The following is a 144,179-nucleotide window of genomic DNA, read 5'->3' as shown; positions in this document are numbered from 1 at the left end:
CCCCCTCTCTCTCTTCATTTTTCACATTTTTCATCTTGATGCAGTTGAAACTATTCAAGAGCCATTGTCACACGACGCCATTGCATTATGTATAGATTGGTTACCTTGAAAAATGCTGCAGAGTCACAAGGCCATCTTTGAATCCACTTGGTTGATGTATTTCTATTAATAGCCCAAAGTGCAAGGGAAACGGTAAAGGGATGATGGGGGACAGAGTTAGGGCTGATCAGTGTGGAGTAAATACACAGACTAGCAGACGATCTTGCCCATAGCAGTCTCCAATTCCTATACCTATACGTCACGGAGCGTCGTCGCGTTGCGCGGATGTATTAAAAAAATGAATGCCGGCGCGCTACCGACCCTCATAAGCCTTGCCTATCAGTGCCAGCTTTACTTGGCAGACGGCCAAATCCGCGGCAATCTTTGCATCTGCTTAAATGAAATGCGAGGCTCTTTAGCGAAAGGCTCGATTTTAGTGGCGGATACGAGGAGTCTCCTTAAGGGGAAGTTTATACCAAAATATGATGTGGAGTGAGTAAACGCAGCAATATCACTCGAATCAAGTGAAGGAGGTATAGAGCTCGCCTATAGTACCTTCCTTGGTCGAATAATACAACAGGGTGAGTATAACAAGAATCGGACAATCCAATCAAAACATATACATTGATTTTAAAGTTTCGGTGCCGCCATCGCTAGGTGAGAACAGTAAAACACTTCGTGATGTCACTGCAGAGCAAGGATATACAGAAAATATATATGAGAATTCCACAAAAATGTCATATTTCAATGAAAAGTAGGCAAACTGTCGCCTTGTTATTGACACATGATTATGTTAAGAGTAATATCAAGCACTCAGCTTTCTGAGGGAGGTAAGTCCAGTGATAGAAAAAGCACAAAATATGTCGAATTCTCTTCATAGTTTCTTTAAATTGTTGTTTTCTCATCAAGCGATGGCGGCACTGAAACTTAACTGAAGCAACTCCTGACTTTTTGCACTGATTGTCCAATTTTCATCGAACTTAACTTATGTGTTCTACAAATGTTCCTGCAGTAATGGCGGATGATTTTGGCATTTTGAGTAATTTTCTGATGTGCACGTGCGAAAGTACGTTGGTATGATATTACATCTTGTATATTTTCTCTTCTACCCAGTTGAGTCAAACCTGAACGAAAGTATGAAGTAAACGCAAGTATTATTTCAGTAAGCCCGCTCCTCGAACCCTGTAACTTTCGGTTGACGATTCGTGGATATAGGCCTACAATGTAGCTATTTATACGTATGCACTTTGAACATTGAAATTTTCCAAGAAGACTTATGATTTGCGGGGAAAATTTACTCATAACAAACAAATGAGCATAACAGGGGAAGATAGAGAGGGATAGAGGGGAGATACTAATGTGAGAGATGGAAGAGAGAGAGAGAGAGAGAGAGAGAGAGAGGAAGGAGAGAATAGAAAAAGGAGGTATACTTAAGTATGTTTTGCTTTCGCATGTGCTCAGGATTTGGAAGACTTCCAAGAGAAAACCCTTCAAAGAAGCAGCGTGAGAGAAATGTACTCAGATATCAGGAATAGTTTTCTTGTTTTCTATATACCACTGTCTACAAAAGTAACCTATACCTACGTGACCTAATGTACTATCTATATCTGGCTGGAAAAATAAATCACAATGCTCGGGACGTACTATATCATACAGCTTTCAGATCTAGGCTTTATTGTTTATTGATGAGTTTCTCTGTGTTTTGTTTCCTCTAAATTGTTGGGAAAATTCAATCAGCTTGTAATTTCAGTTCTGTCCTAGCGGCAGCCTGCCAAACTGTAGGTGCTATTTATATGCATATAACCATCAGCCAGACAATAGACAAACGAATAACCAAACATGTCAATACTACTACTACTACTACTACTACTACTACTACTAATAATAATAATAATAATAATAATAATAATAATAATAATAATAATAATGATAATGATAATAATAATAAGAGTAATAATAATCGTCATCATCATAATCATAACAGAAATTGCTTAATTTCATCTGGTTTGGTTTACAGGAAAACATACTACAAAAACTGTTAAAGGGCTGGTATAGTTTTGGCTGGGTTGGGGCTTTTTTAAAAACATAATGAGAAACCTTTTATGAAATATGAAAGAGCATGTAATTCGACCACTTTGTTTTACTTTGGTTTTTGGATATCTCAGGCATTTCGAAACTGATTTTCATCAAATAAACTTTGTATACTTCCTAGAATTATATGCTCTGTATAATAAGGGGGTTATGTCACAAGTTGTTTCTTATTATCTCGCAAAAAGTTAGCAGCTCAATCCTAATCTCAACCAACACTCTACCACCCTGAGTAAAACGTATCTACTGTATAATTGCCCACCGTGTCCTGAAAAGCTACTCTTTCTTTTTTCTTTGAGTGGTCACAATAGACAGGTTTGACTTTATGCGTTACACTATTTTACATGTAATTATATAATCGTATTTTGGTGTGTGATAGTGTGTAGATGCAGTCCCCACGCACGTACACTGTAAAAACATGGGTGTTAGATTTAACACCGCGGGTGTTAAATCTAACACCGATCAAACTTCAATAAAGGACCACACCCACAGGTGTTAAAAATGCACTGTGATGGTGTTGAAAAGTGTTCACCTGACACTTCGTGGTGTTAATTTGACACTGTACCTGGTGTTATTTTGACACTGTACTGGTGTTAATTAAAAAATGACACCACATGGTGTTGATTTGATACTTGTTGGTGTTAATATCAATGGTTTAACACCCGTCCAGCTTCAATAAGGGACCACACCAGCTGGTGTTACTTTGGTGTAAAATTATTTTCACATTTTTTCAAAAATCTAGTATTTTAATGTAAAATTCTTGATCGTCTTGTTTAAATTAAAAATCAACAAGAAGTGCAGTTACTAAGAAACTCTTCAAAAAACAGTTTAAAATTTGGAAATGACACCCGGGGGTGTTAATTTAACACCATAAATGAGCACCGAAAATTTAACACCAGCTCGGTGTTCACTATTTAACACCGGACTTTTTGCAGTGTACAATGGGCATATTCAAAGACCTAATACTTTAAAGGTCCTGTTTACTCTTGGAAGCAGTGATTTAAAAATGTTCAAGATATGATGCATTGTAGGTTTGTTGTATCACAAAACATCCTATCATATAATTTAATAAAGCCTAAAATATAAAGAGATATCAGTATTTTTCTCATTAAACCGTAACTGTAGACGGTTTAGTCTGGAAACATTTTTATTTTAACTATTGTTCACATTTTTAATTGTGTATTTGATGATACTTAACATCGATAATACGAATTCAGATTTTTTCATTCTCACATCTTAGAACTATTTTAAAGCCTTAATGCTGGGGTTTTCTTTCTTCTGCAAGTGGTAAATTATGCCTTTAGTGTGCAAAGTACCTTCATTGTCATTCGGTCATTGCACACGAATGATGATGCATCTTGGGTGTTAATTTATGAATGATGATCAAAGATATGCCCCGTGAAGTGGATTTCATAGCTCATCAAAATCAACTTTGATAATGATTATGATTCAAGTCAAGAACAAAGTATGTTTAAATATATATATATATATATGTATATATATATATATATATATATATATATAATTCAAAAATACTTTGTACTTGATTTGAATCATTATTTCATTATTATTAGTAGTAGTAGTAGTAGTAGTAGTGGTAGTAGTATCACTATTATCATCATTATCATTATCATTAATCCGACGCCGTAGCTGGCCAAAAATAATAATAATAATAATAATAATAATGTCAACAAACTGCAGCATGGTTTCCCGTGGAATGGTACATACAGTGGTACCAGTTACTTATAAAACAACCTGAACAATATTGACTTCAACCTCGAACTTATACTAGGTGGCTTGTATGTTTGGTTTGTTTGTTTGTTTGTTTTTCGCAAAGAGTGTTTGGAATATGTCAATGTAACTTCCACCCTATGCTACAGGCAAACCTGCGGCCACTCGCTTTAACCCACGCAATGCCTGCATGACGCCGCCATATAGGAACGCGCGCAATGCGAGTTCGCTGTCGATCATAGCAGCATGCCTGCGTGCGGGTTCAGACGATGTGTGTGATTTGATTATACGTAGTTTACAGCCTTGCGAATGACGCGGTAATTGAATGGGTGTACGCACTGCACGCAAGGGTGTTGGTATGTGTACCTCCAAGGGTTGATTAGATTTTCCATCTCTCCCTCCCCCTCCCTCCATCTCTCCCTCTCTCTCTTTATATCATTACGCTGATATACCAAGGTATGTTGGTATGTATACTTCCCATCAATGAATGCAATGAGTAGTGGAAAACCAAGCCGTAGAAATGTAGTGCGCGTTTGTTCGGCTTTTCATGTGTGCCTAAGCTAGAATAGCGTCCTTCAGTTCCTAGTTGCTAAAATGCAGTTTATGTTTGATAGAGTGCATGTTCAAACCAGACCAGGGGCCTGTCTTATAAAGACTTGTGATAGAAATCAATCACAAGTTTCTTGTGAGCTGCAATGCAAGTTGCGTTTAGATTTGGGGACTTGTGATTGATTTGAAGGCTTTGTAAGACGGGGCCCTGCAGTCCCCTACTCTTATTCATTAATGGTTGTTGTTGTTGTTCAAATATCCTTACTAACAAACAAAAAGTAGCTTATTATGATTATACTGATGATATATACATCATAATCTATTGTGAGTTTATTCACAAATCTGGTAATATAATTTAATAAGTGATAGCATTTGTCTTGAACCATTTGCCGGCCTCTGTGACTAATATTATTGGACTTTATTTGAAATTAGCAAACAGATAGAACAAAACAAAAGAGATGATCAGGAAGAAGTACAAGACAACAGCATAATGATCCTTTTATAAGGCCCCCTTTTTTTCTCTTTTTACCTATTTATCACGATAGGATAAGTTTATTCGGCTCACTCGGTCGACTCTCCTGACTATGGAGAAAAAAAGAACAAGTTAGACACTGGACCTGCCAGAATTGACAAGCCAAAAAACAAACAAACAAACAAACATGCAAAGGGAAAATAACGCCCAAAATAAATGCGTCAATAGCACTGACAATCGGCCGGAAACATGACAGCGTTGGTCGCACCTGTCTGTCTAACTGAGTCCAAAGACGTCATTGCTATGTTCCTTCAGCGTCCGGACGTACACCAGCGCTATGGAGGAAGTAACATTTGACTCTTGTGATGCGAGGTTGCCATGGCAACTGGCATACCATCACGGACGAGGGATTTGGACATTCCGCCGCTCTTCGACATGTTCGAGTCCAGCCATCAGGGCCCCAATGCATGACAAATTATGTCTAAATTTGAACGTAACTTGGCTGTTCGATTGCTGAAAATCCAGCGCTTGAGGGTTTCCGTTTGATCCTATATCTACCTCCCCCCACTTGCTTCCAAATGACTTTATGGGGGGGGGGGGGTGGTATGCAACAGAGCCCAGGGGAATGGGGGAAGAGTGTATAATGCCCACGCAGAGAAGTAAGTGTGAACAATAATACATGACCTGTAATTCAAATATGAGCAACAGCGACATGCACCCTTACATCAAGCAATGGCATACGACAAATGCCTAGAAAGGATAATATAGACAGTATAAACATGCCAGCTGTGATGGAAATTTTCCTTTTACTTTAGGCATCTTCAGTTACTAGTTGTCAATACGATTCAACATCAAAGTAATCAGAAAGGTGAGAATTTCTTTACCATACCATCCACATCATTTTGAAGACAAGCTCACTTTGAGGAATTTTTTTTTTTTGGTTACTATGTTTTTCTTCTTGAAAATCAAGTCTATAGAGTGCTCAATTGATGTAATTGATTATGTTATCATAACATCAGCCAGTACATGCATTAATCCTTCTCTCTAATTTCTTTAGATTGGAAATCAATCTTTGACATGTTTGAGAATGTGGTTAGAGACAAATCCAAAATTAGACAATTTTCAAATCTAATTTTGGATTTGTCCCTCATCTTAATCTAAGGGAATCTCGAGAGTTATTGTTATTTCTGAAATTAGTTTGTCGCTTTCCAAGCAGCAGTTTTCACTTATTAAAAGATCTATAATTATAGTATACTCGTAATGACACAAGATACTTTTGATATTTGATATTTATTTACATTTTATCGTGGTTGACAAAATAAGGAAAATAGTTAGTATAATGGCACTGAAATGGCGAGGCATTGCAGAGAGTTTTGCCCACTTCAATCGTTGCTTCATTATCTACTTGGAGCGTGCTCGGCAAGAAGGCAAGGAGAGAGAAAAAAGTTTCATATCTAATGAAGATCACTTCGCATGGCAGCTCCGGCACATGTTTGGGCACGCTTCGGGGGTATAGGGTAACGCCCGCAGAGGAACCACACGCATCGAACGTAAATCAAAAAGAAAGCAAAGACGTTGGTTATTAATCCTCTTATGGAAGCTGGAAGCGAGGGTGCCAGACTACCCGAGGTTTCAGTTACACTGCAGAGCCTTCTGTCTAGACGAGAGATGGCGAAAAATATTTACCCCTTTTTATCATTCAGGAGCACTCTTTACTTCAGAGCTTCGCCAGGGTCCTTTGTACCTCTGAGGGAGACTTCAGTGCTATTTTAGGTGAATCGAAACGTGTTATGCATGCATTCCATTTATTTGTATTTGCCCTTTATACTTATGTGCGACGATGTTTGTGCTACGATCCTGACAATCAAATCATAAGCACTTGATTTTTAGAAGGACTTTTCTTTCGTTGTATTTATCTAGAGGCTGCTTCTGAAATAGAAAGGATGACGAAAAGATAACAAAAAGTGATTATGGTGAGATAGTTATAGCACTCATAATGGCTATGAAAATGAAAATGATATGTCATGCTGAGAATGACCATATTTCTTACAATCTTGTTAATAAGTAATATATCTTGAATGGAACTCTTTCGGGGACCAGACGTCTTGGGCTATATGACTGCCCTATGTAGTTTCAAATAAACTAAGAAAGAAAGAAAGAATAGATGAAAATGATAACATGAACCTAATGGTCTTGCACTCCCAGACTAGCTTTTGCTGCGTTTTATACTGGTCTTCCAGATGACACTAATAGCCTTAATTCGTTATCCTTCCGTCCGTATTGCCGGGTATCCCTTTATACACCTACGTCAAATAGAACTACGTAGGCAAAGGGTGGACGCATATGCTACATATCGAATTCAGGACCTTCTTCTTTCGACATCCATAGCCTTATCTACTACACCACGATGCCTCCACACACGTAGACATAAATAATAATAAACAAGTTTGAGCAGGGCCACCTCCCTGGTTGGAGGACGATGCTCTATTAACGATGATAGTCCACACAGACGCACACACACTTGTCTTTATTGCCTTCCCTATAGTCAAGGACGATATCGTAACAGATATATACCACTGATATACCCCTACCTGCCTACAATGATTAGTATATACATATACATGCATGCACAAAACACACACACACACACACACACACACACACTCACACACACAAATTATAATACTGATAATGATAAGATACTTCCATACAATCAGAGTTATACAGACGACAGACGCGCTGTTGTCGCCTTGGTCGTGTAATTATTGACCAACGTATGGCTGGATCTCATAATGTGGTAACTTGCGGTTAGTAGCTAGCATATTGCCTGTTAAAACACAAGTCCCACGTTTGCTGCCGTGTGACCGACTCCTAAGAAGCTTTACCAACCAACTCACTTTTCTTGTCTTGCGTTTGCTTTGTTTCATAACATACAATGACGTAATGGAAGAAAGAATGCTGGCTATGCTGTGTATTTAACTCTCAAAGCATAATTTCGCGCAATTGGTGGCAATGAAGTCGAAAAAACTTCTGACTTGGATATCAAGGAGAATGAACTAAGAAGCAAAAATAGTGCTCAATAAACAGAAACCTAGAAAAAAAAAGTTATTATCCTTGTTGTGATTTTTGTAAGAACTGTCAGATATTAAAACAAATTTGAATTCTCCACATCAGTCATTGCACCTATTTGTTTGTGAGCCTTAAAGGGACACTCATTCTACCGGCTTGGTAGCGGGCGCTATATTAGTCATCAAACTTGGCAATACAACTAAACTTTCAGAAGTTTCAGAAGGTGCAATAAAAGTAACGTACATGTACATCGGAAATCTCAAATACCATCAGCACAATTAGGAAAAAATAATGATTGAAATCTGTTATCATTAAAATTACTTATCTATATACACAAAAACAGATACGCATATGCTAATGTATGTATACGTAAAGCACAGTAATAATAATAATAATTAGTATTTTACCGCGCTTAATACATGGTTTCTTAGCGCCTTACACGTATCATAATCATATCAAATCATAATCTTACATATCATTCAACATAACTGCAAACTCTACAATAATTTACATTATTTAATATACTCTGGCAATAATCAAATACTGAAATTAGCATACTTAATACACACAAAAAATAGAAAAAAAGGGGGTAACATACAGAAACATGAGATCATTGGAAATTCAAGTTATATTGACTTCATTAAATGTGTCTTCAGGAGGGTCTTAAACGTATCTAGCGAGGGTGAGGATCTGATGTGCAGGGGGAGCTTGTTCCATAGTTGGGGCGCAGCGACGGCGAAAGCACGACTTCCATAGCGGGTACGTGGTATGGGTCCAGGGCTAAGTTGGAGATGGATTGAGCGGGAGGATCGCAGGACACGGGATGAATTCTTGGGGAGTAGATTTTAAATCTGAATAATTTTTTTTTTTTACATCATACTATTGATATCATCATTTGATTGTAATGTAATTATGTGTTTCTATAAATGTATATATATATTTATACATTATACTGTATACATATATACATGAATCAGTCTGTACGATTTCTTACCACATTATATAGCTGGCATTGCACCCTCAGTACCCTGATACTCGGTGCGCAAAGGGTTAGCTTCTTCTTCTTGCCCGGCAACGAAGACTTGCAGAGACAATGTTTTATCATCTTATTTCTCATCCTAGAATCAAATCTAGGTCATTTTCTTTCACTAACTCAAACACTTTGTCGGTATGTGCCTCAGCAATGTTTCATGGATCTCGAAGATAATGTTTCGGCAAATCTAGATCATGGCTTGCTTACGTCACTGCGGGCGTTGCCAATTCGTAGATGGTAATCCGATCATACAAAGTAAAAAAAAAAAAAATCTTTGCATAAGATAGTGGCAGACATGCTATCAGTTCAAACATTTCACATGACGCATTTCATCCGGCCTAATTACAGGCCAGGGAGAGAGTCTGATTGTTTTAGATAGGTACACTTTAATAGAGTCTATGATGCAAGCTCCTTAGAGTCAGCGACGTTATCAGTTTCAAGCTCTTTTATTTGAATAGTTCGATTGTAAAACGTGTTAAACGCCATTTCTATAAAAAGAAAAAAAATTAAAGTGAGTCCACTATCAGATAGAGCAAAATGAAAAACATAAGGTGACATCGCACGTTTTACGTAGCAAGAAATATTCTTGAAGTTTTGATTAAAAATACCCATATTTTCTTTTTTTTTTCCTGGAGCGACTTTAATCACAAATATCTCATATTATAAAGAGTGGAGTTAAGTCGTATAGCTACCAAACTCTTCATTATTTTGTTACCGTTGTGTTTTGTTTTGTTTTATGACAGTGAACGGTTACCAAAGAACAACAAAGATTGCATTTTGATGAACCCCTTTCATTGCTGCAGTGATCAGTAATGTTACATTTTGGTTTTGTATTGCCTGCGTCATTGATAGTTTATATGGTCCTGCATAATCCTTCCCCCCCCCCCCCCAAAAAAAAAAAAAAAAAAAATCGAGCTCGGTTCAGCCTCGCTCTTCCGGAGCGATGCTGTGGCATCGTTTCCATTCCACCAGGGGTAAATATTTGTACACCTTTTTTGTACACCTGGATCGAGAGGAACATCAAGGGTTTAAGAATCTGGTCAAAAATATCGCCAGGATTCGGGGAGAGATACTGCTCCTAAGAGTCTACTAGTGCCTCGTTTGCAAGACCAAAGTGCGACCATGAGTATATTCTTTCAAAGATATCATTTGTTGTCGATTTATATCTTTACAATCGATATTCAAAAGAATAGCATACTAAATTTGATTTTCTAATCGAACAGTTTGACATTTCACATTTTATCACCCAGCAAATATGAATAAAACGATCGCTACGTAACATAATCCAATGAAGTAAAACATGTAGGTGTATTCGTGATGATGTGATCTGATCATGATTCGCTTTTAAGTTCTATTCCCATAACTATGTAACATTTAGGGTGCTTTAGTTTACGCCATGAATCTGTTCAGACATCACGAGGCGATGCACACGTCAGTATCGGACTTAAATGAGAGTAATAAACTCAGCAAGTGTCAATTTTATCCTTTAATGACACGTATGCTATTTAGAGCGCCCCTATACCCTGAGTTAACGACAAAACTGATAGCCCACGTTCGGACTTTTCTGGACCTATAACGGAAACCTATTTTGGGGGCACAGTTGATTCGCAGTCCCTCATGACACTCACCTTTCGTGACGTAAATGGTGTTGCTTTCGCAATTCCCGGGGTTCCGCGTCCACACACACACACACACACACACACACCCAAACAACACGCATTTTAATTTCTCTTTCTCTCTTTCGTACGCACACTCACATATCTTTCTGTCTCTCCATCTCACTCGTTTGTTTTTTTCTAATACAGATATGCACACACACGCACACAACACAACACAACACAGCACAGCACAGCACAGCACAGCACAGCACAGCACAGCACAGCACAGCACAACACAACACAACACAACACAACACAACACAACACAACACAACACAACACAACGCAACACAACACAACACAACACACACGACATTGAAGAGCACAATCTACACGTTCTCCCAGTGTTTGACAAAAGAGATTGCATGTACAGTATATCAGCCATGTTTTGGTAGATTTCACCTACGTCATGCAGTATAATCAAATAAAGACAGGGGGAAGAATGCGGGCCATAAGAAATAGATCGATATTATTAAAGCACATTAATGTATTTTCCTATTCAATTACATTTGTAACACTAAGAGAAATGTAATGAGAAATTCTACCCGACGAAAACAGTACAGGGCTTAGGCTTCAAATAGAAAGGTGCAATGCATTTACTGCACACAGGAATTTAATAGATACAGACTTTGGTACCGCTTTGAGTAAGACGTGTATACCAAACGATCCCTGGACGAAAAGGAAGAAAACTTAAAACGTGACTCTCTTCTGTGGAAGTACTGTTGAAATAAATGATATTCATCTCCTTTGAGGCACACAAATTTCCATGATCAAAATATTTATATTCCGATCGGGTTTTGACGTAACTTGTACAAATATCATTGCAACCAGGCATGGTATTACATCGTTTATTATCATTACGCCATCACACTTAAAGTAATGACAAACAGCTGTCATTTTAATACCAACTGTTGAGTGAAGCGTCTCGTCACCTACTCGAGAAAGTGTGAACGTACGTAATTTAACGAGAAATTAAAAAAAAATAGGAGATTGCGACTCTACATTTTTTTTTTTTTTGGGTTAGATTGGATAACTGTCTGGAATAGGGATCCTTTTTATACACGGCAAAGGCTAAGAAACAAAGTACCAAAAAGTCATGTGATAGTTTACCATGACGTCATTGTAGTGCGTACGTCTGACATTTCCCACTACGATTGTTTGCAATTTGTGCGGCAAGTTGTGTCGAATTGAAATGCAGAAGAAAAAAGCGAACATTTTGTTCACATGTGAGAATTTAAATTTGAACGTGGAAATGCCCCGATTTACAAGCGAGGGGTCCGAAAATAACATTATTTATTCCATAAATATGTATTAGAATTTGGAGTAGGGTTTCAAAGAATTTCGCTTTATAATCGATTGCTTTTGCGCAAACAAGCTGTAAACACACAGTTGATATCAGTTCCAATCCGTCTGGAAATCTCAACAACATAATGTTCCAAATAGATCAAAAGCATATTCTTCTGTTAATGTAAGCCTATATCTTCCAGGAGATTCGAATATTTTGAAGCCCCCCCCCCCCATCTCTCTCTCTCTCTCACTCTCTCTCTCTCTCTCTCTCTCTCTCGTGTTTTCTTTCTTTCTTTCTCTGTCTCAACGTCTTTGAAAGATTAAAAGGTGAAAAAGATTTTTAAAAATGTTGGTCGAAAAGTTTTACCGTCAATATTGTTTACCAAAGTGTCTGCAAAACAGTCAGGCAATTACTAATAATTCAAGATCCATGAAATAATAATTCAGTTTTCTCATCGCCGCTCGTCAATTAAGTTTGCTCTTCTGGCGAAAACTAACTCTATTATATCAATTATAATAAGAAAAAGCATTATGATGTTTGGGTGTGGCTGTCATATTCGATTTGTAACTTGGATACAGAAACGTTGTCTTTTCAGTTTCAATAAAATACGATTTATTATCTGTAATTGTGAATGCCTTAAACCTCGTCACCAATTCGATTGCTGTGGAAAAAAAGATATATACATACCGGGAAACATAAAAAGGGAGAGATGAGCGAGAGAATTCCGGGATGCGAGCGATAATAGGGTTTCAGGCCGAAAACATTGCCTATCATTTCTGTTTTTTGGTTGTTTTTTTTTTTTTTTTGGGGGGGGGGAGGGGGGTTGTTGTTGTTTCTGTTGTTGTTGTTGTTGTTGTTGTTGTTGTTGTTGTTTATTGTTGTTCAACAAATTATTTACCTATGCAATATCAAACTATTGAGCGGGCTGTTATAGTTAACTGTTAATACACCATTTTCTTCTATTTAACCTGATTTTCATGATACCAAAAATGAAAGAGCAGGAAACACTTTAATGCTTGATTCTGCCGTAATTTCTCATCGAATTGATCCATTCTCTCGGTGTTTGAATCTAGAAGGAGAAGGGTAACAAAATAAAGTAAAATTTCCGTCATTGCCATTAGTATGCTCCCTTGGCAGGACCTACATTTATTCAAGAAGAGGATAAATGGTGAAACTCACAGAATGTATTTTGTATCACGTTTTGTTTCATGTTGTCTTGTCTTGTCCGATTCGGTTTTTATGTGCTCTAATGAACAATAGAGGCATCTTCGGAAATTGAATAGAACGTGCTAATGTAACAAAGATCAAAGCAGACGGCAAAAAGCACCAGGGGAAAAAAAAGATGATTATACCAGAGGGAAGTAGGGCTGATAGGCCCTACGGGGTGTAGATTCGAAGAATGGTGTTACGTCCGAGTTGTCTTAACCGATATCATGTGAAACGTCTGGACGGCAAGTCTATTCCCGTCCCTGCCCTCCCTGCTTTACTATTGACGTACTCAATCACTCCCCGAATCCATGTGTTTGCTATGTCAGCTGCATTGATTTGGGAGGAAGTAAGATGCATTCCAATGCATTCTGAAGAAGTTTCAGCAGCTTTTGTTGTTGTTGTCGACGTTTCCTCTCTTGTTAGTCTCATCTGCAGACCTCTTTATTTGAAATTTGCCCATTATACAGTGTACACCTGCACAGATGTACTCATGCATGCATATCGCACATTATGATCGCTTCACTCATTTGTGTCTTTATTTTTTTTAAGAGAAACGTTATTACCCACACCACACTTATCATTAGAACGACTCCACTTCCACAACCTGTTCATGTCGAATTTGATAAACAAATATTATAATCAAGTACAAAAATAGATGAAAGATCGGTACAGAATGCATAAAAATACGACCTGAAAACAAGTTTGGTATTATTTCTGCATTTAATTCTTTCTCCAAATACAATAACAAATGAAATCAAAGTGATACAGACTATGCAAAAAAAAGAGAAGAGTATAACATACAAATCAATAAAAGAATTGTGATTTTCATGACAACAACAGAGAAATGGCACTGAATGTTAATATAAAAACATGATAATAAATCGTCTTTGTCTTCGCAGAATGAGTAGTTGAATTCCTCTCTCGCGTCTGTGTACATTACAACGTATGGGCATGTATGTACATAATGAATAAATTATTATGATCAATTTATTGTGTATGTGTAATTCTCATACTTCAGTAAGATGCGGAAAACTGAACTTTATGAAATTATCTGCATTTGATGACACGTTACACTTTTATTTTTATCTTCCTCAATTAAAAATCCTCAAAGAGAAATTACGTTACGTGTACTATCCAATTATCTTCATAGGTTTTATTTTTCCACTCACATATTCGCCCATAAATAAACGTCATATCTTCATTTCGTCGTATGTAATTAACGGCAATGGCCTTTGATTGCCTTTATTGACCCGTCCATACAATGATTTCATTACTTCATTTGGTAAAATGAAACCCAAAGAACAAAACAGCAACGATTTTCCCTTAGTGGGGTCTGAATCGTAAGAATACACAAGGAACAACTGATCTCGTGGAGGACATGTTGTGGCGAGGTGCGCCGCAGACAATCAGTTATTCCTTCATCTTATGACGTCAATGGGACTACGTCGCTGTTTCTGGATTTCGCGAGTTTGCGATCTACCGTAGATGGTCGCCCTGTTGTTTGTTCATGGCGGGGGTGCATCTAGGGGAAAGCGGCAATAAACCTCAATCACGCGCGCGCACGTTCACATTACATGTACTATCGTGCCGATAGCTGTCAAGAGTTCTCTGTATATCTCTGTACGGCCGCGATTACAGCTCGCCTTAATTTTTGGCACCGTGTCAACAAGCCGTGAGAATGACGACGCACAAATAGATTTCTAACAGAGGGCGAGTTTGTAAACACTCTCCTGTACGCTGACTGGTCGTTCTTCCGTTACAAAACAATAATCAGTGATCTTTCATCCACTGCAATCAGATACTATTTACATTCGACGCCGGTGAACGAGTGCCCTGGTCATTCTCAACGTCAATGCGTCACGCACTAATTAGCAATTAGAGCAATTTTAAAGCCTCTATACTGTATTTGGCGAGTAAATATTTGACTCTCACAATTTTGGTTTTCATTTCACACGCTGTCTACAATATTGGGTGAACTATAATTTCAGCAAATAGGGTACTTATTGATGACGTTGGTATATAAAGTATACTATAGGTACCCTGTTTGACGCAAATATTTCTCGTTCAGTATCATTGTCAGATTTCAGAGAATATCTTTTTTGTGTGTTCTGCATACATGCACTTACGATTGAATACAACTTGAGAAGAAACATGAAAACAAAGGCGGAAATTGAAAGTGCGATTTCGAGGAAGTGGATATGGATATCTTTGACGTCTCTTTCTGTTTACAGAGAACTTTAGAAGTGGATGAACTGTATAAATGTACGCCAATGCGTTTATATAAATGAAGAGCTTGCTTCCAGAAGGGGGTAAATCCATCGACTTTCAATGGATTTAGCGCCTTTTGGAAGCAAGCTGTTTTATATATATATATATATATATATATATATATATATATATATATAATTGATATATTATATATATATATATATATATATATATATATATAATTGATATATATATAATACAAAATGGTAAGTAAAATAATGTAAAATATATTACTTTTCTAAGCATAATTTCTTTGTGTGGAATTTCCATGAGAATAGTTATAATACATGCAAGTGAACATGTAAAAAAAATAGTTTAGTCATTCATAGATGTATACCACATTAACAAGTAGAGTGATTGTGAATTTATAGCGTGTAAGTATTTTCGTATTATATTTCAATTATTATGCATATGTGCATGATGTAGTGTTTAAGAGGATGTATTATGTAATTTTGAAAGAGAAATAAGAAAAATTGCGTCCCATTTGTATGAATATATATATATATATATATATATATATATATATATATACATATGTGTGTGTGTGTGTGTGTGTGGGCATGTCGATATGGTGATAGATGTAACAACGCACTCCCCAAGTTTTATCTTTGTTATGAGAAAGGACAATGAATAATGTGATTTGATTTTCGTGTCGAATTTCAAGCGCAGTTTCTCTAATGGTAGTCTTCTCTCCTGTTGCTTGCTCTTTTTTTTTCAACGTGTCTGTTTTATATTGTTTATTTGCTTTACTGGGTCATTTTCTTCACCTCCATTGTGTCCCTCCCCTTCTCTCCCTCTCCTATCCCCCCCCCTCTCTCTCTCTCTCTCTCTTTCTCTCTCCCTCTACCTCATTATATTGTTTCCTGCTTCCCCGTAATTTGCCGGAATTATCTGACTCGTGTAGAGGTATAGGTTATAGCCCCACTCATTTCTGGTTTTGTTTATCAACCAGTTTTATTTCCCCGCTCAGGATGAATAATTTACTGTTAGTAGAAACAGACTGAACAGTCTGCCATAATTTACTGTCAGTGGAGACACAAGCTATGTGTAAAGCAGGATTTGGAGAATTTTAAATCCTTGTTGTTTCTAGGAACAAATACTGTTCTTGACGGTTTTCATGCTGTGAGGTGTTTCATTAATCTCCAAATTAATGGCAAAAAACAAGTGACATTGGGTTATTCCTAATGAATAGATAATAGGTTATGAATTTCATCATGTATTTTCACCTGGTTAGGGGGTCACACACAGGCCTGTTTCCATTTGAAGATCAAAAGAAAATAAAATCGACCTTACAGCAGTCGATCTGATTTTTTTTTTCAGAAAAGGATGACTCAAATAAAAATCAAATGCAAATCAACGCAACGTAGAGCCGTCACTACCATATCACGTAATACACGTAATGTGGTTATATCAAAATGATTTACGGTGTGGTGGTAAAGTATGGGGATATTTATTAAACATTTATTATTGAGGTAAAATTGAAGTTATAATAGTCATCTTTGGTCACTATTGGGGTGGGGCTACCCAATAATAGTACATGGAAATGTCTTGATGACCTCGCAAAATGGTGCTTTTACCCCGGACAGTGTCGGATAGACGACTGATACTGATGACAAGCATACAGTATTTACATATAGCTGGGATAGGCCTATATTCTTAGAATCATTATATTGATTTGTTTGATTTTCTTGTATAATTTATAATTCATTGAACTGTAGATGTATGTTACATAAGTAATTGTTTGTAAACTTCATAAATGAAATGAAACGAAATACACGTATAATATAATGTAATGTAATGTGATGAAATGAAGTGAAATCAAATCAAATCAATTTTTATTTAATTTAATCAAATAAAATAAAATGAAATGAAATGGAATAATCATAAAAAATGACCGGTCATTTATATGCCTCCTTTGGTCACAGATACATAAATGAGTTGCATTAGACCTAAGTGTCACATACACGCGGTGACTATGCGTATTATAAAACAGTCCACCTCAGGTTATTGCTTGGAAACGTTGATAGTTGTGTTTGTTCAGAACTGTTGTTTTGTTTTGTTCTGTTTTTTTTTTTTGTGGTGAAGCATAATCATAGGTGTGGTAGCATGTTTCGAAGAACATAAGTTTAAAACACAAGGCTACCCGCTTTCTATCGATCTAGATCATGTCGCCCAACCCAAGCGGGAAGGGATTTAAGTTGGGATGTGTAATCAAGTTCAAGGTTGAATCATCGCTGGACTCTTCACTCAATCCTAATTCATCCCCCCCCCCCCCCTTTACGTTCCCCTCTCTCCCTCTCACCCCCTCACTCCCCCTCTCATTTTTCTTATTTTCCTTGTCAATCTCATTTTCTTGGTGTGACTGCAGCGAACAGGCCGTGAACAATTTTGTGACTCACTTTAAGGTTTTACTTATACTATGAACACTCACATCATAAAGGAGGGACCGATGCGGTTTTGATTTTTGATTTCTCTGAGATTTTGGTGTGGGTGTTTTTCTTCTTTTTTGGCACACTGTGTTATCAATGCAGAGATGACTAAGTCAAACAACATTACGCGACACTACAAGAATATGTTCTTTCTGATTTACAACTGTCCATGGTTATCTATAGTTATTGTCCATGGTTATCTATCTAAGCATTGACATCATCATCAACAACAACAACAACAACAACAACAACAACAGCAACAACCATAACAACAGTCATGGTCTGCCAAGCGTCATCAAACACTGTTAAAGGAGAATTCCGGGTGATTTTCAGACTTTCGGGCAACTATAAATTGGTTTTACTGGGTACAGAGTTTCAGAGTTTATAGGATTGGGATGAGGAATAAGAATGTTTTCAAAATTTGATAACAAATCACAACGAACAGGGATGATGACATGGAAGCCAAACCAAAGAAGAAAGAATGCATAGATTCTACACAGGTGAACCTGTTAAGCAAGAGGTATTAAAAGTGATGGAATTAACATTGCTATAGACTTTCTGAAATGTGGCTCCTCTTTGTTATCATCCTCGTTCAGTGTAATATGTTTTTGGTTTTTCAGAATGTTGGATTCTCTACTCAAGGACCACAATAAATTCCACAGATCTATACAATATTGCCATGTGGGGCTGTCGATTTATGTATGTTACTACATGATGTGATATTATGAAAATTGTTTGGACTTTTCCTTTAAAGTCTTGATACGTGATTTAGCTGTGTCACTATAAGCCAAGTTTGTCATTGGTTGAAACAGTAAGTTTCGGCCTGTCCATTGTTAGCACTGCTCCATAGAGGGGCCTGTGTGCCTTACGGTAGCCCCCGCACTGCCACGTATACACTGATTCACATCGGGTCCAAGGGACATCGTGTGAAAAAAAAAAAATAGTACCCGGCATCATGATTGTCATCTCTTACACACAAAGGGCGGGAATCGAGTTCAGAAGATTTTCAAGTCAATTTTCGTAATCCGCCATATCGCAGTTATCCCACTGAGAGAAAATAAAGAGATTACTGTTGAACCACTTAATCTTCCTTTGGAAAACAAGTATATTAAGATTTGTCCCGCCCGTTTGTGTAATGGTTTGAAAAACAACTTATCCCTATCCCTCCAGTTGACCTCACACACGCGATGCCAGCATTAAGAAAAAAAAAAGTTTCTCGGCCCGAACCAAATCTGTTTTGATCAAAACGCTCATCAAAAACTACAAAATTCTGATATCGCAGGAGATTATCCGCAGACGTCTGAAATTGTGTATTGTTTTTGCTGCATAAGACATGAGAAGTATCATAATATACACGTCATTTGTCATTATCTATGGAGTTTTAAGTCGGAGGATAATGGTGTGACATGCTTGAACTGTAATTGCCATGTGTAGAAATGGTGATTTCCTAAAATTCTGCACTTATATTGTTTAATACTAAATGCATCTTTCAGTAGCAGTAGCATTAGCATTAATACTTTAAAGGGATAGTATAGTTTTGTTTGAGACCTAATTTCAGGTTCCTAACATTTTTTCTTTTTGGTGAGATAATTAGAAACCTCTTATGAAATACGAAAGAGCGTGTAATTCCATGAGGAATTCAACGTCTATTTGATGAAAATTGGTTTTGAAATGACTGAGATATCCAAAACAGAACGATTCTAATAAGTGTGGGACCCACACTTCATTACGATCGCTTTGTTTTACTTTGTTTTTGAATGTTTCAGTCATTCCAAACCCAATTTTGATCAAATAAACTTTGAATTCCTCTTAAAATGGTATGCTCTGTACTATTTCATAAGTGTTTTCTTGGTATCTCGCAAAAAGATAAAAGCCCAATTCTCATCTCCACCGATACTGTACCATCCCTTTAACTTATACACCAGGTAATTTTCAATGAATTGAGCATTTCGGGCTCGTGTATCTGAAGCTGACACATAGTAATCCTCTGTTCCAGCAAGTTCATGCTATCACTTAAATTAGACATGACTGAGTTGGATTGATGCATTCATTTCTCCTCTTGTATCTAGCTGTCTCTCTTTGAGTGCTTTGTTGGTCAGTGATAACATTACACTCATCACAATAACGAAAACGTTCTGTCGCCCCTGACTTATCATTTGTGTATATAGGTTATATTCTAAATAACAGATAAGGAATAGAGAGGGAGAGATAGAGAGAGATGGCTATAAAATGATTATAAATAGGCCTATATACGTCACGGTGTAAGAATAGGAGGAGAAATAAAAAATAATGACAACGAGGGAAGAGACAGTCATGACCTGGTTTGGAATGGTCCGTATTAACAAAGTTCAAAGTTCAAATTCATTTTCACTTCCATCAAATAAACAGAGAACCCATTGGGACAATATCCAAACTAATCTAACCTTGATCTCACAGAATAATGGCAAACACGTATAGAAAAAAAAAACACAAAGCGAAATATAAGAATGCAAATATTAGATCTGAGCGCATCCGTAATAAGACAAAGAGGAGAAGGTTTGGTCAACGTACGCAATCATGCCTAACTGACCTTGCCTTGCTCTGCATATTGAATACTTTGAATATTCGCTGCGGTAAGAATTCCGTGGCCCCTTAAGCCGTTAACCCGTTGAGGACGAGTCCCAAGTATATATTCGGGCAGGTGTCTATGGAAAATGCGTGTTGTAGCAAAATCAGTCCGTCCTCAACCGATTAAGTAAGTTATAAAGCTTCAGGTATGAAAAGATTGACAGACTGGTCACGATGCATCGCCGTGACAGATGGAAGACAACCAATCGGAGGGAGAGATGTTGTGCCCCCCCCCCCCCCCCCCGTGGTCCACTTTATTTTGACACAGAGCTTAACACCTCTTCCATTTCCTTAGCTAAGCTGACAGCTGAGAGAATGACTCGACGGTTTTGTCCATTACACTCTCTGCTAGTAAGCCGTGTTTTGCCACCACTCTGCTCGGAATAACATTACGTTATCCACAGCCCGTCGAAATAGAACAAATTTATACATTCGTGGCTATTATATGAATAGTGTATTTCACTTGACAGTTAAATCTGCTCAAGATATATCCCTGCCGTATGACCCACTGTGTGCGACTTCGGGACTCACTGATATTCATTTTTTCTCTTACGTTACTTTCTAATAGCAATTTCAAATTACTTTGATTATTTGCATTTTTAATGAATTTATTTCATCTTTCTTCAGGATTATCACTGATCTTTAAGAGACAAATATTCGTTGCTTGACGATATCATGGATATTTTTTTTTTTAAATACACAATTCTCAAAGTGTGAGAACATCTTTACGTACGCTTACGTTCATTGATTATACTTCTTGATACACACGGGTTTTTAGTGCTAGGCAAATAAAGATGTTCTTTTGACTGGGCTCGTAAAGAAAGAGCTACTAACGTCACTAAGGGGGCTTTTCAATTTGATCAGTCAGTTAGGCTTGAAGCGGAACCAGATCACGAGATCAGTTCCATGGCGGTCAACTTTTCATGGAGCATAACGTTTGTTTCAGACGTTCACATATCTCATTCACAAAGCCACGCAAGACAATGACGATCTGTCACCTAGCAGAATGACAAGGAGCGAGAAAAACAAACAACAGTATTAAGTAAAAAGCAGCGATAAAACTGTCAAAAATTCTATTCATCCACACGTCATGTCTTATTCGATCAATGCGCAAACATCATATTCAAACCTTAATCATATCTTTATAACAAAGACTTTGACATTCCTGACAGCTAGTTAGCTCGGCCAAGGCTTGCATGAGTCTTGCCCGACATAGCAACAATTAATAAAATGCATTCCAAGTATTTACATCCATTGAGTTTATGTACAGGTGGCTGGAATGAATACACTGCAAAAAACCCGGTGTTAAATATGAAACACCGAGCTGGTGTAATTTCCGGTGCTCATTCATGGTGTTAGATTAACACCTCCGGGTGTCATTTCAAAATTTACAATTGTTTTTTTGAATAGTTTCTTAGTTACTGCACTTCTTGTTAATTTTGAACTTCAACAAGACGATAAAGAATTTTCCGATAAAGTACTTGATTTTTGAAAAAATCTGTAAATACATTTACACCACAGTAACACCAGTTGGTGTGGTCCCCTATTGAAGCTGGACGGGTGTTATACCATTGAAATTGACACCACCATTATCAAATCAACACCATGCGGTGTCATTATTGAATTAACTCTAGCACAGTGTCAAAAATATCACCAGCCACAGTGTCAAATTAACACCACGAAGTGCCAGGCGAACACTTTTTAACACCGTCACAATACATTTTCTACACCTGTGGGTGTGGTCCTCTATTGAAGTTTGATCGGTGTTAGATTTAACACCCATGGTGTTAAATCTAACACCGATGTTTTTACAGTGTAGTTATGAGATTCTGAATAACATCAGAGTTTGTATATTCCTACAGTGAATCCAACTTTGGCAGCCCTCCGGCTCAATGCGTGTTTGACGAGGAAACGAATCACAGAAGTTGCTAAAACTTGCCACGAAGAAAGTCCGAGTCTAGAAGCATCTTGGATGAAGAATGGCTGTTCTTCGCAACTTAACACTTGAGACCTTCTTCCTGGTCTCGCATTATTTGCACAGGATCAGAATCGTTCAGGGTCTGGATTCATATCATTCATCTCAAAAAGATGTGATAGACTTTCATTTTTGTCTACCTAAATAATGAATTGAATAGAAAAGACTTTGAATTTAATATTCTACACTGGTTGGAATCGGTTAATGACAGTCACGGACATTGACTGTCGGGTGTTTAACGGCTGTACATCTGGGTACATCAACGGTCTGTGACCGTCCCTAACTACAATCTGTAACGGTTTGGATCCGTCGTTACCACGGTATATGACCGTCTGTGACGGTGTGTGGCGGTCTGAAACGCGGTTTCTTATAACTGAGCGTTTTCTGTGTGCCGATCGCTTCAAATTCGCAACGAGATCCGAACAGAACGACGCGCACGCCGTCCGTGACTACGGTGACGATCGGGCTTCAATCGTGCTGTGGTCTGCAACGGTCTAGAAGACTAGTTCGACGGTTCACTACGGCCCAAAACGGTTGATAGACTACCACGTGATCAACCGCATGTGTGCTGTAGTTGGTCTGCTACAGCTTGGCTTCGAAATTAAAGCGCTAGGTAACACCAAGTTCTACACAACACTGAAAATGACAAGTGATCAACAGGGGCGGCTCCAGTAATTCCGTAAAGGAGGGGGCGCAAACAACACTTCTGGTGCTACTTCCGGGTTTCATCTCATTTTTTCCCCCTATTTATTTCTTTTGTTTTTACAACAAATGAAGAGGGGGTGCCCGCCCGGTGCGCCCCCACTGGATCCGCCACTGATCAGGAAGGTATAGCTAACTCCAAAGTCATGAAAGTAGGAAGAGATATCCCTACGACCCAATACCGTCTTTCATAGCGTACATCGAGAGAAGTAGGTTTGATCGGTTACAGCTCGTTATTCCGAAGGTTCGTTATTCCGAATTTCATTTTCGGATTAATGAATCTCCGGAATAATGAACCTTCGGAATAACGCCACAAAATAATCGTTCGGATTAACGAACCCTTTTCCATTTTCGGATAAACGAACCTCTAGGTATAGGGACTTTGTGTGTTTCGGATTAACGAACCTTCGGAATAACGAACAGCACCCGTTTTGATCAATCACATCACGTTTTTAGCGAGGTACGTAGTGCATAGGTTGTGTCATGTTCACGTGGAGGGATCGACATACTGTGTTCACTTTTTGTCTATAATCAAATATCAAATGTCATTCTTAAGTAGATAGAGCAAATAAATTGTGGGAAAAGAGCCGGGAGATGTGGACAATCTGTTTTAAAGATTTGGAAAAGAACATAATTTATCATACGTGGACAATTCTAGCGGGTTCAAGTTGATTCTTGATTATGATGCGGAATGGATATGCGTTGCTTAGACACACAATGAGGGAGTCTTAAAGGTATTGTTTACCTTCGGGAGCAGTGATTCAAAAAATGTTCGAGATATCGCATGCCATGCATATCATAAAGTCAGTTGTATCACAAAACATCCTACCATATAAAAAGTATATACCATACAAAAAGTTTACAATAAAGCCTAATACAATCGTATAAAAGAAGATATCACTATTTTTCTCAATAAACCATAACTGTAGACGGAAACTTTTTTTTGGGGCATACTTACTGTTCACATTTTATACATTTAATGATGCTTAACATTGATTATACTGATTCAAATTTTTACATTGGTTGTTTCTATCCCTAACTCACATTTTAAAAGTATTTTGAAGCACTAATACTGGGTTTTTGTTTCATCTTCAAATGGTATAAATAATGCCTTTAAAGGTCAACAAAAGACCGACCGCGTGTTCACATTCTGTTGGCGTCAGATTAAATAATGAAGAACAAAATCGAACCGTGAAGGACAATACACGTGCGTCAAAGGTAGCGTATATTCCACCACATCCCTACCGGATTGTTTTCACGTTTCAAAGGCTCCTGCGTATTTCACCAATTTGATTTCATTCAATCGTTTGCCACAGGTTGATGATCATGCATGTCGACTATCAAAGGAAGGGAAAGAGACGTCGAAAATCTGTATACCAAATGCTTGGCATAATTTTTCAAAGAACAACCCAATTGAATTACAAGGTTTTTGTAGATAATTTGCTTTGCTGTGATAATTTCAAATATTGGTTCCACAGTTTGGTTCTACTATAATCCAAACTAATCTTTTATACAATATTGCAAATTTCTACTGTAGTTGTTGCTATCATCATAAGTCATGCCTGGGCCCTGTTTTATGAAGAGTTGTAATTGATTATATAGTTGATTTCTATCATGAGTTTATGGCAGCCTATGTGTTTAAAGGAAATTTATAATCGCTTATATCTTTTGATAAAACGGGGCCCAGTGTTTGGTGTTTTACTGATGATATCGAGGTAGCACAATGGTCAAGACCTGAGAGAGATGGTGTTATCATTTTAGTTTTTGCAATAAGGAAAAAACACATATTATTGAGTTATCTTACAACAAAAAAAAAGTCAGCCTGTTGATAGATAGCAAGATGACAGACACAAGAACGGTCACCATGGCAACTGCAGAAAGGAGAGAGGGGAATAAAAGGGAGGAGGATATGAGCACGAACATATGTCATTTCGTTAGACAGTAAAACGAAAGGAGACATCATCCTTCGCTGTAAGAATTATTGAGAAACAGCGACAGAGATTCCGGTTGCAAAAGACTTAAAAGGATAGTACAGTATTGGTGGAGATGAGAATTGGGCTTTTAACTTTTTGTGAGATACCAAGAAAACACTTACGATATTGTACAGAGCATACCATTTCAAGAGGAATTCGAAGTTTATTTGATGAAAATCGAGTTCGGAATCACTGTAACATCCGAAAACAAAGTAAAACAAAGCGATCGTAATAAAGTGTGGGTCCCACACTTTATTAGAATCGCTCTTTTTTGGATATCTCAGCCATTTCAAAACCAATTTTCATCAAAGAAACGTTGAATTCCTCATAGAATTACATGCTCTTTCATATTTCATAAGAGGTTTCTCATTATCTCATCAAAAAATGTTAGAAACCTGATATTAGGTCTCAACCAAAACTATACGATCCCTTTAAACATCAAAGATCACTTCTGCCACTCTGTGCACATCTGAAGTGATCGATTTGAAGAAAAAAAAAATGCTTCATTAACCATCAAGAGGGAGAAATTCTTTCGCACTCCATGATAATGACGATAAGCGCATAACTGAAAATGACTTTTTGCATATAGCGGATGTTGCGATTGAAATGTCAGAGTGCTCTCGGCAATCTCTAGAAATAGGAAGAATAGAAAGACGTATGGAAGGAAAATAAGAAAGAATGCATGCAGATGCCAAGAAGGTATCAAACGAGATGATTTCATATCTGTTGTATGAGCATCACTGTCTCTGGCGCTCTCTGTCATTGCATTCTTTCATTATGTAAGAGCCGTTAAGTGAGATATTCAAGCTCCATTAATAGAAGTGTTAACTAGGAGGCTACAATATAGGACTCTCAATTTCAGTTTCAATTTCAGATGTCTTATCAATGTTCGGAACTAAAAGATCCCTTAACAGCCGGATGGAAAACAAAAACAAAAATCATCACTGAAGAATACTTAAACGTCGAAAGGGAATTTCAAATATAATTCTTCTGTGTTATTGGACGATAGGTAGTTTCAGTTCAGTCTGATTTCATTGGTGACGAAGGGAAAGTTTTTGACGAAGGGACTGAGTATCCAGCCTGAAGTATGACGACATTAGATGTCTGACCTTGGTTTATGAAATTCAAACGAAAAATGCGTCATTATCTGCCAAATAATGTTTCGCGTTAGTTTCTTCTTGTCCTTCTTGTTCTATTTCTTAGCAATGTATACCGAATCACTGTGGGATTTTGCATCAGAACTCATACTCTGCGTCAAATTTTACTTTCTCTTCGAAATAAGTGGAATGATAAGCTTATTGTACGATTTGACCAGCTAATCAGATGTTTATATACAGTTTGTCTGCTATTGTGCCTGGGTAGTTGCCATTAAGTGATTGGTCTGAAATTCTTCTACCTACTTATCTTTATCTTCTTCATCATTTTCCTTCTCTTTCCTTTCTTCTTCTTTTCTTCTCCTTCTGCTCCTTCATCTCCTGAGAAAGACTAACTTGATAGAACCTCTTCATGGTCTGTCGAAAAAAGACTTATGTGAGGGGAACAAAACGAAGCAACGAAATTTGTTTATTCATACAGATGTAGGAGACAAATTGCTGATATAGTTGACCTTGCAAAACCTGTTTTGGTTTGACTATCTAAAAATAGGTTGCATCCCTTAAACGAAATACAAAACACAAGTAAGGATGAGTTGTTGTCCCGTGGTTGTTGATTTTTTTTTTTTTTTTTTTTTTTTTTAGATTGGAGGTCTACCCGCACCGCATGGTAGCTGTAGAATATACTTATATAAAAAAAAAAAAAAAAGGCTGAGTGATGTAGCGAAAGAGGCCCGTATGTAGTAAAAGCCAATAACATGACAAGATATAGGATGCTCCGAAGTGGACGTCAAATACTGCATTCTAAAGAGCTATGTATTTTCTCTGGTTGACCGTTCTGTAAGTATGCGGAAAATAGCTTCTCAAGTGGAAGACTCGAGCGTTTTTTTTTTTTTAAGTAGGATGCTCAAATTTTCATCGACTGACAAAAAACACGAATCAAATGTAAATGCATAACATGTACTTCAAAAGTTAACCTGGGAGGCAGTCTCCTTTAAGATTTCCCCATGGAATTAACAGCCACGAGGAGCCGGAAGAACATCATCATACATGAGGAGAAGAATCAGGATGTGATCAAAAACATAAGAAGAATCAAGATGTGATCAAAAACATAATGATGTGGTCTTCTTTATCCAGGGTAGTCTCTTCAGATTTGCCACCGCTGTACCAGAGGACCCTGCCATTGTCATTACCCTTGGGTTGCCAGCTATAGTACTGATTTGTACTCCTGGGACATGGTGGGTATATAAAAACCATCTTGTCCAAGGACGAAGACACTTGACGGGTTTCGAACTCGGAACCTCCTATTGAAAGTCAGGAGTCTTATCTGTGTTCTATAACGTCCGTTAACAACTCTCGTTCCTGTCTGTCTGTCTGTCTGTCTCTCCGTGTTCATATCGACATTATTTTCATATCGATATTATTTTAAACCAGGTATTAGCTTTTTTTATACGTTCCTCTTAAAGGATAGCATATTATCGGTTGAGATGAAAATTCCGCTTTTTTGTGAGATACTTAGAATCCACTTTATGAAATGTTAAAGAGCATATACAATTCTAAGAGGAATTTAAAGTTCATTTGTTGAAAATTTTGAAATTTTCAAAGTTTGAAATGGTTGAGATATCCCCAAACAAAGTGCGACCAACGCGATCCTAATAAACAGCCTGATAAAAGATGGGTCTCACCTTTTATTCGGATCGCTTTGTTATGGATATCTCAGCTACATCAAAACCAGTTTTCCTCTTAGAACTATATGCTATTTCATAGTCCATAAGATGTTTCTGCCTATCTCACCGCAAAGAATTTGGAAACATGAAGCCCCATCTCATCCAAAACTATACCATCCCTTTAATTGCATAAACACGTTATATTTTCTCTCTCGATCCCTTTTCATGTGTCGTATCGAACATCATATACCTTAAGATCATATTATTAGGTTTGTACGTAGTTTTACTTACGTTAAAACTGATATTTCTTCATGCAAACTGTTCTTTCTTGTAAGCAATTGATTATAGTACTGTCAATGTTATTCATTAGCAACCTGTTCAATTTTGTGCCATCAGATTCTACGTGAAAAGTGGAAAATCAACATGGATTGAATAAAACTAAATTGAGGAATAATGGGAATTATTCTATTTTTATCAATCGTGATGAAAATTAAGGCAATATTTCTATAACATCAATGATTCAATAAATTGATTAAAAAAAACAACAACAATAATCAACCATAAAGCAAAATATACTAGTGGCACGATGGGCCTCCTGATAATTAGCACACAGTATGAAAGTTTGGCTCGAGATGTGACAGCCTCAATATTTTGATTAAGGGGCGCCAATACCTACGCGGCATTATACCGAGAAAAACATGTCATATTTATTCCATGCAGCCGTCCAAACGACCAACATGACCCGTAGTCGTATCCACGGCAACGGGTGAGTTGAGGGAAATTGAGCCAAACTTACTCCTCGGACTAAAAATAAACTGCACATCATGAATAACAATGCCTATATAGGAGTGAATTCAATCAATAAGAAACAAAATCAACAGTACATCAATCAGAACCGTCAGGCACGACAATGGTCTAATAAAAGCAACAACAATTTTGATGCTGTTTAAGACCCAGAAAAACACACAATATCGACTTCGAGAAAGAGAGCAAACATACTGTATTTACGTCAACAGGAAGTTAGCATAAAATAACAAGGCCAACAGCGTGATGCTCTTGCCCATGTGGATGTAGGGGGGAAAACACCCCTCACAAACATTAGTAGCAGAAGCAAGAAACAACATGCATCAACAACGTATAACAGAAAATAAACGGCAGATGTTATGTCCGTCACACCAACAGTAACAGAAAATGTAATAGGATATATTAGCCGCATCCTCGATTTGCTGTTGGAGCGAGGAGCTAAGATATGTAGTATAATGTACCCGCTTCATCATGGTTGGTGCTAGTAGCAGTCTTACATCTCTACTGAAAATTACCATGTGATCGATATTGTGCGTTCCAAAACACGCCCCCTTCGTGTCCCCCTCCTTCCGGCTGTGACTGATTAGTGGGAGGCGATCCACGACGATTGATAACATAACATACATTATGTACCATACACACATTACACATACACACACACACACACACACACACACACACACACACACACACACACACACACACACACACACACACACACGCACACACACACACACACACACACACACACACACACACACACACACTCATGCTTTCTTTCCCAGTCTACACCCCCTTCTCTATCCCTCTCTGTATGTACTCAGTGTGTGTGTATGTGTGTATGTATGTAGGCCCTATATGTGAGGGTGTATGCAGGTATGTATGTACATTATGATATACAAACACACACGTAAAACTATACATGTTTATAATCTGATAATATGTACATAAACACGTCATAATAAACTTAGGCCTACATAGATATTTTATGTGTATACAATATAATATTTCCACAACATATTAAATTGCTACTAGTATTCACACATTCAGTGTGTGATTAAATCTTCTCACTTCTATCGGTAAGTCCCCATAAATACTTAAGTTGTGAATAAAGCAATCAGGTTCCAAACAAGATTTGATGTCAAACGTGGAAAAGTGTTACCCAAGGTTAACCGATGTTATGGCACATCAATTAATTCCCAATAATGAGAAGAACAGATGTCTGTAGGTATAGGGGGAGGGGTATCAATGAAAAAATAATGCGCAGGTACCATTTACAACTACAACGATCTTGCATATGAATATCTACCACAATAAACGTTACTTCCAAGGTTAACAATGCATACATTTTTTTTTTTTTTTAATTTTGTATTGAGTTTGTAAGTCATGTGTGGTGTACTTTTTTATTTTTGGATTTACTGTATTACTGTATTGAACATTGTATGTATTGTATTTTTGTATTGTTTTAATGCAGGGCCCCTTTGTAAATCAGTTTTTTAACTGAAAGGGCTACCCTGTGAAAATAAAACGGAATAAATAAATGAATAATAAATAAATAATTTCTTTAATTGTCACGTTTCTGTGCTTCTTTAAGACTAATTCTCTGAAACAATAATATCTAAACTTTGGAAAGCACTGCCTCTTTTTCACCCCACCCTTAACCTTTTCAAGCAGGCATAAATATCAGGCATCTCTGTTTTACATCCTATTATATTGTGATTATATCATGTTTCATTTTATTTTCAACAAAAATATAATCAGGCCCTGCAGTATAACATTTACACATACATATTTACACAAATCAATGCAACTAATAATTTCTTACAATAAGGGAAAATATTGTGCTAAGAAATACAACCATTTACTGTGACTTTACTGTAGCAAAGAAAAGTCGCTGGAAATGGAGGGGACTACACCGGGAAATGTTCCGAAATATTAAAATATATACATGTATAAACGTATATATATATATATATATATATATATATATATATATATATATATATATAAATACTTTTATTTATATTATGTTGTTTTCTTACTAGCAAGATTTGTTTTGTACACTAACATCTCTAGTTGAAGATGAAAACAATAAAATGCTATAAAAATGAAATGAAATGAAATAAAAAGAAAAGAATTGAACCCTCCTCCCTGACAATGAACATCACTCAACACTGAACGTCATCTGGCATTAGTAATGTCGTAACATTAACATTCTCTCGTCTTATCGCAGCGATCGTTGGCTCAGGGAGGTATAGGAAATTCCCACTCCCCGGGGAATTCGACCTCATAACACCGCCAATTCTGTTCATCCTTTATTATCTGAAGACGGGCGTGTCCTGCTATTGGCGCACATTGCTTTGAAGATGACATTGTCGGAGATGTGCCACGATTCTGCCGATGGAAAAAAAATGAAAACGATATAATAACTAATGACTAGGGCAAGATGAGAAGCTGTAGTATCCATCTTATTAAACAAAAATGAAGAATTAAAGCGTACATAGACTAGTATCAGATCATTTGCACTTATGAATTTTGTCATAAGCAACCTACTCCAGTATACAATTAAGTATGCATGTATCAAAATGATTTGTAACGAAATATAAGCCATGTGCATTTTCAGAGGCCGTCATCAAAATCAAGCTTCAGCTTAAGATGACGGTCTCCTGCATTTTGTGTGTTATAATTCGATTAAACAATCAATTACATATTATATATATATATATATATATATATATATATATATATATATATATAAAACGAAGAATCAAGAAATAAACTAGTAATGCATTATTTCGCCAATAAGAATGAGTTTATCGAACAACTGAAATTTTCGATGGCCTCCACCTTCTTCAGGAGTATATGTATATATTTGTGTTGCATATAGTATGATTAGTAATGGAAAATTGTTTGTTACGTTGTATATATTTTGTGCAAAATGCAGAAATAAGATCAAATCAAATCTTGCTGAAATTCGTTTCTGTTTTCAGCAGTTAAAGTGGAGTTCAGTCAGGAGTAAGTGGACTTGAAGTCAAATGCCTCTTCAGTTTTTTTTTTTCACCGTTTCAGCTGTATATATACGGCTAGGGGTAGACATTTAAGACGCGAGCTTTATGGAGCCAGTGCGCTATTTAGTGCTTCTTACCTACATATGAAATACACCTGTCAACCGAAGACGAGTCAATTTAAAGTAGTACGTTGTATAAGCCGGTAAGTCACATTATATGAAGAAGACGAAGTGATGACGTCGTACGTTGTTTCACAAGTCTGCAACACACAAAATATCAAATTCATATCTTTTAGTTTCGTGGAAAAGTGGAGAAGGACATTCATCCTTCATGACAAGTCCTTCTAGAGTTGCAACGCTTGAGTAAAGATGACTTGTAAAGCGATTGGATTATGCTGGTCTTACTATTGGGCAAAAGATCGATGTTTTGTTAATGACCGTTTATATCCTTGATATGATTAAACTCATCGTGGTGTTTACAGTAAATAAAACAGTTTCATGGAGAAGAAAGAGGAGGAAGAGCAGAGGACAAGAGGAATATGAACCTCGCAATCGTACGCAAACAAAATGCGGGGCCTCCTTGCTTGAAAGATAGACGTTTACAGTCAGTTGGCTGGCATACGTTGGCACACCCTCTCCCCCACACCTCCATCTGTCACAGCCGTCACAACATTACCTTCGTCACTGTCCTGTCACCGTTGTATCACAGGTCAATGCAAAGAGGCTGGAAGAAAGCCAAGGCAGGTGACGAAACATTTTGTCACAGTTTCGTTTCTCCTCATCCTCCGCCCTTTTTCCTGAAAATGCTTTGATCGTAGAAGAGTCGTCTCCTTTTACTCGTTCTGTTTGTTTGTTTGTTTGTTTGTTTGTTTGTTTGTTTGTTTTGAGGGTTTTTTTTCTCAAAGGGTTCGAAGGCGATGTTCGTGGAAATGACACTGAGAGCAGATGTAGAATGTCAACAGCAGAAAAACCGGGAAGTAGAGATAATAAAGATGGTGACGACGATGATGTTGATGCTGATGATGCTGATGCTGATGATGATGATGACGACGGCGATGATGATGCTGCTGCTGCTGCTGCTGATAATGATGATGATGTTGATGATGATGATGATGATGACAAAATAGAAAAGAAGAAGGAGGAGGAAGAAGAAGAAGAAGAAGAGAATATAAGTAGTAGTAAAAGGTAATGTATTAGGAAGGGAAAGAAAACTAAAGAACATCTTCTAACAATCCAAAGTTAAACCTCATTCTTCGTCGTTCTCCCCGTCATTCAAGGGGTTTCCAATTACGGGCACATCCGATTGGATGTTTCTCTTAATCCAGGCTTGAGACCCGTCATTCCTAGTCACCACCTTTTAATAGACCGCGTCGCCTGTCCGAGATCGCAAAAGAGACAAGTAAAGAGAGCTGTGAAAAGTTTGCCCCCGCTTTGGGATCCTCTGTCTAACCTTGGGTTAATCACTGCAAAGCACGAAAGCGGTGAGACTGTTGTCCACGTCCTTTAACCTCAATGTGGGCTGACGCAGTCACGTCCAGTCAACGTCCATAGATTCCTTAACTATTCCAGGTACACGAGCTAGGATATCACTAGCCCATTGACGGAGAAATATAAGATCCATATACAGGGCCTACAATATGTCTCGGTCATTGTGCTATATGTTTCATTTAATGTATATCTATCTATCTATTTATCTATCTATCTATCTATCTATCTATCTATCTATCTATCTATCTATCTATCCATTTATCTATCTATCTATCTATCTATCTATCTATCTATCTATCTATCTATCTATCAATCCATCTATCTATCTATCTATCCATCTCTCTATCTATCTATCTATCTATCTATCAATCCATCTTTCTCTCTATCTTTCTATCTATCTATCTACATGTACATAATGACCTGACTAGCATTCACACAGGAGGATGACACGATAGTCATCAGTGCTGATTGGGCCAAAAAGAGTTGTTTATTACTGAATACTGAAATAGGGGAGCAACTGCAAAAAAAAAGAGTGAGCTCTATCAAAATGCAATGAAATTCTGTGAAAGCGTGACGCTTTTCGGTCACGGTCAGGCATGATGTCATTTGTTATTTCTCTCTTCATTCAGAAGTTGCTTAAAATGTCCCCTTCAACCTCGGCCCCTATCAAACTTAAGTGACCGTGCACCTTGCAAAGGCTTCAGTCGCTTCCGTCCGGCTAACCCACCGAGCAAAACTTAATCCTGCAGAAAAAGTTTGGTGGTATCAACTCTTTCAACTACTGTCTTCAACTTCCCGCCATGGAAGTATAATCATAAAAGTCACTGTGTAGATTGGCGGTGATTTTTGTCAATTCAATTTCAGGTCGTTTATCTTAAACAAAAGAATGAAATGAGGCAAATGAAAAGAGTCAAGGTAGTGACGGATTTGCGTTTCTTGATATGGGGCCTTGATAGTTATTTGAGTTAATTGATGGAATGTTTTTAACTTTTGAGCAAAATTATCTTAGTCCTCGTCTCGCCAAATGAAGTAACATTTGAAAACAAAACAAAACAAACCCCCAAAGTTCCTCTCTTTGACTACGGACACTTGAAACTTGCATAGTTTTCATAGGTTTTCAAATTCTGAGTTTCTAACTTGAAAAAAAAATCAAATATGTAGGCCCTATACGCAAAGTTTCTTCTTGCTTTTAAGGACACCAATGATTTAGATAGTTAAAATCATATCATTCCACTTTGGTATGATAGTTGGTCCAAAGGGAGTGCAAATCAGCGTTGATATCTTAGTGTCATGAAGGAGGCTAAAACTAGAGACTCTTCATGATAAAGTTGAGACCAAGGGTAGCGAGAACATAAGCCAAGCATTTTCATATGACAGATGATAATATTCATAAACCATTGTTTTTCTGATATCAGAAAAGCAACGAAACCCCTCATGATTGATGGATGTTATTAATTAAATGCTCAAACATTATTTTAGACCTGCTGTCTGCAAACATTTTCACCCTCTTCTGTAGCTACTCTTATACACTCAGTGATACATTTTAATCCAGATCAAGTCACATACCCTTCCCCATACGTGTTTTGTTTGTTTGAGCATGTGTATGTATAATGTGTAGCAATTTGTACAAGCAACTGGTACAAGGCATTCAATGTGTGTTTTTGTGTGTTTATAGTGCCAAATGCATGAGGGACTCTGGTTCTTTAAATGTTTTTAACGAGATCCCCTCACAAAGAATCTAAAGCAGTACCTTACTGAGTGTAACTGTGTGATTGAAGTGGCAAAATGCTTGAACGACAAGTTTCTTATAAATTATTCAACAAGGTTACCCCCCCCCCCAAAAAAAAAAAAAATGGTGTGAAAACAGTAGAATACTTGTTATCTGTGCATGTGCGTGCGTGTGTGTTGCAGTGAGGAAATTCATGATGTTCTTCTGTCCGAATTCTGTCCCATATCAGACTAAGTTTGAAGTGGATGACAAATTAAAATGATCTTAGCACCGGGGAAAGATGGAAACAGAGCGATGTAGGAGCCATACTGACGTCTTGAAGGGCCTTGTCAAAGCCGTGAAAAGTTATCTCAGAGTCGTAAAGGACCGTTTCAAAGACCTCAGCGGTCGTGTATGAGCCCCAGATACTATTATCAAGATTGATGTGTTAGCTACCTTCATGTAATGACAGATAAAGAAAAGTAGGTAAAGAGTTCTCTAAACACATCCAAAGTTGTATTTACCTGCAAGTGACAGTTTCGACGACGGGCTGTCATCTTTCTCAAACGATGGCTAATTGGCAGCTGATGATTTGGCGCCAATCAGCTATCACCCAGGTGTGACATCCGAGTGATAGCGCGATCGTAAATGTCAGACAGTTGGTATGCACCCCCATCCCGGTTCATTGTGGGTTCTTTTAATCCAATTTCCAATCCAATGAACCGGGATGGGGGTGCATACCAACTGTCTGACATTCACTCGGATGTCACACCTGGGTGATTGCTGATTTGCGTCAAATCATCACCTGCCAATTAGCCATCGTTTGAGAAAGATGACAGCCCGTCGTCGAAACTGTCACAGGTAAATACAACTTTTGGATGTCTTTAGATAACCTACTCTTTACCTATACTTATCAACTATCCTTATGAACTTATTTCGCAAGATAAAGAAAAACATCTTCCACTTGTTCTGTGAATCTATGTCTAAGAACGTTATGTTTCTCAAAATGTATAAGAAAGCGTTCTTGGACTTTTGATGGATTATTTTTTTTTTTTCAAACCAGCTCAATCAGCATTATAACGTACATGTATACTGGTTCTGATCAGTCTACCATTATATCATTTTCGAGTCTATTCCTTCGACATTTTATTACCTATTACTTCCTTCCGCCTCTGGCGGGAAGTAATCCTGTCATGTTTAATACGCACTGATATCACGCGACAACATAGATGCAATTCTTTTTATACCCTTCGTTCGTTTATTTCACGAAGCAAAAACAACAACAACAACAACAACAACAACAACAGCAACAACAACAACAACAACAACAACAGAAAGCAAAATAGATATACACCCCTGCATAAAACAATGACATGCACCGGAAATATCAAATGGGGCCAACCATCGTGTCGTCTGCTATAAGGACTATTTTTCGTTACACCTGCCGAGCAGGACCTCAGCAAGTCATCGTGACGTTCACACAAAATAATGTAATTTGAAGCTTTAAACGACCTGACGATGTCGGTGTGAAACAATCATTCATGAAAATGTTAAAGGATATTGAATGGATATCTAAGATTGCAGACCTGAAGTCACATTGACTTCAAGTAAGTTGAATTTTACTTTTCGATGAAAATGGTCATTTCAAAAGAGACCAACTAAAAGAAATGAGGACAGACCACCGATATCATCTTACATGCCATCCAAAGAAGATTGTCTCGTGTTGGCGCCACGTCGCTGTCTTAATACCAACGGTGTCTAAAAAGATGATCTTACACCAAGTCAATAACTAGGAACTGCGATGAACACTGTTTACAAACCACAAAATAGATTTAGAACTATGTTAGATGTCCATTCCGATCAAGACTATTACTTTGTATAATAGAACTAAACGTGATGAAATATTAAGCTTCTGCTAACCCGCAGCCGCTGCGAGACACCACTGCCAGTGACTGCTCGAAACGGGAGAAAGCATTCTCCGAATCAGAACCCTGGAGGGAGTCTATGGGGTCTCTGTGTAGCCCCATTGAAGAGCAAGTGTTTGACATTTTTTATTTACTTTTAAAACAGATTGTTGGTAGTATAATGACACCTTTAGTATATATTTGTAACTTGTCACTCTCAACTGGTATATTTCCGAACGCATGTAAAATTGCAAAAGTTATTCCAATATACAATGATGATACAGAAACCAATAAATCAAATCAAATCAAATATTTATATAATGTACCACTTTAAGACTTAAAAAATGAGGAAATCCCTGGAAAAGCTTTCGAATGAATGTACTGCGGTTTTCAAGCAATGCCAGTCAGGAATACAATAAGAGGGGAAAAAACAACAACAAAGGAACAAAACTTGAGCCAAGGTGAGCATTGAGCTTGTCTCTTGCTGCTACAGCAAGCTGTTTAAAGGGATCATCAAGTTTTGGTTGAGACCTAATTTCAGGTTTCTAACCTTTTTGGGTGAGACAATGAGAAACTTCTCATGAAATATGAAAGAACATGTAATTCTATGAGGAATTCAACATTTATTTGATGAAACTTGGTTTTGAAATGGCTGAGATATCCAAAAAAGAGCGATTTTAATAAAGTGTGGAACCCACACACTACGATTGCTTTGTTTTACTCTGTTTTTGGATGTTTCAGTCATTCCAAACCCGATTTTCATCAAATAAATATTGAATTCCACTTAAACTGGTATGCTCTGTACTACATCATAAGTGTTTTCTTGGTATCTCGCAAAAAGTTAAAAGCCCAATTCTCATCTCCACTAATACTGTACCATCCCTTTAATGGCGTGGAGTCGTGTTGTAGGTCTATTTTCAGTGGTGCAAGCATTATTTTTTGTATGGGACGCGGAACCGAAGGAGGTCGTGGAAGGCTGGGGCTGCAGCTTCCTTTTTTTATTTTTAATCAAATGGTGGGGAAAGTTCGACATAAAAAGCAAGAATGGATATCGAGGAATCGAAAGCATATTAGATCATTATGAGCCTTTACTTAGGTAGGCAAAGGTCAGGCGAGGCAAATATCAGTTGTGATACTTATACATGTATGATATGAGGAACACAGTACATGTATATTTGAATCGAATTGCGGTGGCCACATCTTTTTTTATCATATTGTCGATATCACAGCATTGGTCATTTTGTAGCGGCGATCATTATTACCAATGGCAGCGACAATAAGACGAAATTCTTAAGAATCGTCCTCATAATTGCAACAGAGATGAACAGCCAAAACAAACACACAAAATGGTAGTCCTTATATATCGCCCCATCCGTGCCTTGGCTGCCGCGATTCTACCGATGTCTAGCTCCTTGTATTGAATGGGATTACTCACAACGTCTAGGGTGACGCATCATAACACACATTCAGTGTCCACATTGTTTCGTCGTGCCGGTTAATGGCACCTATAGTCGTAAAAGTTCGCCGTATGTGTTTGCACATTCATTCTCACCATGTGCTGCACCTGGTATTTTTGCTAAGGATATCACGTCTTGATTAGTTAGGATGACTTGTGTTGAATGTGGTTGATAACAAAAATCAAACTTATCAAAATGATTGAAAGTATAAGATGACGATGCCATAGCCATATCCATATCTTTCTTTCTTCAAGTCCCATTGAAGTAAAACCTCTATCATTCTGCCTGTTTGACTTTTTAATCACTTTCATTTTTTAATCATTTTTAAGCTAACTCATACTTTGACTCATGGAAGTCATTCAATCAAGCGGACGTGCAAATTGATAATTCCGGCACAACTGCCGCATAACAAACGGTTCAGCCAAACACTAAATGTGCATCTCGACAACTCTGGGGAAAAGTGAGAAAAAACACCGAAAATATAATTTGGAGTTCATCACAGTGGTCGAGGTCGACTGTTGGTGTTACGTCATTTCCGAGTTATCAGACCCCTCCCCACTTTTCCTTGTAACAATAATTTCTGGGGTCAAGGTTCATAGGAAATACGTATCGTCAGTCTTCGAGGAATAAACTGCAATATATTGCCTTTACTAAGCATTGGCGCTGCACTATGTTTAGAGGTTTGCATTAGTCCTCGTCACCACCTTGTTTAGCCGGCGTCATATCAGTGACAAGTTGTCTACAATGCCGCCATAGATGGGGCATACCCCCAATACCATTCACCGCAACAGGAAGTGCACGTTAGTGACGTCACGATTTATGTCTCTTCGGACGATCCAAGCGACGCCGTCTTGATTCCCCTTCCCTTTGATACTGATGCGAGTCGGAGATCTGAACGTGTCCAGGCGTTATGCAACAATCAGGCACAGAGCCAGACAACAGTCGCTTAATCAGTAATGTTGTGATCTCGAGGTCACAGCTTCCTCTCTCTCTCTCTCTCTCCCTTCTGTCTCTCTTACACACACACACACGCACACGCGCGCGCACACAAACACGCACATACAAAAAGCAAAAAACAAACAAACAAACACACTCCTTCTTCATCATCTTCTTCTTCTTTATCTTCTACTCCAATGTCTTTTTCTTCTTCTTTTCCCTCGTCTCCTTCTCATTCTCCTCTTCCCCCTCTTCTTCTTCTTCTTCTTAACCTTGTATTTCCTTTTTTCTTCCCAAAGCCCTTTCATTAATTCTCATGTTGGGCCTACCGCAATTTTTGCTTTGCTTTTGAAATTGGCAAACACAATGAACTAGAGGTACCTACTTCCCGATTTGACGATGAATAGGTTTTGAAGTTACTCAGATTCTTCTGTTTGTTTTCCAAATAATATCCCAGTGCTTTCTAAAGGTAATTCCTGGAAGAGCTTTACAATAAAAGAACAGACCGTGAATTAATTGAACCACAAATGATGATTGCCAAATTCAACATTCACTCGCTTGGAATTGGAATTACTAAATGCAACATTCACCTGTTTGGAATCGGAATGACCAAATTCAACATTCATCCGCTTGCTATTGGAATTACCAAATTCAACATTCACCTGTTTGGAATCGGAATGACCAAATTCAACATTCATCTGCTTGCTATTGGAATTATCAAATTCAACATTCACCTATTTGGAATCGGAATGACCAAATTCAACATTCATCTTCTTGCTATTGGAATTACCAAATTCAACATTCACCTGTTTAGAATTATTGGAATTACCAAACTTAACAGTCATCCGCTCGGAGTTGGAATGACCAAATTCAACATTCACCAGCATGAAAATTACCAAAATTCAATATCAATCCGCCGAGAATTTGAATTACGAAATTCAACATATCAAGCACTCTCTTCCAGGGACGGGTATTCCCCCTTGATATCCGGGATTCTGTGAATGTATACATCAAACTTAAGACTGTAGTAATTGACAACCGTGACAAATTAGAAATATTCAACCACGATAATGTATATATGTAGTTCCTCTTTTAACCATAACATGGCAAATACTATTTTCCAAGGGACGGGGTATTTCCCTGTAGGATTCTGAAACTACATTAAACTCAAGCTGCAGGTGTAGAGTGTTTAGAGGAATTCCTTTCGAAAAATACAATTCTTTGCTCCAACGTATTTGGTTCTCATTATTATTTGTAAACACAATATGAAGTGCCGTTCTGCGCAATAGGAGCACTGTACAAATAAGAAAGGGTTCTGCACACATTTGACAACTCGATTCTTCACTTCGATGTATCTTGTGGTAAGGAGGTACTAAGAGACCTACAGTAATGTCTTGCTTGTACTGAGTTCGCCCTTCTGCAAGATGTGCTCTCCTACGTCGTCCTTCTCCTGATTCATGTGCGAAAAAAGAAAAGAAATGATGATAATAAATACATACAAACTGAAACAAAAAAAAAAAGATTTGCACTGATATGAGAACAAAAGAGCCCGCGAAATTAATATCGTTATAAGAAGAGGTTAGCCTGGATAAAAAGAAACGAATTATTCTCACAAAATAATCACTAGATGTGATGGTGGGATATCTTTCTTTGTTAGTTGACTATCGTTTATTTGCCGTACTTTGTAATGTATATGCTTATGATAGAATTCTTGATTTACTTTGTGTTATGTCTCGTTGGAAGAAAAATGAAAATGAATATAAAAAATAAAATGAATTGAAATGAACTAGATTGTCATTATCACAAGCAGAATAGGAAAGACAGCGTTTGTTCGCTGCATTTGGGCAACGGGTTGCTACCGCATCGGGCAAATGCTACTCATTTCGTCACATTCTGTCAAAAGTTCAAAATTACTGCTTTAATGTGCGATGGAAGCAAGCATTCATTGTCTTGCTCAAGTTCAGATTGAGGTCAGCGCCAACGCTTCTTCGCAATGCATGGCTTGGCATGGGCCAAATAAGTAAGTTGAATTAAAGAGGAGTCACAATGATTGAAACTGTTCATGCAGAACCGTCTCGAGTTAAAGGACAAGTTCACCTTCATTAACATAAGGATTGAGAGAATGTAGCAATATTAGTAGAACACATCATTGAAAGTTTGAGGAAAATCGGACAATCGATGCAAAAGTTATGATTTTTTGAAGTTTTTGTGCAGTAACCGCTGGATGAGAAGACTACTGCAGTGTATGATGTCACATGCGTACAACAATACAAGGAAAATATAAAAAGAATTTCACAAAACTTCATCTTTTGAAAAAAGTACACATTCCCTTGACTCGTTACTGACATATGTTATGGATAATATTATTCCCATTGCCTTTAGAAAGAGACAAGTCAAGTGCTCTTTTATTATGCGAAAAAAGTGAAAATATGTTGAATTTTCTTTACATTTTCTTTATACTGTTGTACTCATATGACATCACGAGCCTTAGTAGTCTCCTCATCCAGCGGTTCCAACACAAACATTTTAAAAATTCATAACTTTTGCATCGATTGTCCAATTTTCCTCAAACTTTCACTGATGTGTTCTACTAATATTGCTGCATACTCTCAATCCTTATGTTAAAGGGAAGGTAAACCCAAAGAGCAATGTGGATTGAGTGAAAGCAGCAACATTAGTAGAACACATCAGTGAAAGTTTGGGAAAGATTGGACAATCGATGCAAAAGTTATGAATTTTTAAAGTTTTGGTGTTGGAACCGCTGGATGAGGAGACTACTAGAGGATATGACGTATGAGTGGACAACAATACAAAGAAAATATAAAGGATATTCAACAAAAATTCACTTTTCTAGAATTATGAAAGAGCAGTGGACCAACCGCTTTCAGAAAGCAGGGGGAATAATTGCTACCCTTAACATATGTCAATATCAAGTTGATGGATTTTGTAATTTTCATGAAAAATGGATTTTTGTAGTATTTTCTTTATATTTTCTTGATATTGTAGTCCACTCATACGTCATAACCTCTAGTAGTCTCCTCATCCAGCGGTTCCAACACCAAAAATTTAAAAATTCATAACTTTTGCATCGATTGTCCGATTTTCTTCAAACTTTCACTGATGTGTTCTACTAATGTTGCTGCTTTCACTCAATCCACATTGTTCTCGGGGTTTATCTTCCCTTTAATGAAGGTGAACTTGTCCTTTAAAGATATTTCTAGATTTCGAAAGGAAAGAAGTCAAAGGAGTGATTTTGTTCTCAAAAAGAAGGCAAATTGCTATAACAATACTGATAGTAATAACATTAACGACAATGACAGTGATAATGATAATAATGATGATGATGAATCATCATCATCATCACCATCATCATCACCATCATCATCACCATCATCATCACCATCATCATCACCATCATCATCACCATCATCACCATCATCATCACCATCATCACCATCACCATCATCATCATCATCACCATCACCATCACCATCACCATCACCACCATCATCACCACCATCATCATCACCATCATCATCACCATCACCACCATCACCATCACCATCACCATCACCATCACAATCACCACCATCACCACCATCAGTGATTTTGACAGTGATAATGATATTAATGATGATGATGAATCATCATCATCATCACCATCATCATCACCATCATCATCACCATCATCATCATCACCATCATCACCATCATCATCACCATCATCATCATCACCATCACCATCACCATCACCATCACCATCACCACCATCATCACCACCATCATCATCACCATCATCATCCCCATCACCATCACCATCACCATCACCACCATCATCATCACCATCATCATCACCATCACCATCACCATCACCATCACCATTACCACCACCATCATCACCATCATCATCACCATCATCATCCCCATCACCATCACCATCACCATCACCATCACCATCACCATCACCACCATCATCACCACCATCATCATCACCATCACCATCACCATCACCATCACCATCACCACCACCATCACCACCACCATCACCACCACCATCACCATCATCATCATCACCATCACCATCATCACCATCACCATCATCACCATCATCACCACCATCATCACCATCATCATCACCATCATCATCACCATCATCATCACCACCATCATCACCACCATCATCACCACCATCATCACCACCATCATCACCATCACCATCACCATCATCATCATCACCATCACCATCACCATCATCATCATCACCATCATCATCACCATCACCATCACCATTACCACCACCATCATCACCATCATCATCACCATCATCATCCCCATCACCATCACCATCACCATCACCATCACCATCACCATCACCACCATCATCACCACCATCATCATCACCATCACCATCACCATCACCATCACCATCACCACCACCATCACCACCACCATCACCACCACCATCACCATCATCATCATCACCATCACCATCATCACCATCACCATCATCACCATCATCACCACCACCATCACCACCACCATCACCATCATCATCATCACCATCATCATCATCATTTGTCTCCTAGTCGAGGTTTTTGCAAAGACGATTTGAAAGTTGACTCTTGACTCAGATGAGGATATAATCGATGTGTAATGTTCGGGATTATTAAAAATTGCTATAATAAAGCGTTTATATTTCCAGGTTCAGGTCTACATTCTGGACTGTTTTGATATTTTTTCTCTGTAGAAATAGCGTGTTGTATACCGCAACATACCTCAAGCGGTGTGTGATGACAAGATTCCACCAAGGAGGTATGGTATTAAAAAAAAAAAAAAAAAAAAAAAAAAAGCGAACCGAGGGGCATGCACATTCAGAGAGGGGTGTGTGATATCTCCTTGATTCCATAAATCTATGGGAGATTATGGGTGCGACACTACAATTAGTCAATTGGATTTTTTTTTCATACCAACACTAGATGTACAATGAAAACATGTTATCTTTGTCATTAATTACTGAAATCACTATCATTACAACTACTGCTATGACAACTAGGCCTATTATTGGCATTTTCTTTATAACTGAACTCGGATTCAATTTAGATTAACTGATTTTTTTCTTCAATAGTTCACGTACATTTGATAACAGTGAACATTTCACACAAACTGAACTGGTGTCAGTGTCTGTTGTTGTTTTCATTGATTAAGGTGAAAGCTGTTTACTGCATAGGGAGTGGTGTTTAGGTTGTGCATGCTTCCTTCACAATCTCCCCCCTCCCTCCCCTCCTCCCCACCTTCCCGGCCCCGCCTTCAAGCTTGCCCCTGTCGATCAAGAAGTGGTCATGGAGACTAGAGGAATCCTGTGGTTATGTGCTGTAACGCTGATGGTACATCATAATACAATGTATTTTGTACGCCTGACTTCGTATATTGTTTTGTTTCTATGCGTCACTTTGTTACTTGTCCATAACTTAACCCCATTAACAGTACGCTGCATACATGTACGTCACGCATCCATACGAAGGTATATTTAAAGTTAATTCCTGCATTTCCTGCCGTGGCAATGTGCCAAACGAATTCATGCTTAAAATTAGTCAAGTTCTGTCCTCTTTCATTCTTATATTTCCACATTAATTTTTATTCCTTTTTGTTTAATCTACAGACCGGGAAAATGAACTGGTGTTTGAACCCGTGATTGTAAAAGCATCGTTAATCACCTGACCGCTCATGGAGAAAAGAAAAGTCGTATCTTATTTTACTTTCAAGTCACATTTTCTCCTTTTGATTTCTATACAGTAAATTGACATATTGTATGTGATCGTGAGCAGTGGTCATAGTTACGGTGTATGCGGGAGTTTCCCGCGTACCAATATCGAATCAGTTCACTGCCGCTCAAAAGAAACAAGAAAAACAAGCGTATATGACAATTGGTGACTGTATGAGTTCCCATCCTTGCCCATAGGCAAATCTCGAGAGAATGTCTCTAGGCCCTACCGTATGAGCGTGCGAGTTTATGTGTGTGCGTGTGCGTGTGCGTGTATGTGTGTGTGTGAGTCGTTCGCTATATGTACATAAATTATCATCATATGATGATATTCATGTATATAAGGATTATTATGAAAGACGATGGGGGCATGTCACAAGACACGCCAATAACATGCCCTTGCCAAGAAAATCGACATGATTGACTAACGCGGAAGATTATACATTGTCCATCGCGGATATACGCGTGTCTGTATCAAAACAAACAACGGCGATCTTTTTCATAAACCTTTCAAATTCATCGAATGACCAAGAACCATTAAGAAATTCAGTTTCATATAAAGCCATCGGGAATGACGGGACTGGGATTGGTTTTTCTTTTCTCCGTTCTACTTGTTCATCAAATATTGTAAACAACTATAAATAATATACAGAAGCTTAACGCCCGCCACGAACATGCAGACAATCAAAAAAATTAAAGTAAACAAACTGTAGCACTTCAATACGAGTAGAGCCAGCTCATCTTTTGGCTGTATATATCCAAGGTTAACTTAAAGGACAAGTCCACCTTCACAATACATGTGGATTGAGTGAATGCAGCAATATTAGTAGAACACATCAGAGGAAGTTTGGGGAAATTCGGACAATCGTTTCAAAAGTTATGAATCCTTTTAAAGTATCTGCGCAGTCCCTGCTGGATGAGAATACTACTATACAGTGTATAATGTCACACTCGTAGAACGGTATTAAGGAAATTATAAAAGAGAATTAAAAATATATATATTTACATATTTCTTGAAAGACGTGCACTTTTCCTCGACTTGTCACTGACGTATGTTAAGGGTAATATCATTCCCCTTGCCTTCTTAAAGAGGCAGGTTATGTGTTCTGTTCTTGTGCCAAAAAAGTGAAAATTATATGTTGATTTTCTTTATATTTTATTTATGTCGTTCTACACATCACATCACAAGCTGTAGTGGTCTTCTCATCCAGCAGGGACTGAGCAGAAACTTCAAAAATTCATAACTTTTGAACGGATTATCCGATTTTCATCAAACTTTCACTGATGTGTTCTACTAATAATTTATTGCTGCATTCACTCCTCCCACGTGTCTATAAAGGTGACCTTGTCCTTTAAAGCGAGGAGGGAGTTTGATATATCATCCGTCCAGTGAAAAACAGCAATGTACATCTCAGTTTCGTCTGTTTTGTTTGTCGATCTCTCATGAAGGAAATGACTTGTGTGCATGCGACATCAAAATATAACAGCCTTTCGAGTATAGAAATAATTGCAGCAGTAGCAGTGTTTATAGCAGAAATCGCTTTATTACGCTAATGTCCATGTCGTTCCAGGGGGAGGGAGAATCAAAAGATTGACTTTGATGATTGACCCTGTAAATCATGAGCTATTTAGTTGTACTGTCGTGATATCACGAATACCATGATCATGTTTATGATTACCATCATGTTTCAGTAGTCACGAATTTGTAGTAAGCTTCAGTAGACAGTAGATGAGGACCTAACAGGTGTGTTTACATTGGTATCCTTTGGAAAAATGACATTCAGTGGGGAATAACATTATTACTGGCAACTGATAAGAACTGATTCTTGTGAGGAATCGCCATGGTTATGTAGGGCGTAAGTATTGAGCTTTCAATCATACAAGTTATAGAAAAAAAACAACAACATTAGATTATACTTTTTGAGAATTACTGTTTATTTCATTGTATCGGGGGCTTTTGTTTTGAAAGTGATAAAAAAGAAAGAGAAACATTAACTTGTATTTAAAAGGTCATACACGGTCAAACCTGCCGATAGCGGCTACCCAAGGGATACGAAAAGAGTGATTGTTTACAGACTTACAATATAGACAAGTTCTTAGTTAGTTCGTATGTATCACAGACATATATACCACAAGATTGGAAGCTGAAACCCGTACATGTTTTGAAAGAGATTCCGCTATAACATCCCTGCTGTATCCAAGACCAAGGAGTTATTAAAATGGAGCTCTGATCAGCTTCGGTATGTTTCTGGCTGCAATGTGTGTGACGTGTATGGTGTGTGTTGTATATATTGATGTATGTGTTTGAGAGCTGGAAAAAAAAAAGTTTGTAACTGTGTGTGTATGCAGGTATGCGTGTGTATTTGCAAGTGTGCATGTGGGGTGTGTGTATGTGTTTGTGTGTGTTTGTGTGCATATCTCTACAAACACTTTCGTCAGGTCCTTGTGAGATCAGGAAAAGGTGTGAGAGAGAAAAAAATCTTGACAAAAGAAAGTTTCAGATGGTTTGAATTTCCTCATTATCAATCGAAACTTCTTCGTAAGAATGCGGTTGTTTTCACTGAGGGGTTTTACCTCTTTCACTTTATAGCCCACAGAAAAAAAAAAAATGATACTGCAAATTGCTTCCCGCTTCGCGATACTAAGACATATCCTGGGGGTTCTTCTTGCGTTGGCATCTTGCCTTCCAGAAGAAGGGAAAGTCCCTGCCACCGCCACGCCGTAGGAGGTTGTTTTCATTCTCCGGTGTCGGTGTTCCGTATTCCTATATAGAAAGGAGGAAGCGCCATTGTACGTAGCAATCAAGTACACATGTGTAGTTTTGAAAATGTCATCAATAGCCGAATGAGGTAGTTGACCTTGTTCGTAGCACCAGATGAGCTTTCTTGATTAGGTACAAAATAAGTTACTTCATGTGGTAACAGGGAAGGCAAGATAACCCAGGGGCTATAAAATTGGTCTGTCATACTTGTACATTTTGACAACACAAAATTGATTAGACTGTGCACTGGCCTTAGTGTATATCAACGTTCCCTGGATCGGCTAATGAAATTTTTATCAGTAGCCTTGCTAGCTGTTCATGTTAAGTTTTCAGCATTTTTTGTTGTTGTTGTATCTACCGTTCTTTCAAAGCTTACCGTCTTCGTTCATGTAATAGAAGCACAATATTCCACAGTCAGTCATGACAACGCCAATAATGGGTACCTTACCAGATCTTATATGAACACGGGGAAAAGTCATAGAAAATATACGAGACGTTTGGGAGGAAGACCACCGAGGAGCCTAAAAATTTGATTTTCATCCTATACGAGGGACCAGCTGTTCGATTCGGGAAAGAAATCATTCCCGTTTCCCAATCTTACACAACGAATAAGAGGAGAACAACACCCTCATCCATAACTATTCTAACTTGTGGTCACATGTATAAAGTCTTATTGGTCCAAGATTAGCAGCAATGCATGACGTCACACAACATATTGATTATGCTCTAGTGAGATATTAATAATAATGCTTAGAATTATTAGGTCTGATTTAATCTAGGTCCTTATGTCTTGTGTGAGAGGAAGAAAGTCAAACGACCACTTTGTTTTGAGGGAGAACAGCGCATCAGAGAATGTTCACGTATATGTCATGATTCAAATCAACTTTATTCAATTCCTGTTTGCCGTTTATGCACTATTCTGTTCCGCATTAGAATGTAACACGATGATATGATATTCATATCATAAACACCAGCATAATTATAATAGTGCGCACAACAGAATAACAAAAAAAAAGTAAACATGTACGCCTTTTTGCATGCTTAATTTATCAGTGATACTGTTGGTATATTCACGCGACAACAGCACGAAGAGACAATGAAACGGAAAGTGGAACAACAAGTTAAGGCTTTCAAATTCATGAAATTCTTCCGTCGAGATGTTTTCATTGCAACTGATTGACAAATTGCCCCACATCGACGTAAATAAGCACTGAATTGATCAGTGTTTTAGTAGTAGCCATGATAAAAAAATCATGGGCGTACATACTCGAGCAGGATTCGAACCTACGACCTCCTGATCACCGGACAGGCGTCATCTCCACTAGACCACCGAGCTTTCGCCCGACAGCAAGTGTTGGTTCTAATCCTTATAGCATGCAGCGGGTACTGCTTTGTTATTCAAATTCATGAAATTCTTCCGTCGAGATGTTTTCATTGCAACTGATTGACAAATTGCCCCACATCGACGTAAATAAGCACTGAATTGATCAGTGTTTTAGTAGTAGCCATGATAAAAAAATCATGGGCGTACATACTCGAGCAGGATTCGAACCTACGACCTCCTGATCACCGGACAGGCGTCATCTCCACTAGACCACCGAGCTTTCGCCCGACAGCAAGTGTTGGTTCTAATCCTTATAGCATGCAGCGGGTACTGCTTTGTTATTCAAATTCATGAAATTCTTCCGTCGAGATGTTTTCATTGCAACTGATTGACAAATTGCCCCACATCGACGTAAATAAGCACTGAATTGATCAGTGTTTTAGTAGTAGCCATGATAAAAAAATCATGGGCGTACATACTCGAGCAGGATTCGAACCTACGACCTCCTGATCACCGGACAGGCGTCATCTCCACTAGACCACCGAGCTTTCGCCCGACAGCAAGTGTTGGTTCTAATCCTTATAGCATGCAGCGGGTACTGCTTTGTTATTCAAATTCATAAAATTCTTCCGTCGAGATGTTTTCATGCAACTGATTGACAAATTGCCCCACATCGACGTAAATAAGCACTGAATTGATCAGTGTTTTAGTAGTAGCCATGATAAAAAAATCATGGGCGTACATACTCGAGCAGGATTCGAACCTACGACCTCCTGATCACCGGACAGGCGTCATCTCCACTAGACCACCGAGCTTTCGCCCGACAGCAAGTGTTGGTTCTAATCCTTATAGCATGCAGCGGGTACTGCTTTGTTATTCAAATTCATGAAATTCTTCCGTCGAGATGTTTTCATTGCAACTGATTGACAAATTGCCCCACATCGACGTAAATAAGCACTGAATTGATCAGTGTTTTAGTAGTAGCCATGATAAAAAAATCATGGGCGTACATACTCGAGCAGGATTCGAACCTACGACCTCCTGATCACCGGACAGGCGTCATCTCCACTAGACCACCGAGCTTTCGCCCGACAGCAAGTGTTGGTTCTAATCCTTATAGCATGCAGCGGGTACTGCTTTGTTATTCAAATTCATGAAATTCTTCCGTCGAGATGTTTTCATTGCAACTGATTGACAAATTGCCCCACATCGACGTAAATAAGCACTGAATTGATCAGTGTTTTAGTAGTAGCCATGATAAAAAAATCATGGGCGTACATACTCGAGCAGGATTCGAACCTACGACCTCCTGATCACCGGACAGGCGTCATCTCCACTAGACCACCGAGCTTTCGCCCGACAGCAAGTGTTGGTTCTAATCCTTATAGCATGCAGCTGGTACTGCTTTGTTATTCAAATTCATGAAATTCTTCCGTCGAGATGTTTTCATTGCAACTGATTGACAAATTGCCCCACATCGACGTAAATAAGCACTGAATTGATCAGTGTTTTAGTAGTAGCCATGATAAAAAAATCATGGGCGTACATACTCGAGCAGGATTCGAACCTACGACCTCCTGATCACCGGACAGGCGTCATCTCCACTAGACCACCGAGCTTTCGCCCGACAGCAAGTGTTGGTTCTAATCCTTATAGCATGCAGCGGGTACTGCTTTGTTATTCAAATTCATGAAATTCTTCCGTCGAGATGTTTTCATGAAAACATCTCGATGAAAACATCTCGACGGAAGAATTTCATGAATTTGAATAACAAAGCAGCACCCGCTGCATGCTATAAGGATTAGAACCAACACTTGCTGTCGGGCGAAAGCTCGGTGGTCTAGTGGAGATGACGCCTGTCCGGTGATCAGGAGGTCGTAGGTTCGAATCCTGCTCGAGTATGTACGCCCAAGATTTTTTTATCATGGCTACTACTAAAACACTGATCAATTCAGTGCTTATTTACGTCGATGTGGGGCAATTTGTCAATCAGTTGCAATGAAAACATCTCGACGGAAGAATTTCATGAATTTGAATAACAAAGCAGTACCCGCTGCATGCTATAAGGATTAGAACCAACACTTGCTGTCGGGCGAAAGCTCGGTGGTCTAGTGGAGATGACGCCTGTCCGGTGATCAGGAGGTCGTAGGTTCGAATCCTGCTCGAGTATGTACGCCCATGATTTTTTTATCATGGCTACTACTAAAACACTGATCAATTCAGTGCTTATTTACGTCGATGTGGGGCAATTTGTCAATCAGTTGCAATGAAAACATCTCGACGGAAGAATTTCATGAATTTGAATAACAAAGCAGTACCCGCTGCATGCTATAAGGATTAGAACCAACACTTGCTGTCGGGCGAAAGCTCGGTGGTCTAGTGGAGATGACGCCTGTCCGGTGATCAGGAGGTCGTAGGTTCGAATCCTGCTCGAGTATGTACGCCCATGATTTTTTTTATCATGGCTACTACTAAAACACTGATCAATTCAGTGCTTATTTACGTCGATGTGGGGCAATTTGTCAATCAGTTGCAATGAAAGTTAAGGCTTTGATTGCAAAAAGACTTAACTCCATCCGTGTTAATTGAAGCATTTATGGAAAAAACTGCTGAAAAAACAACAAAATAAGAAAATATGGAGTATTTTTAATCGTATACTTCAAGAATTCCTTGTTATGTAACAATGGGTATCACTGGAAATTGTATTTTGCTCCGGTCTGCTGGTGATAGATTGTTTCAAAATGTTCAAAATGGCGCTTAACCCATTGTGCAAATGCGTTGGGAAGTGCCGGGGGGGGGGGGGGCTGGATTGCAAGCATATATATTTTGCATTGCAGTTTCTGAAAAAGAGAAAAAACCAACACAGAAAGCATATGCTCTTCAGTATTATTTACATAATCACAAAAATTATTAAACTTGTGTCTTACCTACTAATAGATATGCCTCCATTGGTCTATCAGGAAAGGGGTTCTGTATATATACAATACGGACAGTTCAACCAGTGATGATTCAAAACATTGCAACAAGAAAATCAATATACCCCATTGTCAATTACAAGTTCGCACAATCTCGTCCTTAAAAGTTGAATTGCATCATGTCTTTCTATAGACTTTGTGGTTATGCTTTCCACGTATGTAATATAGAACAGGGAAAAAGACAGAATAACAATACAATCCAAAGTGGGATTGACAATAGCTATGCTTCCTTTAAATTGGTAATGCGGACCTTGATGATAAATAAATAATCATTCCAGGAAAAACGGTTTCTGTTGAATATCACACACACACACACATACACACACATGCACATTGTTTTGCCTCGTAAGGTATTCAGTCTTTGAGCTGAACAACAGCAACAACAATAGATGGAAACAAGCACATAAATATCGTCCTCTGTATAACCCTCTGCATGATACAATGTATATATATGATCTCCAAAACAACCATCAAAATACTTGGAAAGAAACCTTAGAATAATAAGAGAGGGGGAGGACAAAAATTATCTTCTATGATACAAAGACCAAAAAAATAAAGCATTTCCGAGAACTTGCATCAAGACAAAACGAGGAGAATCAAGTTCATGCATGGCCACCGACTGTATCCCCCGCTACTTCGAGGGTGCAGTCATGGCAGTAATTCACCCGAGAATGATTCATATGAGACGAACATCTGTCATGACTATCGGCTTTAATACCGAGAAAAGGGGGTCAATATTTCATGTATCTACGACGTCGAGTGATACGATGTTACGACCTCCGCAAGGCGGGTGTGATATGACCGACGGTCGGGGTCGGGTTACTCGGCGGGAGTTCGTCTCCTCAGCTCTCCTCCACTTGACTTTTGTACAAGGTTCTCAAGGTGTTGAAGCTCTATGGTCGGAGCATCGACCTCGGGGCGCACGAAGGGACTTGTACCTATACTCGGAATGAGGAAACAGCGGGCGTGATCCCAGAATCTTCAACTCTGCTCGAGGCAATTTGACGTTATTTGGGCAATCTTACAGGTTCACTCCGTTAGCTGTAATACGGTGATTAGAGGGAATTCAGACGATCAGAATGGTGAAAATCGGATGAGGTAAAATAATTTCCGAATTGAAAACTGTCTCGTGTTCACACAGAAAAGTAATATGTTGGGTCCACACCACATGCACAAAATCTAAGCTAATAGTAAATGACGTCACAATGTTTATTTCGCATTGGTTTGTTTGAAAATACCGATAAAATCATGGAGTTACAAACAAACAAAATCACGCTGTCGATAATAAGCAACCACTACCCTCCCCCTCAAATCATTATTACTGAGGTATTTCATCACAGGCACACACACACACACACACACACACACACACACACACACACACACACACACACACACAGAATAATTTGAAGGATTTGTTTCTTTTTACTTCAAGCAGAAAAGTATGGTAAAAAAAAATGTGCTCAGACGATTTGGGAGTTCATACAGTCATTGTGTAAGCATACTGGAATCTTAATGCACCATTATACTATTTATAATCCCCATTTACTCCTATAAAATTTGCCATATGGCATCTAAACGGTCGATTTGCTGTGAAATAAGCCCACGTGACGTATACAAGTACTACCCACGTGTTCGCATAGCTAGTCAGCGCAGAATGTAAATGACTGCATTGTGAATCGTTCACAATGACGTCTTTATAGTGTGATATGAGCCTTGTTAACTTTATAGGGTTATGACTTCATATAGGTTGTAATGTCTCGGATGTAGGGTGTGGAGGGAGACCAAAGAATAATTGAAGAGTATAACTGCAAAGACAGAATGAGACATCCATTTTCATCAATTTTGATACCTCAGATTAAAAGCTGGTGGAAAATTAATAAAGGAAATATGTGAAGTATTGGTTATTTGTTGTTGTTGTTGTTGTTATGATTATTAATATTGTTGTTGTTGATGTTATGATTATTAATATTGTTGTTTTTGTTGTTGTTGTTGTTGTTGACATCCTTCGAGGTGAATCTTTGTTACAGCTTCCTTACGTCGGTACCTCCATCGAAGACTGTTGACGAGATGCTTTGTGATGAAAACTATCCTACAATACACTGACTCGAATAAAGCCGCTATTGACCACGGAGACAAACATTTCGTTTCCATGTAAAAGGGTCATGGGCTAATCATATCACTTGTCGTAAGAATGTCGTCCATACCACAAGGCCAATTATCTCTTTATGTTTGTTTTGGGCTCCCCCACCCCCCCCCCCCCCAAGTCCTAAACATGAGCAAGGTTCAGTGCTTGCATTTCTGGGAATAGCAACGCCTTTAACAGGGAGAGGTCAGCAAACGCCAGCCGTCTAAAAGCCCTCGCTCATTCCAGAAGGGTACTCGACTCGCCTAGTACCTCCTTGTATTGGTCATTCCATTTACTTACGTGGCAAACAAAGGTCACTGCGGCGTTTTGTCCGGCGGTCGAATGCCTTTTTTTTTTGCACGGCGCGCAACAAAGTAACCACAGCCGTTATCATCGGAAGTTGATGCAATTACGTCATTAAGAAATGAAATAAAAACAAAACATCTGAAAAAAAAAAATCCGACAACGAATATACTTATCTCGCTCCTGACAAACATTTGCCACAAAATGATGAGATAAAGAATACATATCGCTTTGTAGCACACACTCGACTTTGATCCCTGGGCAAATATCGATGTGAAAGATACATTCTGGGGAGACATATGTGCCTGGGAAAGCGTGATGGCGAGATACGTTATGATTACAATCTGATAGCGCAGATCTATAGGTCTCGGCACACCAAGCACGGTAACTGCAACAGTCCGGTTTTTTTTTTTTTTTTTTTTTTTTTTTTTGGGGGGGGGGGGGGTTGCTGTGGTGCGCCAAAAGGAACCATGTCTGGTTCTGTTAAAAAAAAAAAAAAGAAGTCAATAAGACGGCACAAAGTCACCCAAACTCTTATTTATATGTCAAAATCACCAGTTGAAGATTTATTTTGTAACAAAATTATTAGCGGGGGAAGTGATATTGAAACAGAATCAGACATGGTCCTCTTTGCATCGGCGGCGACTATCACTGCGTTTATCGTTCTGCAGACTGCAGATAATGTACTGCTGACAGTGGCTGATCAATACCACAAGCCCACAATGACTGCCACTAATGTGGTGCGTGTTCACAGAACTCTTAAGAGTTCTGTGTGCGTGTTCAACTCACGGTATTCGTTTGCTGATGACCTTGTCTTTCCCAGGGAGAGATAAAGTGGTTCTGCATCATGTCATCACTTCATAAACTATTTATTAAAGATACCAATGTGATACTGTATAGATTTATAAATTAGTGAAATCATGCAGCAGGCGATGCAAACAGAAACAAAAAAGTTAAATATATACTAGTTGTCGTTTCAGTTGTATCAATAGTACTGTACCAGTAGAAGCAGCAGTGGTGGTGGTGATGGTAGTAGTGGTAGTGTGTTATTAGTAGTAAGTACATAGTAGTAGCAGCAGCAGCAGTAACATTCTTGGGAGAAGTAGATGGTCATGGTAATAGGCAAAAAAAAAACAATTTACTATTAATCTTTTAAAGGGATAGTTACAACGAGGAGGTGCCCTGGTTACACAACCTCTATTATCAACGTGAACGATAGCTCTGAAGGAGACAGACGAAACATCAAACAATCCGAACAAAGCGTTTGGGCGCGCTGTTTCACATCTTGATTAGGCCACGGTATAATGGGTATTGTTAGTATGTTAAAATCATCTTCGTCTCACATTGTGCTGATAAGAGTGCCCCGTTTTCATAAGAGTATCGCGTAAACAAAAGGCAAAACAGTAAATAAAAACTAATGGTGGCTGGTGACTTACAACGACCACATAATAGTAAACAACCCCCCCCCCCCTCTCTCTCTCTCTCTCTTTCGCTATCTATCTATCTATCTATCTATCTATCTATCTATCTATCTATCTATCTATCTATCTATCTATCTATCTATCTCTTAGGCCTCACGTGTCAAACCACTGAGTAATGAGAAGATTATATTTCTTATAAGGAGAAATAACTCGCGTTTTGTGAGTGATGCAACTTCTATTACGTAGCATTTTTAGGTCTTGTGACTTGTTATCTTGTGTTAGGCTTGGTAATGATATGTATAGTTTCTCAAGCTCTTTTGCATCGTTAAATTTACGACCCTTTGTGACAAACGTTTGGCACAAAGCTGTTGATTTGGAAAAGACAGTTCATCGAACTAGACCGATTATGTTTACTTATGATTACACTTACTTTGAATGCCATGTCATTGTCACAAAACCTCTCGTGAATCAGAATATATAGAAGGTTAGAAACATTATAAGTACATTTTTTGTGTAGTGGGTTGATACAAGAGTATCCCGAATTAGATGTGAATCGCCATCCATAAACAAGAGGACATTAAACTTGATGATTGAAATGAGGATAAGCTGGCTTTTCTGATTATCGCTGCAAGCTCACGATTAATCTCAATGTAAAGCCCATACTAAAACATTGTTCCCTATAGGACAATGAGATTCTGATGAGTGTAACACAAGGAAAATAGTTCAATTAGATCAAGGAAGAACAGGCGAGGCGACCCGTGTATCCTTGGTTAGATCTAACAAGGATGTTTGACTCTTGTTTGTGTTTTTCGTCTTCTTATCTATCGGGCTATCTTCTTTTCTTTATTATTATTATTATTATTATTATTAGTAGTAGTAGTAGTAGTAGTAGTAGTATTACTATTATTATTATTGTTATGATTATTATTATTACTACTACTATCATTATTATCATTATCATTATGGCAACCAGCAGTATGTATACAGAATCACCACAATCTTTACATCATGTAATATAATTTTCTGTTTGTGTTATGTTGAATTTCCAAACTAATAAACAAACGAATAAATAAATAAATAATAATAATAATAATAATAATAATAATAATAATAACTGATATTATTATTATTATTATTATTATTATTATTATTATTATTATTATTATTATTATTATCATCATTATTATTATTATTACTATTATTATTATTATTCTCCTCTGTTCTTTTTCTTCTTCTTCTTCTTCTTCTTCTTCTTCTTCTGCCAAGATTACTCCATGACTCGGCACATTGCCCGATATTCCAGCCAAGGCTTCTGTTTGTCCACATGACATTTCATCATTGTATTGCAATCACTGCCAGTAAAAGCACAAAGTGACGTCACACGTTGAGCTGAGAGTATTAAATTCGTCGCGCTTCCATTTGCGCCGGAAGATTCCAGTTAATCGTCCCCCTGTACCTTGTTCCGTTGACAAATCACAACAAGAGGGCACACTGTGACGTCACCGCTACTTGCAGATATCTCTCTCGTTTGTGATTGCGATGCCCCGTAACACGGTCTGTTACTGGCCTAAGACATACTCACAAATGGAATTATTCCGGCTGAGAATTCTGTATTTAGATTACAGTTATGGTATAATCTGTAAGCAATGATTGTTTTGATATGTATCATATAAAGGATTTAAAAAAATATGCCATAGAACATCATCGTTAATTCCTGTATGTGATGGTAAATTTTACGCACCTTACGTGCTTGACGGCCAAATTTGAATATTGGGGTCTGAATTCGTAAACTAAACATATCAAGTTTGTCAAGTACACAGCTTGCGAGCCAGACCACTGATAAACTGTAACCCGACTCCTCGCCATTTATACCCCATAGGAACAGAAATGATCTGTGACGTACAATTCCTGCGTATGGATTGCATGGTCAATATTTTGCAAGTGGGAGCAAGTAGTACGCACAGCACTACCATAATAATACAGGTCTGAAGAGGCGAGCATGTGACGACGAATAGGATGATGCAAGTGAGCCGAAACCCAGCCACCCCAACACCCACCCCACCCTATCCATCACGGGAGGGGTGGGGTGGGAGAAACTTCAGGAAATCACGTGGTTAGAGGAAATACGTTATGTGTACTATAGTTTGGCTGTCAAGTGTCGTTTGCAAGAATAATGACGGGGTATCTACACTATCAATTCAAGAATTTTGATTCAAATAGATTAAACAAAAAAGGAAACCTAAATGAGTGACAAAATTTCACCTGCTTTGAGTACCGGTTACATAAAGGCAAACCTTATCATAAAAGAAGATTTTCTGTATTTCAATAAATTATATTTACCTAAAACAATCTTAAGCACCTCTCGATAAGATAAAATTTAATAGAGAACAATATTCTCTTCTTGTGTATCTGGTTATTATTTTTATATCATACAATTTCTTGGATAAATCATGACTTTCATCAATAAGACAAGACTATTTTCAAAGGCAAATATATTATTCTATTTAATCATGCTTTCTTAACGGGCGGGTTTGAATTTACATGTAACAGGATCAATTCAGATATCAGTTAGGCGGGAGAAATAGATATATAGGTCTACTTCAACGCCATGTTGCCCGCACTTTTTTTTTTTTTTTTTTTGGTCCCGTGACTGTTGCGATAAGCGGGTACTGCCGTCATTATAGTCGTCGAGAACCTGATAATGACGATGATATCAAAAGATTGAAATTCACTTATCAACGTAACATCCAAGTTAATTTTCCTATCGTATAGATCATGAATGATTGTAAAGTTTGGTATCATAGCAATTGCAAGAAAATTATATAGACTCGCAATATCGTTTAGAATTCTCTTTACTGGTTCCTGAGAATAATTTGATGATTTGCCTTGATTATTCATACCTGGAATATATTTCATCATGAAAATATGAATCAAGATGAAAATAACCATGTGATTGCAGAGAATATTTTTAGACCCTTAATAATTGTGATATAAACCCATGTTTATCCACATTCATCTATCTAAGTAAAAATATAGAATATAGAAATATAATGTAGGCCTACATAGCGCATACACATTACACTTTCTTCCTCTTTACAAGATGCTGTTTCAACAATTTCATTTCATTTCATTTCATTTCATTTCATTTCATTTCTTTATTGTCCAAATTATGTATAAAAACGTGGCATGGAAATTTGATTTTGTCACACATTCATAAACACATACTGACAACAGATAAATAACAAATTACATTAAATATGAAACATCAAATGAATACTCAAAAAATACAGGGAACTAAACATACATCACAACACAGACTAGTATCAGGGAGGTGGGAAAACCCCACCTCCCTGCTAGTATCATGTGTTGGACGTGCAAAGAGGGGAAAATGAATATATTTGTGTACATACATAGAAAACAAATTGCTGCAAAGAGTATACAATAGCCACAAATTCTGAAACACCTTACTTTATACAGACAACCCCAACATCATAATCCATAAATTATAACACATATTGCACATATTCCTTACACCCCCCCCCCCCATACACACGGCTAAAATCTGCTTCCTTTCACTGATGCCCTAACACGCCTGATGTGCACAATCAAACAACTATTGCACATTAACAAAAAAAAAAAAAAAAATCCATACATACATTTACGTCATTATGAATCAATTAAAGGTGTCTTTTTCCAATATACTGTGAGGGATCCAATTTTTACAGTTCGAAAAAAAAAAATTACCTGAGAGGTCCTGCAGTACTGAACGAATCTCCCCCCCCCCCCTCATGCGCAACTATAATTATATGGATGCTTGTATATATAGGATTGCAAATACGCCTTTAATGCTTTAGAAAAAGTCAGTGAGTTAATGCATTTATCTAACCCAGTATTACCAACAGACAGCAGTATTGCCCTAGATAACTCTGTGAAATAATTATCAGTATAGCGAGTTTAAGCGATAATCGTTCACAAATCTCTTGCTGTTCAGAGCAAGGCTCTCAAAGGGTTAGTATGCATGGAGTGTAAGGCCTACTTTTTCAAGCATTAAACATCACCATCCACCGCTCAGACAGCAGAGTTTATGAAATCATGGACCCTACAGGGTCCATGATGAAATTGAGCCTCACAAGGAATTTCCTTAAGACTGTGTAACACTCTTACCGATAAATGCAGTGTTTATTTTGCAATAGTTTTTTTTTTTGTTTTTTTTGTTTTTTTTTTGTTTTGTTTTGATCAGGGAAGCCAAAGCAGTCCATTCCCGTTGCTGTCCGACATCAATCAACTAGCGATTACGGGCCACTGAGATGACGTCACAATATCTTGAGCTCGTTGAGGGGTACCGGTAACAGGCTCGGGTTCCATCGTTAATTAGACCGGTGATTTTCCAAACACGATCACCTCCCCACTCTCTTTCCCTCTTTCTCTTAAGAAAAAACAAAAACAAAAACAAACGCCAACTGAAAAATCGATGAGCCCTCACGTGAGCTGACGTCATACCCCTTCGCGAACTTACGACCCATATATTATAGTCCTTGCGCGTAGGAACGTTAGATCCTGCAATTTAAATGGAGGTAACAACTTATGACATCCTAACGCCCTGTGTATATGATTGTCTGTGTGTGTGTGTATGTGTATGTGTGTGTGTGTGTGTGTGTGTGTGTGTGTGTGTGTGTGTGTGTGTGTGTGTGTGTATGTGTGTGTCTTGCTAAGGAAAGAAAGGTTTTTGTTGATTGTGTCCAAATGATCATGTTGTTACAGAAATACCAGCCGATATATAGATTGCCGTTCTGATACTGTACGAATGGAAATGTATAAATACCACTGAAATAATAGCTTGTGTGCGTGTGTGTGCGTGTGTGTTGCGTGTGTGTTCAGGAAGGACATAATTTTGTTAATTATGTCCAAATGATGCGATTATGTTGTTATATTATACAGAAATACAAGTTTATATAGATTACCTCCTGATGCTATTTGAATGGAAATGTAAAAATACCACCAAAAGATAGTTTGTTTGTTTGTTTGTTTGTTTTTGTGAGTGTGCGTGTGTATTTTTAAAGTAAAATTATACATCCTAGGACCCGTTTGTATTCTATTTCTTTCTCCCGCTCGATGCTTTGCTTTCCTATGTCTTGAATTGTGTTGCTCCGTTTGTAAGCCTAATAGTGAATTTGATTACGATTATTTTCTGGCGTAATCCTTCTTTTATAGATTATTTCTTTATACTGCCTTTGGTCTTAATTCAATAGAAGTATTTCATCAGTCAAAGATACACAATTCTTGGCCACATGCATCATATTTTTTTCTTATAACCTTTGCGGAATAGACTTTTGTCGGAATCGCACTATGCTCCATCATCAATAATTCAACTCTTTAGCACAAACTCATGGTTGTGGTCTATACATATTTTATGGTAGCTTTTTTAAAAGACGTTTTTGATGGTTTATGATACATGATTTAGCTTTGGTTTGATGGTGTAACGTAGTTCGTGTAAACAATTAATATACGGCCACTTTGGACAATATTTTGTCACTCTTTTCTCCGTAAATCAGAATGCATCAATTCAATCCAGGGCCCAGGTCCATGGCACAAGTATTCCTGGAACTACTTTTGTTTTTATTGTTTCATGAAATTAGATAAAAACAAACTAATACAGTACAGAAAAAAAGCACATGTTCCATGAATAAGCAGGGAGGCACTCCCTGGAATAAGGAAGCGTATACTGTCCGTCTATATACGGCAATATCTCGGGTAGTAACTGGAAATCAATTTCCGTTTGAAATGATAATTGGACTGAGGACGGAGTTTGCAGACTTCAAAGCGTCACCACTCGACTAAGAAGCAGCAGCAACAACAACAACAACAACAGACGTGAGAGAAGATTAGAGCAACCTCGAGGGGTGATGGGATACATCAGCTATACTTCCTCATTCCAATGAACATCCGTGTCTTGTTGGCTTGTCCCACTGGAGCTTGTACACGTGTAGTATGTACACGTGAATAATGTGAGTGTGCGCGCGCGCGCGCGTGCGTGTGTGTGTGTGTGTGTGTGTGTGTTGAAGTGTATAGGTATGTCTCTGTGTGTGAATGTGTGTAGTTGTTTGTTTGTAGAGATGTGCTGGTTTCCTGCTCGATGAACGGCTAAATGGCACGGTAAATTTCCACTAGGTCACATTCACCTTTAATAATCTCTTCACTCTGAAACGAACATTATCTTTGCCAATTAGTTCCTGGAATGAGAGCGACTTGGCAGGAAAACCTTCACAAAAACCATGTCACAAGATTTTTTTTTTTTTCGTGGCGTTAGGACATTGTCGAGCAAGACCTAGAAAAACGAGGATGTATCTTGTAATTTCTTATGGGGGTACTGTCTATCAATTTCCCATTTCATTCATCCATTTGTTCATTTGCTTATTTGCCAAAACAAAAGCCAGAATTTCTCAGACGCCGTATACAACTTACAAGATTTTGATTTTTTTACCCTTTGAAAAAATACAAAATTTCAATATAAAAAATCAAAAACAGATATTCTCAACTGGTACACACAGGTTTTCGTAACAATTCTTTTGTATGAAAATGTCTACCCCTACCAGTATTTTTAAGCATCATTACGATCTCTTTTGAATTGATATACTATATTACTTTGATTTTATTTGGTTAATTAGTGTAAGATCGGTGTTGTTGTTTTTTTCAAATTGTGTTTTCTCGTTCTTTTTCCCTATGCAGTATCTTTATTTTGTGTGTGTGTGTGTGTATAAGTTCGCTGCTACTTCAACATGAATTGACCTTAAAGATGGCTTTAATGCGTTTGATTTGATTTATTGCACTCACTTCCAGATTTGCATTAATAATACACAATTAACTAAGTAAATTAATTGTATGTTTTAAATATTATGTATCAGAACATTGCACTTTGAAAATCAGGACTTGCCGAAAAGGTTTCCGACGTACAAATGGAAATTCATATGTTCTATCAATATTTGTTTTGATATATAGGCCTATATATGAAGAGTTTGTTTGCAAAAACCGATAAGTCCATATTTGTCAAATGGAGATATTTGCGATTAAAGGTCAAGAAAAATGAAGAGAATAATAAGAAATTTTTTGCTTCTTTTGACCATAACTTCAAAAATATACCTTTATATGTAGTGACCAATATATCATTTAAAAGGTATCATTTTGTACTTTATGACAGAGACCGTACTTCAAAATCTTCAAAAATGGACTTATCGGTTTTTGCAAACAAACTCTTCATATATATATATATATATATATATGTATATATATATATATATATATAATTACATTATTTGTGACTTATCATTGTTCCTTTCATTTTGATTATTTCTATCAATATCATATCTAGCATTTACAGGGATACTATCTCTAATACTCTTTTTTTTTATTTATTCCGTTTTATTTTCACAGGGTAGCCCTTCCAGTTAAAAAACTGATTTACAAAGAGGCCCTGCATAAAAACAATACAAAATACAGTACATACAAAGTTGAATACAAAATACTCATGTTCTCATTGATGTTACTATTTCTACGATTGATGTTTGTATATATCCTATAACTACCCGAAGGACACAACATTTATATTAGAAAAACAAGGGTTGAGCTGAGGTGATTTTCTTGACTCTATCGACCCATATCAGGGCTATGAGAGTACCGATAAAATTTCATTGAAATCATATCAAGCATTACGTCATAACACACTTTGATATAATCAGTACAAAACATAAAATAAAAAAAAATAAACAATGCTAACAAAACATAATTATAATGAAATAACTTTTCTACCTTTTTTATATTTTCTCTTCCGCCCTTCTCAGACTTACCTTGCTATATCCTTTACCATCAAAATGTGGCATTCAAAATATATTAGTCTAGACGGTCAGTCCTTTGAGGAAGTATGATGTATAATTTCTATGAAAAAAAAAAACCAAAATAAACAAACAGTGCAGCCCATCTTGACGGCGTGAGTGTGAGAAAAATCGGCACTGACTTCACGCGCTTGAATTTCACTCACGTTACTTATAGCATACCTTCATAATTATGGGTCATACATGACTGTTGTGTCCCCTCCTTATATGATAATAATGGGGTCTACTAGAGGATTCATATCAGTTTATATTAATAAACTCTGACGTATTCGCTGACCGCTGGCTAATTCTGCACCGTGTATGTGAACCATTAAGTTAGATAAGTACTAAGCAAGAGTTGTGCAAGCGCCCTATGCACGAATCAACATTGCTGGCATATACCGAATGCCATTATTATGCCGTGCGTGTTATGCGTGTTTAATAAATTATGCAGTGTTGCTATCGCGGCCAGTCGTCTCCGTTGACCAGTACGCTATGACGAATAAGAGTTACTTCACAGATCTGCCCATTGGTTATTTGTTGACCATCATATTTACAAGGCATTTAACGGATGTGTTAATCTGCTATACAGCTATCACAAGTTTCTCCTATGGTAATATTCTATAGCATCTTAACCTTTAATTTGAAAATATTGTGTAACTCAAAACATTATAATCATAGACGTCCAATAATAATTATGTTCTATTTGATGTTAGTTTGTAATTGAAATGTATGAAATGGAAATATACCTTTATGATATTTATATAATAATCACATGTACTTACAATGACACATACACACACACATACAAACACACACACATATATATATATATATATATATATATATATATACATATATATATATATATATATATATATATATATATATACATACATATATATATATATATATATATATGTATATATTTATATAATTTACGACTTTCTTAAGAAATGAAAATAAGTGAAACTAAATGTGTGGTTTTTTTCTCTCTCTCAATTAACTTCGTGAGAGGTATATACAATGTACACAGAGAAAATCATTACATTTTAATCGATGGCTCTGAATTTCCCTGAAGACTTGAAATGCCTCAAATAATTTACTGGTATTGAACTTAATTGTTCAGTTATACATTAAAAAAAAATCCCATTCAACTTGAGATCCTTGCAGTGTTGAGTGTACCATTTTTTTCAACACGATGATACAATCAGGTAGCGTAATTTACATTTTAAGTGTTCATGCCATTAGCCAGCTTCCAATGCAAATACAAAAAAAAAAGAGAATGATTATAGTGACAATCATATCAATCAACAGTTAGATTGACTGAATATTGATAAAACAAAAAGCTCCTTCTTGTAAGTGTTAATGGCGTTTACGGAGCTCCTCGATGTAGATTTTTGAACGAGAGTGTTTGTTTGAAAGCAAGGACATCGTCATTTTAATTTCGTTTCAGAGCGGTTTTCTTTTCTCTTTTATCCATTTGTATAATATACCTGTGAATCAATAACATTTATTTACTGATTACCTGTCCTTCTGTATTATGTCAATCTAATCGTTTATTTGATGTTGATATATCACACCAATCGATTCCAAAACAAAATAATCATTCGATTTTCACTTTGGCTGCACCCTTATACTCCATGCATGACGGGCAAACTCGACACTATAGAATAATGTCTATCTTCACCTTCGTTCTTATGTCCATTGATATTCCACAGGCGATGCAGGGAAATTCCCAGGGTCTCTGGTTCTACACACAGAAAAAGAAGCGAAAATCACCTGCTTTTCTTTTCCCCGTCATAGTATTCGAGCTTCTTGATTTTCGCGGGAAGCACAAGACTGGCGCGGGAACATGTTAAATGGGGGCGTGGCCATTGTAGGTTTGTCCCTCCTCCCCCTTCGCCCTTTCTTCTTCTTTTCTCATTGTTTGCCCAAGGGAATGACCAAGATCAAAGCGAGTTTTGTCTTGGACGGGTCGTTAATGGTCTGTCCTCAATAACCCCAAATTGAAAGCAAGGGACCTGCTCACGGACGGCTCTTCAAAAAGGGGTGAACATAATGGGGTATTACTTGCCCCCTCTTAGACTACAGAGGATCAATGAATAGACTTTTAACCTGTGAATTCTTTTATCTCTTAATTGATTGGCATGTAAGCCATTATGCGACTTCAAAAGATGAGATTCAACTTACGTGTCTTCAAAAGTATAGTAGCGGAAAGATGCGTCTCTGTGATCTGAATGAAACAAAACAATAATTATAACGCGTCGTAAAGGGTAGATTGGCGCAATTTGGCATTACCTTGTCATGACTTTACGGTCTACTGGACACGCGGTATGTCATATCCCTCTACATTATACATAACGTGTGTGGTCTCAAACAAGAGGCGACTTCAAATTTGCCCTACGGACTTTGAGTATACCTATACTCTAAATGATAATCTGCAGCAGGGAGTTAGAAGTTGAACAAACCTTATAAATTGCTTGACATTTTGGTGCAAGGGTCATACAAAGGTTATCATAATAATTACTGATGAAACAGTCCATGGCAGTAAAAATTCCTTGGTTATTATCATCATTATTATTGTTATTATTATTATTATTATTATTATTATTATTATTATTATTATTATTATCATCATCATCATCATCATCATCATTGTGGTTGTTTTCCTCCGTTGGTAAAGAACGAAAAATACCTAGCTGGTAGTTACTAGTAGCTAAAACCACATATTCTCACAAAAATGACTGGAACTACAAAATATAGGCCTACACCATAACCCATGCATGTTTCACAGCTCGACAGCAGACTGAATAATTTTCAGGAATGCAACTTCTTGTGCAAGCAAATTTTTGCATTCAGTACTCCGTTGAAACACAACATCTCATCTGAGGAGGGGAATAAAATTGTGAAGATCATTCAATCTATTTCTCAAACATTTTTTTTTTCCATAGGACAATTCGGAAATACCATAACGATGTAGCTTTTGTTGATCATCAGTCTCCACGCTATTGTTTGTAAAATGATCTTTTGTTTTCATCAAGCCTCTATTAGTCAAGTGAAGACATTCCCGCTGTGGCTGTATCATGTGACATCCGCTCCTCTTTGCCAAGTGCTCTAAGGAGCGCGTTTGATTTTACTCTTGTTTTTACTAAAGATTGTAGCCAGAGAAAGAAGGAAAGAAAGGAAGGGGTGTACATACCGCGGTTGACCACACGGCACAGCTTGCTTATGATGATGTACAGCCCGGTCTCGAATGCAAAACGCAAAACGCGGGACCAGTATACCATTTTCGGTTTCAATGTGATTGTTTAGGTGTAGTCTATACGATAGACAATCTTATACCTTGCTAGTCATTTGACATGTACCACAAGTATAACATTAGCACTAGGAATGCTGGCTTTTATGCTCAGAACAAAGTACTTAATCATCAAACCGCACGGAGCTAATAAGATTATGTTATAATATTGTTGTCTTTGTTCTATGCAAGGAAGCAAAATTAACACCAGTTTTAATCAATCATCAATGCGAACTCTTATACATTTTTGTGGTAATGATGGTCTGAGTCCATACATTGGGTCTGATTTTTAAAGACTAACGTGAATTTATCGATCTCTTGGAATTTCTGGTATGTAAACATTAAAGCGATCTTTTCTTTGAACAGCTTAGCTTGCGGTTGAATACTATCAAGGAAGTAATTGCTCGGTGAGAAATAGCAAGCATGTGTTGGGTATGGCTGAAGGGGGAATTTAAGGGGGACAAAACGCTTGACTTGTCTACCTGGAGAAATTACAGCTACATAGTATAATAATAACCATATTCAAAATGAACATCTCCGCTCCCCACAAAACCGAAACACGATTCATAATATTCCCTGGGCTGGAGTCATTCATTGGCTGTCTCTTTCCTTGTTGTCTTCCCCAAATGATCTATGAGCGACTAAAATAGTTGTGCTATAGCGTTTAGAAAGAGAAAGACACAAGTCTTGGGTTTTCATTTTGAAAAACAAAATGATTTGGCAACATCTCGGAATGACAACTAGGGTTTATGTAACTTCTAACGATTAACAAGTCGTCATCTTATTTCGGTAGTGTAAACATAACTGTAAAAAAAACACACACACAATACATGTATTTGTACCAAACGGAAGCAGCACTTGAAATCATGCAATCATTGAACATATCGTTTGAATAATGTACGAGTCTGTTTTCAAACTGTTATCAAATTGATATACCGTGCCTATTCTGAACAATGTTCAGTGTTATTGTACCGTTGAACCTAAGATGACTATTTCCTGAACACATAGAAATGCTGCTTTGCTGACAAAAAACAAAAATGAAACACACTGCAAAGAAATCAATATATTCCTCAAGTATTCACATATGGATGGATGTACACATTATTTTGTTCCTTATGAGAGTGGGATAAAAAAAACCCACACAAAACAAAAACCGGTAATATTGAGCTACCCATGTAAACTATAGAGTAGCGTCACAAAATTGGCGCGCTTCATCAACCGACATCAGGTGTTGCGATCGATATGCATATCGATCACAATACCAGATTCTCCGAGAAGGCATGTTGCGGCGTGGCTCCTTTGTTCACAGGGAACAGGTAAACGACTTTTACATTCAGCGGTATATTCATGTTGGATTTCAGCCAAGCTCATCCACACAGGATGTTTAAACTCATAACTGGTCTATGTACCTAACACGCGTTAATTTCGAGTGCTTTTGAGGACGCGGACTGCATGATGTTTTGCTACAGAAGTTTTGACCGTGAGCTAACAAGCCTTTCTTATGTTAGCAACCATTGGGTTGGGGTCAAATAAGTGAGGGATCCATTATAGACGTAATGATAATTTATAAACCAGTGTCGCTTCCTCCCGCGCCATAATCTTCTTGCGGTTCCAGTCACGAGAATTTGTGAATGAGTTACGTAAGACACCGACCGGCGCGTTCTTTTGTTAGTAAACAAACCGTAGCGTTATGGTCGCCCCCGCCCCTCCCCAAACACACACGGACACGTACACAATACGCCCATACAATACACACGAAGGTATTGTATATCGACCTCAACACATTCCCACCTCGTTTCAAAGCAATGGAGCTATTAATAACCATAGGATGTACACGGAGAAACGTTTCCAGACAAACCATGTGGATATTGCTTATAACTACAGTAGTCAAATTTAGTAATTATTATAGTAATTTCGATCTTGTAACTACTGTTTTAACATGGTAATATTCTTCATTTTTGTAAGTGAATAAAACTATGTGCTTCTATGCTTATAAGTATGCAAAACAACCCACTACACTGTATTAGTAAGTTTCATAGAAATGATTATTGTTTACAGACATGCTAGTGGCTATGCATCGCGTGTGTTCACCGTAAAGTTGTTACATACAGCAGGCCGTTACGCTAGCACTGGAGTAGGATCGTATGAAATTTATCTTTGTGTATCTTTTTATGACGGAAAATTAAAATACAATACAACTAGACATGAACAGTGGTATAATCAAACATTAAGTTTCTTACGTTTTCACGCAAGAATGAGGGTATAAACAACCACATTTACTTTTGTGTAGCTGAAGTTATCCTTTGACGACTTTATATAACGCACTGTTGGACAGAGATTTTCCTAATCAAAATTATTTTAGTCAACATTTAAGCAAACACATTCTTCGCCACATTATACTGTAATTGTGGCGTTGAAGATTTAGAATTTTGTGTGCAAGTTGATAGGATATTGAGCCTAGGTTTGATATGGCATGATCACTAACTAAGCTGCATAGATTGTCACTCTGTTTCATGAAATATTACACTTTATTCTATGACTCTTTTTTATGACTTTGATAAAAACAAATATTTCTCTCTACTAATCCGTTTTGATGAATAACATCTGAATCAACAACAATGTTGACTGACGTTTCACAGATGAGTGCGATCAAATTATTTAGCAAACATGCCACACCTCTATATATTATGTACTTTGATAAATTCCATCGAGCGATGTCCTAGTTTTGCACGATTTTATCTGTCACAATGGCTCGTCCTTGAAACTTATTTGTTATCAACTCTTTAAACACGTGGTGACCTATACTGTATAGAGGTACAAGTGAATAATCACACTCCATTATGCTAATGAGGAGACACACATAGTACAGGAAGCTGGTAAACCATCTGGAAAGTATATACATGTAATATAGAAGCTTCACATTCCGGTAAGGAACATGTTAAAAGGGTTAACACCTGAGGTGATGGTATGATATGAAGATCCACCGAGTGTCATATTAATATGATCATAACTATATCTTTCAAGTACCCGGATGTTGCACCCCCCCCCCCACACACACACACACACACACAGGGGGGGGGGGGGAGAAAAGTCATTGACATTTTGCTCTTGCATGTTCTTCCACAATGCTTTCACATGACATGACTTTAGAAAATTGTATGGATGAGGCAGATACGCCTCCCAAGAAATCAGACTATTAAAAAAAATAGATAAGAAGATGAGATTAAGAAAGCAAGACGAAGCCTTCAAAGTACACAGTTTAATCCAGCAGGCGTGGACGAGCAGGTCAAGCTTTTGTGGAATGTGGGCTATTTTTATTCTGAAAGAGATTAAAAGGGAGGAAGTTCTTCCGTCACACCTTTCTCGCAGTTAATCAGATTTGGCAAGTCTTTTTTTTTTTCAGAATTTCACGCACATCACTGCCAGCATTTTCCCGTTCTCAGGTATTTAGCCAGACGATAGTGCGGACAAGGGACGCGCTTTTCTTATAACAAAATCTAAACACAAAACGCGAAACCAAGGACAATGGTTCAGTTTTGTATTTTTTTTTTCCTCTTTACAGCGAGAAGGGAATTGTTGATTTCTATTTGAACTTTTTCCCCTCATAGACCTGGGGCCCGTTTCATAAAACTTGTCATCAGTGACAACTGCCACATTTCTATGACAAATTTGCTCTCAGCCAATCAGAGTATGTAAGGATTTCAGTAGCTTGTCACATCTATGACAACTTGTCACTGATGACAAGTTTTATGAAACGGGCCTCTGTTCTTGATCTCTTTATGATGATTTCCTGTTCTTTTCTAGCAGTTTTTGTTTCTTCATGCACTCCTATTTGTCTTTCATCACTATTTTTTACATTGCACCGTGTGTCTATAATAAGGAATGATGAACATTCTGCCTACCGGGTATACACAAAACAATTCCGGGTATAATCCGCTTCAATAACAAACAAACATTATGTATTCATTTTATTTGATGAAGCTACCTCAAGTATTTTTTTTATTATTTTTTTTTTAACAACAGAGGGATGTGTACAATACTAGTACCGATTAGAGGATTCAATTATGCGCATAATTCCCTTCACTAAACGGAAACCGTTTGAGTAGGCCCCTATTTAATTTGGTAGTGCCTGATGCGTCTGCCTCTTTATACATTACGTGAATAATTGGTGACGAGGGATGCAATCACTTTCATATGAACTTTGTAACTACTATTATGTTTAATTGGTGAGGGGCCCGTCAATGGACGTTGCGCATAATGCTCAGACTCGGAAACCATGAAGCTATGATTTAAGCTGAATGCTCTCTCTGGAGCTATACCACTAAGTATTTCAAACACAGACTGAAACAGGAAAACATCACTTCTCCGCTATTACTTTTGCCGCTGAAAAGACCCAGTAGATGTTTAACATAGACTGTATTTCTTAGGGTAGAACCTTCAAGATGTTATACTTGTGACTACCACAATAATTTGTGTATTGATTAAAATGATACTGCGTTTTTATGTCTTATTGATGATCTTATTTTCATTTTTATTTTTTGTTCCATATGTTCATAATTATTGTGTAATTTGTATTGTTTGTAATCAAGAAAATCAATAAAACATACAAATATAAAAAAAAAAAACTTTTGCCGCTGAAAATGAAAATATTGGTAACATTCATACAAATTAAAGCAATGATAATATCACACTAATCTTGGGAATTATGATAATAATAGAGGTATTAACATAAAGATTGTTATCACTATCATGGGTCAACAAGACATTAACCGTTACAGACTATTGTTATGTTATGTTATGTTATGTTATGTTATGTTATGTTATGTTATGTTATGTTATGTTATGTTATGTTATGTTATGTTATGTTGTGTTATGTTATGTTATGTTATGTTATGTTATGTTATGTTATGTTAGGTTAGGTTATGTTAGGTTATGATGATATGATATGATATAAATTATGATATGATAATGATATGATATGATATGATATGATATGATATGATATGATATGATATGATATGATATGATATGATATGATATGATATGATATGATATGCAGGCGTCGATTTGCAATTGATTCTAGTACAGAAAGTCGCTCATTGGACTTGATATAAGGATGATGAGGCAATTGACAACGATTGATTTTGATAATGCTGTTTTCACCAAATAAACACTAATTTCGGTTCTAATCGTCATAAGTGATTATGCTTACCATTTTGCATTATAATCTATGTAGAATGTGAGCGTTAAAGTATTATCAAGTTTGTCACACGCAGTTGCAAAACTTCATTTCCAAGAAGAGCGAGATGTTTCTCAATGCTTTGTTTTGTTTGGTTTGGTTGATCGAGTTTTACTTCTTCACGACAATGACAGCACGTTCGTCTTCTTGTTGTGTTACATGTGTACCAGGATGTAACAGTCCAATTCTTAAACCTAACACAGCTCTAAGTCATTGTCCTAAACAAATGAAGTAATTATTTTGATAGAGGTCATTGTCCACCATATTAAACAAGTTTTATTAACATCTCCATATTATATCAATTCTTTACCCTGTTCTGATAAGGAACTCCGGCATCTCGGCTTGAGCGATTAGTATCATTATGATTTTGATCCCGAACCTCGTTCTGTATACACATATTGTCATGGAGTGGGCCTGTCCTATGTATCCCCAGAAAGCGTATCCGTAGTGTTTCGGAGAAGGCAGGATACGGAGGATGAGGGTTGTACTGTGTGATACGAGTAGCCGCAGATAAGTGTTTGAAGCTCATCTAAGTATTTATGCAGCATGGATAATTTTTGAATGACTAGCTTCCTTTCTGACTTCATAACGCATAAAGCGGATGTAGAAGCCACCTGCTTCATCTTAGAACACGAAGCCAACAAAAGGCAGTCGTATAACCATGAACTTATTAACTATATTACGCTGCGCCCGGCGGATGCCAATACGCTAGTGTTCCGGGAAGCATTTACTTTGCATAATCGAGTAGGCCTACATAAAATACTAGATGACTAGTTCGGGTGGGATAAGAGCTGAAAGGTTGAAGGGGGGGGGGGGGCGGTGAACAGGTTCAAGTTACGACCGTTGATGCACACAACACAGTACTATACATTGCTTTATCTGCATGGATTCTACCAAGTTACTTATAATACAGATGCATTGTGCATGAAAACTATACAAATTTTGACACGCATTATAAGACCATAAAGAAGAAGACACAAAAACAATTAGTAAAAACTAAAGAAAATCTCTCCCCACCCCCAACCCTCTCTCTCTCTCAGACACACACACACAAACTCTCACACATGAGTTATAAAGGAAGATATCTCATTTTGGCATGCATTAACTATAAAAACTGTCGAATCTGCGGTGTTATGGTATGACACTCGAGCTCTTTATAATGCATACAGGCTTACTTACGTATAAATCCTCTTTCTTCTTTTTTTTTTCTTCTTCTTCTTTCTTGTTTCTTTGTTCAACTTCGGTGTTTGGCAGCATGTGTGTTGTAATACCCATAATCATCATCATCATCTGACTTAAGCATAATAGTTGTGAAAGTTGAACATGAAACATGATACTCTATTTCCGAATGAAATGGAGGGTGGCTATAGTGCTGCACCACGTGGGCGAGAGGCGGGAATCATCTACTCGCGGATCCACATGGTCGGTATCAATAGTGCGCATGCCTCAAAAGCCGCTCCCTACAACTCCCACATTGTGAGCTTTATGTTGACATATCTGGTGTTTACAAACAAAGGAAGGTATAGCACGTTCTGTAAGTGAATATACAGAGAAAGTATACCCAACCCCAAATCACCATATACATTGTATTCCTCATCCATGTACGAAGACAAACTTCGACCAAAATAACTGCACGCCTTACGACAAGGGAGAGAGAAAAGAGCTAGGGAGGCCAAGGGAGAAAAAAAAAAACCCAACAACACAAACACCTGTACAATATGCTGGAGTAAGACACACCCGTTTTGTGTGTTGTGCGTTGTGTTTTGTGTTTTGTATGTTAGTCAGTGCCGCTACATCATGGGCTACCGGATGTGACTGACCATAATCAAATTTACTACACGATTATGTATGCATGGAAACCACGTGACCTGTGTCATCACCACTTGGAGATCGAGGCAGTACGATGGATTGTCACATCTCCCACCCCCTAGACCTCCTCCTGGCTTGCAATTAGCAGCCAGTCAGTAAAAGCACATGGCCTGCCCTCCATTCATCCCGTTTAATCGCAGCAACAAATCGCTTTGTGATTGAGATAGTATACTAGTAAATGAAGCAGAACATCGTTCATATACTGACGTATTCTGTCCTAATGATGATTTCAGAGCCATGTCATTACAGGCATATATCATTTTGTGTTGATCTGTGCACGCCTGTAATATCATATGAAAGAGTTGGTATGTCAAGTATATTATTGGGTGGTGGGTGTGAGCTTAAAAAGAAGACACAAACAAAGTGATTACAGTGGAAGATTTTGTTTTTCTGAGAGAGCATATTATTGTTTATGCAGCTACAATTGTGTATGAATGTGATAGGACTCTATAAGATGTTATTGTTATGATTATAATTACTATTATTGTTATCATGGTTATTGTTATTATTATTATCATTATCATTATTATTATCATTATTATTATTATTATTATTATTATTATTATTATCATTATTATTATTATTATTATTATTATTATTATTATTATCATATTACTACTACTATTAAAGCTATTTCTATTACTATTACTATTACTATTACTATTACTATTACTATTACTATCCCAGTAATCATCAGTGCAGTGAGGTATTGCTGTTCTTAACTTTGCTATTTTGACCATCACAATATTTTGCTGGCTATGCTCCTCTTATAAGTCCAATAAAGTCAAGTCATCTTCCATTACACAATATGTTTTTTTTTTTTGTCACTGTTGTCAAATCTACGGTACATGTATTTACTATTCAATACCGCGTGCTAAACGCGTCACGATGAATTATTACTAGTACTAGTATAACAAAAGCCATCCCAAAATTATGGTAACATATGCCACATTCTTTCCGTCTGACTCGCGTTGCAGTATTGTCCAGAGTCAATGACAAAGGGATTACACACACGACCCCTTCCCAGAATAACAACAAAACGAGGTTAGAGCGACACACAAAGGACTGCTTTACTCACTATATCCAGTCAATGGAAATTCACAAGCCTTGTGTGCCCTGCTGCCCATTCATTAATAAATTTCTTTCACCCGTCACTGACTTTCATGCGAAAGCCCCGCCCACTTTCCCGTATTTGCTTGTGCACGCAGATGACGCATGTGCGTGTGACCAGGAAAAAAACAAACCCGGACCCACAGTATTAACCGTTGCTTGTCTTACCGCGCGCGCGCTTATCCTGAGCAATATACATATTCATGAGATGACGTCTGTTTAACAAGCGCATGCTGCCATGTGGTTATGTTTACTAATACTACTAGTAACGGGTGACTGTGTGTGTGTTTACGCGCACCTGATATAAAAAGCGCCCTGAACGGACCTTTCCTCAGAATCTACTCTGAAATCAACAACGCAACATCACAACGTGCGTCGCTCTTGACACTTATTTTGGAATACAATTCCGTCGTTGCACCTAATTGTAAACATTGAGCCACCCTATTCTGTTCCGAAGAACATATTTTTCATATTTCTTCATCGGATTGCTAATTTGCGACAAACTATTTAGAGAAGAATACTTCGTGCTTCCCACGTTTTCTATCGAGATAGCAGAACATTGTACCTAGGTTGTTTCCTTTTCGACTTTCAGTATCAAGATGACTGAAAAGTCAGAAAAGGCCAACTCGGAAAAGACTGGGTACACCGAAGTGGTAAGTCTTCAATACAATGTAGAGTCTATACTATTTTGTTATCTTCGTTGGCTTGTTAAGAATTAGCTGATGTATACTATGCAAACATTTACAAGTTATTTTGTTCCTCGAGCGAAGTTCCATTTGGTTGTTGAGAATGATAACATCACCTCAAGAAAAATGTAACAAGATTTGGTAAATATGTATGAAGTCTTTCAACATTTTGCGGGACTGACACAATGTATTCTTTTTTATTTTTCGTTTAGGATCATTCTTTGTAATTGAAAAGAGGAAAAAGTCAAGTGTTAAATTTCGTTGACACTTCGGGAGATCATAATAATTATTTAGAGACTTGTTCAAATCCAGGAGCTTCTCCTGAATCGCGAGCTTGGTCTCGTTTCGTTTTCAACGTGCTCTTGGCGGATATGGTCCATTTAATGTAACTTTAGATTATAAAAAACTTAAAATATTATTTCTATTACAGTTTGTTACTGATGTGATATTATATTGGGGTTTTTTTTTCCAGTCCCAGCAGCAGCCACCTCTGACGCTGAAGTTGAGCAACGCCCCTGCGACGCCGCAAAAGGAGACGATTGAAGACCCCAACGATGAGGATCGCGGTAACTGGTCGAGTCATCTCGACTTCCTCCTCTCCTGTGTCGGCTACGCAGTCGGTCTCGGCAATGTCTGGAGATTCCCCTACCTCTGCTACTCCAACGGCGGAGGTAAGTCAGTAAAACATTTCGAGATTGGCGATATCGCATCATCATTCTAATCTCTTTTTGATCCGCACTCTGATTCGTGAGTGCATGTCGTTTATTGTTAGCTTATATATACCTTTACCTTTGTCTGTTGCCGCTTTTATAGTTGGACCAATATGTTTCAAACTGAAATATCAACATGACTGATATGAAATTAAAAGAATACATAACTTTACTATGGAAATTCGGAGTCTGATAGGCAGCCGCCGCGATTATTCTGGTATTTGTTATATACTGCTTGGAGAGGGAAATTTGTGTTTATTTTTAGTAGTATCAGAGTTTTGAATCAAATACTCTGTGTTTTGCAAGGTGTAAAGAAGATAACGCTAACGGTAACGAAATTTCCTGGTCTGGTCAAATTTGTGACAAAAAACAAGCTCTGTTAGCGGAACTGGGCGTTGGCTAATGCCTGACTTGTTAGTGAGAAAGTAAGCAATTTCGTTTAAAAAATTCCGTTATACTTGTCTGCGAGTTGTCGAGTCAGTTTATTTTTGTGACAAGTCATGAGTACTGCGAGAGAATTAATGCACTAAAGGATTAAAAGCATATATTTTTGGTAATATAGAGAGAATAGGCTAACGATCAAAATTTTCCATAAGGCGAGAATAGCCGGCACATGTGAAATTCTCGTCAAAACGCCGGCCGGTTCGAAATAGACAAGAGAGTATCAACAAACGGGCGAGGCGCGCCTCCCTTGGCCCCCCGCCAACTCTTCTTCATACATTATGCATAAGGAGCTGCGTCTGCCTCTCTGTGCTCTGAAAGCGTGAGCCGTGGAATGTACGTCAATAACAAACTCATTAGCATGTGAATGCTGACGCAAGTCTCTGATATCGACCAATCACGTACGAGCATTTCGTGAGGCTCGCCTCCGTAATTGAAATATTCATGACTAATAGCCACGAGTCGCATCGTCTCTGCGCTCGACAAAAAAAAAAAAAATGATGTTGTCTGCTACGTCGCCCATTCGCTAGGTGGAAATTTCCATGACGTCGGAGATTCGACCCACTTCGGTCACTCTACTGGCCATCCAAATAATGTTATAGTCAAGTCTGCAGTCCAATTTATTTTATGTTCACTTCCTTCGTTTTAAAAGCTGAAAATATTCGATAAAAGCAAGGAAATGTGCTTCTTACTGTTAAGCACAAATTGGTAAATGAAGTGTATATCAACGATCTCATTTAAAATGTGGGTATGATTTTTAGTATCAATTTTACAGATTTTCATAACATTTGTGTAGAAATACTGATGGGTTTGAACATTAAAATGCGTGATGCAAATAATGAATTTTGACTAAATCACAGAACACTAATTTTTGCCTTTATATAGTGTGATGTTTTTGTGAAACTACCAAGTGCCTTTGTAATGTAACGACGCCGTATACACACTGTTTTCTCCTTTCGATTTCCTCCGAAATAAGATTGTTATTGACTCTAATTCACATCTGATAAGCGCATAGCTCAAATATATTTCGCATTTCTCTTATTCCCTACAATTTCCAGGCGCCTTTTTGATTCCGTATCTTGTGATGCTGTGTCTCGCCGGAGTGCCGCTCTTCTTCCTGGAACTGGCCTTCGGTCAGTATTGCAGCAGTGGACCAATCAGGGCGTGGAACGCAGTGCCTTTGATGCGAGGTGAGGGTCCATTGGCCAATCAGCGTCTTCGTAAAATACGTTGTCTACCCTTCTCTCTCTCTCTCTCTCTCCCTCTCTCTCTCTCTCACACACCTCTCCCTCCCTCTCTCTGTTTCTCGCATTTTTTTTTCCTGTGAGCGTCTGTGTGTGTGTGGGTGTGACTGTGTGGCAGGGCTGTGTGTCTACTAAACCGCACACAAGCCCAGCAAAGAAAACGCGTTTTGCGCATGCGAATGATTCACCGCGAGTGTGCAAACAATAATTTTGAGCCCCAAATCACCGATTCTTGTTTAAAAAAAGAAAGAACAAAAACAAAACAAAAACCAGAAACCCAAACACGGTCACATAACGTTTGCAGAGTCACAAGTATAAAGCGAGCTTTCGATCTGCGACGCGAACGCTAAGACGACGTCTCCGCCGGGGATTGGGTAATGCAAACAGATGTCTCGCGCATGTGCAGAACACCAATTTTATGCCTGATAGCGTCGTCTTAGCGTTTGCGTCGCAGATCTAATGTTCGCTTTTGTATCGTTTAGTGACAACCGGTGGACTGTTTCTTGTGTGTGAGTTACAACAGTAAATACTGGGGTTGCGAGGGGGAAAATGGAAATGTATGTCTTTGCAGCAATGGCTGCACACAGATAATAATTATAAACCCAATTTTCTACATATTTCCTGACGTCAGGCCAGAAGATTACCGTCACGCTCCGATAGACTTTTGAGGATGAAAATACACAGACCTACGTCAAATTCAGATGGCATTCATTATCTCCTCCCCCCCCCCCCCACCTTCAAACTGATGACGGAATTAAGAAAAAACACAAACAAACAAATACTGTCGGTATTAAGAGCCAATGGTTTATAACTACTATTTATTCGTCCAGTCTTGGGGAGATGGTCATTTTGCCGGCCCATCGGTGAACATTAAACCTTGTCTTCCAAAAACGACACATACACATACACAATACACCCCCCCCCCCTCCAATAAAGAAAAAAAAAAATCTAACTGGACGAGAATCAAGAACAAGTGCATTTGGGGGGGGGTACGGCAGAAAGATACTTTTTCTATGCGTACCTCATTGTTTTGTCATTGTTAATGGGCTTTCCAAGGAGGTACAATATTTTATAATTAGACATGCCTAGTACTTTCTTGGTCTTCCCCCGACGACACAGCAAAAGTAATCACAATGCAACCCAACCCTTACATGAATGAAATACGCGCGATTCGACCTCATTGTCGGTTAACATTTAGTACTGTTAGCACAGGGTTGACCAACCTATCCGTTTTGTCTCCTTCCCATTTTATCGACCAGGCGTCGGCTACGGTATGGTCGTCGTGTCCGCCATCGTGGGGATCTACTACAACGTGATCATCACCTACTCGCTCTTCTATTTCTTCAATTCGTTCTCGGCCGTGCTGCCGTGGGCGGGCTGCCACCATTCGTGGAACACGCCCCTCTGCTCCGAGCTCGTCAAGGAGTGCCTGGCCGCCGGCGGGATCATGACGGAAAGCAACGAGTGCGTGTCCGTCGCCAACATGACGGACTCGGAGCTGGCCCAGTACAACGTCACCTTCTCCGAGGACGGTAACTTCACCGGGTACAGCGATCCGTCGCACGAACTTCGCGAGAGCCCCTCCGCCCAGTTCTACAAGTAAGAAATCACATTTTCCTAGATGTGTGTGTGTGTATATTATGTGTCTGTGCTTGCTTGGACGCCTTTCTGTTTACTTTTGTGCTTTTCTTGCCTTAGAAAATGAAGGCGATAACGTTGAAGAAAGATATTAGACTTATATATTATATGTTACATGGATGTAAACACGCCAGTGACAAAGAAATATTCATTCCTCTCAGGGAAAATGTACGAGCAGGGTAGTTGCAATTTGGTTTATTTCAATTTCGCTGGTCAACCAAGGTCACATCATTCTATGCTCCTCTCGTTGTTAATTGTTGCGGACAGTCGACCTCGTGGATATTTTGTAGAGTGTGACTTTTCAAATAAAAATGACCTTCAATAAATTCTCTCAATGACATTGAGCTGGTGGTAATCAAGGAGACACTGATTATAATTGTGTTAGCTTTCCCACGGTATGCATAACTGACAATGCGAAGCCAGCTTAACTTGAGGCGGTCATTTTATTAATACGTACAGTAGTAGGCTACTTCGTCGGTTGTAGCCTCTTTGATTTGTGGTGAAATCTATTTCAACAAGAACTCCAAAATGGATAATCATGATTATACATGTATTAAAAAAGAAAAGAAAACAACAACCGAAAAAAAAAGCCACAACAAAAACAAAAAACAAAACGCAAGTAGCCAGCAGACTGTTTGAGACTACATGTATTGCTTTCAACGTAGATGGCGCCATTCCACTTTACTCCAAAGAATGTATTGTCTCTTTGATCCCGATCCCCCGATTAAAATCATCTGACCCATATAAACCACAACCAGGTGTGTTTAACCTTGGCATTCAGCCAATCCAATATAAGTAACCTAGCCTTATTGATAATGATGGGCATGTCCTCTGGATTCTGACCCTGAAATGACAATCATTGTCTCATTGTACCTTTGTGCAGGTATGGGATGCTGAACGAATCGGGGAGCATCGGCGAGCCGGGCACGGTGAGCTGGAAGCTCACCCTGTGCCTGTTCTTCGCCTGGGCCCTCATGTTCTTCTGCTTGGTCAAGGGCGTGAAGTCATCCGGCAAGGTGGTCTACTTCACCGCCACCTTCCCCTACGTGGTGCTCTTCATCCTCCTCATCCGCGGGCTCACGCTTGAGGGCCAGTGGGAAGGCATCAAGTTCTTCATCTACCCCAAGTGGCACCTTCTCCAGAATCCAAAGGTAAGCCTCCTTTTTCTCAATGATAATTATATCTACTCAATGCTGTTCCTATTACAATGACAATATGACTCTCATCACTTGTATAGCAGTAGACATATCCATGAATTTATGCAATAAAACTATAGCAATGGTAATAAAAAAAAAAGCTAAACGTCACCAGTACTTTTATAGTCAATGTGTTTCTCCATCAAATTCTCTTTCAATTTTATACCTGTATGGCTGTATCCCCATCTCTCATTCTCATTATTTCACATGTCAGGTTATACCTATATAATATCCCATATTGCACTCATCTTATTCTCTCCCAGTTGGTAACATCGTCATTGTGACCTATTATGAGTCAATCGGCTGGCATATAACAGCTTCATAGATAGGTGCCTATAATTCTGTTTGCACAAAGCATTTGAAGATAAATGCACTAGAATCTTTCTAGATGGGATCTTTCATAATTTGTCTCCATTCCCCCCCCCCCCCCCAACACTATCCATCATGATTATAGGTGTGGAAGGATGCTGCTGTCCAGATCTTCTACTCCCTCAGCGCCTCCTGGGGCGGTCTCATCACGCTCTCCTCCTACAACAAGTTCAAGAACAACTGTTTCCGTGACGCCATGATCGTGCCCATCATGAACTGCGGCACCTCCGTCTTTGCCGGCTTCGTTATCTTCTCCATCCTGGGCCACATGGCTCATGTCCTGGATAAGCCGGTAGACAAGGTGGTTGATGAACGTAAGTATATCCCCCTCCCTTTGTTTGTGTGTTTGTGTGTGTGTGTGTGTGTGTGTTTCAGAGAGATGATAAATGCCAGTGAATCAGTTCAAGGGATGTCAGTAAATCAGTTTTAGGGATTTCATTTCTCATTTTTCCTGTTAAAGATGAAAATACTGTCAATCAGCCAATCAGAATGTTGTGAGATACATAATGAAGGTGTCAAGAGCATGCCTATCATATGCCGATATAATTCATGCAGGTATTCTGCAGACAAGCATGTATACATGCATATGAAGAGTTTGTTCACAAAAACTGATAAGTCCATTTTTGAAGATTTTGAAATATGGTCTCTGTCATAAAGTACAAAATAATACCTTTTAAATGATATATTGGTCACTACATATAAAGGAACATTTTTGAAATTATGGTCAAAAGAAGCAAAAATTTTCTTATTATTCTCTTTATTTTTCTCGACCTTTAATCCGCAAATATCTCCATTTGACAAATATGGACTTATCGGTTTTTGCAAACAAACTCTTCATAAGTGTGGATATGCCCATACCAGTATCCAAACAGAATCATGCAATTCATCATCAACATGCTGTGCATGAATGGTTTTCATACAGAATACTTGTAGTAAAGATCAGAGAGGATACTTAGCAGAACATTATTGCTGGCTAAATTATTAGATGAAAAACTTGTACATGACTCTGTCGAATGAAAATGCTAATGTCTCTAAAAAGACTGTCATCTCTTTTGTAATGATTTCAACAGAATTTGGGCTGGCATTCATCGCATACCCCGAGGCTGTCACTCTTCTTCCCGCATCACCTCTATGGGCCATCCTCTTCTTCTTCATGCTTCTCACCCTCGGAATGGACAGTCAGGTAAGGATACATTAATACTTCGTCATTAATATTTGACTCGCTGCTGTCTGTGAAGATTCATTAAAAGATCAAATACGGTGATCTTTGAACTCTAGCCAATATAAGCCCTTGTGTTAATCACCCCATGAAATAAAGACAAGATGTCATGTATATTGTATGTGTCAAAGACAACTTTGAACTGCATCTTTTGACTTCCATCTTGGAAGAACCAAGTCACTCACTTGGTCCGTATTCTTTGCATCCATCTCTAACCCCAGTTCTGCATCGTCGAAACAGTCGTCACGGCAATTATGGATGAGTTTCCCTCGCTGCGCAAGCGCAAGCCCATCGTGGTGCTGGCGTACTGTCTGATCGGCTTCCTTCTCGGCTTCAGCTGCGTCACCCAGGCTGGCGGCTATTGGGTCATCCTCATGGACAAGTACGCTGCCGACTTCGCCCTGCTCATCTTCGGGCTCTGCGAGTGCATCGGCCTCGGCTGGATCTACGGCGTCAAGCGCTTCACCAACGACATCAGGTCCATGCTGGGAGACCGCATCGTTGACAACGTCCTCTTCAACTTCTGGCCGCTTACCTGGTGCTGCATCACCCCCGGAGTGCTTCTGGTAAGTGTCTCTATCTCCACTATAAGAGTTTTAAATCTTAATCAATCTTAATGAAACTTTCACTTCAATTGGACTTATAAAGCTTCTGCCTTTTCACAAATTGCTCTGCCTTACTGCATATCTGGCAGATATAAAGCACAGTAGTGAAATGTATTAGAGACTGCCTAGATTTCTGTTTGTGTGAAATGCCACTGAAGTCAATTCACAGCTATGGATGAAAAAAAAAAAGAAATTAGATAATCACCCAGAGAAGTATGAAGTAAACACAAAGGACTGTTTCAGACACTTTGGTTTTCTTTAGAAACTCCTTCCTCTACAATGCTGTGCTCTGTCAGTATCAAGTCTTCACAGTCACTATTTTCAGTATGCTGATATCTTAGTCTACTGTCTGGATTCGTATAATAGGGATGGGAAAGAAGACTCCATATTGAATCCTGAATATTTACCCTCTCACTTTTCTTCCATTCCTCTTACAGTTTGTTCTCGGCTTCAACTGGGCCAACTGGACCTTCCCAACGGCCGGCAACTACGAGTTCCCCGGCTGGGCCCACGCCCTCGGCTGGATGATGATCTGTTCCTCCCTCGTCTGGATCCCAGCCATCATGGCCTTCGAATTCATCCGCGCAGACGGCAGCTTCATGGAGGTGGGTGTCTTAACAAATTCATAACATTCTTGTTTCATTTGTTGTCATAGTTACATCACTATCCCATAAGCTAGTGATAAGAGTGATGAATGCAGAATTAAAAGTTTTTTGTTTGTTTGTTTTGTTTTTGTTTTTTGTTTTTTGTTTTTTGTTGTTTTTGTTTTGTTTTTTTTTTTGGGGGGGGGGGGTGAATATCCCACAAGGGTTGATCCCAGACTTACAATGGCAATTCCTTAGATGGTAAATTTTATAACAATATTGATGCTCAATAATGACATGTTCAAAGTTATGATATCAAGTTGATATTAGTGTTTGCATTTTATATCATATTAAAGTTGCAAACAGTATGTATTGAATACCAAATCCTAGAATTTATTATACAAGAACTGCTTTGTTTGCCAGTTTGATGATGAAAAATGTTAATACTAATACTCGACCATCTCACTTTATTGTTTTCTGTTTTACTAAACAGAGACTAAAGCACATTTCCAGGCCCAAGCCCGAATGGGGACCACTGGCCCTCGCTGACCGACGGGATGCGTGGAACGTTCACGCTGCCTACGGCACCGACATGGGTGGAGAACTGGACCCCAGCAACCCAGTGAAGAACGTGGAGGAAGGCCTGAAGCTGAACGGACCTCCCGCCCCCATGCTGCGCACTGAAGAGGGCGCCATAGGAGGTAGCCACGTATAGACACAAAGCACAGAAAATGACGTAATCTGATGTGCGTGCCTTGTCTGCCACCTTTGGAAAAAGAAAATCAAAAGCTAGCTTCCCTGCCAGCCTACAGCAAGCAAGCTGCATTTTGTTGCCCGTCAGATAAGCTTGGAGGAGAGAGGAAAAAAAGGATTCACCGTCAGCCAGAGTTCAAAGGTCAGCAGTAGACCGTTCTCCCCTTCTCCCCACGATGCCAGCACACGACGATGCTGAGAACGAGCTCCTGGCGGGATAGCGGTACTGAATTGTTTGATACAGCTTTGAAAAGAGTCTAACTAGCAGCTGCTTTGCTCTCCTGCTGACCAGAATGGCAGATGAGAGGCAAAAATAAAGAAAAGAAAAGAAAAGAAAAGTAAACCTGAGAGAAGGCCAGACGTCGCTGATCATCGCAGGCCAGGAGACTTGGGGCGAGGCTAAGCTCCCAGTCAGGGGCCCTGGAACCTGCACCAATTCCTTCCATTCCATCCAACTCTTATGACGTAGTGCTCTTCAAGAGAGCTCCAGAAAGTGACAGGACAGTGTTTGGACATTCTAGTTCCTGCAGTTACCAGAAGAAAGGGGTGGCTCCCGTATCCTAAATAAGTCTCTTCCCACCTCCCTGCTTAGAGTAATCCTCTCGTGGACTACTCTGCATGATTTATATCAAGCTAAGAATTATCATAACTTTTCCGCATGTACCTCAGAGGGTTAGCTGAAACATCAGACTGGTATTGGCAGAGAGATACCTAAATCTTGATCACCTATATCTCCTTGTAGTTACTGGGTATTTTCAAGACGCGAGAGCAGTCATGACAATGATACAGGAACTAGCTGTGATCGGCGCCCTCTTTTGCCAGAGCACATTACAATCATTACTTTTATTCAGCATATTATTCCTCTAAAGAAAAAAAAAAAAAGACTACCAAATACTCTCATGGAGCTATTTAACTAGCCGACTAGTTGCCGAGTGTGCTAATTAGCATGGAAACTATTGAGACAGTAAAGCCATGTGCGAGTTTTGTGGGTAGTGCAAGATCAGTACCATTAGTATTTATTCAAAGAAGAGGTTAAGAAAATAATGTAGCCATATGTCATGACATATCTAGGAAAAAAAAGAATATTAGCCCAGACTGCAAGACTACAATATAAAGTTTTGAGCGATGCACTAGTCAAAAGGAACAGTAGAATTTTTTTTTTTTTTTTTAATCAATGTAGAGTAGATTCCACCTGTACATAACATGCCGCCTTGTACATAATGTAAATACCCTGTAGCAATATTTGTAAATATATTGTTTATATGAATATTATTTCTTCTTCCAAACATGTATATATGATTTTTTGTTTGTTCGATACATGCACTTGTCAAAATTTGTACTGTTCTTATCTCTGTGAGCTTCATTTCAAATGATACCAGTACAGTTATCATTCTCCAGAAGCTGGAATTGTGGAACAAGTTTCCATTAAAAAAAAAAAAAAAAAAATCAATCTGGATTCACTAAACATAATTTCAGAAAAAGCGCTGAAGAAAATAACCCTTTTCCTTCTATACACTTTTCAGATATGCTACATTTTCCACAACTGTCTTTTTGCTACTTTTTCTATTGAAAGATCACGTAGAAATGAAAAAAATTATCTAACCCTTCCAGCAAACTTCCCTGTTGCAATTAATTTTTGTTGATTTTCAGTGAACATCCGCATAGACTGCTGTGGTTGCAGCCAGCGATTATCATGAAGCAAATGTCATTGATATCATTTGAAATATGGAATCACGATGAAGTCTCCCACATGTGTTTCACAGGTAGACACAGTGTCGCATACGTTAATCACATCAATAGCAGTCAGTGCACAATGATGTATACCTAAAAAAAAAACAACAACCAAAGATTGAGAGGTATACAGGACTGATGAGCCTGTGCTCTGTGTAATATGTGTGTTCGTGTGTGTGTGTGTGTGTGTGTATGAAACATAGTCTGCGAGCCTTTGCTGTGAGATTCAGTTGATGGCGCACTTTTATTTATGTCGGGGTTGTGATGTCACAATCAAACTTGCCTTGTACGTCCAAAACATTTGCAATTCTTGGTGAATGTATACTTGTCAATAATTTTTTTTTTTTTTTGTCAATAATGTATCATACAAAGATTATTTATTTACATTTTCTAATGATGAAATATCAGTGAAAGGACAACTTGTAAGACTGTCATGAATATTTTAAAGAATGATATTCAACAGATATTCAGTGTCATGTCTCCTTTTAGTTTGCACAAACTTTCCCAGTGTGTGACAACTTTGTACTACAGTTTTGATATATGTATATGTATGCATATGTTATATGAAATAAAATATAATATGCTGTAGTGTATTCCTTGGAATTGAATGTACGCACAACTTATGAAATTTCCATCGCATATGAACTGTCGTAAGTGCCACAAGGATATTGTGCTAGACAGATATCTACTGGTGCAAGCACGGAAGAAGTTCAGTGCTATAGACCAGTATGATGTCTTTAAAAAAAAGTATCACATGCCTTTCTCACTTTGTTAGTTCAATATTGCTGCCAATATTCCTCCATTTTATCATCCCCAACCAATCAGGGAGTTGATACAGAGACAGAAAACACTTGTTGCTAAAATGTTCATCCTGCTGCAATACAGCTCAATGTTTCCTTTACATCGAGTATGAATGAAGAGGGGCGTAGTTTCCAACCACGCTCACTCACATTTTTCACATAACTTGCCACTTTAGAATATCATACGGAAACCTTTACGACTGTGATTCTGAGTGCGATTCTATTCATGCAAACTTTAAATGTAGAAATGGTGCTATGTACAAAACATGTGCGATGTATAAGTTACCCCGTAGGTAACCATAAACCTTCACAGCAAGTGTTTAATGCTGTTCCGTGCCATCATTGTTCTACCCCATGCAAAAGGAGACTTAACATTTTTTTTTTAGCTTTACAATAATTACAGGAAGTAACAGTACAGCTCAAGCAACTGCAGCTTAGTAATGAATGTGACACTTCAATTTTTATTCAATAAAATGCAAAAAATGAAACACGAAAATCCAAGGTAACTCTTCTGAGACTGTCGTTCTTGTTAACAAAGTGTTCAGAAAAAGAGAGAAAGCACAGGAAATGATAGCAATGCTGTGTGTGTGTGTGTGTGTGTGTGTGTGTGTGTGTGTGTGTGGGTGTGTGTGTGTGTGTGTGTGTGTGTGCTACCTGCATCTGAATGCCCTATCAACATGTCTGAACAATCACAAACTGTTGACATTGTCACATATTCTTACAACAGCAACACACTACGTAAATACAAAAAGACTCCTAGGCACTGATGCATAAGGTGCAATAAAAGGTATGACAGAAAATCAATCCGAAATCAGGTATCAGCCTATAACAGAGTTATTTTCTGACCTATGTATGGAAGACGTAAGATAACTACCCAGTAAATAATCGTGGGACAAGTTTATGAAGTAAATGGATCTTATTCTGAATTACTTTTCAAAATTGTAACATGCTTCCAAAAGAAAACTAGACTCGGAATTTGTCATCAGGTTGACAAATTAGGTGATCCGATCTATTGGGAAATCAATGATTTGAGTCCTGATCCCAATAGGCGTGACCATACAGGTTTCATCTGTGTTGAGGGGACATTGGCCATGTGATGTTTGGAGTCTCATTTAGAAAAGGGAGTCAGACCCTCCATCTTTGGTACCGAATTCCGTATACACTAACGAAGATACAGAATGAAGTATATTTGACCTTTGACCCCACTTTGCACAGACAAGATGGCATCTGAGCAAAAAGTGGTTATTTTGTGAAATGATCCTTGTAACTCTTTACGTGTGCAAAATATGGGAAGGATAGGACATGTATTCACCAAGATACAGGATGATACATTTATGACCTTTGACCCTAATTTACATACCCAAGATGACGTCTGATCAAGTAGTTGTTATTTTATGAAATAATGTACGTGACATGAACTAAACATGTGCAAAATATGGGGGTGATAAGGCCTGTTTTTCTTGAGTTATTGTAAAGAAAGTTGCAGAAAGAAAGAAATATCTCAATACATCGAAGATAAGCTTTAATTTCAACCACGTTTTTTGACGTGATTCCGACATCGTATGAAAAATGGAGGGCACACTTTCGATAGCCCAAAATCTCAGCTACAACATATTAAAATCTGGGAGAAATTCACAGAAGCACAAGTGAGCTAGTGCTCGATAAAGACAATCATGTCAATTTTCACATCTACAAAAATTCCCTCCCATAGAGATAACACGTCATAACGAAGATAAAGAAAGAAGTACATGACCTTTGACCCCACTTTGCACAGCCAAGATGGCATCTGAGCAAAAAGTGGTTATCTTGTGAAATGATCCTTGTAACATGGTCTTTACGTGTGCAAAATATGGAAAAGATAGGACATGTATTCACCAAGATACAAGATGATACATTTATGACCTTTGACCCTAATTTACATACCCAAGATGACGTCTGATCAAGTAGTTGTTCTTTTATGAAATAATGTACGTGACATGAACTAAACATGTGCAAAATATTGTGCTGATAGGTCTTGTTTTTCTTGAGTTATTGTAAAGAAAGTTGCAAAAAGAAAGGAATATCTCAATACATCGAAGATAAGCTTTAATTTCAACCAAGTTTTTGGACGTGATCCCGACATCGTATGAAAAAACGAAGGGCACTTTAACGATAGTCCATAGTCTCAGCTACAACATATCAAAATCTGGGAGAAATTCACCGAAGCATAAGTGAGCTAGTGCTCGAAAAAGATAGTCATGTCAATTTTCATTTCCAGAAAAACTGCACTCCCATAGAGATAACACGTAAACTGGTCAAATTTGACAAGATTACATTCAATCCATTTTTACGAGGTGATGCCGTCTTCCAATCAAAATGTTGTTATTACATTTATGAAAGAACATTTAATAAGCTACAACATACTGAAATCTGGGTGAAAATTGGCAAAGGATAAGTGAGATACGCTCGAGTGAACTTGAAATTTGATGACGTCATTTTGAAAATTTACTTTTTTGATTTTATTAAGAAATTTGATGTCTTTTAATCATTTTTCCAGCATCGCCAACCCATGAATTGACATGTACAACTCATCAGCTTTCAGAATATGTAAAGAAAATGGGGGTTCACCGTCCATCCTGACGAGTAAAATCGGATTCAAAATTGGCGTTTTTTTGGCATTGTTAGACTGTATATCGCCATTGACGCCCGCGCGGAATTTCAACTTTGACGGGTCCGTATGACGTCATATTGAGTCGGATTGACTTGAAACTTGGTAGAAATATTCCTTGACATTTCAGTCATCCGATAAGTGTGAAAAAATGGGAAATTTCTATTGCATATGAGCTGCGCGTGCGTATATGTGCGCGCGCGTACGCGTCCGTCTAATTTTTTCAATTTTTCAAAAAATGCTCCAAATGGTCTGAAACGTGTGCAAAAAAAATTTGAGCTCGATTTGAGCATACAAATATTTCAACGCGCGCGTACGCGCACGTATTAAGAGAAAATATGAATTTTGAGAATATGAGTAGAATGCGCATAACTTGAAATACATGTGACGTAAATTTCATTGAAAAATTCCATTCCATTAATAAGATATGATTGAGAATGTGTTTTCATATAATGACGTCATAGTGACGTCACGGTCGACTGGTCACTATGATACATTAGATTTGTCGTCTTTGGGACATGATACATATATGGTATAAGTTTGAAATTGATACTCTGAAAACTTTCTGAGTAAGTAGATACACAACTTTTGTCCAGAAATAAAGAAAGAAGAAGAAGAAGAAGAAGAACAAAGAATCCGTACAGATACAGAAGGTGATCCGAGAGGATACTCGGATCACCTAATTATTCAAAAACATATTATTCATATCATTGTAATTACCGGTATGGAAGAACATGTTGTAATGTGGCTGAATTGGCACTGGGAACATTATGGGCAACTGCCACCTTGATAGCAGTGTAGTACATCTTACTACCACAAGATGGCGCTATACAATGATGTAACCCCGGGTATGACAGTAACCCAGGGTATGGCATGGTGCATCATTATTTATGTTGAGGCAAAAATTAGTCTCTATGCCGTCTGGTGCAGCTGGGTCATTTGCTCCACTCTTTCGATGCCCAAGGGGCATTCCAGATGATTTTCATAATTTCACATCATGTAGTACATAAATCGACAACTCCATGTGTAGATTTGTGGAATTCATTGTGGTCCTTGAGCAGAGAAACATACTGAAAAAAAAAACTTAAACACTGAACAATGATGGTGACATAGGAGTCTCACATATTTCAATGCAGCAGTGTAATTCCCATTACAACACTGCTAGCTCGCAAGTTTACCTGTATATAATCTATGCATGCCTTCTTTTGTTCTGCTTCCTTGAGCCCCAACTCGTACATTCTTATGGTGAGGCTGCCATGTCATCATCCTTCTTCATTGCAATTTGCTATAAATTTTGAAAACATTATTCTTCATCCTAATCATTATAAATCCTGAAACTCTGTACTCAGTATAACTAATCTATAGTTGTTCAAATGTAAAAATCTGAAAATCATCCGGAGGTCTCCTTTAAGCACACACTATGCACACCATTTCCAGGCAGGATTCCAGAAAAAATCTGAAAATCTTCTGGAGGTCTCCTTTAAGCACACACTATGCACATCATTTCCAGACAAGATTCCAGAAACCCGTGTACACAATGTACATGTACTGATATACTAGTACGTACACTCCAGTATACACTACACTATTTGTACACTTGTAAACTTGGGACATTCTGACTTCTCTCTTTCCCTCTCTCTCTCTCTCTCTCTCTCTCTCTCTCTCTCAAAATAATACAATTCTTGTCAACACTTGTCTATTCTACCTACACAATCATCATGGCCGGTGGAACCGTGGGGACCGTGGGGACTCCGGGCCCCCACACTTTTTTTGCACCATACAAAGGAATACATAAGGTGTCATCACTTTGGGCCCCCACACTTTTTTTTTAACCCGCAAGTACGTAAATGGCATTAAATAGAAATAGATAGAGATCTTGAAGTGTCAGCCGTGGTAAGGTTATGTTTTTCCTCTGAAGACCTTTTTTTTTTTTTTTTTTGCTCGTCAGCTGAAAAAACTTGGAAATGGAAAACGCTCCGCCGGCCCTGATCATCGCACACAAACACAAACACACACACACACACACACACACACACACACACACACAGAAAAAGAACTGCTATTTTACAACAGGTATTTGATTTCCATGTGTAATATAACAAACATATTACATAATATAAACCTTTTATTGTTTGTGAACAAGAGTTGCATGACATAAAATACACTTGATCCATCACGCCTCAACCTGCGCATGTAATGAAGAGAAAAGGTATAAAAATAATGAGCGACGAAATTCCCAATGGAGCCTGATCAATACATACTTTTGAGGACCACATTACAGTGTTGTATGAGCAGCTTTATGCACTGTTGACTACATGTACACATGAAATGGACAATAGATATATCACTTTGAATAAATCTTTGTTGTTACGCTTTCGTCACAACTGAACACAGCCTTTTCGGGACAGCAGCTATTGCCGCCCTACAAATCCACACTTAAATCAATGGAAATGACCTGATCCACAGTCACTATTAACATACCATCATTTTCAAGATAATTCCCTTCAACTAAAGGCTCCCAGACAGTACAGTTTTAATCCCCGCCCCCCCCCCCCAAAAAAAAAAAAAAAAAAAAAAAAATGAGGAAGAACTTGAGGAAACTCCTTGCAGCTTTCACTTCTCTTCATTAAACACTTATGGCCAGTATGAAATTATGATATCAGCTTGCGCTTGCTATGCCATACAGTCCACAAGTTCCAGGCTATCTCGACGGAAGAGACTTCAACACATCTACATGTCACAACATAAATGCACGACTTCTAGTGAAGTATCAGCATCATTTATCGACGATTTTACGATGTTACTTGCATAAATGTTACACATGTCACAAGGTCTTATCTCCTTTGCTGGAGGACATTCAGAAAACCTGCCTTCCTCTTGACCCTGCTTGACCCCTCAAGCTCTCTTACGGCCCTATTTCATACAGAGGTTAACCATATTTGGCAACTATGATGACTGCAGCTACTCTGGCAACCATCTCAATGCCCACAACCAAATGGTTCTTGTCAAGCTGCTGCCATCACATTTGACTGCCATTTATGATGGAAATTGCTTTTGTATGATACAAAAAAAAAAATACTGAAATATTTTCAAGACTTCCTCCCAGACTTGAACATTGGACAAGATTTTACACATCCTCAAATTGCCCAGATCATTTTGAAGCGTACAGTATTTTAAACCACGGTTATAAATCGGATTGATGTCCAGTGTTCGCTCCCTAAGTATGCATGTCGTCCCCTAGAGCTACAAAGCCACGCCTACATCCCAACCCACTTCCCCTCCCTTCCCATACATCCTCATGAAGCTACTACTCCTAAGCAGGATTATACGACACACACACACACACCCACACATACTCACACAGCCCCACTAAACACTGCCAAGTTTAAGCAGCTGTCATGCCATCATTGATCAGCACAGCAGAATACTCATCCCCATTCAGTATCAATATGATACTGTCTGTACATTCCCAAACATGGATCAGGCAACATGTACTTTCACTGTGTACTGACACAAGCGGGGAAAAGACATACCTCTGTGATACATAATTGATATAAAAGCAAAAATCTCTGAATTGAAACAAAAATATACACACATAATTCTAACATATTACAGTCATTTTGCAATCACATGAACTATAAAATCCTTTTATGAAAGTGAGTTATATTACAATGCTGCAGAACTTACACTATTGCGTGCAATTGGGTGATCCGCATGTCTCAAAACTTGAGGCCACAATTCCTTTCATCTGCATATTTGAATTTCTCAACTGTGGCCTCAACACTCTCTCTGAATGGTCAGAATCATTCTCTAAAATTTGAAACCATGTCCAATCAGAATGGCACCGTACTGGGTGACCTCTATAGCAGTACATGTACATGCCCTAGTAGCTGAAGACCAGTATCCAACAAAATTGCTTTACAAGAAGTTTTCATCAACCCCTCTACCCCCCCCCCCCTCGAATCCCAGGTAGTGCGTGATGACAAAGCAGGATTAAGTTAAAATACGCCTCAAACACACACATCGCCACCTGGGCCCTGTTTCATAGAACTTGTTATTAATAACAAGTTATAATAGTCATAATTATAAGCTACTGAAATCCTTGCATGTGATTGGCTGGAGCAAATTTGTCATAGAAATGTGACAGTTGTTACGGATAACAAGTTTTATGGAAACGGGACCCAGATATCTCCCATTCATAATAACAAAAATATACATGTATATGAATGTTGTCATAGCACCATAAGATGCCATTCTTTCCAAATGCCATAAAGCATTTTTTTTTTTTTTTTTTCGTAATCCATGCTTACACAGACTGGAAAATATGCCTCATAATCAATCTATTCATTGTATTACAGAAAACTTCCAATTCAGTCTATACGACTGCAAAAAAGAAGAAAAAAAGTACTGTATGTTTCAACAAAGGACATTCTTCATTTTTACCTCTCTTATTTCCCTAAAACTTATTACATCTGCACCAGCAGTTGGTTTCAGTGGTGACAGAATAATACCAGAATCTGTCTTCTAGTGCAAAAGACGCTTTGAACTTTTTTGGCGTGACACAACAAACACATCCCACTGAACATTACGTTTTCAGAAGATGCACGGGTTTAACTTGCTCTGCAGGGGATGAGTACTCAATAGGTACCTCGGTAAGCTCAGCGAATAAGCATTGACAATCCCAGATAGCCATTTACTATCTTTGAACGCTTGACACTATCAAATATGCTCCTCATTCTCTTTTCTCTCTCACATACATACACACATTCAATCACAATTTATTCGACATCATACATGGTCTAACATCTTAAAAATCTTACACCGTTAGTATCGAGCAAAAATGCTCAAAACTAGTTCCACTATGCAAATCTTGAATGCAAATAATATCTGAAGAGTTCTTTGAATCACAAAACTTACATATGAAAAAAAAAAATATGCTGAGCACCATTTTTCTTACACCAAAAGGAGAGGAATGGATATAAAGCCAGTCAACATCAAACAGCTGCAACTCTCTTCATTTCTTCATCTTTGTTCACTGAAAATTTGGTTTGAGCTTCCCTCTTTCTTCAAACACGTATTCGATTCTAGATTATTACTTCTTCTTTTTTACACTTGTGGAACTTGCATCTCAAATACTGATCAATGCTTGGAAGAGTTTGATTCAATTCAAGTGGGGAGAAAAAAAAACCAAACACAAAAACAAAAAAACAAAAAGGCACCCCAAAACTAGAAGTATCGCTGAAGGTGGTTAATAGCCTGCCTAACATTTCCGTACTTATGAATTTCCGAACTTATGAAATAATGAATAGTAACTAATGTGTTGTTGCCATGGCAACATAATTTCCCTTACTTTGAAAATGAGAATCTCACATTGCACACTATCATGATCACATTTATGTGCCAAGGCAGAGGGCATAGTTCAGTCCATAAGATTTTACATGTTTTGTTTTTAAAATGTTGCCATGGCAACACATTTCTTGACATTCAATTAGGAAAAGGTCTTTCACATTTACACACTGCAGTAATCATATGAATGGATACCGACTCAATTTAGCAAAAATTGAAAAGATTTGTATGATTAGTTAACAAAATGCTGTTGCTATGGTAACACATTTAACATACAAAAAGGTGTCTTGCACAGTAGTAAAATAAAGTGATCTAATGTTCCAAATCCCAAATCAATTGTGCAAAATCTGAGTATTTCAATTGACAAAATATTCATGATTTGTATACAAAATGCTGTTGCTGTGGTGACATATTTCTTGACAATAGAAAAAGAGATGCTTTGCACAATCACATATGTCAAAAATTTTAGCTAATTATCAAAAAGACTGGGAGCTGTTTCTCCCACAAGTTTCCCACGATTTGCATGAATAATATTTGACACTCACAAAAAGGTGTCCAATTACATGTCACAGCAATCATAACTCCTAAATTCCAACTCCAATGCTCAAGAAACTGAGAGGAGTTCAATCCACAAATTCTGCATGATTTGTATTTGAAAAAAGCTGTTGCCATGGCAACACTTTTTTGACACTTACAAAAAAAGGTGTCTTGTACGACTACACAATACACTGATAACGAGTGCCAACTTTCAACTGAATGGCTTCAAAAGTGAAAGTAATTCATTCCATCCACATATTGGAATGATTCTAGGAAAATTTGCTGTTACCATAGCAACACATTACTCCCAACTCATGACAAGGGTGTTTGCACATCCTACAAGTTGTACCTCTGAAAGCGGTCACATGCGCCAAATTTGAAGTGAATAGCTTAAAACCTGAAGGAGGGTTTCCATCCAGAATATTTTGGAACGGACAGACAGACTGACCACCCGGTCACCCAACCCTCAAAGTGATTCCATTATACGGACTCTCTTACAAGCTACATGTATGTGCGGCAGATGCAAAAATTCTGCTGTCTTTTTCTGTCACAACTTTCATCCTCCCGCAAGCCCTATACAAAGTTGCAAGCTTGCAAGACAAAAACAAAGAGAGCCAAGGACTAAGCAGAAGAAAACATTAAAACATACTTAAGCAAAAAACAGGCCAGAGATGCAATCTCCGGAAAAATGTTACGCCAGCCTTGTGCTCAGCGAGTCGCCCATGAACATCTTTGAAAATATACCATTTGGCAAATGCATCGCTCATGATGCACAAGAAATCTGTCCTTACAGAAAGTCCAGTACTACTGCTCAGTAAGTAAGCAGCTGCACATTTAATAGTAATGAGATGTATGGTGACTGTTTCATACAAAAATAAATCTACGCAATCACATCTGTACCATGTCATCATGAGTCCCAAAAGTACAATATACTTGTTATCTAAAAGCAAAGATAACTCTGCAAAAGTCTCTTCCATCTACACGTACTTGTATGTTTCCATTATGACAAGCAAGATCATAATGCAATCTTACACATAATATGAGGCAGGCACGTATATTGACGATAACACTGAAAGAATATCTAAGAAACACTGAAAGAAACAAGAAATAAAATGAAAAAGACAATGAGAAACGAGAAATGCAATATCTGAAAACAATTCGCAGATACGTGTCCCAATATACCAGCACATGCGCAATATCACGAAAATGTGTAATATTCATAAATATATGACCACTTTTTTTTTTTTACAATCTTCTGGCACAACACAAACTGCAAAAGTTCCTCTTGACAAACATACAAAATGCTTGCAGGCAGTGATAGAGAGCTAAAAATGATATACTTCAGCATAGGACTGAACTGATACAACACCACTCAAACCAATTTCTCCTTTCTAGACTTTTCCCTCTTCTTCTTTTATCCGTCAAGGAGTTTCTTATTCCTCTTTTACTTTTTCTATACACAATCAATTCCAATTCAACCCTGCTTTTTCATTCAATGTGCATGGCATCGATATTCTATGTGAGTCCGGAAAGAAATGGCCCTGTGGTCACTGCATTCGTTCCTGCCGATGGACCACCAAATGGCAGCCACGTGGGTGAGCCTACATACCTCAAACAGTGAGAACTCTTCTGAACGGAAAGGGAGAAATTGCTGAAAGCAGATCAGCAAGTTGAGAGACACTGAGCAGATTATTGTGAGTACTGCTGCAATCTTACAGGACTGAAAGAATGCAGCGATATTAGTAGAACACATCTGTGAAAGTTTGAAAAAATCAAGACAATCCGTTCAAGAGTTATGAATTTTTGAAGTTTCAATGCCGCCATCGCTGGATGGGAAGACCACTGCAGCTTGCGATATCACATGCATAGAATGGCATACAGAAATACACAGAAAATTCAACTATTTTCACTTCGCTCACATAACAAAAGAGCACTTGACTTGCCTCTTTCATAATATTACCCCAAACATACGTCAGTAACGAATTGAGGGAATGTGTACTTTTAATCAAAAAATGAAATTTTGTGAAATTCTCCTTATATTTTTCTTACATCGTTCTATGCATGTGACATCATACATTGTAGTAGTCTTCCTATCCAGCAGAGACTTCACAAAAACCTTGAAAATTCGTAAATCTTGAATGGTTTGTCTGATTTTCCTCATTCCATCAGTAATGTGTTCTACTAATCTTGCTGCATTCTCAAAATCCACAAGTATATGAAGGTGGACTTGTCCTCTAATGTAAGGGGGTCTCCTCTCACGGAGCATACTGCCAAAATCGCAAGCAACTATCTGTGTCATCTGACATCAGGGCATGAAAGAGTATTGGGTAAGTTTTCAAGGAGATTTGGTAGCTCTATCTTCAAAGATTTATATTGTTAATTCATCTATTCTTAACCTTGCAGTTAATACACATCTTTCTGCTTGAAATTTCTGCACATGCACTGGACTTCACTGGCTTTAAGAGTCAGCAAAGTTTCACGCTGAATCAACAATCATACCAAGTTTGTGAAACTCATAAAATTTTGTGTGAGTTCACACTAGTTTTCAGAGATTTACCCGACCTCTACTGATCTTGAATTTCTGCCAAATGGCACAAGGGATAAGGTGGCATCTCTTTGACGTGTGACTCACAATATGAAAGACATATTTTAAGCAATTTACAGACAGCATGCAGCATAATGTACAAATCTAATAACATCTTTTAAAAAAAAAAATACTTTTGACAAAAATAAATTCAGAGTTGATATCAATGTCATTTTCTGACAACAGAAGACATGATGCAATGGTACAACATGTACACGGAATGAATGCGTGCTACAGTTTAACAACAGAGGGTAGCCAAGAAGTGCTCACGTGTGTGATTCTTCAACATGTGAGGCTCAGTCTGTAACCAATGGAAAACTAGGTGCACATTAACAGCAACTCAAGTCAAAGCCCCACATATTGTAAAGCATGTCAGTCGCACTGCTTCAGGGAGTGCCTTTGATTCTTGGAAGGAGCTGTAAGTGTCAATGTCAATACAACTACACAAGAACAATCTATGGGTGAGAGACTAAAATTTGAGAGGAAAAGTAGAGCCCTTTAAGGCATATTACTTGTTCCTACATAGAATCTTTGGATGTCTTTCCAAGCATTTCCATTCTTAATACAGGCTTCCTTCCACTCGACATAAATCAAGAGCATTAAACTGTTCGTGTTAAATCGGTTCTACAATACATAGTCAAGTTACATACATGCCTGAAGAGATGGACAATCATTTAGAAATCATAAGCATAGCCTTCATAACGAATGTGTAATCCAAGAAAATCATCAGTAATGTGTAAAGCATGATTTGATTGAGCAGTGAGTAGACACCCTTAAGATAACCCACCGGGGATGAGTTATTTTTGCTCTAGCATGCATTTCCAATAGATATCAGGTCAAAGACAACAGGATTTGATGGACAAGACACTTTCAACAAGCCCAGCTGATGTTAATTTACTCCAAAAATCAGTACCAGTTAATGAAGGGAATTTGTAAAGAGCCAAATTGCAAGTGCAGTTGGTTTCTCATTTTATCTTTCATCAACAATAAATACTATTTCAGCATGAATTTAGTCCTGCAACTGAAGTATAATCATTCCAGACACATATTTATATTTGTGATCTGAAATAAATGGATGCCTTGGCAATGCTTCTTCAGTTGGGTTTCCCAAATCCATACTACAGCTTTCAGGCTTTACAAAGACTAACCTAGTAAGGAAAGCCTACAGTGCTATGTGGATTGGGCACAGTTCCTTTCAAAAGGACTGGAAAAAGAATACAGACTGCATTGGTCAAGAAAATGAAGCAGAAAGATATATTCCCCGCGTTGTATGGTGAAGGACAAAAGCTTTATTTTCTGCAATCAGAGGGTGCACTGCATGAGGGCATTTGAATAGGTCGACGCTCTTCTCCCCCCCCCCCCCCCCTGACATCACAATAAGGGCTACTCCATGCAGCCGTACTAGATCGAACTCATTCTTTGAGCATGCACTGCACATGTTACACAAAATACACTTTCGGTTCAGACGTCGTCTGAAGCACATGTTGAAATGGAAGCTTCGGTTTGACGTAGTTCCCAGTCTCTCCCGTAATGCATGCACCATTCATTCCCACATATCCTCTCCGAGTAATGTAAGAAGGATCTCCTGCATCGAGCTTCTACTTTTTTTGCACCATAACTTGTTTCATTTTCTCTTTTGAAATTCAATATCAAAACAGAAAAGAATACTGTACTTTCACAATAAAACAACGTTCCACTATGAATCCACAGGGTCAGGAGGGGACTCCTCACCATTGGCAAGCCATTCAAATTCCATGCTGGCCAACTTGTCCCGTACCAGCTTGAACGGGAGCCGGTCGGCAGGCTCCACTTCCCAGCACTGTCTCATGATCTTGTACACTTGCTGCGGGGTGTTCTCTGGACACTCCAGCCGGTAGCCCTGCCTCGTGTGGAGGAAGACGTCCTCATGCGACAGGGTAGAGTACGGCTGCTGGGCGTAGGTGAACAGTTCCCACAGGAGCACTCCAAAGGACCAGACATCCGAGGCAAACGTGAACTGGTAGAACCAGAGTGCCTCGGGGGCTGTCCATCGGATTGGGATGTGCTCCTCTTTGTGTCCAATGAACTTGTCCTTGGGTCCCAGATAGCGGGCTAGGCCAAAGTCCGATATCTTCACGTCCAGGTTGCTGCTCACAAGGCAGTTCCGTGTGGCAATGTCCCGGTGCACAAACCTGCGCTCGCGGAGGTACACCAGCCCGTTGGCAACCTGCCTGGCCATGTTCAGTTTCTGATACGTCTTGAGGCCCTCCGCGGGCCTGCTGGAGGCCCGGGAGTTGCCCTGGTTGGGATGAGGGCTGCGGGAGTGCAGGAAGTCCTCTAGGTCCCCCTCAGCCATGTACTCCAGCAGCAGACACAGGGGCTTACCCACAAAGCATACACCCAGGAGCCGAATGATGTTCTGGTGGCTGAACCGAGCAATCATCTCCGCTTCCCGATTGAAGTATTCCGTCACCGCCCTGTCTGCTGTGCTCTTCAGCATCTTCACAGCCACTGACGTCTCAGCATCACCCTTGACCAGGCTGGGTGCGGTAGCCTTGAACACGCGCCCAAACGCCCCCTCCCCGATGTCTTTCTCGTAGATGACGCTGTTGCGATTGTACTCCAGATACGCAAGTTGGGGGTTGAAGCTGGGATTGAAGCTTTTACCGTACATGGGGTTGTCCACTAGGCCACTCAGGTCAATGTTCTTGGGCAATTTGAACTCTGATGGGTAGTTGTGCCGCTTCACAAGGATTATTGTGATAATGGCTACAGCCACAAAGACGACAGCACCTGTTGGTACTGTGATGACAAGGATGAGAAACATTGGGGAATTCTCCGGAACTGAATGGATAGGTGGCTCCTGGATGTCAGTCGGTAAGCGCGGCATCTTGGTTGGGAGTCTCAAGGTGGTGATGTCACCACCACTTGTAGAAATATGGGATGGACCTGTATAGGCAAGAATGAATAAGGCATTCAAATACACAAACTGCCATTTACCTTTGCATAGTAGGACCTAGGAGTCGAAAATGGCTAAGAATTAAACAACAATCTTCAAACTGACAAGCTGCCATTCCTATAAACAACAAATCCAACTTTAAGTGCAATACCGCACTCAAAAGAAATTTTAAGAAGTAACATAACCAGATTCCAGAAATCGAAATTCAGCATTTCAAAGAATGCTGAATTTCAACAACATAAGCAGACGACCATCTAATAGAGCTGTCTCTCACAATATCATTTGGAACATGTAAATGACTGCTGATATCGAAATGACATTATCAAACAACATTCAGTGCAATAAAGACTGAATTCCAAAGATATCTCATCTGCAAATCTATGCAGCGGAAGGAAGTCTAGGTAAACTGGGGCAACTATAAACAGATACTGCAGTTTCTTTTGAAGTTACTCGTTCCTTCTCCCAATTTCCTTTCTAGTTAGTTTACAATCCCTTCTTGCCATTTCTTTTGATCTCTGCATCACATAAGATGAAATCACTTCAACCAAAAATGTTGAAATGCTACATACTCGGGCATAAAATTGAATATTTTAATGAAAAATAGGAGGAAAGATCTAAGCCACACACCAGGATTTCACACAGTCATGCTGAACAGGTACATGTATAAAACCAGCTGTAGGTATATGTTTTATCATGTTTGTTTCATATTTTTGTCTCTCCATCTCATTCTCTCTCATATAAACTACTCTGAACATTACTTACTTGATGTTGTGGAAGGATGTGGAACATCTGGAAAACCAAAGGGAAAGAGAAAGACAAGTCAAAGCAACATTTTCAATGATCCCAACCCCAACTCCCAATGGGGTAAAGAAACATCAAGGAATAAAGCTTCTCCAAGTTTTGTGGTAGTGGTAGCATATTCTAATTCTCTCAACATTTACAAGCCCTCAATATTTTTCAAGCAATACTTTCCTAAAATTGAAAGAGATGAATAGCACAGGGTTACAGGCAAAACAAAGTTCTCACATACCTGGAGAAACTTGAATTTTACTCTAAAATGGAGACATATGCACAAGTAATATGTGATACAATGCTGTGATGGCATAATTTCAGTTGGTTAATGAAGAAAATGTGAATATTACCTACAAAGGTATGCCGGGAGCATACCTGATTGTAGTTGCTTCGTGAGCTCTCATATTCGATTGGGCCAACGCAGAAGCCGTCACACGTGAGTGGACTGCATTCAGCTTGTTTGCTGCCTGTGATTCAATATTACACCTAGGGCGCGATTCGATCATCACGTACTAGTGACACTCTTCCAAACCCACTGCTGAACAGAGAGGGCACTTCACGAATAGAAGTTGTGTACTACAGTTGAAATTATGATCACTTTTGATCTCCAAATACTCCAAACAACTCATAATCCTGGAAAATCTTGTCAGCCAGACAAGTTTCTTGGTAGACCCGTTTGAAGAAATAATGCAAACAAATTTCAAATGGTGGAAGATGGACGTTGAGTCCTTCTGAGGACTACGTTTTAGATTTAATGTCATTTTATCTGTAGTCTGGTCACAGCTGGCTTCTTTATAGGGTATTTCATCAGAAGACGAAGTAGCATTGGCAAAAAGTGAGTCTACAGCTAGGAGCCATTGCCATTACAGTGAGCTAGAGAGATAGCGAAGGACTTCATCAGACAAAACGACAGACAAACAGATGGACAAACAGTCTGACAAACAGACAGACAGACAGACAGACATAGATAAAGTTAGAGGAAAGGCAACAGACAAAACCTCACCCTCCCAGAGCTTCGTGCAGCGCGTGTCAGGAAGATTCTCACACGAGGACACCTTGAGCCGTCGGATGCTTGACGCCAAGCCATCAAAGTTTCCATTCGCCAGCCTGCCCCAGTCTCGTCCACAGGCATTGTGCACCTTCATACAGTCCGTCCTGTGTGACATCATCAGAAATTAACATGCAAATACTGTGTAATTTTGTGAGCACAAAAATCGTCGTATTGGGACTTGTAAGATATTCAACGAGTGGTTGAATTTGTGATCGGGAACCACAGTGACAGAATGAAGAAATATGTATCATCTCTTTCTAAGGAGTAAGGTAAGCAATCGCCCCCTCTGGCATAATAAAAATATTATTTGTCTTGCAGAAAAAAAATACTCTGTGCATATTATGTAATATAGTGAAGATAACACCCTGTACCATCTCCACGATAATGGTTGACATCGCCTTTGAACAAAATAGAAAAGAAAAAAATCAACTTTAAAAATGATATGCCATATGGTGCTGATCTTTATGAAAAATTATAAAACATGCATATCTGTAATTCCAGCGCTCATATAGGTGATAACACACAACAAGCCTGCAAATCGCACTAACAATACAGTAACAATCCCACAAGGACGCCAGTGACATCCACATTCGTGATGATTCCAGCACACTCTACCTGCAGACGGGCAGTCCAAGCAGCTGAGTGCCAGAGCTGGCACAGTCTGGGTACGTGGCATGGCACAGCAGCTCCTGGATACCGTCTTGGCACAGCGCCGAGGTGGTCAGCAGGGACTCGCTGGACAGCACCCTTCGAAGCCGCTGGTCAACTTCCCGTATTTCATCTCCCTTCCCATTGACAAACATGTGAGGGTTGCCTATTGAGCGGCCACGGCACGTAGCACCATTGTATCTCGCACAGTAACTGCAGGGAGGGCGGGGGTGTGGGGTGGGTAGGAAGGGCGGGGGTGTGGGGTGGGCAGGAAGGGGAGAGAAAACAAGCTTCAGAGTTAAAGGAGACCTCCGGATGATTTTCAAATTTTTACATTTGAACATATATAAATTAGTTATACTGGGTACATAGTTTCAGGATTTATAATGATTGGGATGAAAAATAAGAATGTTTTCGAAGTTTATAACAAATTGCAATGAACAAGGATGATGACATGGCAGCCTCACCATAAGAATGCATGAGATGTGGCTCAAGGAAGCAGCACAAAAGAAGAAGGCATGCATAGATTACACACAGGTGAGCTTGCAAGCATGCGGTATTGTAATGGAATGACACTGCTACATTTCTGAGATATGTGAGGCTCCTATGTCATCATCTTTGTTCAGTGTAATTTGTTTAAGGTTTTTGAAAGTACTGTTTCTCTGCTCAAGAACCACAATAAATTCTACAAATCTATACATGAAGCTGTTGATTTATGTACTACATGATGTGAAATTGTGAAAATCGTCCGGAATGCCCCTTTAAGCTTTGTGAAGACAGCTCATCTTTCCACATATCTTCTTCTACATCAACTTTTGTTACAGCAAGGCACATAGGCAGGTACTTTCAAGTGATAATGTTTAAACCCCTTTTTTGGCTTTGCTAAATCCGGGGGAGGGGTTAGATGTCTGCCATTAGTGACGCGATCACGACAAAATGTGGCAAGCATGACACCCACATTGTAACCTACACAATGGTGTGTTATAAATCTTTTTAATCACCAATTTCTAATTCTAATCAATTAATCATGCAACTTCAGCCTAACATCTTGGGGTTTGTATATCTATTTTAACATATTCAGAGATTGTACATCATTAAAAATTTCAAAAAGTCATTTAAATTTTTATGTATTTTATTGTTTTTGGAATTTGTTATATATTTCTTTGTTATTTACTTTTTTGTTTTTTTTTCAACTGAAATTGTTATGGACCACTTTTTTACTTTTCTGAAATTAATCAAAGTTATGAATAGTCAAAATACACAGGTTTTTATGAGTTTTATGACAGAGCACGGTTTCTTGTAGGAAGTGTACACAAAATCCCAAAATTGTGCCCATTTTGGGGTGACATGCTGATATAAAAATGGGCGTGGCTTTATAATAGTACGAGCGAACGTTGCAAGTTTGGTCTCAAAAGTTTCGCGAGACTTGAAAGAAAGTCAAGGAACCTTGTCCCCTGGCCTTTTTAGGGTTAAAGTCAATACACACACTTGCGAATACTGCGCCACGCAACATATTTAGTGAAACAGGTACATCTTTTGAAGAACATGTAATGCACTGCTCATTGGAATCACGCATTTGGTTACCAAATTCCTTCAGCATCGCCACATTCCAAAGGCAACGGACAAAAATGTATGATCTTCATCATCAATACCATTTTCAAATGTCCCCATTTGTTTGACCCCTCCCCACATGTTTATTCTTCCTATTGCTGAAGATGTGCAGTTTGTGAATTCCCAGGACCTGTGCCTGAATACGAGAAGGGACTTATTGCTGTACTTACTTCGGACGTGCACCAATGATGGTGACCAAGCCCGCTTTTGCAGCCAGCTTGTCTTCCCCGTTGACCTCGTTTCTATAGAAACAGGTGTAGTTGGCTGTCTGCGTTGCATTGATGATGATGAATTTCGAGTTGGTCCACTCCTGAAGACACAAAAACGATATGCATATGATCCAATATGCATAACATTTTGAAAAATATTATCTCTTTTACACTTAAAGGGATTGTATAGTTTTGGTTGAGACCTAACTTCGGGTTTCTAACATTTTTTGGTGAGATAATGAGAAATATCTTATGAAATATGAAAGAGCATGTAATTCTATGAGGAATTCAACATTTATTTGATGAAAATTGGTTTTGAAATGGCTGATATATCCAAAAAAGAGTGATTCTAATAAAGTGTGGGACCCACACTTTATTATGATCACTTTGTTTTACTTTGTTTTTGGATGTTTCAGTCATTCCAAACCCGATTTTCATCAAATAAACTTTGAATTCCTCTTAAAATGGTATGCTCTGTACTATATCATAAGTGTTTTCATCCCTTTAAAATTAATGCATGAAATTTTTCTTGGGACTTCTGTGAACAGCATAGTGAAACATGGTTTGGTACTCCCTATTTTATGTTATCGTTGATGTTATTCCATGTCCCAAGTCAAGTGCTCTTTCATTATGAAGAGATAAGTGAAAATACATTTATGTTGAATTCTCTTTATATTTTTTAAATATCGTTGTACACAGTAAGCATGTGACATCACAAACTGTAGGAATCTACTCATCTAAAACTTCACAACTTCTGAACAGATTGTCCTAATTTTCCTCAAAATTTCATTGATGTGTTCTACTGATATTGCGGCATCCTCTCAATCCATATGAAGATGAAGGTAAACTTGTCATTTGGGTTATCAAACCCGGGGGAAAATTTGCTGCAAAAATCACCCTCTTTGTCATGAAGAAAGCAGCAACTCTGGAATTTCACTACATACATTATCTTGTTCTGGGGAGAAATGACAGAGCTGTTTTTACTTACTTTAAATCTGCACAAAATCTGAAAAAAAAATTACACAAATTTGCCAATTTCAGAGAAACAGGAACTCTGATCTACTAAACATGCAGCAAATTTTCAGAATTTGTAACAAATGTGGCGATGAAGAAGCTTTGGAAATTTCTGCGACTGAAACAATTGTACGCTTGGCTTGGACTTACCGACAAAGGTTCCAGATTCCTAAACCAGGCTATCTTGGGCGGTGGAAAGGCCTGAACCTTACACGTCAAGTTCAATTCGGTGCCGTACAGCACACTGTGGTTCCCTGGTCCCTCGATTATATCTGGAGCCACTGCAAGCCAAACGATACACATATCACACTCTTTAAACTGCTCACATTTGTGCTTCTTTTGTCATGAAATCACTTTACTTTTACTTGTTTTTGGCGGGGTATATTTGTTCACTTTCCTCTGCATTGTACAAGCAATCACCTACAACAAGGAAACTTCATAATAAAACTATCAAATATTATAACTCACTGCTCCTATCTTATGAAATGCCAGTTTTTGCAATAAAGCTTGCTTGCATCCGACAATCACAAGAATGCAGGTTCCTGTGCCAATCTCTGGGTGGCCAACATACAAATCAAGGAGCTTACAATTAGCAATTGAAAAGTAGTTATGCATCACATGAATCTCAATGAGCAAAAATTATTCCTAAATCAGGTTATATTTTTTTTTTTTTCTTGTCACAACATGAAGGTACATGTATTTCAAGTTTCAGGGCCTATCTCAAGGATCGGGCGATTTGGTAGCTCCACAGTCTCCCAAAAGCTGTAGTCGCTGGGGACACGGTGTCACTTCCTGGCCACCTACAGTCTGACAATCCCATTGAGCAATCCATGAAGTACACAGAGCATCAGTCAATACATGCAGGGTGCACCCGTACACGTGACTCAAGTACTAAATACTGGCAATCACGCATTAAAGCATGTACTGTATACGCCATATATTTCGCGAGTCTAAATTTTCACGAATCGGAACTTCCCGACAATTTCGCGAGTGGTTAAATTCACGATCGTGGAGTCCTGTACTGTACATCCTGTACGTCACATTCACATCGGCACTAGAGTCAATATTTTCGCGTGTTTTTAATTTCGCGAATAGCAGGTGACTCGCGAAATTCGCAAAAATAAAAACCTCGCAAAATATTCGGCGTAAACAGTACCTTTCTGCATATTCATTCAGCAACAACCCTTACAAACGAGTTAATAATGAACAGTATTACCTACAGTGTAGTGTCGCACACTGCTCTGCTACACATTTATGCCATACTGCTTGCTGCACAAAAGTGCAGCTGTTGCTACCACTAGTGAGTCTCAACACTATGAATAATATACTGAAACAGAGTTCAGTTGTCATCAGTGTAAACTTACTCTCCACAATGAGATAGGCTGGCCTGGATGCCACAGTGCCACCTTCATTCCTGGCCAAGCACTGGTAGCGGCCGGCATGCTCCAGACTGACCCCCTTCACCTTGATGACGCTTTTCACCGACTGGGTGTCTAGTGGCTGGGTGCGCACCTGCCACCCGAAACCTCTATTGATGCGCTTGCCGTTCACCTCCCACCAGAGCTCGGGCGTCGAGATGCTCTCAATTTTGCATCGCAGCATCACCTCACTGCCGAATTCTACAGTCTTGTTTCGTGGGTCCTGCAGCACAATCGGTTCTGCTTTTTGGGATGCACAATGTGAACACACAAGATGTACAGTAATCAACATCATGCATATCATGCCTCTATTAAATAAAGTATCATAGGCATTCAACATGTAAAAGATAAATATGATATGCTACTCCTTTAAAAGTTAACTGTAATAAATGGGGCATTATCAAGTTGAAAGAACAAATACTTTGTCCAAATCAAGCTTTAGGACATGTTATGTTTTTTTGAACTTTCACATGTTTTTGCATTATAAACACAGTGAATGTTGCTCATTATCCATGCAATTAAAGATGAAGTGATGATGTCATGATTTGCAGTCTCCTATAGACCGATTCAAGTGACTGTTCATGGAAGTGCGCCCTCTTAAGGCGACGCCATTACTGGGGGCCAACCAGGCCGGGTCGGCAAGCGCCGTGCGTGCGTGGCAAGGGTGCCAGCGGCAGCCAGTGCTTTTACCACCCGGCGCCAGCCGGCCAGCTAGCTATCTCTGGCGCTGGCAGCGATCGACGCATCTGGATTTGTGACAACTCTAACGTCTACTTTTTTTTTCGTTAGCTAATTAATAAAATTAAACAACTTATACCGGCTATGAGCGAATGGGTAGATGGCATATACAGATGTAGCCAAAACAAGGTAAATATCGGTACGATCCGTGAGTGGAATTGTAACACGTTAGACTCTACTTTCTTTTGCGATGACCTGGGTTTAGGTACTCGCGTGTAAGCCCCTTAACATTAGATCTATATTCACATTTGTGTAAGAGGATAAAAAACACCTGGGGAGAACTATGGCTAGGCGCAGACAGACGTCTAGATAGTAAGCCTAGACTGTTGAGCAGTTAACTGATATAATTAAATACAAATAATGAATCAGTTTTGAGCTAGATAGTAGATATGGCGCTATCAAAGCAACTAATAAGATCAGTTAACTTAAACCTTTTTAGGCTTTTGCCTTTTCTCGGACCAGTGGGGTAAAGTCTGTCTAACGTTTTTTAGATCTTGTCTAGAATTCTAGGCAACAGTCTAGACTAGATCTAGACCCGTCTAGACCTATTGACTTCTACCTAGAACCCTCTAACGTTAGCTACATATCATTTTCGGTTGTCACTAACTTCCGGCAAGTCTCTAAGTAAACCAAACTGAAGGCAAATCTAGACGTTTCTAAGCCGTACAAACTTTTAAAAGAAGTTAATTTACGTCGCCTGATGTCAACAACCAAACATTCTACTGTTGAAGGTCTAAGTAACCTTGCATTTAACATCGCGCTAACGCCTAAAATTATAATCTACAAAAGTGATTTTCAAATCAAACTTTCTTAATATGAATTATGCTTATGAAACGGATGTTTGCCACCATTCATGGCAGTTTAATATCTATAAGTATCACTTTATCAAAAATTAATTCAAATTCAGAGTTCCAGGCCCAATGGTCAATTTAATGCTGAACGCTTAGTGAAGAAGTAAAAATTTACAATATAAGATTTTTTTTTTACACATCTTGAAACATACATTTGGCTGTATATAGTGTAGGCTTTAAAATGTTTGTCATATACAATGTAGTATACTAGTAGCCAGGAAGTGTATTCTAACTTTTGTAAGTATTGCACCAAGCATTTGATATATATATATATATATATTTAATTCTCAAAATCTTTGATCTGAACCATCTGTCTTCTAAAATGAACAACTGTATTTCACGAATATGAATATGCAGTGATTTAGCCTAATCAAGAGAATCTATTAGGCATAGGCCAAAGTTTGTTTCAAAAATCTGTGCATTTTTTATACCGCTGTGTTTCACTTAAGTGTATATTATATTCACCATGCGTCAGTAGTGTCTGAATTTCACACACTGACGTGCAGCTTCCGTTTCCGTTTTTTCGCCTGTTATTTTATTTTGTGCACCCAACAACTGCACAATATGTGTTTTTTTTTCTGATCCTTTGAAGCTTTCATTAATTTTAGATCGATATGTCTGAATTACTCAATTTGTCCAAAAGAAAGGCATTAAATGCCGCTGAATGACTTAATTCCACAGTGAGTAAAACAATCACAATTTTAGCGCGGCGGTCGCCGACCCAGCGGCCGCCGGCGGCGCATGCGGCCGCGCCCGGCTAACTATGCGCGATGGGTACGCTGGGCTGCTAGCTGCAAGTGCAACTCGCTGGGTAGCTAGCTCGCTGGAAGCCCCCGTTGGCCCCCAGTTATGGCGGCCGTTATAGCGCCGCTAGCGGCGGTAGGTGAATAGGCCATCGAAATTGAAACGGTCTATAATCAGAGCTGCAAAGAAATATGCACTCAATTTTCATTCTCGGAAATCCAAATGAAGTATGAATTAAAAATCCCACTCTTTGAGCTTTTAAAAATTTAAAAGTTATCAGGACAGCAAATTCTTTTTTTTTTTCTTTTTCTTTTCTGAGAGAGGGGGGGGGGGGTTGAGTGATTGTCATGAGGATCTGCTCTACATAATTACATGTATAATCACAGCCCACTAGCTGCACATATTGCTTGACCCACAGAGTGTAGACACTATTTAATGATACTGTGGCTTTCTCTGAAGTTAGCATTATCATTGCAAAATGTCACAACAAATCTAAAAGCAAAGTTCAAAAATCACACTCAACTCTGTTATTCTATGCGCACCATTTCAAGTACCATCAGGTACAGTTAAATGTCAAGATTTCTCTTTTTTTTTGGGGGGGGGGAGAGGATTTGGGATGATTTTTTTTTTTTTTCGCTGGAAGTTTGAATAAATGCAATTGATTTCAAATACTACTAGTGTAAAAGTAGAAATTTTCACGGTGTTGAAATTTTCGCGCATTTCGCGCAACCCGAAACTAGCGCGAAAATAAAAGCACGCAAATATTTTTGCTTGCCATATGTCCCAGTAGTTGATGTCTTGATTCCGCGGAATTAAAAACATGTGAAACTCTTACCCACCCCCCCCCCCCCCAGCGCGAAAAATTAGTCGTACGAAAATATCCATGTTTACAGTATCACAAAGAAAACAGTCAAACAGAACACTGCAAGGTCTGCCACAATTAAAAAAAAAGTTTAGGAATACTTTTTTGAGCAAGTAATGACAGTCACAAATTGGTTTGCAAGTTTAAACAATCTGTATGAGACAAGGATATGATAAGATCATGTCACAGCTCTCCCATTAATTTCTATAAAAGAAATGAAACTATATCTTGGCCTGTATAGCAATGACTACGATATTTAAACTCACTCCTCCTTTCTTAATACAGAACTTAATATTATTGAAATACTATAACTTTAGAAAAATAAAGCATGTGACAGATACCCTGTAGAATTTCTTCATGAATAAATTCTGTATTTTAAAGAAAGGGAATTTCAGTGAAGATTTGTGAGCAAGTACACTGTAAGATTGGAGATATGTGAGGAAATTAAATCATCAAGTCATCCTACAAAATGTATATTACTGTGACCAAAATCACTGCCCTGGCAAAACACAAAATTTATATCTTGTAATTTTCTCTTTGCAATATCTTTAGAATCTTAATAAAAACAAACACTGAGCTGTTTGTGTGATTTTACTCCACAAAGCTTGTATTCATCAAAGTCCATCTGTACATACTTTGTTCACGGATTATCACGCCCGGCGGTCTAACTGCTGGCGTTGTTTTAGCATCCAACAACGGAGTATTCCTTGCTGTTGTTGTTGTTGTTGTTGCTGCTGCTGTTGTTGCTGTTGATGACACATTTGATAAATAATCTATTCCTTTAATAGTTGTATTTCCTACATTCCAGATGCTGGACGTTTCTAAAAATCTAGTTGTTCCATGATTGCCATTTGCACTTCCTGCAGAGGTTGTGGGAATGCTCTCATTCAACATTGTAGTCCTCTGTGGCGCGTCAGATTGCAACATTGTCTGTGACATGGTGGACAACAGTGTAGTTCTCGTCGCATTAGCTGCGACATCTGGCACAATCGCGGTTGTTGTTGTGTCCATGGCATCCACCGGCACTTTGCCAGCGCCGACTGAGGCTGGCTCCGTTGCTGCAACCGTTGCGGCAACTGTTGTGAAGCTGTTGTTGGTCCCATTGTGAATTAATCCTGTGGATGTGTCTTGCAAAGGTGTTCCAGAAATGGGTTGTCCAGATTCCTGGCTGGGATCCACAACAGTGTCTGTCACAGGAGGGCCAAAAAAAGTTCAAACAGACATGTTCAATGCCAAGTCAAGGGAAAAATTATTAGCTCTGAGAAATTTGCCTTATTGCATAATTTACATTTGTACTACCAGTATGTAAAGAATAAAAAATAACACTAAGAAATCAATCAATCAATCAATCAATCAATCAATTAATTAATTAATCAATTAAAAATCATTTTTCATGAAAGTTGTACATTCCATCAACTTTTTACTGACATGTTAAGGGTAACAATTATTCCCCCTGCTTTCTGGAGGTGGTTAGTCAAGTGCTCCTTTATTATCCTAGAGAAGTGATTTTTTTTTTTGTAGAATTTTCTTTATATTTCTTTATATTGTTGTCCACACATATGTCATATTTAACCTCTAGTAGTCTCCTCATCCAGTGATTCCAACACCAAAACTTTAGAAATTCATTTAACTTTTGCATCGATTGTCCGATTTTCCTCAAACTTTCACTGATGTGTTCTACTAATTGTAAATGATGCTGCTTTCACTCAATCCACATTGCTCTTTGTGTTTGGGTTCCCTTTAAACAATGGAAGCAGCTTCCTTCACTGCAGCCACGTATGATACAAAGTAGTAAATCATACAGCCAGTCCTACATATCCATAGCCACAGTGAATGAGACTTGTTATACTGTATACCATGTTTTGTAGTTTAAAGTTTACAGTATGTGTGGGTGTGTGTGTGCTCAATTACATAAGCCAGCATTCCAGAGAAAATTTCACAACAAGTCTCTCTATCCAGCAAGCTGCTCGCACAAAGCAAATGAACTAATGGCTTGGGAAGGAAAGAGCAATGGCTGGATTTGCGGGGGGGGGGGGGGGGGGGGGGGGGGGGAATAACAAGTCAAGAAAATAAACACTCAACCACTGGCAAAGTACTAAAGTGGGATGTTTTGACAAAACGTGGTAAAATACTCTATGCAGTCTGCTGGGGAGTGTGCTTGTTGTACGCACAAAGAAGACAAGAGAAAGAAAGGGAAAAGAATGAGGTAGGGCAAGCAGGACACCTTGATTGATGTATAGACACTTAACTGCTGTAATTTGCCAAAGCCTTGTAAGACATGGTTGCATCCTCTCAATCGCATGCTTTGTATTTATTGTGCATGAGGCAGGGTAGTTTCTGCTATATCATATATCCAATTTCAGTTCTGCACTTTACCACCACCTTTCCCAACAATTTCAACACCATACCTATTTATTTTTGGGTACAATGTTCCACACATCACTTAAAATATCCATCGAGGTGGCATTTTAAAAGATGTGCTCTCAAAGTACACTACAGCCTGTTATAATCTAACAAATGCATGAGAGTAGCTCATGAGTCATGATATGAAAACAGTACATGTACAGTATGTCCCCTCTGCATTTGAAATCACATCTACATGTATTGGTACTAAAGAATGAGCTTGTACTACTGTAAAAATTGATATCTTTATGCTTGGCAGGATAAGATGAATTCTGCATGTTTTTAATTGCATGGAATCAAGACATTAATCAGTGGAACATACTACACCGCATGTATGCATGACAAGCAAAAATGTTTGCATGCTTTTTTATTTTTATATCAGTTTCTGGTCACGCGGATGAGTTCAAATTTTCACTTTTACAGTATTAAGTAGTTTAATGTTGCCAGTTCTGTAAAACTGAATCCATTATCCATCTGCTTTTCATTCCTACTATTTGCCAAATTTCGCAAAATAACATTTAATGCTCTACTGTTTATTTTGCAGCATGGCTACAAAAGGGAGTTTGTGGCATGATTAAAGCAATACCAGATGCATGCATGCAGTGCAATAAGCCGTCGAGGGTCAAAACTTATCCTGTTCATATTGAAGAACCAGAAATACCTCTTATCTCAAAGTCTATTAAATGCACAAGCACTGCATCAGGGTAATTGTACAGTTCTGATTCATGACCATACAGAGTAAATTCTTCAATACACCCTACAATGTACCTTTTTGTTTACAAAATACATTGAATTTTGCTCAGATTAGTCATTCCCTGTTTTCCCCTAATAGAAATGTCAGGAGGATGTTCAATATTGACATACAACATGTACAGTGGACACGTATGTACGATGTACAACCATGGACCTGTAGGTACTAACATGTAAAGCACATGTACACTCAAACCCACACCAGTGTCATAAGAGTACAGTATGTGAAGCTGCTTTGGACTAGATTTTGAGGAAGTTAACAGTTAAACACCTTTACATTTATATATATAGTTGTGCTCCCTATACAATGTATATTTAGGTGATCCAAGTACCAGGTATCCTCTCGAATCACCTACTGTATCTGTACGGATTCTTTGTTCTTCTTCTTCTTCTTTATTTCTCCTCAAATGTTGGGTAGAGGTTAACTCGAAAAGTTCTTTGACAATCAATTTCAAACTTACACCATGTATGATGTCCCACAGACGACAGATCTAATGTATCGTTGTGATTGGTTGACCGTGACATCACTATGACCTCATATCTAAAATCACATTTTCGCTCATATCTCAATAATTGAATGGAATTTCTCGATGAAATTTACGTCTCATATAGCTCAAATCCAGCTCTTATCACTCATATTCTCAAATTTATCTCTACACCAAAAACGTACGTGTACGTGTGCATTGAAATGTTGACATGCTCCAATCGAGCTCAAAATTTTTTTGCTCACGTTTCAGATCATTTGGAACATTTTTTGAAAAATTGAAAAAATTTGATGGATGCGTACGCGCGTGCGCATATACGCACGCACAGCTTGTATGCAATAGAAATTTCCCGATTTTTCACATGGATAGGATGTCTAAAATGTCAAGGAATAATTCTACCAAGTTTCAAGTCAATCCAACTCAATATGACATCATACACGCCCGTCAAAGTTGAAATTCCGCACGCGTGTCAATGGCGATATACAGTGCAACCATGCCAAAAACCGCCACTTTAAAATCCGATTTTACTCGTCAGGATGCATGGTGAGCCCCCATTTTCTTTACATATTCTGAAAGCTGATGAGTTGTACATGTCATTTCATGGGTGGGCGATGCTGGAAAAATGATTAAAAAGTAACAAATTCCTAAATGAAATAAAAAAGGTAAATTTTCAAAATGACATCATCAAATTTCAAGTTTACTCAAGCCTATCTCAATTATCCTTGGCTGACTTTCTCCCAGATTTCAGTATGTTATAGCTTGTTGAATGGTCTTTCAGATTGATTGGATGATGTCATCACCTCGTAAAAATCAATTGAAAGTATAAAACCTTGTCAAATTTGACCAGTTTGCATGTTACCTCTAAGGGAGGGCATTTTTTCTAGAAATGAAAATTGACATGACTGTCTTTATCGAGCTATAGCTTACGTACCCTTCGGTGAAACCAAAAAACAAACAAACAAACAAAGTTATCAGCTCGCAAGGGGTCAAATATTTCACAGGGACATGATATGCATACAAATGTCCATGACAGACAACTCTTCACTAATGTCCTCATCTTTTTTTTTTTTTCTGTCATTCCTTCCTTCCATCATTCTATCCATTCTCACTCCAAGCATGGAGAGAACAAAGAGCTGTTTGGAAGATGGGAGTGGAAATAATCCGTTTGTTTTTCTAGCCGATAATCGGCCGCTGTAATCCAAGTTCACGGCAGGTCTACACTCTCTCCTGACCACGGGGATGAAAGGGGCAATTTTAATGCCACTGTCATCCGACGAGGTGTGTCAAATGTCTGGTTAGCGAAACCAAAGGGCTTTGACGAGGCCTAGTGATTGGCACAAGACCAGCAAAAACACACACAGTAACGCAGCAAAGGCCACACATTCAACATTACAGCTTGTACCACCACCCCTCAAAGAGCCACTTTTGTTTGGCTGCCGGTAAACAAGGATTTTTTTTTTTCTTTGATGGGAAATATGTGAAACTATTGTTACGAACTGGATAACAAAATTATTTTCCGAGGAATGTACACTTGATTTTTTTTCCCCCAGTGCCTACAGGAATAGATGTGATGGGACATAATTTGTATAGAAAGGAGCAAAAACTTACATGTATACTGTATGACAACTGTAAAAATGAGGAGCAAGATAAGAATTTTAGTACTGTCCAGACAAACAGGAAGCCATCCATGTACTGTACAACACCACAGCATAGGATGTGCAAAATGTACACACTGTACATCACCCTTTATCGCTGGAATAGCAACCAGAGAATAGTCTCTTTTCTGTTGGAACAGAAGATGATCACCATCACCCTCCAATTATACATACATACATGTATGATGTGAGCTGATGCCATCTTGCAGACACTACAAGGGTAATATGATGAAAACATGTCCATGTACAGTAATAGTACACTGCAACATAAACATCTCACAGGCTTTTGACAGAAAGTCCAATCTACCAACAACAATACTACATGTACCACTTTGGGCTGCCTCCGTGCATGTTATCACTGCCCTGAAACATGAAAATTCACACTTCTCTCACAATATGATTTGGAACAGAATCTGGACAGAATCTGGATATAGAGTTTATTTTAAAGGCCCTGCATATAATGGCCACCTGTCTAACAGTGGCCAGCTGCCAACTCATGGTGTTGCCTGTGGTTGATATTTCAGCGTATACTGCAGCCTAGAGGAAATTAGGTCCAAATACATGTATTTGACTATAAGTTAATCTGATTTAAAAAAAAAAGAGTAAAATCTTACGAGTTCAACAGTAAAAGTTTGACTGAAATTGGATGAAAAATAAGGAAGTTATGACAATTTGAAGTTTTGCTAATTTCTGCAAACAGTTCTTGTACAGTGGATATGAACAAAATATGCAAATGAGTGAGCTAACCCTGTCACACTCTCACAATTTTCCATTGGTCGTGTACAAAAAAAAAAAATGACGAAAATTCAATGTTTCTGTTGTTGAAGTCTGAAACATCACGTTATTCCTGGTTAAATAACTTCAGAATAGTGATCAGTTAGATACGAGGATTTGAGCCTTGGGCATAATTACAGCGTGGGTTTGAATGACAAACTGGAAATTTCAACATTTTATGTACAAACTATAATATGGTAAGTTGTGAGGGAATAACATGTTCACTTTGCCATCATTTGCATATATATTCATATTGACTGTTCAAGAACTTGTTTCCAAATGTAATAAGTTTCTCATTTTTCATCCGATTTCGATTAAATTAATACTGTTGAATTTGTTATACTTTACTCTTTCTTATTAGACTATTATATTTGGACTTGATTTCCCCTTTCATACCCTTTTAAGTAATACCTCTGGCTCGATCAGGCCTGAGCCAAGTCGTAAGATTTTGAGTTTACGAAAGGGTCGGGCCAAAGTGGCCCACGCCAGGAGCGGGCTATTTTGGCCCTGCTGAAGCTAGCACCAGGCGCCCGCCAGGCTCGGGCCTCATGCTGATTGAAGAGTTTAAGAACGATAGCAGCACCAGACTCAGGCCAAAATTCCTTGCACGGTCAAAGGTCACAATTATGTTCAGTTACCATGGTAGTTACTGTATCCCTTATGTGGCCGAGTTTGTGAATGGGTTGTTAAAGTAAAGCGGCTCCGCTATAGTTACCGGGTACTGAACACAATTTTTACTACTCAGCGCGGGCCAAATTAGTGCGGGCCAGGAGCTGGCTGAAAATGCATGAGTTACTGAAAGGGGTATAAAACTCAAGGTTCAGTTGTGCCTGTACTTCACATTGCATAATGATTACATGTATGCCATACGATGTACGTTCTGAATCTTGAAGGCTTACTTTATGGCGATCAAACTTTTACGAAATCAGAGGGACATTCTTGGGCACCAATAACACCTGGGTTTTTCTCAGAAACACAGACTTTTGTCTAAAGAATGCAAACCGCCCATCTCTGCAGTGCAGTACATGTAGCTAATTTTTCTTTCTTTGTTTTTCTTCCTTTTTTACCTCCGCAAAAATAGGAGGTTATGTTTTCATTAAACCGTGGGTTTGTTGTTTGTTTGTCCGTGTGCAAATTAACTCAAAATACAACCAGTTAATGGATTTGGATGAAACTTTACAGGAAAGGTTGAGAATGACACATGTGAACAAATGATTAAATTTTGGTAGTAATCCGAGAATTTTGGGGAATTTAAGAAGGATTTTTTTTATATTTTGACAGGTACATGTCTGGTCAATGAACTTGGGAGGTCAAGCTGTGCAAGTCTTAAAACGTGCACTGAAGTGCGTGCTCTAGTTTCTGCTAGGGCAAGGCGTACCGTGCAGCTGAGGGTTTACGACGCAACAAAGACTTCTATTAATTGGGAAATCAGGCGATTTTTCAGCATGTATACATACATTGTATGGGAGGAAATCACTGCTCTCAGCCCAAAGAGCTTTTCCCCAGTGGTGGAGAAGAGAAAAATCTCTTTGGGAAGAGCAAGATCATCGGTGGACAGTAGCTGCTTGGCGGAGGTTTGTGCTCTCAGAGTGCTTTTCTAGAAATTGTAGATACTGACTCACCTCTCCCAAGAAAAAAACCTCAGTTCTGTTATTGTTTTGTTTTAAATTAATCAATCATTCATTATTAAAAAGCAAACAAGAGCATGAGGGTTATATACAATGTACACCTGTACACATATACATACAATACACATGTGTTCAACATGTAGTTGCAAATTTGCACCTGTTGGTGGATTCCCCATTCTCTCCAAAAAGGAACAAATTGTGCAAATCACTTTAAAGGGAATGAAACCCTTACATGTACAATGTACGTGAATTGAGAGAATGCAGCAATATTAGCAGAACACATCAGTGAAAGTTTGAGGAAAATCGGTTTAAAAATCTGTTCAAAAGTTATGAATTTTGGAAGTTTTCGTGCTGCCACCGCCGGATGAGAATATTACTACAGATCATAATGTTACATAATATGGAAAATAATATAAAGAAAATATAAATGCAGAAAATTCAACATATTTTCACTTTTCTAATATTATGAATACACAATAGACTTACCTTTTTCAAAAGCAGGGGGAATAACATTACACTTGATGTCCGTAACAATTTCAGGGAATGTGTACTTTTCATATAAAAATGATATTATCTTGTGGAATTTTATTTCTATTTTATCGTTTTTTATGTATGACGTCATGATCTGTAGAAGGCTTTCCATCCAGTAGTGGTGGCACCAGAATTCTCATCTATAGTTGAGAAATCTGGAAAATGAACCCGGCTATTCAGCAGCCAACCCTCAACCATTTTAACAGCCAACTGGGCATATTTTAATATTTTTCAGAAGAACAAGACTCAGACCCCGTTTACAGTGTGGGGCTGGGCCGAGCCGCGGCCAAGGCCAGCCTCAATTCTGGGGCCGAGCCCCGCAATTTTGTCCGTTTACACTGCCGGGCTCGGCCGCGCTTTTAATTCAAACCTTTCAATATTTTGTTGTAGTGGCGCTCTACTTGTAAACGCAATTTGGTATAGCCTGGTTTTCAGACCCTTTGCCAACTAGATTCCACGGCGACGAAGTCGCCGTTTGGGCAAAGGCCTTTGCCGAAGGAAAAATCCTTTGCAGGACAAAACCACCTTTAACTATACTAGTTTTCGACGTTGAGGGGGTTAATATCGTGAATAGCGAAATAGTACGGGCAGAGGGTCTGGAAGCCAGACTAAAATTGGCCGCGCATTTGGCCCAGTTTGCGTTTACACAAAGAAGAGGCTGGGCTCGGCTGCGGCCAAGACCACCTCCAGAGCGTGGCCAAATGCAGCCTCGCATTTGGCCTTTTGCGCGTTTACACTGAAATGAAGGAGGGCTCGGCCACGGCCGAGCCTCGCACTGTAAACGGGGTCTCAATCTTCAGCACTGCAATGGTACATTGTAGCATGTCAGTCAGCTTTTTCTAGTCTAACATTACAAACTGTCAACAAGCTTTTCATATTATCCTTTTTTTTTTCTTTTGCACAGAAGTGTATGTATGTATACATAGATACAAAAGAAACAGCAACAGTGTGAACTCCTTACAATCTTACCTTACAATCTTACAATCAACCTACAGAAGCATGGGAACATTATTCAATAAGCCAGTTCGGGGTTCCACTTTGAGCATGAGCAGAAAAAAGGTCATTTGTATCAGCAGAGCATGTTGGTTTTTAAATTCACTGAGATAAGCATCTGTGATGCAATGATTATTCAAGTAATCCTTGTGTTAAAGTGGTGCTTGCCATCACATCCACATGGCAGCAAAAGCAGTATTTGGCAATATCAATAGAAGAAGATTGTCATTACATTCAATGCAAAATAAATGGATGTTTTCCAAAGTGTCAACTGATGGATCATTCTGATCACCTGGTCTACATGAGTACATCCTTTGTTTGAACATGACTGATGAATTTCATGAATTGTTACATCAGGCAAGCTAATGCATTCTGTTGCTTGAAGACTAGTGGCGTGCCTAATCAACCGAGAAAGAAGAAAGGTCATTTGTACCCATCTGTACATGAGCTAACCCCGAACTGGCTTATTGTTATGCCCCATACAACATTTTCTCTTTATTCCACATTTACCCTTAGCATGCAATTACAGTGTAGCATTGTACATTGTACAAATTATACATTGTAATTTTTCTTTTTTTTTTTCAAGAGGATGCAGAGGGGCAAATACACAAGTTCTATATATTATATGCCCAACATCATGGTATAATGCTGTAATTCAAGGTGAATCAAAGTCTTAATCATTATTGTGATTGCGAAAGTCTGTTCTATCCACCGACATGGCCTCTGCCATCATTCAAGTCACTTTTCAAACTCACTGAATTGAATGATAATTAGTAAAAAGTGAAATTCCCTGGTTTACGCACATGCACATTCATGCACATGCACAATTTTCATGGGGGGGGGGGGGGGGGCAGTTAACACCAAAACTATGCATACCGGTAGTTCTGTTGGTTGTAGTGTGACAGCATACTCCAACTTCTGGAGGTCATTGTTTGCTGCTCAGGTAGTAATACCCCCCCCCCCCCATGACATCTTCACATCAAGGCTCTTTAAATTAATTTTATTTCTAATGCCAGCCTATATCTTTTCACTGTTTTGTTTTGTTTGTGTGTGTGTGTTTTTTTAATAGATTGTAGATGCTATGGACAATATGGTGCATGGAGCCCTAGACTTGGTCAATTTCCATCATTATTAATGACCACACAAAGATGGAGACACTCATTGCACTGGTTTTTCAATGCTATTGTTACTCAGACTTTAGACCACCATGGAGTTTCAAGAGAATGGAATCAATTGATGCATCACACGTTACCCCGGGGTACCACATTGTGTAGCGCCACCTCACGTCCACTCGAGGACAGCCGCAGAGAAATTCATGCATTGTGTGTGCGTGTACATAGTCATTCCCATGCCACTGCATGTTGTGCAATGCATGCATGGTACGCTGTGCTAGCAATAGCGTGTGCTTCAGTGCAGTGCAGTTCAGTGCAGTGGCTAGCGTGCGCTAGCTCCAGCACCAAAATAATTTCCATATTTTGGCAACCCAGGGTACAACCTTTTACAAAAATGAATAATTCAACAAAATGGCTGATTTTTATTTGGTACCCCAGGATCTCATAACCAGCTGGTCACAACTGTCTGATTTCATTTGAACCAATGTTTGATGTCCCAACTCGAAAATTTTTGAAGCATGTGCCAAACTGGATCTGCCTCTGAGATAGGAAGACAACCGAGTCATGCTTCATTGCATAATCATTAGCCACTTTCTACGGAAAATGCATTTTTGTGATGGTAATTACTTTTCACCATCCCTTATAAATTTATAAGATACATGTAGGTGAAATATAATGGTATTTAAAAAACACACGGACGCACGAATAGAAATTGAGCAAAATGATGAAATGAAAATAAATATTACTTGACTGGGCATGTCCGTGCAGTAATTATATTTGAAGATTATTCCATATCAGTTTTACATGTCAGAATTGTGTGGAAAAGTGATAAAAGAAGCTTTCCAGGATGGTACAGCTTTGAACACTTTCACATGATACAGCACTTTTGTATTTTTGGAAGAGATTGACTTTTGTTTTGGCAGTGTATGTACAACCAAACGCACGTCTTTACTAGCCAGCCACACACGTGTGGTTGTAGCCATATTCTGAGTGGCTGGATACTTATACAAGCTACACTCACACGTCTTACACATACAGTATATACCAAAATAAACTTTGCGTTAATCAACATTAACGTTTCATTAACGCAAGCGCTTTCACCTGAATCGTTAGTAACGCAAAGTAACGATCGGGAAAATTAACGTTTGTAGTAACGATGAGTAACGATGAGTAACGATGAGTAACGATCTCTCACGCAAATTAACGATGTTTCGTTAGAATTAACGATAGGTAACGCAAGAACTCACGCGAGATTTTGGTTTTGTAACGAGACCTGGTGAAAGGATGACGTAGCCCCCGCCGAGTGTAGCGATTTTATAGCGGAGTCTTTTCGCGAATCGAATCACGATTTCGCGAATTGTTAATTTGCGACCGGCGTCACCAAAAACGCACGCCGGGCCACCAAAAAAGCCGGATGTTTGCCTTTAGTTTTGAAAATGAACAGCGGTAACTATCGGCTCCGTAAGCTGCTAGAATAAATGTCAGATGTTTGCTCTTAATTTTGGAAATGAATAACGGTAATATTCGACTCCGTATTATACAAAAATAAATGTCGGATGTTTGCTTATACTTTTGGAAATGAATAATGGTAAGATTCTGCTCCGTACGGTGCTGAAATTAATGTTAGATATTGGATTTTTCGTTCGGAAATGAATAAGGATAAAATACGGCTCCGGAAGATGTTGAAATAAATGTCGAATGTTTGCTTTGACGGACGAATATAAATGATAATGATATTCAACTCCGTACGATGATGAAATAAATACCGGAAATTTACTTTTACGTTCGAAAGTAAATAACAATAATATTCAGCTCCGGAAGATGCTAAAGTAAATGTCGAATTATTCCTTTGGCGTTCGGAAATGAATAACAATAATAATCAACTTCGTACAACGATGAGATAAATGTTGGATATTTGCTTTTACTTTCGAAAGTGAATAGCAACAACATTCGGCTCCTGAAGATGCTGAAATAAATGTCAGATGATTGTTTTTACGTTCGGAAGTGAATAACAGTAATATTTTGTTCCATACGATGCTAAATAACTGTCGGATGTTTGCTTTTAAATTTCGAAATGAATAACAGTAACATTTAACTGCGTTTCATGGTGAAGTTCATGTTTGCTTTGACGTTCGGAAATGAATAACAATAGTATTCAACTCCGTCCGATGATAAATAAATGTCTGATGTTTACTTTTATGTTCGAAAGTAAATAGCAATAACAATCAGCTCCGGAAGATGCTAACATAAATGTTGAAGTTTGCTTTGGCATTCGGAAATGAATAACAATAGTATTCAACTCAGTACGATGATGAAATAATTGCTGGATGTTCGCTTTTACGTTCGAAAGTAAATGGCAATAACATTCAGCTCCGGAAGATACTAAAATATATGTCGAATGATCCCTTTGACGTTCGGAAATGAATAACATCAGCTCCGTACGACGATGAAATGCCGAATGTTCGCTTTTACGTTCGAAAGTAAATAGTGCCAAATAACATTCGGCTTCGGAAGATGCCAAAATAAATGTCAGATGATTGCTTGAACGTTCGGAAGTGAAAAGCAGTAACATTCTGCTCCATAATTAAGATGCTAAAATAAACATCAGACATTTGCTATTTTTTAACATTTCGAAATGAATAACAATAACAGTCAGTTGCGTTTGATGTTAAAGTAAATGTCGGATGTCTGCTTTTACGTTTGAATATGAAAAACAATATTACATTCGGCTCCGTTACGATGCTGAAATATGTCAGATGATTCATTTCACTTTCGAAAGTGGACAGCAGTGACATTCGGCTCTTTCGATCATAAAATAAATGTCGGGTGTTTGCTTTTGAATTTGGAGATGAATAACGGTAATATTCTGCTCCGTACGATGCTAAAGTAACAGATTGTTGCTTGTACGTTTGGAAATGATTAACGGTATCAATCGGCTCATAGATGATAAAATAAAGAGCGGATGTTTGCTTTCACGTTCGGAAATGAATAAGGATGATATTCAGGTCCGTAAGATGCTAGAATGAATGTCGGTTGCTTTTTTTTTTTTTTTTTTTTTTTACATTTGAAAATGATTAACGGTAACATTCGGCTCCGGAAGGTGTTAAAATACTTGTAAATGTTGGATGATTGCTTGAATTTCCATCAGAAATAAATAACGGTAATTTTTGGCTCTTTACGATGCTAAAACAAATGTCGGATGTTTACAATGTCTGCAAATGCTCCCACTTTCTCATTTCAAACGTAAATTTTGACCACTTTAATAGGCATCAACTTTTATGATAATCTATAAGCCTATTTGCGAAATCGTAGCACTCAGAATAACGGTTTAAGATGACTAAATTTTCTATTCATTTATTTTAGACTTGGGTACCTGTATCACTTTAGTAATACTTGATATTTATTTTTCTGTTTAGTAGGACCGGTAATTTTGCTTGTTTGTTTTTCTTTTCGGGCCACCACAAAATAAAAATCAATCATTTTGGTGGCCCGATCGGGCCACCAAAATAAAAGTTAGTGTGGAGCCCTGGCCTTTTGTGGATAAAGTGTCTTGCTGAAAGGCAAATATCGGGCTTCGAGGGGATTGAAACCGCGAACCCGTACCATTGAATTGATTCAGATTTTACTTGTATTTGAAGGTCAACTTTAGATAGCTTTTTTTTTTTTCTTCTTCTTTTTTTTTTTTTTTGCGATACAGCTGGGACTCCATGCGCATTTATTTACAACAACAGTATAATCGGAAGACGAGCAGAAAGAATGTCAGCACCAGAAGTAATCGCACCGGGCCGAAAGGGGAAAAGGAAAAGTATATCCTGAATCTACCCCCCACATCGACAAGAAGACAAATGAAAAAAAAAGAAAAGAAAAGAAAATGAATGTACCCACATGACGCATAATTTTGGAAAATCTGCGGGATATTCGTTATTTAATTTTGCTGCGTTCAAACTATACACCAGTATAGCTTTTCGAGTGTGATCTTAATGCGTATGAATGTTCTATGGACTTTAGGTTTATAATGCGAAAGAGGGTAACTATACAACAATTAACGACATTGATAACGCCAAACAATAGGAAATTTCAGAGTGCAAGAAAAATAAGACGTCCCGGAAGTACGCCAGACATCATAATTGCTTTTTTTGTTCCTTTCTAGCTCCACAGCATCACCTAGGAAAATCGATTTGACCAAGAACAAAAGCGCGTCCCTCTTATCTTCCTGGGCAATTACCCCGGACCCTTCCCCTGGCCCTAATCCTAACCATAACCCAAACTCCTCACCCTAAACCTAACCCTAATCTTTACTCTAACCTTACCATTAACCAGTATTTAGCGGGGAGGGGGGGGGGGGGTAATTGCCCTCTGGGGTTAATTGCCCGGATTAGGTTGCAACACACAACAAAAACCTCTTCCCTAGCCCTACACCTTCCCGATCTATGTGTGTTGTCAGGTGAAACGACATGTTCAAATACAAGAATAAAACAACAGTAGGTATTGATTGAAACTCGACACCCATTCATGCCAGCCAGGCCAGGCTGAAATGTAACTTCAAAGCACATTCCGACAGCTGGCTGGCAAAACCACATGGCAAAGGAATTTGCGCGCGCGTGTGGATTGCTCAATAAAATTGGAGGGCCTGGGAGCGGGAAAACAAGGGTGATTACTGAGTAGTCTGTGAGTTATCAAAAGCAGACCTTTCGAACAATTGCAAACGTCATGATACTATTTTGTCTTCCTTTTGGACTGAAGAAAAAAATCACAAAGACGAATTGAGTACACGTTGTATCACAATTTTTTACATAGCCATGCAAAACGATTACTACACTCATGTCATGACAAGAAGAATCAATATTCCAAGACAAATACAAAGCAGCCTCGGGTACTGACGGTGACAAGAAACGCCACGCATTCACAATGCACGTTGGGGAGCAACAGGGAGGTGGGAAGAGACTCTTCCCGCCTCCCTGGGAGCAACATGGAGTTGGCAGGGAGGGGTGATCCTGGAGTTTGTGAGAACTTCCCGATACTCCGTGACAACAGGGAGGTGGAAGAGAGCAGGGAGGTGAAGTTGTCTCACCTCCCTGAAGAGAGACACTCCACCTCCCTGGTGACAACACGACTATGACGATCTCAAAGCATGGACCCTACCACGCCCAGCAAATCTGCGTGCTACTTCTCAAAAATTTGAAGGAACTTTGTCTCTGATCTGTTGAGTTGTTTTTGCTGAATATCAGGAGCTTTTTATGCCTGACGTTCAAATGGATGGTTGCCAAAAATTTCATAATCTATAAATCTCTCAGTAATTTATTTTAGGCTGTTGATGCTGCCGTAAAAACATTAGAAATTTCATAGGAACTAGTCGGGATAAAGACAAAAAAATCTCCGCACAAAACAAATACAAGTATCTTTTATTGCCATTGGTAGTCAAATTTGTGTTATACAGATACATTGTATGATTAAAGCAATAGGTATAGTATTAACTATTGTATTACAAGTAGTAACACTTTCATGGTAAGTTTGACGTTTTAAAAATCGCAGGAGAGTTTTTTTTTTTTTTTTTTTTTTTTTTTTTTTAAGGAGTGCAACCATTTCTAAACGTGAAGGCATGTTAAATGAAAGGGGGAAAAAAAAGAATCAGCGTTTGTAATCATGGGTCTTCGACTTGAGCTATCTTTAATTAAACATTCCTTCTCTGTTCATCTCCAAGACCCCAGACTGTTCATGACCTCCGAGAATGCGCCAGTACGCGCGGTTTCTTCTGTTGATTGGTCTCCCTCACTCTCCACCCCTCCAAATTCCCCACTCTGGCACCTTGGCATCGTGGGAATTTTCATGTTTCTGGGTTAACTTTCATGTGAAGCGTGCCTATCTTGTCACCACTTGACTCACCTGCTGGCAGTGTAAATGCGAGCAGAATGTGGTAGACATTTTCTTCTGCTGCAGCTACTTTTACTGCCGAAATAATCGGCTTTGTCACCACACACTACCACCAGTTATTCGGCGAGACACACGTTGTGTATTGGAATTTAAATGGACTTTTGCACCTTTTTGAATTGAGTAAGTGTCTGACCGTTGTTGAAATCGTGACATCGCTAACGTTAGACAGTCGGCGTTAGTTTTAGGCTTGCGTATGCGTGATTTGACATGGGTTCAATGTTCGATGGAATATGTTGTCTAGGTGGGGAAAAATGTGGCTTCGAAATTTTTGCTTGCCCGATTCCATTGACTGCGCCCATGAGTACAAATTTGACTACCATGAAAATACGACATTGCCAGGGGAGTTCTGCTCAACTACAAAACCTTTTCGGTATTTGATATCGCTATTTAAATGCCTTCCGCCGGCAGGAAATTGTCCGTAGTAAATATTACGAACGACAGTTACTTAACCGAGGCATCTCCGAGTCTCGCAATTTCCGAGATTTCTTGCCAGTCCACATGACAAGTCCGCTAACGCAAGCCGCTAAAAATTAACGCACAGTAACGATCTGTAACGCACAGTAACGATCTGTAACGATCTGTAACGATCATTCACGCACCGTGATCGTTAATTTTGTAACGCAGAAAGATTAACGCAGTACCGATCGGCGCTTGCGTTACACGTAAATTTAACGCAAAGTTTCTTTTGGTATATACTGTAGAGAAGCTGGATATTGCTGTATTGTGTACGAAACCTGCTGTGTGTAGCCATGTTGACAGGCAATGTACGAGTTCATTCACTCACCACCAGCTCGCAAAGCGATGAAAATAAGGTCTATTTATCATAGCTGTTAGACTTCTCTCTAATTCTGCAATGTCTTTTTTTTTTCCACTCCATCATTCTCATCTGTATTCTCTTTTTTAATATGATGGATTTCAAAAAGTTACGATTGATTGGGGGACTTCTGATAGATTAGGATTAATCGCAATATAGTCTCACAGGACTTTGACTGCTAGCAAGCGTTGCCCTGGCCATGCACACAAAATGCAAACATGTGCATAACAAAGAGCATGAACAGCGCCACATACATGTTGTACTATTATGTACATGAGTATGTAAAGGGTACGCATGGTAGCGCTATCATCAAGCCACCACTGACTGCTGGTTGGCTGTTGGCATGGCCACACCACCATCGATCGCAAAACAGGAATGCACCAAACCCAAGGCCTTGGGTTAGAAAGTAAAACCTTCAAGAGAAAACTTGCATTTAAACAGACAAACATTTGAGACAAGAAAAAAAGAGAGGAAAACAGACAATGAGAATGATTTAGAGACCATCTATTCTTAAGAAAATAAAGTTGTCTAGAAAGTAAGAAAAAACAATGTTTGTCTTTAATACCATCCAGCCACAAGTGTGTGGTTGTACCCACGACCCGAGTCACTGGATACAGCCACACGCTCGTAAAATGCAATGCGGAATAGACTAGGTGGTCTACAGATGTACAATCATTGCATACAACTGTAGAGTTTGTATTCCCATTTGCGGCAGCGTGCCTATTTGTGGCATGGGCAGTTTCATTCATCAATAAAACAGCTAATGAACCCGTGCTTTAGTCCAACTTTAGAACACAAGCAGGAGTTACAATGTACTTGCAAGTGCTAGGGAACCATCACTACGGTAGAAATAAATTTTTTTCTTACTTTCTAGACAATCAGGGTGGTCCATGAGGGGTTTTAGCTTGTCGCTGCAACATGCTAAAATTCTTGTGCAACATCCTCAAAAGCTAGTAACATGCTATGCAACATCCTAAAGAATTTGCAACAAGCTCTAAATAAAATGTATTCAAACATGTGAAAAACATGTGCAGAACATGATAAGAAACATCAAACTACCTGGTATATGTACTAAGATTAAGAAATAAGATATACAGTATGTGGGCAAAACATGAGAGAGAACATTGAATGAAAGCAGCACAAAGGGAGACACGCTGCGAAATATTGCGTAGTGTATGTGATGTGCGCTCCGCTTTGCAATATTCTCCGATTCTGAGCTTGCAACATGCTAAAATTTCAAGTTGTGGACCACCCTGCAAACATTGTGGTTGTATACCTGTACACTGCCTTTTTTTACATGCTGCTTTAAGACTTCATTTCATTTTAAAAACACACAAGCAAAATACAGCCAACATTAGATTGCTCAGGAAGACGGCGGCAGAGAACCAGGTCATCAACAAAAAGGCACAAGTGCACCTATGCTGTGGGATTCTTCTGTACACCGTCTGTGTAGACCATGCCACACATCTTGTCTACCGTACTGTTAAAAAAAAACCCGACAACTGTTTGAATAATTACAGCCAGTTGGAACTCCATCTCTTGTTGTTGATCACCAATCACGCGGTTGTCTTGTCTTGTCTTAAAACTTCCTTGAGACTACATAAGTTTATAATAGCGTGGATGTGTCTTGGACATTTTGCTGACTAAATAATACAGAATACAAATAGATCTAGACACCCTAACGTTAACGTTTACAGCTACACTTATTGCGTTCGAAAGATTGGTAGAAAGTTAGTTAGGTCTCATGGTGGAGCCTGAGGACACAGAGCATTTCGAGAAGACAGCTTGTGACCGTTTCCTTTTGTTTGTTGGTTCCAAACGCTTTACCCATGCCTTATTCAATCACTTGCACAGTGATAATAAATGCTTACAAAAATATGAGCTGGATCGGAAAACAGAACATTAAATCACTATGCCAAGGAAAACACGCATTTTCCTACCAACTAACGTTACAGCTGGCACGACATGGGCACGACAGGTGTATATTGGCCCCATAGGCCCAGCGAGCACCGTCCCGCGCGAGTCGGGTACACAGTGCAAGCACCTCCACAGTACAACACGCACGTCTTGGCTCTGGCCGTACAATGTACATACTAGTAATATACACACGACAGAATGCGAGGCTTCCGAAAAAAATATGAAAATATCACAGAGAATTAAAATTTCTTACCATTTGTGTTACCGTATGTGATGGTAATCAAATAGAGCCACAGAAGTGGTACAGCTACGACGTATAACCGCCACATCATACATATTGTCGGTGAAGCTAGCCCGCTAGCAACACCAAATCTCCGCGAAAAACAGCTATTTTGTCACAGCATATCAGCAATATGGCGACTTATTAACACACTATGGCTCGTAAACAGGTTGGGCTTGTTCCACTCGAAAACAGGGGAAGCAAATATTTTCTATGTCGACATAATGGAAATTGGAACATACTTTGTCATACTTTTACTTATTTAGAATTGTAATTCATTACATTTTTTTCGAAAACTTACTTTAGATATGAAGTACATTGTTCAGAAAGTTTTGTTTACTGCATTGAGTTCCCATCATTTCCATCAATGAAATGGACTACGCTAACCGCGAAGGTAAAAGGTGTGAAATTTGCTGTCCTTTGACATGCAAATAATGCGCAGACGATTGACAATTATTGCCACTACGCAGTAAACAAGTTCGTGAGTAATAAAATTGCCCAGGAATTGTGAGTTCAGGCCTAGGTATTCCGGGGTTCGGTACCCCGTTTTAAAAGGATTTAGCTTTTAAAGTTTTGCAAGAAATTCAGAAACCACTCTATGAAATGTCAAAGAGCATGCAATTCTAAGGGGTATCAAAAGTTTATTTGATGAAAATTGGTTTTGAAATTGCTGAGATATCCAAAAACAAGGTGAAACAAAGAGATCCTAATAAAAGGCGTGGCCTGTAGTCTTTTATCATTATCACTTTTTAGATATCTCGGCCATTTAAAAACCAATTTTCATCAAATACAATGTTGAATCCTTCTTGAAATTACGTGCTCTTTCATATTTCACAAGAGGTTTCTCATTATCTCACTTAGGAATGTTCAAAACATGAATCCCCACCTCATCCAGTACTGTACAGTCCCTTTAAAGGAAATTAATAATCAAAATAATTTTCATCCACAAATTATCAGAGATCTGTATATGGAACGTTTCTTCTGATGTAGCCAAAAGTTTAGACTTAGGAAGATTATGCAAGAGCTTCAACACAATTGTCTTATATTGCTGGCTTGATTTTCAGAAAAATGAAACCATAAAGCTACTATGGTGAAACTATAAAAGTACATGATAATACCATAATGCTTCAATTGGTATCATAGTTACTCAGTCAAATTTTTACCATGAAATTACACATGCAACGTCTCCATACTGACCTAATGCGAAGCAAGTACATACATATACACCCCTCCTCCTTCAAGGCAAAGTGAAACTAACAAATTGTATATTTTGGATTAAAAAAAAAAATCCTTTAGTGATTGGTTGAAAGAGATTCACGTGATTATAGGTATTTTCAGCTATGTCAGAAAGTTGGCAAGTTTGACACTCCATAAAATACTACAGAGTATTTCCAAAATGACGTCACTTCTATCACGACATTTTGCAAATAGTATACGACATGTATTTGCAAAATGATGTCACAAAGCAATTCTGAAATTGTGCGCAGCTTTGTACCCGTGTATTATGACGTCGCTCTGAAATTGTAACATTTTTATAACAAACAATTGTGACATCACAAAGCAATTCTGACATCGCGCACTGCCCTGTATTGTCACTAGACTCTGTGAAATGTACAATTTCTACAATCGTTCTAACAAAACAATCGTGACGCCACAAAGCAATTTTGACATTGCGCGCTGCTCGTACCGTCACTCTGTGAAATGTATCAATTTCTAGCAAAACAATTGTGACGTCATAAAAAGCGCTTCCGACATTGCGCATTGCTGCGCACCGTCGTTGGTCTTCTAAAATCAAAGAGATAATCAAAGAGATACCTCCGTCAAAAGGGAAAGTGCAAACAAAGCTCAAAAGTTGTGAACGGATTTGGATGAAATTTGCAGAAAGGTCAAGAATGAGACAAGGAACAGATCACTAAATTTTGGTAGTGATCTGGAGATTTTTATGGATTTTATAAAGGATTTTCGATATTTTGGCAGGTAGGGTCAATGAACTCGGGAGGTCAAGCTTCGCATTTTTGAGGTTTTAATACGCGCACTAAAGTGCGTGCTCTAGTTTCTGCTTGCCGCTCGGGCGAGGCGCGCCGAGCAGCTGAGGGTTTATGACGTAACAAAGGCTTCTATAATTGGGAAATCGGGCGACATTTAGCATGCATTTACGTATGGGTGGAAATCACTGATCTCTATGGAAGAACAAGATCAGTGGTGGAAATTATAGCTACTTGGCGGAGGTCTGCGCTCTCAGAGCGCTTCTCTAGTTTAGATTTTTTTATTCAAAACATAAAACAATTATACTTTGCTCATTTCGAGTTTGTTCTTTCTATAGGCCTCGGTGCCTGCAAAAGAACTATTCACTTAGGGGCTGCACCTCTCAGTGAATAGTTCTTTTGGACTCACCTCTGCCCGTAGAACTCTCAAAGCAAAGTATTTGTATATTGTAACGACGACGGTAGCCGGGGGAGAAGTTTTCAGATTATCTAGTCGTCTATGGTTTTGTTATCATACCACACAAGATATTCTCATGTTCATAATTAGTAGGGCCAATATGTTTCTTGGGGGGGGGGGGGGGTTCAGAGTGAAATACAGAATTACTAAAATATGTCAAAAGCACAAATGGGATGCATAACATTGTCTTCAGCATGAAAAACAAAACACATTCTTGAGATTAAATTCTTCTTAAATTTTCAACTATTTTGCAATATGTGGAAAAAAGGAATAAAACATGGTGGAACATATAATTCAATGGCAGGCTTGTGTAGTACTACAGGGTCTTAAAAAAAAGAAGACCTACACACAAAACAAAGGTCTGAAGCCAAACTTTATTAGAGCAGGAATAATGATAATAATGATAATAATAATAATAATAATAATAATAATAATAATAATAATAACAATAAAATGATAATAAAAACAAAAGATTTATCAAACAAACAAATTCTAAGACATAGAAAGGGAAAGGGAACATAGAGAAATTATCACAATATGATGACTACTCAGAACGTAGTATTTAAGGTGCTCATGAGAATCTAGATGATTGTACAGAGAGGAAGAAAAGTGGAAAATAGTTAAGACACTGAGCAGGAATGGCTTGAAAATGTGAATACACAGAATATTATTATTTTGTTGCATCTAACTAATACCCCAGATATATAGTTCACTTTTCTCTTCACACATAATAAATTGCTGATTTCCCTTTGGCTGCATTGATAGAGTAAATATTATTACAGAGGAGTTTATATAGGCCGTAGCGACGCATGTATAACGATGGTGAGAGTTTTGTTTGTAAACAGATTAATTTTGGCGTGCATTGTTGTTATAGGGTAAAATATGGATATACCTATTTTTGATATTCGTCGCAAACATTATGCCACACAATGGCGGACACATTTGGAAGTTGGGTGGAGTTAAAGTTGTGTATACGTTGACGTAAACGGATGATAAGTTTATTTTCGTTAAATTATATATATATATATATATATATATATATATATATTAGCATCCAGTGAGCGAAAATCTGTGTTGAAAAAAAAAGAAGAAAAAAAAAAAGACAGGGTTAGATTCGAATATCTTTTGGCGTTATTCCGAAGGTTTTTTCATCCGAAATTAAAACAAAATTTTTCATTCCGAAGGTTCGTTAATCCGAAAATGAGAGAATGTATGCAATGCACCAATGAACCACCGGAATTACGAACTTCCATTAATAATGAATTGTAACCACAGTTTGGAAGTATAGGCCAAGATAAAGTGTGCTCAAAAATAGTTACGTAACACCTGGGAAGTACGTATGAATAAATTATGCCTTCTTTTAACTTTACAAGCACATAAAATGCTGGTTTTATTGGCCTCACTTTTATTTTGATTCTTTATTCAAATTTCGTTCAATTTCACAGAAACAAAAACAAAGCATTACACGAAGACAAACTGCATTATACATAACATTCTACAAAATAATGTCAATCTTACACTATATAAATACAGAATGCATTGACACTCACAATGAGTCACTCCTCATTTAACACACACACACACACACACACACACACACACACACACACAAACACCTAAATAGGATTGTGACCATTACACCAATCTAGGGTTCTTGTATTTCATGGAGAGTTTCGCGAAAGCCATGAGAGAATTCACACGCAAGCAAACAAACACACAAAATAACGAATAATTGCAAAGTTCTGTTTGCATCTCCCAATGACATTATAACTGAGGAAAATACATGTAATGATGGATGAATGGATATACAATAAAGAAAATTAGGCTCAACCTACACAATCACTCTCAGACTTTTTGTCATAACTTATATAAGTTACATATTCAACAGAGTTGTATTTAATATTAAAACAAACTTATGTATATGAACAAACAAAATACATCGAAATCATAATGAACGAGGTCCCACTTATTTCATCATTTCTGTTATTCCAATGACAAATTGTTTCGTGTGTTTGTTTGGTTGCTTGTTTGTTTGTTTGTTGTTTGTTGCTTCTCTGCAAGGCTTCTAAGAATTCAACCGTCCAGAATAAACAGTTGTTTTTAAAATCTATCGAGGCATAAAATGTGCTTCAGTGAGCCGATCTGTAAACTCTTTCTACACTGCGCAATCATGTGCTATAGGGATACTATACCACGAAAGACTCTCGTCACTTAAAACTATAATTAGTTTTATATAGTTAGTATATAAAGTTGTAGTGGTCTAGCAGTACTAATAGTAGTAACAGACTGTACTGGTGTAGCAATAGTATAGTTGTATATCAGCATCATCATTTAGCTTGTTATTTTGTGCCTATGTCCCAGTTTGTTAAAGGACAAGTTCACCTTCATAAACATAAGGATTGAGAGAATGCAGCAATATTAGTAGAACACATCAGTGAAAGTTTGAGGAAAATTAGACAATCGATGCAAAAGTTATGAATCTTTAAATTTTCGTGTTGGAACCACTGGATGAGGAGACTACCATGGACCTAACTTTTAGGTCCATGAGACTACTAAGGCTCATGATGTCATATGAGTACAACAGTATAAAGAAAATGTAAAGAAAAGTTTAACATATTTTCACTTTTTTTCGCATAATAAAAGAGCACTTGACTTGCCTCTTTCTAAAGGCAATGGGAATAATATTACCCATAACATATGTCAGTAACGAGTCGAGGGAATGTGTACTTTTTTCAAAAGATGAAATTTTGTGAAATTCTCTTTATATTTTCCTTATATTGTTGTACGCATGTGACATCATACACTGCAGTAGTCTTCTCATCCAGCGGTGACTGCAAAAAAACTTCAAAAATTCATAACTTTTGAACAGATCGTCCGATTTTCCTCAAACTTTCAATGATGTGTTCTACTAATATTACTACATTCTCTCAATCCTTATGTTAATGAAGGTGAAGTTGTCCTATAATTTCTCTCTTTCCTTGTCTATCAAGACTCTAGATATACCGCATTGATAAGCTTATAGATGTTATAATATTGTGCTGAATGATATACTAGTATTGTCGACGAAATTGTTGTTATGTTATTTCTGTATTCAAGGGAGACTAAAAATAGAAAAATAGAAAAATGAAGGGAGAATAAGGGAGAAAAATAGAGAGAGGTCGGGGATTATGATAATAGAGGTGGTAAAAAAATGTGATGGGCAATGATAAGGGGGGGGGGTGTCTTCCACACGCCTTTCTTTTAATGCGATCGGGGACGTTAGAAGCTAGCCCTCGTAATTAGTGATTATAAAAAGGTGTTTACTCGTTCTTCCCGACTCCCATAATGGAGTCACAACTCGATTGACCCGATTACCTTTCATATTTTTCTGTATACCTATATACCAAGGACTTGTTGACAAACGATCACATGCACGAGGCGGCATTTCCGCATTTTTGACATTCCGGCAGTCACACCTTTTCGATCATTACTTTTGACATCAACTCGAAAACACGAAAACAGCTCCGGGAATCTTGAAGAATGCATAAACAGAAATAATGTGTGCAGCTTTCAAAAGTCCTAAATAACCGATTTTCCATTCCATTATTGGAGGAATGAAGGCTTTGACTGAAGTTAAAGAAAAAAATGATAAAGATAAAATCTACAACGACCGAGAACGGTCGACTCAAGGTTACGTTTCCTATATAGCCTGGCGTCTGTATTGAAACCAATATGAAAATAGAAGGCAAAGACATCCGTCTCGTCAACAATTTAACACAAGACTGCATATTTTCCTTTGAATGCACGCTGCAATTTACATTACAACGACGGCTTCCTTTAGAAGTTTGCAAACACAAAATGTCCATGACACTATTATATACTTTTCGTGATATCGACAAACACTTGAAATTCAATCGTGAATGTATCCGCACGGACCAAACAGGGAGCAAAACACGAGTCGTTCGTTATAATATGGATCAAAATGAAACAAAATGAAACACTATATACTGTATTCTACTGAAATTTAATTCATTCTTGTTTCCAAATTTGAGAGATATGACCATGAATGTCGGTCGTTCACCCGTTGACCAGAATCAATACATGTTATATTCTTAAAGTGATGCCACATATTCCTGCGTGTAAATATATTTAAGAAATACTATCAGAGTCCCTTCATACGGACACACGTTTTCATCAACTCATAATATAAGAATAATTTGCATTTTAGAATCAAGGGAAACTTCTCTCTGCAACAACAATAAAGAGATGTCCAATGTAAAAAGAAAAACATCGAAACATGTGAAAAAAAAAATATATAATGGAGAAACTTGTGCAAATTTGATATTCCACATAATGCTCAATCTATATGTCACATTTTGATGAATCTTCTGCCGTTCTGTATTTTCCCCCTTTTTTTACTCTGTTTATCAAAATGAACATGACCACGGGGTATACTTGTATTTAAAACAAACTTTTCTTGCAGTCTTTGTACTTCACCTCTGAATTGCATACAGACAGGGCCTACAGGAGAGGTAAGCACTTCTGTTGCAACACTGTGTAATCCATAATCCTCAGCCATGATTAGCATGACTAATTCAAAATCATTAATGAAGAAAGTTGAGAAAGTATAGCGTTTGGGGGAGCAAAGACTAATCGTTGTCAAAAAAAACCCTTGTACTTTCGTCAAATGAGAGGGGGAGGGGTGGAGAGGGGGAGGAGAGGCTGGAGAGGGGGAGGGGAGGGGTGGAGAGGGGGAGGGAGAGCAGACACAAACGATAGATTTCGATGCCGACTATTGTTGCTTGCCATGTTTACCGGAAGTCAAAATAAGCCATGTTTATGCGCTTGTTTGTTTTGTTACTTTTTTTATACCCGAAAGAATGCATGGAATTTTAAGTCCTGGTGGAAAATAATTATCTTTTCTTCTTTCCTGATGCATGACCACCAACTAATCAGTAAACACAAATATTCGCTTGAAACAAACAAGATGGGTTCTAAATCATAGCCAACGCCATTGCCATAAACAAAGTATCCCATCCGTGCCGTATAGCTCTTATTTCCCCCGCTCCCCGCCCCCTCCTCGACTCTCTCTGTATAATTTTTTTTTTTTTGCCCTCTTTGTCAGACTATGTCCTTCTCCCTATTTCTTCACCCCGTCCACTTGCCCCTATGCAAAACACCTTCCTTGAGCCGAAAACAATTTTGGCAATTATACCGTCCTTTTACAAGGAGGGTCACAGGCAGTTGCGTCTTTCGTAAACACTTCGTCAAATTGTCACCATTATAGACTATTCCCCTCCCCTAACTGCCAGACGTTGTAACGTCATGTCTGCCCATTTATTTTGAACATGAAGTTATGTTTATCGTCATGTTTTTACCAATAAATGAGAACAATGACGTTTGTTGCATTCTCAACGACGCAGCAAATCACCTTGTTAGGATATATCACAAACAATCCGCCATCCCACACACTTTGTACTTTGGGCGGAAAACACGCGTCCTGTATATAGATGAGCATTATTTGGTGAAAAATTCCTCCGGATTGTTATACATCGTCATCATTCACGTCATTCATTCTTTAAAGTCGGGGTGCTCTGAATCATTCAGTGTCCTCCCCGAGGCTTTCCGAAGGGCTTGGTGCAGCAAACATCGTGCTTCATCTAAACATTATTGTCTGGAGGTCTTTTTTTTTTTTTTTGATCGTTATGGAAGCATTGTGTCTATACTGAAAATCTCAGAAAGGAATACAGAGCTGCTGTCGGCAACCAAATAGTGAAATTTCATGTAAGTTATGAAAATCCCCCCCAAAACAGACAAACAAACAAACAAACAAACACACACACAAACAAACACGAAATCATGTCCTGTTATAGCAGGGACACATTTTGCAAGAGACGACAGCAAATTACGATATAAAATTAATCTTACATGAAGAGCTTGATCCGCAAAATAAGTTAAGCGCCATTTTAAACAACTTTAATTACTCAATATAAAGTCAGTTCATATCATAGACAGTATAATATCATTAAAACGTTTCCAATGATACATCACTTGTTTTATATCAAACATGATAACAACAATCTAACATTTTCTTATCGTTTTCTTCGATTTTAGCATCTTTAATTGCAATATACAACAAATTACCAAGAATGGAGTTAATTTCTTTTGCGACCAGATTCTTCATTTCGAGGGAGTATACAAAAGACACGCAAATAATTACCTATCATTGTGCGAAGAGACCGTCCCATCAATTCGCAATAAGATCATGATTTATCAAATGCCAATTAGGCTTACAGCTTCTGAACTGTTTTGAATGCAATTTAGCTCTAATTTTTCGCTGACCCCTTGCTTCCTGTTACAGCGTGAAAGCAACAGAGTTACGTTCAGACGGCAGGCCAGGAATTCCGTAAAAAGGGGGGGGGGTGGCGCAACAATATTTCTGGTGCTACTTTCGGTTTTCATCTCATTTATTTCTTTTTATTTCCTTTGTTTTAACAACAAAGAGGGGGGGGGCGCCCGGTGCGTCCCCCTCTGGATCCGGCACTGATACTCCCAATCTCTCCTCTTTTTTTTTTCTTTTTTTTCAGACAGGTTCATCCGGTACATGATCGCACCTTTATTATCAAAACGATAGCAACGTGACAGAAAATAGCAATAACCATTTATGAGCTTGTTTTGAAAAACAACATTTTCCTCCTTGCGATTTGTTTTGTTACGCAGATAGACCATTGTCACACTGAGTATTTCCGCGCGATAAACAGCTCTGCTGATGGTTCCGCTATCACCCCACCCCTTTTATTACCTTACCAGAATAAAGTGAGAAGTCAACCTTTGTCATTATAGCATCAACACATTTTTCTGAATAAGATGGAAATTCAGTTTGAATTAAAAAAGAAAAAAAACACACACACACTCACATACACACAAACACACACAAAAAAACCGCGATAGAGTATTATCGATATACCACTGCCCGAATAGACGTTAGTTTATGATCTGAAAAGCATCAGCAATTCAAAGTAATATATTCGAGGTATGGTAACGTAAAACTGAAATTGATTGTTTGGACAGCTTAGACGTCCAGCTTTTCAACCGTTTCTGTGCCTATGAATCAAGTTAATGTGCTCAAATTTCACACATAAACATATGGACAGGGAATTGTGGTACGCAGAGGTTTACTAGTAATAGACATCCTTTCTAATAATAGGCCCTGTATCATATACAGGTTTGGCATATAATTAGGGCTGGGCCCCGTTTTATCAGAAGATGAGATTTTAAATATCCTTACCATACAGGCTGCTATTGACTTACAGTTGAAATCAACGATATAATACATTTTAAGTCTTCATAAAACAGGGCCCTGTTTATCTATGCTATCTTTAGATCTGTGATATCAACGCTAAAATGTTATTCTTCACGTGCTATGCCATGAATAAATCTGAACTTCGGAGTAATTGAATGGGTGGAACGAATACAAATAGTCACGTTCACAATAACAGTTCTTCGTCCCCTTTCCCCAGGCCTCCCCGGCCACTGCTGCTCCTAGCCGCAACGGCTGTACAGCGTCGAACGCTCGGGGAGGGAGGGGGTTTGGTGGGGTCATCTCAAGAGTTGACGATTCATGTCATCATTGACTGTATTAGTTTTTTGTTTTTGTTTCCCCACTTGCATTATGCGGATACTCATAGTTTTCTCATTAGTACCAGAATGTTCGGGGCTTGCGATGGACACAGTCTCCAATTCAGGGTGGAAGATCCAAGGATGGGTTACTGGAACGTTGGAACTTGGTCGATAGATGGCGCTATGGGTGACGAAGAAAATGTGCAAAATGACTTTTCGCGTCGCAACCATTATCGATGGCTACAACCTGTTGCTGCAAGTCAGTTACCGAATACCGACTCAGGGGCGGATCCAGGAATTCTGTAAAGGGGGGGGGGGGGGGGGGGGCGCAACTAATATTTCTGGTGCCACTTCCGGGTTTCATTTCATTTTTTTCTTTTTATTTCTTTTCTTTTTAACGAAAAATAAAGGGGGCGTGCGCCGGTTGTGCCCCCCTCTGGATCCGCCACTGCGACTAGTATTTCAAGTACTATACGCGAAAGTGTAATGTATGTCATAATAGTCATTGGCTGGATTAGTAATACCAGTATCAGTATAAGATTGTAAATATGACCATAACGAAACGTTTTCTGTTCACCAATGGGCAGATCATCAGTCTTGTATTCGTAATTATAAAAATATTGTATTGTAATCAGAGGGACAAAATCTTTTGACCCCAACGTATTTTAGCAACGTGTCTATCCATGGTGTTTTCTGTCACATTTGAGGGTATTGCACTACGACATACTTATGTAATGATCTATTTATGGATGAGACTAAAGTCATAAGCTAGTGAACACACACACACACACATACACACACACACACACCACACACACACACATACATAGGTCCTAATCATATGTGTGTATATTATATCGATATTTCTATATCTATCCATCTATATATACATATGCATGAATATATATAATACTGTGATATACATGATGTTTATGTATTTACTTATTCATTTATTTATTTAGACGTATGTATTTATGAGTATGTATAGTAAAATAAATTTGTTTACAAGTATAAACAGTGCACTCCCGTTATAATGAACACAGTTACAATGAAATTCTGGTTACAACGAAGTGAAAATTGAGGCCGCAACATTATTAGCTCTTTGGTTTTTATTGGTTATTAATTTTGTTTGGTTATAATGAAATTTCGATATAACGAAAGAAAACTGCTAGTCCCGAGGACTCTGTTATAATGGGAGTCCCCTGTAGTCATTCATCTATCAAGTCAGAGTCAGTCTTAGTTAAAATATATTAACCCTAAAGGGGCTGATTCCGCATTCGGGGGGGGGGGGGGGGGGATGGATTCCACCCCTCGCCCCTTTTAGGGTTAATGCTCTGTAATGTTTCTAAATGTTATTTGAAATCAATATTCACAGCAATACAAATGGGAGAAAGGAAATGAGGCAAAATGACAAGTCATTTTATCAACACAACAAGACAGAAACACAGCATAGTGCAGCAAGAGAAATTCCAGTTTTTATAAGATGATTTTTATTAAAGTTTAAGTGGCATTATAAAAACATTCACTTTATCTTCATTTTTTTCTTCACTTCGTTCATCAGGCAATAGTAGTTTGCACGAAACACAACATCTGGTTTTACATCATACCAGCATCAATGTCATATCACTAAATGCCCAGTTCACAGCATCTAAGAGCATCACAGTAAAATGACTAAGCATTGCAAAATCAACAGGTCAACATTCACTCAGGTTGATTTCAAAGTAGACCCCACAACAAATTATAGTCACATCTTGGGTCAGCTTGGTCAAAATGTTTTTTTTTTTTTTCCTGTAGTTTCTTATTCAGTCATCCCCTTTTCTATCTGAGTCAGAGGTTTTTTCAAGCTTGAAATGGAAGTTTTATGACATGGAGTTTATGGAAGTTTTTGAAACATTCATTTATTTTCACCAGCATTTGTTTTTCCCCATCTGACATCCTTCTCAACTTTCTGACCATGATACCCATAAAATGATGCATGAAATCCTTAACAAATTCCCTTTAAAAATAAGACAGCAGTAGCACCTGTAATTTGAAATAATCAAGGAAAGAATGTGCTCAAGTTTTCAGTTGATCTGATAATCCTTTCAGAGTGGTTATAAAGGTTTAGTTCCCTTTTTTGTTTTACAAACAAAGCAAGAGAAAGAGTGAGTTAGTGTGGTTCTGTAGGTTCCAAGCTTCAAAGCTGTTTTGTTCAAAGAAACCATCCCATAGCTCAGATTTTTTTCCCAAAGGTTACGAACACATAATTTTGATAGCTTAAATATCATTTTACAGCTCAAAACATCCTTCAAAATGAGATATAATTTGAAAGTCTCCATCCCACGACTGTTGTAAGTTTTGTAACCCAAGGTCACAAGTGGTGCAGGTTACTTAGTCCCACATGTACCCATTAAAAGTTTTTGTTATGAATCCAGGGCTAAGAACCAATGTCATATCATCTTCTCCATATTGCAAGACATTTTCAAACATGAAAAAAAAAAAATGTTTGCCTCTCATGACCATTTACATTTTTTAATCATGGATTTCGATTCGTATTCATAAAATTTCTTGCCTTCAAGTCATATCTAGGTGGGCAAATTGTATCTTAGAGTCCCGAGTATACTCGGGCAGGTGTCTATGGGAAATGCGTGTTGTAGCAAAATCAGTCCATCCTCAACGGGTTAACTTTCATTTTTGTTTTCTTGTGACAAGTATTTTAACCTCAGTCTGTACACCTACAATTGTGTTTTCTATGCAAAATCGAACTTTGCTTGCTCCAATACAGGATTCCTTTGGCATGAGCCTTCATAATACAAATGTATAACTTTTACTGTTTCCTCACTAAAAAAAATCATGTAAGGATAATTACTTTTTGACAACATTTACTGTACATATCTTTGACAACATTCTACACCATGGCATATCATTTCTCATCAGGTAAAAGATACAAGATTGTCAATCTAAAGTACTTAATTCAAGAATGACTACAAACATATGGTATCATCTTCCTAATGAAAATTCACAGGTAAGATACAGAAACACACTTTTCTTAAGTCTAATTTAGCTACATGTAAAACAATGTTTCATGAATAGCTTTAAAAAAAAATATGTATAAAAAAAAAAATCAGGCTCTTGAACAGTTCAAAAGTGGCGTGTTAGCATGAAAGGCCTATTCGCACCAACACGACAAAATACCAGTAAAATTTCCAACACATCTGCTACAGCTACAACAATCGTCCTCAAACATGCAAATCTACAGTGTACTGAAAAAAAGCTACTGTTTCTTGGATTGTGAGAGTCACATCTATACAAAATTCTCTTGCAGTCCCTGAGATTTAGCTGTACACCTGTCAAAAAAAAAAGAAGAAATAAATGCAGTGTTTGTTTCTGAATGATGATGTTGCGGTAACCATGGCTGCCATCTAAACAGCAGCTTGTACTAAACCGGAAGACAGCAAATATATACGCACTGCCTTATTTTGACATCTAAAATCACATTAAAGTGATCAGGAGTAATCCTCATCTGAACTCTTTCATACTGCAGACGAGGAAAATAATGCATTCACTTCAGAACTTATTTTCCCCCATTAAAATGCAGACATCAGAAACGGAACATAACAAGTTTCAACATGACTACATTCCCCGCTGCACTCTCAAATACCTACATTTTGTCTCACCATAGAATTTCAAGATGGGTCAATGTCCTGGCTAGAT

The 144,179-nt window shown here is 38.4% G+C and overlaps 2 protein-coding genes across 2 annotated transcripts; one reads left to right on the top strand and one right to left on the bottom strand.

Moving 5' to 3' along the window:
• Positions 1–75,582: 75,582 nt before the first annotated feature.
• Positions 75,583–85,923, top strand: LOC140237121 (sodium- and chloride-dependent glycine transporter 1-like). Its single transcript, XM_072317063.1, has 10 exons — positions 75,583–75,859; positions 76,365–76,563; positions 78,102–78,233; positions 79,547–79,886; positions 80,809–81,076; positions 81,576–81,804; positions 82,561–82,673; positions 82,931–83,275; positions 83,752–83,919; positions 84,392–85,923. The coding sequence occupies exons 1-10, from the start codon at positions 75,806–75,808 to the stop codon at positions 84,611–84,613; spliced, it is 2,070 nt and encodes a 689-aa protein (XP_072173164.1). The 5' UTR covers positions 75,583–75,805; the 3' UTR covers positions 84,614–85,923.
• Positions 85,924–99,698: 13,775 nt separating this feature from the next.
• On the bottom strand, positions 99,699–130,560 carry LOC140237310 (muscle, skeletal receptor tyrosine protein kinase-like). Its single transcript, XM_072317247.1, has 9 exons — positions 130,419–130,560; positions 111,808–112,359; positions 107,924–108,217; positions 106,710–106,840; positions 105,507–105,646; positions 103,693–103,938; positions 103,030–103,181; positions 101,997–102,023; positions 99,699–101,224 (listed from the first exon to the last, which is right to left on the bottom strand). Exons 1-9 carry the CDS (start codon positions 130,495–130,497, stop codon positions 99,993–99,995), a joined length of 2,853 nt encoding a protein of 950 aa, XP_072173348.1. The 5' UTR covers positions 130,498–130,560; the 3' UTR covers positions 99,699–99,992.
• Positions 130,561–144,179: the final 13,619 nt, after the last annotated feature.

Source organism: Diadema setosum, chromosome 13 (genome assembly GCF_964275005.1).
Source record: "Diadema setosum chromosome 13, eeDiaSeto1, whole genome shotgun sequence".
NCBI classification, from domain to species: domain Eukaryota; kingdom Metazoa; phylum Echinodermata; class Echinoidea; order Diadematoida; family Diadematidae; genus Diadema; species Diadema setosum.
This window is presented reverse-complemented; position numbering and strand designations above follow the sequence as displayed.

What these genes read in the sequence shown, in the direction of transcription:
- LOC140237121 (XM_072317063.1), top strand. Translation starts at nt 75,806, where the DNA reads ATGACTGAAAAGTCAGAAAAGGCCAACTCGGAAAAGACTGGGTACACC. An exon ending in CCCTCCGCCCAGTTCTACAA is followed by an intron (nt 79,887 to 80,808) that starts GTAAGAAATCAC and finishes ACCTTTGTGCAG; the next exon opens with GTATGGGATGCTGAACGAAT. An exon ending in ACCTTCTCCAGAATCCAAAG is followed by an intron (nt 81,077 to 81,575) that starts GTAAGCCTCCTT and finishes TCATGATTATAG; the next exon opens with GTGTGGAAGGATGCTGCTGT.
- LOC140237310 (XM_072317247.1), bottom strand. Translation starts at nt 130,497, where the DNA reads ATGATGTGGCGGTTATACGTCGTAGCTGTACCACTTCTGTGGCTCTAT. An exon ending in GGAATCTGGAACCTTTGTCG is followed by an intron (nt 105,647 to 106,709) that starts GTAAGTCCAAGC and finishes TTGTGTCTTCAG; the next exon opens with GAGTGGACCAACTCGAAATT. An exon ending in ACATCCTTCCACAACATCAA is followed by an intron (nt 101,225 to 101,996) that starts GTAAGTAATGTT and finishes TTGCCTATACAG; the next exon opens with GTCCATCCCATATTTCTACA.